The sequence below is a fragment of the Ranitomeya imitator genome, chromosome 1, assembly GCF_032444005.1.
Source record: "Ranitomeya imitator isolate aRanImi1 chromosome 1, aRanImi1.pri, whole genome shotgun sequence".
Lineage (NCBI taxonomy): Eukaryota > Metazoa > Chordata > Amphibia > Anura > Dendrobatidae > Ranitomeya > Ranitomeya imitator.
The window spans coordinates 549,861,839-550,006,017 of record NC_091282.1 but is presented as its reverse complement, the minus strand read 5'-3'; the positions used below and the strand labels follow the sequence as shown (position 1 = coordinate 550,006,017).

General features: G+C 45.8%; 1 protein-coding gene across 1 annotated transcript; it reads left to right on the top strand.

Annotated features, from left to right (window-relative positions):
- Positions 1-31,339: 31,339 nt before the first annotated feature.
- MAU2 (MAU2 sister chromatid cohesion factor) lies at positions 31,340-127,369 on the top strand. Its single transcript, XM_069767697.1, has 19 exons — positions 31,340-31,608; positions 34,795-34,812; positions 37,226-37,291; positions 38,147-38,242; positions 38,324-38,418; positions 57,967-57,994; positions 59,811-59,966; positions 60,608-60,754; positions 62,107-62,197; positions 65,916-66,019; positions 66,120-66,197; positions 74,355-74,420; positions 76,264-76,347; positions 114,520-114,569; positions 116,836-116,913; positions 117,270-117,381; positions 118,572-118,662; positions 122,759-122,886; positions 125,756-127,369. The coding sequence occupies exons 1-19, from the start codon at positions 31,357-31,359 to the stop codon at positions 125,828-125,830; spliced, it is 1,815 nt and encodes a 604-aa protein (XP_069623798.1). The 5' UTR covers positions 31,340-31,356; the 3' UTR covers positions 125,831-127,369.
- Positions 127,370-144,179: the final 16,810 nt, after the last annotated feature.

Genomic DNA, 144,179 nt, shown 5'->3' with positions numbered 1-144,179 from the left:
TGAGGAATACTCTAAAGCAGGCCTTGTACTTAGGTGTTTACACTGTGTTCCAAATTATTATGCAAATTGGATATAAGTGTCACAAAGATTTAATGGTTTTGTTTTTCAAATAAACTTGTGGATGGTATTGTGTCTCAGGGCTCAATAGATAACTGAAATCAATCTTAAACACATGTGATAATTAGTTTTCCAGGTGATTCTAATTAAAGGAAAACTACTTAAAAATGATGTTCCACATTATTAAGCAGGCCAAAGTTTTCAAGCAATATGAGAAATAAAAAGGATCTCTCTGCTGCTGAAAAACGTTAAATAGTGCAATGCATTGGACAAGGTATGAAAAAATTAGATACTTCACAAAAACTTTGTGATCATCATACTGTGAAGAGATTTGTGACTGAAACAGAGCACAGACAAAGTTCATGCAGATAAAGGCATAATGAGGAAGGTTTCTGCCAGAAAAAAATCATGGAATTAAGAGAGCAACTGCCAAACTACCATTACAAAGCAGCAAACAGTTATTTGAAGCTGCTGGTGCCTCTGGAGTCCCTCGAACCTCAAGGTGTATGATCCTTCAAAGGCTTGCTGTGGTGCATAAACCTACTATTCGGCCACCTCTAAACAGTGTTCATGAGCAGAAACGGTTGCAGTGGGCCCAGACATACATGAAGACTAATTTCCAAAGAGTCTTTTTTACTGATGAGTGTCGAGCAACCCTGGATGGTCCAGATGGATGGAGTAGTGGATGGTTGGTGGATGGCCACCATGTCGCAACAAGGCTGCGACGTCAGCAAGGAGGTGGAGAAATCATGTTTTGGGCAGGAATCATGGGGAAACAGCTCGTGGGGCCCTTTAAGGTTCCTGAAGATGTGAAAATGACCTCTGTAAAGTAAATAGCGTTCTGACTGACAACTTTCTTCCATGGTCAAAAATCAGAAACGTGCCTTCAGGAGCAAAATCATCTTCATGCATGACAATGCCCCATCTCATGCTGCAAATAATACCTCTGAGTCATTGACTGCTATGGGCATAAAAGGAGATAAACTCATGGTGTGGCCACCATCTTCCCCTGACCTCAACCCTATAGAAAACCTTTGGAGTATCATCCAGCACAAGATCTATGAGGGTCGGAGGCAGTTCACATCCAAACAGCAGCTCCGGGAGGCTATTCTGACTTCATACAAAGAAATACAAGCAGAAACTCTCCAAAAACTCAAGAATGCAAGAATTGTGAAGGTGATATCAAAGAAGGGGTCCTATGTAATGTAACTTGGCCTGTTAGGAGGTTTTGGAGTTAATTAGCTTTTTTGTTCAGTGAATGTGACCTCCTAATGCTGCAAATTCCACAAATGAGCACTTTCAGTTCTTTAAAACATATCAAATATTTAGAAATTCTACTGTGCCTAAAAATTTGGAACAGTGCATTCTGAGTTTTTATTCATTTTGGAGATTATATTGTTATCATTGGGAGGGTTCTTCAATAAAATTCTATGTATACTCTAACGGGTGATGACTTTTATTAGACTGACTGTCATTTGCACTGACCATTTAGGAAAATCCGAGAAAAATGTCATCTGCATAATAATTTGGAACATAGTGTACGTATTTCCATTTTTCCAGCTTGGGAGCCATCGGCCTCGTTCCAGCAAACTTGGGAACAGGGTTTGACACGTTGTTCTAACATCCTTATCGCCTTATTGATTGATCATGATAGGGAATTGTTTTCCACTACAAAGACACATATTAAGGAACTAGAAACTAAATTAAACAAATATGAGGAGACACAAGTGGGGGCTTTCAAAATTAAGCTGAAGGACACGCTGGATAAAGGTACCGTCACACTTAGCGACGCTGCAGCGATACCGACAACGATCCGGATCGCTGCAGCGTCGCTGTTTGGTCGCTGGAGAGCTGTCACACAGACAGCTCTCCAGCGACCAACGATGCCGGTAACCAGGGTAAACATCGGGTAACTAAGCGCAGGGCCGCGCTTAGTAACCCGATGTTTACCCTGGTTACCATCCTAAAAGTAAAAAAAACAAACACTTCATACTTACCTACCGCTGTCTGTCCTCCAGCGCTGTGCTCTGCACTCCTCCTGTACTGGCTGTGAGCACAGCGGCCGGAAAGCAGAGCGGTGACGTCACCGCTCTGCTTTCCGGCTGACCGACGCTCACAGCCAGTACAGGAGGAGTGCAGAGCACAGCGCTGGAGGACAGACAGCGGTAGGTAAGTATGTACTGTTTGTTTTTTTTTACTTTTAGGATGGTAACCAGGGTAAACATCGGGTTACTAAGCGCGGCCCTGCGCTTAGTAACCCGATGTTTACCCTGGTTACCAGTGAAGACATCGCTGAATCGGTGTCACACACGCCGATTCAGCGATGTCTGCGGGGAGTCCAGCGACCAAATAAAGTTCTGGACTTTCTTCCCCGACCAGCGACAGCACAGCAGGGGCCTGATCGCTGCTGCCTGTCACACTGGACGATATCGCTAGCGAGGACGCTGCAACGTCACGGATCGCTAGCGATATCGTCTAGTGTGACGGTACCTTAAGTATGAGGCAGAGGTCATTGCGGGCAAACGTAAGAAATTTCAGAGATAAAAAAGACTATGAGCAACGACAGGTCTATAGATGGAGACACAAGGAGAACACTAGAACGGGTGCTTCTACCATCAGGAGTGGTGTTACCCTTCCCTTGAGTACCGAACCCTCCCTCAGAGGGGCAAGTTCTAGTGATTTTTTTATCTTCAACAGGGAGCGAACTCGACCGTGGACCAGACGTGGCAGACGAAAGAAGAACTCTCACAAAAAATGCCCCACATACTATCGGGGGAGAACGTCGCCATATCGGCACAAGTACCCGACCAGGCGCAAGTGGATGGAACTGAAATCCGTGACACCATAACATCGGACTTAGAGGTACCGAGTGACACTTTACAGGTTATCAACTTGTCTGATCATTCTTTATCTCAGATAGAATTGTCGGTCCTCCGTAGAGGTTTAACATTTGACCCCACACAAGGTAGACAGGTTCACTCTCATCAAGGACTTGTATCTTTTTTGTAGGAATATCACTCTTCAAGTAATGTATAAAAGACCTAATATTTTGCAGACTGTCCCTCAGGATGAATGCCAAGTTCTTCAGGACTTGGTGGATCTATTGGAAGAGAATCAATCAACGGCTCCCAACAACAGGTTTCCATACATGAACAAATCAACAAAGGCACCCTCCTTTTCATTGGTCCCGGCTGTTAAAATTTTCTATGAGCTGGTTAAACGCGACATAGTGGCAATGTCCCCTCAGGTTAGTACAGCTCCTAACCTTTCTTTTGCAGAGCGACGGGCCATTTCGGACTTGAGCAACAATGTGGCTTTTATAATCAAGGAGGCAGACAAGGGGGGCAATGTCGTCCTGTGGCCCACCCATATGTACCAGGAGGAGGCCGATAGACAATTGAGCAACAGAAGATTTTACAGCAAATTACCATCAGATCCCACACAGGTATTTTTATCCAAATTTCAGGCCTTATTGTGTAGAGCTAACCAACTTGACATCATTACCTCCAATGAGAAACGGTACATGTGGGCGGAGGATCCCATCATTGCCACGTTTTACATGCTGCCCAAAATCCACAAGGACGACAAAAAGCCCCCTGGTCGTCCCATTGTCTCAAGTATAGGCAGCCTATGCGAAAAAGCCTGCAATTATATTGATTTCTATTTGCAACCTATCGCAGTGGCATTACACTCATACGTAAGGGACTCTGCCCATTTTATTGAGATTGTTCGGGACATTGTTCTACCTGCTGAATTCCATTTGGTCACATGCGATGTGGAATCATTATATTCCAACATCAGTCATGTTGACGGGATCAATGCGTTGTCTTTCTTTTTTGATAAACAGAAACATGAAGACTCTAGACATCACCTGTTTTTGCTTGAACTGTTGAGATTTGTTCTATACCACAATTTTTTTCTTTTTGACAGGACTTTTTACCTCCAGGTGTCCGGCGTGGCCATGGGGGCTAAGTGTGCGCCAGCCTATGCCAACATCTTTTTAGGCTGGTGGGAGAACGTGGTATATCCCTCTGTGACATTCAAGGAGAAGGTGCGTCACTGGCATCGATATATCGATGACGTGCTCTTTCTATGGCTGGGCACCGAAGTAGAGTGCATTCGATTTTTGCAGGGCTTGAATGTTAACACCTACAATATTCTCCTCACACACGCTATGTCCACGGCCTCCGTCACCTATTTGGATTTGATGGTTTCTGTAGAGGGCAACTATCTGGTCACGGATCTCTTCCGCAAGTCTACAGCCACAAATTCACTACTTGAATATAGCAGTTTCCATCCTGCTCATACAAAGGTCTACAGCCACAAATTCACTACTTGAATATAGCAGTTTCCATCCTGCTCATACAAAGGTGGGTGTACCAATCAGTCAATTTTTGCGTGTCAGACAGAACTGCACGCATGATACTGACTTTATATCACAGGCCCGGGATCTCACTAGCAGTCTCAAGCAAAGAGGGTACCCCAAATGAGTGATATCATCGGCCTTTCAAAAAGCACGACGGGAGGACCAGTCATCGTTCTTGTCTCCAAGATCACGGAACTCGGACAAGGCCACGAGATTTGTCACAGATTATAATACCAGCTGGCCTCAGGTAAAGAATATCCTCTTTTGGCATTGGCCTATTCTTAGGACCAATGCCCAGACAGCTGAGGTCACAAGTGATGGGCCACTCCTTGCGACAAGACGGGTCCCAAATCTACAGGACCTTCTAACAAGTAGCCATTTTTCCAAACCTACCGTTAGACTAAACAGGGGCATTCTCCTCAAAGGGTAATTTCCTTGTGGGGACTGCAGTGTATGCCCATTCATGATACCTACAAGGGACACCTTTCTCAATCCGGTTGACTCGACTAGCCACTCTCTCAAACACTACATCAATTGTAAGACGAGGGACGTGATCTATGTGATAATATGTCCTTGTGGCATGCCGTATGTCGGACAAACTTCTCAGCAACTGAGAAAGAGAATCCAGAAACACATGTCTACCATCCATCTGGCAGACGCAGACCAACGGAAGGGCAAGCCCCTTACCCCGGTAGCTGCACATTTTTTGGCAGCCCATTGGGGTTCTACCTCTAACACTAGGGTTGTGGGTTTGCAAAGGGTTCCCTATGGTGGTAGGGGGGGGGGGGGGGGTAATCCAAGCAGGCAACTGCTTCAGATAGAATCCAGGTGGATTTTCACCCTTCGGTCTGTAGCACCACAGGGTTTGAATGAAGAACTTTTATTCACGGGGTTTCTAGGTTGATAATGGGCCCTCATTTATGAACATGTCTACTCTTTATGCTCCCCACTTATTGTTGTTTGCATATTTAATGCAATGTGGGTTATTGTTATCATCATTATTTTCATGTTTGTTTCTATCCTTATTTCCAAGGGCCGTCTTCTGTCTATGCAACATCTGGGGGCAATTTGCCTTCCGTCGAGCCGTAGGATCTTATATGTCCCAATTGGCATTTGCGGTTCCCATGGACATCGCCCTGGACTCTACAAGTGAATGTTTGGGTTTCAAAGGATTTTGGACTCCGCCATTGATCATCTGGGAATTTGGCTACCTAGATGACCATGAACTATGTTGCATTGATTCCTGGATTTTACATTAAACCAAGTGGATTGGCCGGGCTTACCGCCATTTTGGGAATCTCAACGCGCACACATCAAGATCTGGACTCCACAAATGTTTTTTAGTTTTTTTCTGTTTGCCCGTTTTGCACCCTGGGCAGCCCCTTGTTTTCCATCATAGGGGCCATATGGCGTTCTACCTGTCTCTCTGTTCCACTTAATCTGGGTTATTATGAGCTTCTTAGGGTATTATACTTTATCTACCTGAGATATAATAAAATATCTTCCTTTTGAGCATTCTTTGCTCTTGTTTGTAAACTTGTTTACTCAGATGTACAGGTGTCGCTGTTTTGAGGCCCTGTTGCCTTAGGCCGCCGTCACACTTGCGAGTTTTACGTACGTAAGAGCGCAGAAACTACGTGCGTACAACTCGCATAACATACGGCACAATGATTCTCAATGGGTCTAGTCCTATCAGCCGTATATTACGGATCCGTAATATACGGCGTTCTACGGCCGCACAAAATTGCAGCATGCTGCGTTTGTCAGCGTATTGCGCAAAAAAAATCGCCAATGCAAGTCTATGGGAGAGCGTATAATACGGAATGCATACGGACCATGCGTGTGACTTGCGAGAAATACGCAACTCACTGGCAGATGTCCTGAAATGTCCAAAGGCCTCAATCAGGCAGGTGAGACATGCTAATTAGTTGGAAAAGCCAGACAGTGAACCCGGAAGTCTGCTGCACGCCTCCACGGAGTGAGAATCAGCATGGCTAACATCATCAACGTGGACATGCTCATAATTTTGGTGCAAGAGAGGCCTGTGATCTGGGACCAAAGAGACCCCAACTATGCTAACAGGGCACAAAAAGAGGCAGCATGGCGGAGCGTGTGTGGGTCCCTCTTCCCACATTATGACCAGCAGCCATGTGAGGCACAGCGACAAATAAGTAAGTACACCCATGTTTGAAATGTAATGTTCTTGTTAAACAGCAGGCCCTTACTACTTTGAATTTCTAAACAAGAATTTTAAAATTATTAATGTAAGAACTAGAAAGCACACCAGTAGATACATGGTGTTGTACATGATAAACGGATTTCATGAATGTTTTTAATAGGTGTCCCTTACTAACAGTGTTTCCCAGTAATTGTGCTTTCTGGGATAGAGGGTAGCGGACTTTGTCCTTGTGGCCTTGCTTCATAATTGTGTGAGTTTTTCAAATTTAAGACTAAATGTGCTCCACAAATGCCTATTTCTATGCTACACTTAAATCTGTGTAGTCAATTACACCTTGTGTGAGCACGCTGCATAATGGGCTAATCAATGTGTTTAATTTTTGTTGTTTCAGTGGGTGATGTTACAACAAGGTGGCGGAGTATCCGTGACCAGTATAGGAGGGAGAGGCAGCAGCGGGAGAGAAGTGGAGCCGGGGCACCTCCTAAAAAACGGAAATACGTCTATTTCGACCGCCTAACCTTTCTGAACCCCGGCATGGACCTCAGGCCGTAAGTAAAAACATCACAAACTTTTGTAATTTTTTAATTTGGAGAAATGATTCCAAATAAAATTGAAACTAAAAACATTTTTCGTTTTCAGAACTTAGTCTAACCTCACTGACAGGGAGACAGGGTCTGACTCTGAACTGGTCATTGACCCAGTTGGTGAAGGTGAAGAGGTGGCTGGTCCATCTGCTGCTCCTTCAGGCTCCATCCCTCCAGGATCCTCCTCATCTGGCCATCCAGCTCCAGCTGCAGCAGAACAACACCAAGAGGCCCCACAGTTCGCATCTGCAGCAGCAGCAGCACCACCACCTAGCCAGGATGACCCTGGAAATAGCAGCAGCCCAACTGTTGCCCTGGAGCGATCCCCACAGGCTGCAGTCAGACCACAGCGTTCACACCGCAGGAGAGAGCTTCTCCAAAGCAGGAGAAATGTGGATGCTGGGGTCATGAACTATTTGGTACGGGTTCGAGAGGATGATGGGGAGGAGGGATTTACACGTAGCCTTGCCCAGTACTTACGGTCCATAGAGCGGGAGTTGAGGCTTCGTGTGAGAGGGTGTTTTCAGATCCTTATTGATGCATGCACCCCCCCAAATAACCCATACAATCTCTTGCAGATGATTGAACAGTGGCAGATGTCACCAGAAAATATTCTGCGGCCTCAGAGATTACAAGGCCTGCATGCTCAACAAGGATCTGAAGCACCCCCTCCACGTCAGCCAACACCTCAACACCAACCCACAACGAACCCACAATGGCCACCTCAGCACCATATGGCGGGATATCAGCAACCATCCCAATATGGTCACTTGTCCACACCCAGTGCTGGAGGCTGGTCCCAACCTGGGTTTGGACAATATGGTCATTTTGGGTTGGGGTATGATTCCCGCCCATATGGTCAGCAACATGAGGGGTATCTCCAAAATCCTCTCCACACTCTTCAAAGTGCCCAGCATCATAACAGGCCTAATGTCCCTCAGGCCACTACAACATCCGCACAGGGTGCTGGACAATTGGGCCTACAAAGGCCACCTGATGCTGACCCTGAGCAATCTACATCTCCCGCTCCTATCTACCAGGACTTGTAAATTTTTTTCTTTTCTTTTTGTTAGGTTGTTTATTTTTAATTTAACCATTTTGTTTTGTTTTTATCTTTGTTTTTTATAGAAAATATTGTTTTAGCTTGTTACATAGCAATCTGGAATGTGGATGTTGTGCAGAATTTGTTTGGCCACAAAAAAATGTGGAATTTAGATTTAAAAAAATGGTTATGCCAAAACAATAACCAAGCACACCAAAAAATTACATAAGTAAATTTTGTGTTAATAACAATCAAACTCTGGATGCGCTCTATTCATTCTTACATCACACACACATGATATGCTGATAACCATATGTGAAATAATTAAATACAACAGACCCAGTTTCAAAATTGGTAAACACAAACTTTATATATATATATATATATATATATATATATATATATATATATATATATATATATATATACAGTTAGGTCTATATATATTTGGACAGAGACATTTTTCTAATTTTGGTTATAGACATTACCACAATGAATTTTAAACAAAACAATTCAGATGCAGTTGAAGTTCAGACGTTCAGCTTTCATTTGAGGGTATCCACATTAAAATTGGATGAAGGGTTTAGGAGTATCAGCTCCTTAACACGTGCCATCCTGTTTTTAAAGGGACCAAAAGTAATTGGACAATTGACTCCAAGGCTATTTCATGGACACGTGTGGGCAATCCCTTCGTTATTTCATTCTCAATTAAGCAGATAAAAGGTTTGGAGTTGATTTGAGGTGTGGTGCTTGCATTTGGAAGGTTTTGCTGTGAAGTAAACATGAGGTCAAAGGAGCTCTCCATGCAGGTGAAACAAGCCATCCTTAAGCTGCGAAAACAGAAAAAACCCATCCGAGAATTTGCTACAATATTAGGAATGGCAAAATCTACAGTTTGATACATACTGAGAAAGAAAGAAAGCACTGGGGAACTCATCAATGCAAAAAGACCTGGGCGCCCACGGAAGGCAACAGTGGTGGATGATCGCAGAATAATCTCCATGGTGAAGAGAAACCCCTTCACAACAGCCAACCAAGTGAACAACACTCTCCAGGGGGTCGGCGTATCAATATCCAAATCTACCATAAAGAGAAGACTGCATGAAAGTAAATACAGAGGGTTCACTGAACGGTGCAAGCCACTCATAAGCATCAAGAATAAAAAGGCTAGACTGGACTTTGCTAAAAAACATCTAAAAAAGCCAGCACAGTTCTGGAAGAACATTCTTTGGACAGATTGATGGAAAGAGAGAAGTATGTTGAAGGCGTGGTACAGCTCATGATCCAAAGCATACCACATCATCTGTAAAACACGGTGGAGGCAGTGTGATGGCTTGGGCATGCATGGCTGCCGGTGGCCCTAGGTCACTAGTGTTTATTGATGGCGTGACACAGGACAGAAGCAGCCGAATGAATTCTGAGGTATTCAGAGACATACTGTGTGCTCAGATCCAGCCAAATGCAGCCAAACTGATTGGTCGTCGTTTCATACTACAGATGGACAATGACCCAAAACATAAAGCCAAAGCAACCCAGGAGTTTATTAAAGCAAAGAAGTGCAATATTCTTGATTGGCCAAGTCAGTCACCTGATCTCCACCCAATTGAGCATGCATTTCACTTGTTAAAGACTAAACTTCAGACAGAAAGGCCCACAAACAAACAGCAACTGAAAACCACCGCAGTGAAGGCCTGGCAGAGCGTCAAAAATGAGGAAACACAGCGTCTGGTGATGTCCTTGTGTTCAAGATTTCAGGCAGTCATTGCCAACAAAGGGTTTTCTGTTGTGAGTTCTGTTTTTGGGCTCCCTCTGGTGGTTACTGATGGTACTGGGTGATTTGTGTTCTGCTGTCTCTGGTGTCCACCTGTTCTATTAGGATTTGGGAGTTTCCTATTTAACCGGGCTTTCTTGTCATTTCCCCGCCGGCTATCAAGGTTATCAGAGTGTTTTGTTACCTCAGCTTCTGGCTTCAGTAATCTTCAGGACAAGCTAAGTTTTTGATTTTCTTGTTCCACGTTTTGATTTATTTTTGTCTTGTCCAGCTTGCATATAATTGTTTCTTTGCTGCTGGTTGCTCTAGCGGGCTGTAATTGCTCCTCATGTTCCATGAGTTGGAACATGAGTTCAAGTAATTACAGGATGGTTTTTTGAAGGGTTTTTTGCTGACCGCGCAGTTTACTTTTGTATCCTCTGCTATCTAGTTTTAGCGGGCCTCATTTTGCTGAATCTGATTTCATACTGTGTATGTGCCTTCCTCTCATTTCACCGTCATTATATGTGGGGGGCTGCTATTTCTGGGGGTATTTCTCTGGAGGCAAGAGAGGTCTGTGTTTCTTCTAATAGGGGAAGTTAGATCTTCGGCTGGTGCGAGACGTCTAGGATCAACGTAGGCACGTTCCCCGGCTATTGTTATTTGTGTGTTCAGGTTTAGAGTCGCGGTCAGCTCAGGTTCCATTACCCTAGAGCTCGTTGGTGCTTGTCCTTTTGTGATTCCCTGCCATTGGAATCATGACAGTATAGCCGGCCCAAAATGTTTGGGCTGAAGTAGGAGGAAAAGTAGTCTGAGGAAGTTTTTTTTTTTTTCTCCTCTGAGGTTGCTGCCTAGCCCTAATTGCAGCCTGGCTGATTTTTTTTTTTTTTTTTTCCTCCTCTTAATCCTTGAATGGCTCTGACCTTAGCTGTTTATCATGGACGTCCAGAGTTTAGCTTCCAGCTTGAATAATCTTGCTGCTAAGGTTCAAAATATACAAGATTTTGTTGTACATGCTCCTATGTCTGAACCTAGAATTCCTATTCCAGAGTTCTTTGCTGGAGATAGATCTAGTTTTCTGAATTTTAGGAACAATTGCAAGCTGTTCCTTTCTTTGAAATCTCGCTCTTCTGGAGACCCTGCTCAGCAGGTTAAGATTATTATATCTTTCCTGCGGGGTGACCCTCAAAATTGGGCATTTGCATTGGCACCAGGGGATCCTGCGTTGCTTAATGTGGATGCGTTTTTTCTGGCATTGGGTTTGCTCTATGAGGAACCTAACCAAGAGATTCAGGCTGAAAAAGCTTTATTGGCTCTCTCTCAGGGGCAAGATGAAGCAGAAATATATTGTCAAAAATTTCGGAAATGGTCAGTGCTTACTCAGTGGAATGAGTGCGCCCTGGCTGCAAAGTTCAGAGATGGCCTTTCTGAGGCCATTAAAGATGTTATGGTGGGGTTCCCTGCGCCTACGGGTCTGAATGAGTCTATGACTATGGCTATTCAGATTGATCGGCGTTTACGGGAGCGCAAACCTGTGCACCATTTGGCGGTGTCTTCTAAACAGGCACTTGAGACAATGCAATGTGATAGAGTTCAGTCTAGAAGTGAACGGCAAAACTATAGGCGGAAAAATGGGTTGTGCTTTTATTGTGGTGATTCAGCTCATGTTATATCAGCATGCTCTAAACGCACAAAAAAGGTTGATAAGTCTGTTGCCATTAGTACGTTACAGTCTAAGTTCATTCTGTCTGTGACTCTGATTTGCTCATTATCATCCATTTCCGTCGATGCCTATGTAGATTCAGGCGCTGCCCTGAGTCTTATGGATTGGTCATATGCCAAGCGATGTGGGTTTAGTCTTGAGCCTCTGGAAGTCCCTATTCCTTTGAAGGGAATTGACTCTACACCTTTAGCTATGAATAAACCTCAGTACTGGACACAAGTGACCATGCGTATGACTCCCGTTCATCAGGAGGTGATTCGCTTCCTGGTGTTGTATAATTTACATGATGTTCTAGTACTTGGTCTGCCATGGTTACAAACTCATAATCCAGTCCTTGACTGGAAAACAATGTCTGTGTTAAGCTGGGGATGTCAGGGGGTTCATGATGATGCACCTCCGATTTCTATCGCTTCATCTACTCCTTCTGAGGTTCCTGTATTTTTGTCGGATTATCGGGATGTTTTTGAGGAGCCTAAGCTCAGTTCGCTTCCTCCTCACAGGGATTGCGATTGTGCTATAGATTTAATTCCTGGTAGTAAATTTCCTAAAGGTCGTTTGTTCAATCTGTCAGTGCCAGAGCATACTGCTATGCGGGATTATGTTAAGCAGTCCTTGGAAAAGGGACATATCCGTCCATCTTCGTCCCCTTTGGGAGCAGGTTTTTTTTTCGTGGCCAAGAAAGATGGGTCCTTGAGACCTTGTATAGATTATCGTCTTTTGAATAAGATTACCGTAAAATATCAGTATCCTTTGCCTTTGTTGACTGATTTGTTTGTTCGCATTAAGGGGACTAAATGGTTCACTAAGATTGATCTCCGGGGTGCGTATAATCTTATACGAATAAAGCAAGGTGATGAGTGGAAAACCGCATTTAATACGCCTGAGGGCCATTTTGAGTATTTGGTAATGCCTTTCGGACTTTCTAATGCTCCTTCAGTCTTCCAGTCCTTTATGCACGATATTTTCCGTGAATATCTGGATAAATTTATGATTGTGTATTTGGATGATATTTTGGTTTTTTCTGATGACTGGGAGTCTCATGTTCAGCAGGTCAGGAAGGTGTTTCAGGTCCTGCGGGCTAATTCCTTGTTTGTAAAGGGCTCAAAGTGTCTCTTTGGAGTCCAGAAGATTTCTTTCTTGGGGTATATTTTTTCCCCTTCTACTATTGAGATGGATCCCGTCAAGGTTCGGGCTATTTGTGACTGGACGCAGCCTGCAGCTCTTAAGAGTTTGCAGAAGTTCTTGGGCTTTGCTAATTTCTATCGTCGTTTTATAACTAATTTTTCTAGTGTTGTTAAGCCTTTGACGGATTTGACTAAGAAGGGTGCTGATGTTGCTGATTGGTCTCCTGCGGCTGTGGAGGCCTTTCAGGAACTTAAACGCCGGTTTTCTTCTGCTCCTGTGTTGCGTCAGCCTGATGTTTCGCTTCCTTTCCAAGTTGAGGTTGATGCTTCCGAGGTTGGAGCGGGGGCGGTTTTGTCACAGAGAAGCTCCGATTGCTCGGTGATGAAGCCATGTGCGTTCTTTTCTAGAAAATTTTCGCCCGCTGAGCGGAATTATGATGTGGGTAATCGGGAACTTTTGGCCATGAAGTGGGCATTTGAGGAGTGGCGTCATTGGCTGGAGGGTGCTAGACATCGTGTGGTGGTCTTGACTGATCACAAAAATCTGATTTACCTTGAGGCTGCCAGGCGTCTGAATCCTAGACAGGCTCGTTGGTCACTGTTTTTCTCTCGTTTCAATTTTGTGGTTTCATACCTGCCAGGTTCAAAGAATGTGAAGGCGGATGCTCTTTCTAGGAGTTTTGTGCCTGACTCCCCTGGAAATTCTGAGCCCACTGTTATCCTTAGGGATGGGGTGATTTTGTCGGCCGTCTTCCCAGACTTGCGACGTGCTTTGCAGGAGTTTCAGGCGGGTAAACCTGATCGTTGTCCGCCTGAGAGACTGTTTGTTCCGGATAGCTGGACCAGTAGAGTCATCTCTGAGGTCCATTCTTCTGCGTTGGCAGGTCATCCTGGAATATTTGGTACTAGAGACTTGGTGGCCAGGTCTTTTTGGTGGCCTTCCTTGTCTAGGGATGTGCGTTCTTTTGTGCAGTCTTGTGAGGTTTGTGCTCGGGCTAAGCCTTGCTGTTCTCGAGCCAGTGGATTGTTGTCACCTTTGCCTATCCCGAAGAGGCCTTGGACGCACATTTCCATGGACTTTATTTCGGATCTCCCTGTCTCTCAAAAAATGTCCGTCATCTGGGTTGTGTGTGACCGCTTTTCTAAAATGGTTCATCTTGTACCCTTGCCTAAGTTGCCTTCCTCCTCTGAGTTGGTCCCTCTGTTTTTCCAGAACGTGGTTCGTTTGCATGGGATTCCGGAGAACATCGTTTCTGACAGGGGATCCCAGTTTGTGTCTAGATTTTGGCGGACGTTCTGTGCTAAGATGGGCATTGATTTGTCCTTTTCGTCTGCATTCCACCCTCAGACGAATGGCCAGACGGAGCGAACTAATCAGACCTTGGAAACTTATTTGAGGTGTTTTGTTTCTGCTGATCAGGATGACTGGGTTACCTTTTTGCCGCTGGCCGAGTTTGCCCTTAATAATCGGGCTAGTTCTGCTACCTTGGTTTCTCCTTTCTTTTGTAATTCGGGGTTTCATCCTCGTTTTTCGTCTGGTCAGGTGGAGCCTTCTGATTGTCCTGGAGTGGACATGGTGGTGGATAGGTTGCATCAGATTTGGAGTCATGTGGTGGACAATTTGAAGTTGTCCCAGGAGAAGGCTCAGCAGTTTGCTAATCGCCGTCGCCGCGTGGGTCCTCGACTTCGTGTTGGGGACTTGGTGTGGTTGTCTTCTCTTTTGTTCCTATGAAGGTCTCTTCTCCTAAGTTCAAGCCTCGGTTCATCGGTCCTTATAGGATCTTGGAAATTCTTAACCCTGTGTCGTTTCGTTTGGATCTCCCGGCATCGTTTGCTATTCATAATGTGTTCCATCGGTCGTTGTTGCGGAGGTATGAGGTACCTGTTGTTCCTTCGCCTGAGCCTCCTGCTCCGGTGCTGGTGGAGGGAGAATTGGAGTATGTTGTGGAGAAGATCTTGGATTCTCGTGTTTCCAGACGGAAACTCCAATATTTGGTCAAGTGAAAGGGTTATGGTCAGGAGGATAATTCTTGGGTGGTTGCCTCTGATGTTCATGCTGATGATTTGGTCCGCGCTTTTCATAGGGCTCATCCTGGTCGCCCTGGTGGTTCTCGTGAGGGTTCGGTGACCCCTCCTCAAGGGGGGGGGGTACTGTTGTGAGTTCTGTTTTTGGGCTCCCTCTGGTGGTTACTGATGGTACTGGGTGATTCGTGTTCTGCTGTCTCTGGTGTCCACCTGTTCTATTAGGATTTGGGAGTTTCCTATTTAACCGGGCTTTCTTGTCATTTCCCCGCCGGCTATCAAGGTTATCAGAGTGTTTTGTTACCTCAGCTTCTGGCTTCAGTAATCTTCAGGACAAGCTAAGTTTTTGATTTTCTTGTTCCACGTTTTGATTTATTTTTGTCTTGTCCAGCTTGCATATAATTGTTTCTTTGCTGCTGGTTGCTCTAGCGGGCTGTAATTGCTCCTCATGTTCCATGAGTTGGAACATGAGTTCAAGTAATTACAGGATGGTTTTTTGAAGGGTTTTTTGCTGACCGCGCAGTTTACTTTTGTATCCTCTGCTATCTAGTTTTAGCGGGCCTCATTTTGCTGAATCTGATTTCATACTGTGTATGTGCCTTCCTCTCATTTCACCGTCATTATATGTGGGGGGCTGCTATTTCTGGGGGTATTTCTCTGGAGGCAAGAGAGGTCTGTGTTTCTTCTAATAGGGGAAGTTAGATCTTCGGCTGGTGCGAGACGTCTAGGATCAACGTAGGCACGTTCCCCGGCTATTGTTATTTGTGTGTTCAGGTTTAGGGTCGCGGTCAGCTCAGGTTCCATCACCCTAGAGCTCGTTGGTGCTTGTCCTTTTGTGATTCCCTGCCATTGGAATCATGACAGTTTTCAACCAAGTACTAGAAATGAACATTTTATTTAAAATTATTGAATCTGTCCAATTACTTTTGGTCCCTTTAAAAACAGGGTGGCACATGTTAAGGAGCTGAAATTCCTAAACCCTTCATCCAATTTTAATGTGGATACCCTCAAATGAAAGCTGAAAGTCTGAACTTCAACTGCATCTGAATTGTTTTGTTTAAAATTCATTGTGGTGATGTCTATAACCAAAATTAGAAAAATGTTGTCTCTGTCCAAATATATATGGACCTAACTGTATATATATATATATATATATATATATATATATATAATTGCACATGCAAAATTGCATAGTCTTGCCAGGGAGTAGCACCTTGAGGAGTCAAAAAATAATTTGTCAAGACATCACGAACTTTGAGACCAGAAAGTGGACGACGCGGAGGAGGGACATATGGGGTAGGCCTACTAACATTGCTCATGAGGTGATCTTCTAAATTAGGAGATGAACAATCATGTATTCTGGTGAAATTATGTAGAATTACACAGGCTTTGATCACTTCATTGATTGTAGCCTCACTCAGCTGGATGGCAGACTGAAGAACCCGCCATTTGGCAACAAGAATCCCAAAGGCGCACTCAACCAGTCTCCGTGCCCTGGCAAGTCTCAAATTAAACACCCTCCGCCGGTGGTCAAGGTTGCACCTGGGGTAAGGCCTCATGACGTGCCTTGTCAGTTGGAAGGTCTCAACTCCAACCAAAACAAAAGGCACTGCTTCCGCATTGGAGCCTGGGAGTTGTTGTGGTGGTGGGAGGTTCAACTGGTTGTCACGTAGCCGCCGACCCATTATGGACGAATTGAAGACCCTAGAGTCTCCAGTTCGCCCATAGGCCCCAATGTCTACAATTATAAACCTGTAGTTACTGTCAGCAACTGCTAACAGAACTACAGAGAAAAACTGCTTATAATTGTAGAATTGGGAACCAGAGTTCGGCGGCTTACGCACCCTGATGTTTCCCATCCACAGCTCCAATGCAGTTAGGGAAGTCACAAGTATTTTTGAAACCAGTGGCGATTTTGAGCCAATCATCCTGTTTGGGCTCAGGCATCACAACTTCCTGTAGTTTCTGCCATATTTGGGAACAGGTTGTCCTAACAATGCCTGAAATTGTCGACCGCCCAATCAGAAACTCCAGGTGTAGACCCGCATAGGACAAGCCTGTGGACAGGAAGCTGCAATACAAGAAAAATTTAAAAAAAACATTGACATGAGGACTAAGAAAACATGAATAAGCACAAAACAAGTGTATATTTCATTTACTATGACATTAGTTACAATATAAAAAGGTTCATTTAACATTCTTACTATACTAGAATATTAACACCATTTTTTTTATGTGCTTGTGGCTTCATGTCCAAGTAAAGTTAATGAAACATAGTAGGACACAACACATTTTTATAAAAAAAAACAAAAAAACAGTATGTGCGAATGTTGAATACATACCGTAATGTTAGGAGCAGACGCTCCTCAGCAGAGATGGCTTTTCTCATCCAGGTGTCCTGATAGGTGATCCCAGGACGTAAGATCTCCAACAACATGTCAAAAGTCCTGATGGACATGCGACTATACAGGTAAAACTTGTCCGGATGTGCCCTCAAAGCTGAATATAGTCACTGGAAATGTCCTTTACTCTGGCGTTGGGTCAATAGAGGATGCACCCACAATCTTCGTCTCCTCCTTCGCGGATCAACATTGACCGGATATGGCTGGCCAAAGCGACGAGACAACACCCAGTGAAGCAACACCCGCTGAGTTGTGCTTAAATACACAGGGTCAGACATGTTTGTAAGGTCCAAGCAACACAGCCAAAATATGCTAGAGAACATATAGGGCAGATGGGAGGGGTCCACCTGTTGTAGAGGGCTTAAATAGTGTTGTTAATGATGGTTTAAATGATTTGCAGGCCTGAAAACCGTTAAATGTCCATTTTGTGATGGTGCGTGCAAAATACGCCATACGGATCACATACGGATTACACACGCACAAGCACATGCGCAAAATACGCGACCACACCTAAGCAAAGCATTAACTACGGAAGTAGATTACGGGGACATTTTGGCATATTGAACGCGTAGTACGGACGTATAATACGTTCCGTATTGTCTTACGCCATGTGTGACGCCGGCCTTAGACAGGGACTTAAGGTGGATACCGTTGATTTCAAGTGACGTACTATAATATTTCTCTTGCCTTGTGCAGGTTTGATATCCTTCAGATCATGGTTCATACCCTTGTATGGTTTTTATGTACTCTTACCATCTAAAAGGGCTGTGATGTTCACTTTTTTTTATTAGCAGGGTTCATATATAAGGCTAACAATTTCAGCCACTCCTTTGCCATTTGGGAACTTTAACTTTGATTTCATTTGACATATACCTTTCATAAAATGAGCCTGATTGCAAAGGTTTATTATGTTTCTACCCAGGGGGGGCCTTCCCCATCCCCTTGGGGCATTTCGTTAGACGTATTTTGTTAATAACATAATATTTCTGTGGTCCTTTGTTTACTTACTTTGGCACCCATACATCATATGCCCCCCGCAGCATATCGGCATTCATGTCATATGAATAATCTCTCTTGCCCTTTTTTCTATATGGCGCTCTGTTACTGAGGTTTCTATCTGGCGCGTGCGCGGTTTGCTCCCCCTAGGGTTGCCATTGCGCATGTGCACCATGACAATGGCAACTCTTCTGGCTATAGCCACATTATTGCACCTTCCAGGGTGGCTGGGATGGGCGTCTGTGGTCTCTGCCACACACTGGTTCGTACTTATCTAATCAGTGATACCTCTATATTTACCTCAGAAAATAGTGATGACCTCACTTCCCCTGACAAAGCTGCTGTTGCAGCGATACGAGTGGGGCTCTTGCCTCACCCCTTATTCTTGTCTCTTCTGGGCGCCTCAATCCGCTGCACTCCCCTGCAGCTCGAGTGGTATTTTTTACCTGGAGTGGGCTTATTTTTCCCCACCTTGCTTTCTCCAGGCGCAATTGCATGTTATTTGTTATCAGTTGCTGCCTATTTTTGTTGGACCAGATCCACATAGGTATTTGGACACACATCCTTGTGGGGTTTACACTTATGTGTCATCCTAATATTGTAATGTGCATATTGGGACTTAGGCTTTCCAGGTACCTAGCATGCTCAGACAATACTGTTGTTTAATGTATAGCCGTATAAATCGTTGTGGGGTCTGTGCCTACTTTCAAGCCTAACATTGTGATATGAATATTGGTACTTGGGTTTTCCAGGCATTGAGCATGCTTAGATAACACTGTTAATTATAGTCATGCCTATTTCATAGGGCTTCAATTATGTGTGTATATGTTTGCAGCACATTGTGTGTCATGACATTCTTTTTATTTTGGTTCAATACCAGGAGACTTGACTTATTTAACCTATGAGCAAGAGACATTTTGTTATTTATATCTGTACAGCCTACTATATTATGCATATTTGCTTATAATTATAATGTTTCTTTGGTTGTACTACACTATATTTGCGATATATAGGGGTGTCGCTTATCGGTCCCATATCTTAGGCCCTTTTAAATGGTTTTATCTGTGTCTGTCTTTTTTGAGGTGTTATAATAAAAGTTTTCAGATTTTTTTTTTTTTTACAATTTTCGGGTGTGCATACCATCATTAGTCTAGTCTTTTCTCTTTTTTGCTGTATCTAGCCTCCCTACATACAGCATGAACCCCACATAGCCTCCCTATATACAGCATGAACCCCACTTTATACATGCTACCCTTTCTCTTTGGTCATTCATTGTGTCTTTTTGTAGCATGTTTTAGGTGATCCCCTAGCGGTTGTGCCCGCCTTCCTTCTGTGGTTTGAACCCCACATAGCCTCGCTACGTATAGCATGAGCCCCACATAGCCTTCCTACATACAGCATGAGCCTCACATAGCCTCCCTATATACAGCATGAGCCTCACATAGCCTCCCTATATACAGCATGAGCCTCACATAGCCTCCCTATATACAGCTTGAGACCCACACAGACTCCCTATATACAGCTTGAGACCCACATATCCTCCCTACACTTCTCCCCGCAAAGCTCCACCCACTCTTCATAAACTTGGCGATGCGGCTGAAACTGGTGAACATACGGGAAAAGTCACGTTCTGGCAAAGCCGAACAGTCAGTGCCTTCTGCTATGTTTTATGTTACAAGAAATGACGAGAAAACACAAGTTTTATTAATCAGAAAAAAATGAATTTGGACGAATTTGTTAGCAGTATAGAAATATGCAAAAAAAAAAAAACTTAATTCATTTCATTTTTATGTGTGTGTAATCTAATGTTTTCCTGCATCTCATTATCCCCTCACTACAGTTACCTCAATTTAGCTGGTGCTGGAATGAGGAGACTACAATGGGGCTCTGATGACATCCTATAATCTCCTCACTGCGCACACGTCAGTGCTGAGCCGTCTACATTGAAGTCCAGTTGGGGTGCAGTTGGGCCCAAATGGCTATGTAGACTGTGGCCTCTGTTCACACAGGACACATTACAGTTAGCACTGGGCAGGCCACCACAGGGCGTTACTAATAGGCTATGATCCAGATGCATTCTCTGTGTGAACACTGCTGCAGATTATTTGTTTGCACTGGTGTGCCAAGCGGCCAATCCCTGATTGTAGGCTGGCTGTCTCATTGGTATTACAGCACCTGTGCAGTCGACATCTTAACTTGGGCCCGCTGCACCATGATAGAGCATTTGATTCAAGGCCTAGAGAGGTAAGCACCTTTGCCTATTTTTCTGGTGTTTTCCCTAGAATAGTGTTTTTTTCCCCTCTTTTTCCTCCTTTTGTGGTTTTTGCTATTGGAGTCCTGTAAGGACCCAGCTCTAGCAGATCCTGTCACCTCAGTGCTGAGCTGTCTACAGTGGAGTCCTGTAGGACCTCGCTCTAGCAGCTCCGGTCACCTCAATGCTGAGCCGTCTACAGTGGAGTCCTGTGAGGACCTCGCTCTAGCAGCTCCGGTCACCTCAATGCTGAGCCATCTACAGTGGAGTCCTGTGAGGACCTCGCTCTAGCAGCTCCGGTCACCTCAATGCTGAGCCATCTACAGTGGAGTCCTGTGAGGACCTCGCTCTAGCAGCTCCGGTCACCTCAATGCTGAGCTGTCTACAGTGGAGTCCTGTGAGGACCTCGCTCTAGCAGCTCCGGTCACCTCAATGCTGAGCCGTCTACAGTGGAGTCCTGTGAGGACCTCGCTCTAGCAGCTCCTGTCACCTCAGTACTGACCATCTACAGTGGAGTCTGTGAGGACCTCATTCTAGCAGCTCCGGTCACCTCAGTACTGACCATCTACAGTGGAGTCTGTGAGGACCTCATTCTAGCAGCTCCGGTCACCTCAGTACTGACCATCTACAGTGGAGTTTGTGAGGACCTCATTCTAGCAGCTCCGGTCACCTCAGTACTGAGCCGTCTACAGTAGAGTCTGTCGGACCTCGTTCTAGCAGCTCCGGTCACTTCAGTACTGAGCCATCTACAGTGGAGTCTGTGAGGACCTCGTTCTAGCAGCTCCGGTCACCTCAGTACTGACCATCTACAGTGGAGTCTGTCGGACCTCGCTCTAGCAGCTCCGGTCACCTCAGTACTGACCATCTACTGTGGAGTCTGTCGGACCTCATTCTAGCAGCTCCGGTCACCTCAGTACTGACCATGTACAGTGGAGTCTGTGAGGACCTCATTCTAGCAGCTCCGGTCACCTCAGTACTGACCATGTACAATGGAGTCTGTGAGGACCTCATTCTAGCAGCTCCGGTCACCTCAGTACTGACCATGTACAGTGGAGTCTGTCGGACCTCGCTCTAGCAGCTCCGGTCACCTCAGTACTGACCATCTACAGTGGAGTCTGTGAGGACCTCATTCTAGCAGCTCCGGTCACCTCAGTACTGACCATCTACAGTGGAGTCTGTCGGACCTCGCTCTAGCAGCTCCGGTCACCTCAGTACTGACCATCTACAGTGGAGTCTGTCGGACCTCGCTCTAGCAGCTCCGGTCACCTCAGTACTGACCATCTACAGTGGAGTCTGTGAGGACCTCATTCTAGCAGCTCCGGTCACCTCAGTGCTGACCCATCTACAGTGGAGTCTGTGAGGACCTCGCTCTAGCAGCTCCGGTCACCTCAGTACTGACCATCTACAGTGGAGTCTGTGAGGACCTCATTCTAGCAGCTCCGGTCACCTCAGTACTGACCATCTACAGTGGAGTCTGTGAGGACCTCGCTCTAGCAGCTCCGGTCACCTCAGTACTGAGCCATCTACAGTGGAGTCTGTGAGGACCTCGTTCTAGCAGCTCCGGTCACCTCAGTACTGACCATCTACAGTGGAGTCTGTGAGGACCTCGCTCTAGCAGCTCCGGTCACCTCAGTGCTGACCCATCTACAGTGGAGTCTGTGAGGACCTCGCTCTAGCAGCTCCGGTCACCTCAGTGCTGACCCATCTACAGTGGAGTCTGTGAGGACCTCGCTCTAGCAGCTCCGGTCACCTCAGTACTGAGCCATCTACAGTGGAGTCTGTGAGGACCTCGTTCTAGCAGCTCCGGTCACCTCAGTACTGACCATCTACAGTGGAGTCTGTGAGGACCTCGTTCTAGCAGCTCCGGTCACCTCAGTACTGACCATCTACAGTGGAGTCTGTGAGGACCTCGCTCTAGCAGCTCCGGTCACCTCAGTACTGACCCATCTACAGTGGAGTCTGTGAGGACCTCATTCTAGCAGCTCCGGTCACCTCAGTACTGACCATCTACAGTGGAGTCTGTGAGGACCTCATTCTAGCAGCTCCGGTCACCTCAGTACTGACCATCTACAGTGGAGTCTGTCGGACCTCGCTCTAGCAGCTCCGGTCACCTCAGTACTGACCATCTACAGTGGAGTCTGTCGGACCTCGCTCTAGCAGCTCCGGTCACCTCAGTACTGACCATCTACAGTGGAGTCTGGGAGGACCTCATTCTAGCAGCTCCGGTCACCTCAGTGCTGACCCATCTACAGTGGAGTCTGTGAGGACCTCGCTCTAGCAGCTCCGGTCACCTCAGTACTGACCATCTACAGTGGAGTCTGTGAGGACCTCATTCTAGCAGCTCCGGTCACCTCAGTACTGACCATCTACAGTGGAGTCTGTGAGGACCTCGCTCTAGCAGCTCCGGTCACCTCAGTACTGACCATCTACAGTGGAGTCTGTGAGGACCTCGCTCTAGCAGCTCCGGTCACCTCAGTACTGACCATCTACAGTGGAGTCTGTGAGGACCTCGCTCTAGCAGCTCCGGTCACCTCAGTGCTGACCCATCTACAGTGGAGTCTGTGAGGACCTCGCTCTAGCAGCTCCGGTCACCTCAGTGCTGACCCATCTACAGTGGAGTCTGTGAGGACCTCGCTCTAGCAGCTCCGGTCACCTCAGTACTGAGCCATCTACAGTGGAGTCTGTGAGGACCTCGTTCTAGCAGCTCCGGTCACCTCAGTACTGACCATCTACAGTGGAGTCTGTGAGGACCTCGTTCTAGCAGCTCCGGTCACCTCAGTACTGACCATCTACAGTGGAGTCTGTGAGGACCTCGCTCTAGCAGCTCCGGTCACCTCAGTACTGACCCATCTACAGTGGAGTCTGTGAGGACCTCGTTCTAGCAGCTCCGGTCACCTCAGTACTGACCATCTACAGTGGAGTCTGTGAGGACCTCGCTCTAGCAGCTCCGGTCACCTCAGTACTGACCATCTACAGTGGAGTCTGTGAGGACCTCGTTCTAGCAGCTCCGGTCACCTCAGTACTGACCATCTACAGTGGAGTCTGTGAGGACCTCGCTCTAGCAGCTCCGGTCACCTCAGTACTGACCATCTACAGTGGAGTCTGTGAGGACCTCGTTCTAGCAGCTCCGGTCACCTCAGTACTGACCCATCTACAGTGGAGTCTGTCGGACCTCGTTCTAGCAGCTCCGGTCACCTCAGTACTGACCATCTACAGTGGAGTCTGTGAGGACCTCGTTCTAGCAGCTCCGGTCACCTCAGTGCTGAGCCGTCTACAGTGGAGTCCTGTGAGGACCTCGCTCTAGCAGCTCCTGTCACCTCAGTACTGACCATCTACAGTGGAGTCTGTGAGGACCTCATTCTAGCAGCTCCGGTCACCTCAGTACTGACCATCTACAGTGGAGTCTGTGAGGACCTCATTCTAGCAGCTCCGGTCACCTCAGTACTGACCATCTACAGTGGAGTTTGTGAGGACCTCATTCTAGCAGCTCCGGTCACCTCAGTACTGAGCCGTCTACAGTAGAGTCTGTCGGACCTCGTTCTAGCAGCTCCGGTCACTTCAGTACTGAGCCATCTACAGTGGAGTCTGTGAGGACCTCGTTCTAGCAGCTCCGGTCACCTCAGTACTGACCATCTACAGTGGAGTCTGTCGGACCTCGCTCTAGCAGCTCCGGTCACCTCAGTACTGACCATCTACTGTGGAGTCTGTCGGACCTCATTCTAGCAGCTCCGGTCACCTCAGTACTGACCATGTACAGTGGAGTCTGTGAGGACCTCATTCTAGCAGCTCCGGTCACCTCAGTACTGACCATGTACAATGGAGTCTGTGAGGACCTCATTCTAGCAGCTCCGGTCACCTCAGTACTGACCATGTACAGTGGAGTCTGTCGGACCTCGCTCTAGCAGCTCCGGTCACCTCAGTACTGACCATCTACAGTGGAGTCTGTGAGGACCTCATTCTAGCAGCTCCGGTCACCTCAGTACTGACCATCTACAGTGGAGTCTGTCGGACCTCGCTCTAGCAGCTCCGGTCACCTCAGTACTGACCATCTACAGTGGAGTCTGTCGGACCTCGCTCTAGCAGCTCCGGTCACCTCAGTACTGACCATCTACAGTGGAGTCTGTGAGGACCTCATTCTAGCAGCTCCGGTCACCTCAGTGCTGACCCATCTACAGTGGAGTCTGTGAGGACCTCGCTCTAGCAGCTCCGGTCACCTCAGTACTGACCATCTACAGTGGAGTCTGTGAGGACCTCATTCTAGCAGCTCCGGTCACCTCAGTACTGACCATCTACAGTGGAGTCTGTGAGGACCTCGCTCTAGCAGCTCCGGTCACCTCAGTACTGAGCCATCTACAGTGGAGTCTGTGAGGACCTCGTTCTAGCAGCTCCGGTCACCTCAGTACTGACCATCTACAGTGGAGTCTGTGAGGACCTCGCTCTAGCAGCTCCGGTCACCTCAGTACTGACCCATCTACAGTGGAGTCTGTGAGGACCTCGCTCTAGCAGCTCCGGTCACCTCAGTGCTGACCCATCTACAGTGGAGTCTGTGAGGACCTCGCTCTAGCAGCTCCGGTCACCTCAGTACTGAGCCATCTACAGTGGAGTCTGTGAGGACCTCGTTCTAGCAGCTCCGGTCACCTCAGTACTGACCATCTACAGTGGAGTCTGTGAGGACCTCGTTCTAGCAGCTCCGGTCACCTCAGTACTGACCATCTACAGTGGAGTCTGTGAGGACCTCGCTCTAGCAGCTCCGGTCACCTCAGTACTGACCCATCTACAGTGGAGTCTGTGAGGACCTCATTCTAGCAGCTCCGGTCACCTCAGTACTGACCATCTACAGTGGAGTCTGTGAGGACCTCATTCTAGCAGCTCCGGTCACCTCAGTACTGACCATCTACAGTGGAGTCTGTCGGACCTCGCTCTAGCAGCTCCGGTCACCTCAGTACTGACCATCTACAGTGGAGTCTGTCGGACCTCGCTCTAGCAGCTCCGGTCACCTCAGTACTGACCATCTACAGTGGAGTCTGGGAGGACCTCATTCTAGCAGCTCCGGTCACCTCAGTGCTGACCCATCTACAGTGGAGTCTGTGAGGACCTCGCTCTAGCAGCTCCGGTCACCTCAGTACTGACCATCTACAGTGGAGTCTGTGAGGACCTCATTCTAGCAGCTCCGGTCACCTCAGTACTGACCATCTACAGTGGAGTCTGTGAGGACCTCGCTCTAGCAGCTCCGGTCACCTCAGTACTGACCATCTACAGTGGAGTCTGTGAGGACCTCGCTCTAGCAGCTCCGGTCACCTCAGTACTGACCATCTACAGTGGAGTCTGTGAGGACCTCGCTCTAGCAGCTCCGGTCACCTCAGTGCTGACCCATCTACAGTGGAGTCTGTGAGGACCTCGCTCTAGCAGCTCCGGTCACCTCAGTGCTGACCCATCTACAGTGGAGTCTGTGAGGACCTCGCTCTAGCAGCTCCGGTCACCTCAGTACTGAGCCATCTACAGTGGAGTCTGTGAGGACCTCGTTCTAGCAGCTCCGGTCACCTCAGTACTGACCATCTACAGTGGAGTCTGTGAGGACCTCGTTCTAGCAGCTCCGGTCACCTCAGTACTGACCATCTACAGTGGAGTCTGTGAGGACCTCGCTCTAGCAGCTCCGGTCACCTCAGTACTGACCCATCTACAGTGGAGTCTGTGAGGACCTCGTTCTAGCAGCTCCGGTCACCTCAGTACTGACCATCTACAGTGGAGTCTGTGAGGACCTCGCTCTAGCAGCTCCGGTCACCTCAGTACTGACCATCTACAGTGGAGTCTGTGAGGACCTCGTTCTAGCAGCTCCGGTCACCTCAGTACTGACCATCTACAGTGGAGTCTGTGAGGACCTCGCTCTAGCAGCTCCGGTCACCTCAGTACTGACCATCTACAGTGGAGTCTGTGAGGACCTCGTTCTAGCAGCTCCGGTCACCTCAGTACTGACCCATCTACAGTGGAGTCTGTCGGACCTCGTTCTAGCAGCTCCGGTCACCTCAGTACTGACCATCTACAGTGGAGTCTGTGAGGACCTCGTTCTAGCAGCTCCGGTCACCTCAGTGCTGAGCCATCTACAGTGGAGTCTGTGAGGACCTCGCTCTAGCAGCTCCGGTCACCTCAGTTCTGACCATCTACAGTGGAGTCTGTGAGGACCTCGCTCTAGCAGCTCCGGTCACCTCAGTACTGACCATCTACAGTGGAGTCTGTGAGGACCTCGCTCTAGCAGCTCCGGTCACCTCAGTACTGACCATCTACAGTGGAGTCTGTGAGGACCTCGCTCTAGCAGCTCCGGTCACCTCAGTACTGACCATCTACAGTGGAGTCTGTGAGGACCTCGCTCTAGCAGCTCCGGTCACCTCAGTACTGACCCATCTACAGTGGAGTCTGTGAGGACCTCATTCTAGCAGCTCCGGTCACCTCAGTACTGACCCATCTACAGTGGAGTCTGTCGGACCTCGTTCTAGCAGCTCCGGTCACCTCAGTACTGACCATCTACAGTGGAGTCTGTGAGGACCTCGCTCTAGCAGCTCCGGTCACCTCAGTACTGACCCATCTACAGTGGAGTCTGTGAGGACCTCGTTCTAGCAGCTCCGGTCACCTCAGTACTGACCATCTACAGTGGAGTCTGTGAGGACCTCGCTCTAGCAGCTCCGGTCACCTCAGTACTGACCATCTACAGTGGAGTCTGTGAGGACCTCGTTCTAGCAGCTCCGGTCACCTCAGTACTGACCCATCTACAGTGGAGTCTGTCGGACCTCGTTCTAGCAGCTCCGGTCACCTCAGTACTGACCATCTACAGTGGAGTCTGTGAGGACCTCGCTCTAGCAGCTCCGGTCACCTCAGTACTGACCCATCTACAGTGGAGTCTGTGAGGACCTCGTTCTAGCAGCTCCGGTCACCTCAGTACTGAGCCATCTACAGTGGAGTCTGTGAGGACCTCGTTCTAGCAGCTCCGGTCACCTCAGTACTGACCATCTACAGTGGAGTCTGTGAGGACCTCGTTCTAGCAGCTCCGGTCACCTCAGTACTGACCATCTACAGTGGAGTCTGTGAGGACCTCGCTCTAGCAGCTCCGGTCACCTCAGTACTGACCATCTACAGTGGAGTCTGTGAGGACCTCGTTCTAGCAGCTCCGGTCACCTCAGTACTGACCATCTACAGTGGAGTCTGTGAGGACCTCGCTCTAGCAGCTCCGGTCACCTCAGTACTGACCATCTACAGTGGAGTCTGTGAGGACCTCGCTCTAGCAGCTCCGGTCACCTCAGTACTGACCATCTACAGTGGAGTCTGTGAGGACCTCGTTCTAGCAGCTCCGGTCACCTCAGTACTGACCCATCTACAGTGGAGTCTGTCGGACCTCGTTCTAGCAGCTCCGGTCACCTCAGTACTGACCATCTACAGTGGAGTCTGTGAGGACCTCGCTCTAGCAGCTCCGGTCACCTCAGTACTGACCCATCTACAGTGGAGTCTGTGAGGACCTCGTTCTAGCAGCTCCGGTCACCTCAGTACTGAGCCATCTACAGTGGAGTCTGTGAGGACCTCGTTCTAGCAGCTCCGGTCACCTCAGTACTGACCATCTACAGTGGAGTCTGTGAGGACCTCGTTCTAGCAGCTCCGGTCACCTCAGTACTGACCATCTACAGTGGAGTCTGTGAGGACCTCGCTCTAGCAGCTCCGGTCACCTCAGTACTGACCATCTACAGTGGAGTCTGTGAGGACCTCGTTCTAGCAGCTCCGGTCACCTCAGTACTGACCCATCTACAGTGGAGTCTGTGAGGACTTCGTTCTAGCAGCTCCGGTCACCTCAGTACTGACCCATCTACAGTGGAGTCTGTGAGGACCTCATTCTAGCAGCTCCGGTCACCTCAGTACTGACCCATCTACAGTGGAGTCTGTCGGACCTCGTTCTAGCAGCTCCGGTCACCTCAGTACTGACCATCTACAGTGGAGTCTGTGAGGACCTCGCTCTAGCAGCTCCGGTCACCTCAGTACTGACCATCTACAGTGGAGTCTGTGAGGACCTCGCTCTAGCAGCTCCGGTCACCTCAGTACTGACCATCTACAGTGGAGTCTGTGAGGACCTCGTTCTAGCAGCTCCGGTCACCTCAGTACTGACCCATCTACAGTGGAGTCTGTCGGACCTCGTTCTAGCAGCTCCGGTCACCTCAGTACTGACCATCTACAGTGGAGTCTGTGAGGACCTCGCTCTAGCAGCTCCGGTCACCTCAGTACTGACCCATCTACAGTGGAGTCTGTGAGGACCTCGTTCTAGCAGCTCCGGTCACCTCAGTACTGAGCCATCTACAGTGGAGTCTGTGAGGACCTCGTTCTAGCAGCTCCGGTCACCTCAGTACTGACCATCTACAGTGGAGTCTGTGAGGACCTCGTTCTAGCAGCTCCGGTCACCTCAGTACTGACCATCTACAGTGGAGTCTGTGAGGACCTCGCTCTAGCAGCTCCGGTCACCTCAGTACTGACCATCTACAGTGGAGTCTGTGAGGACCTCGTTCTAGCAGCTCCGGTCACCTCAGTACTGACCCATCTACAGTGGAGTCTGTGAGGACCTCGTTCTAGCAGCTCCGGTCACCTCAGTACTGACCATCTACAGTGGAGTCTGTGAGGACCTCGCTCTAGCAGCTCCGGTCACCTCAGTACTGACCATCTACAGTGGAGTCTATGAGGACCTCGTTCTAGCAGCTCCGGTCACCTCAGTACTGACCCATCTACAGTGGAGTCTGTCGGACCTCGTTCTAGCAGCTCCGGTCACCTCAGTACTGACCATCTACAGTGGAGTCTGTGAGGACCTCGCTCTAGCAGCTCCGGTCACCTCAGTACTGACCCATCTACAGTGGAGTCTGTGAGGACCTCGTTCTAGCAGCTCCGGTCACCTCAGTACTGAGCCATCTACAGTGGAGTCTGTGAGGACCTCGTTCTAGCAGCTCCGGTCACCTCAGTACTGACCATCTACAGTGGAGTCTGTGAGGACCTCGTTCTAGCAGCTCCGGTCACCTCAGTACTGACCATCTACAGTGGAGTCTGTGAGGACCTCGCTCTAGCAGCTCCGGTCACCTCAGTACTGACCATCTACAGTGGAGTCTGTGAGGACCTCGTTCTAGCAGCTCCGGTCACCTCAGTACTGACCATCTACAGTGGAGTCTGTGAGGACCTCGCTCTAGCAGCTCCGGTCACCTCAGTACTGACCATCTACAGTGGAGTCTGTGAGGACCTCGCTCTAGCAGCTCCGGTCACCTCAGTACTGACCATCTACAGTGGAGTCTGTGAGGACCTCGTTCTAGCAGCTCCGGTCACCTCAGTACTGACCCATCTACAGTGGAGTCTGTGAGGACCTCGTTCTAGCAGCTCCGGTCACCTCAGTACTGACCATCTACAGTGGAGTCTGTGAGGACCTCGCTCTAGCAGCTCCGGTCACCTCAGTACTGACCATCTACAGTGGAGTCTGTGAGGACCTCGTTCTAGCAGCTCCGGTCACCTCAGTACTGACCCATCTACAGTGGAGTCTGTCGGACCTCGTTCTAGCAGCTCCGGTCACCTCAGTACTGACCATCTACAGTGGAGTCTGTGAGGACCTCGCTCTAGCAGCTCCGGTCACCTCAGTACTGACCCATCTACAGTGGAGTCTGTGAGGACCTCGTTCTAGCAGCTCCGGTCACCTCAGTACTGAGCCATCTACAGTGGAGTCTGTGAGGACCTCGTTCTAGCAGCTCCGGTCACCTCAGTACTGACCATCTACAGTGGAGTCTGTGAGGACCTCGTTCTAGCAGCTCCGGTCACCTCAGTACTGACCATCTACAGTGGAGTCTGTGAGGACCTCGCTCTAGCAGCTCCGGTCACCTCAGTACTGACCATCTACAGTGGAGTCTGTGAGGACCTCGTTCTAGCAGCTCCGGTCACCTCAGTACTGACCATCTACAGTGGAGTCTGTGAGGACCTCGCTCTAGCAGCTCCGGTCACCTCAGTACTGACCATCTACAGTGGAGTCTGTGAGGACCTCGCTCTAGCAGCTCCGGTCACCTCAGTACTGACCATCTACAGTGGAGTCTGTGAGGACCTCGTTCTAGCAGCTCCGGTCACCTCAGTACTGACCCATCTACAGTGGAGTCCTGTGAGGACCTCGCTCTAGCAGCTCCGGTCACCTCAGTACTGACCATCTACAGTGGAGTCTGTGAGGACCTCGCTCTAGCAGCTCCGGTCACCTCAGTACTGACCCATCTACAGTGGAGTCTGTCGGACCTCGTTCTAGCAGCTCCGGTCACCTCAGTACTGACCATCTACAGTGGAGTCTGTGAGGACCTCGCTCTAGCAGCTCCGGTCACCTCAGTGCTGACCCATCTACAGTGGAGTCTGTGAGGACCTCGTTCTAGCAGCTCCGGTCACCTCAGTGCTGACCATCTACAGTGGAGTCTGTGAGGACCTCGTTCTAGCAGCTCCGGTCACCTCAGTACTGACCCATCTACAGTGGAGTCTGTGAGGACCTCGTTCTAGCAGCTCCGGTCACCTCAGTGCTGACCCATCTACAGTGGAGTCTGAGGACCTCGCTCTAGCAGCTCCGGTCACCTCAGTGCTGAGTGTAGAGTGCCGGCTCCGGTGAGATCCTCACTACAGACACTCCATTGTAGTCACCTCACCAGTCACCAGAGTCTAGAGTCAGAGGAGCTGCAGGAAGGAGCCTCACTGCATAAACCGAGACTGAGCCAATGTCGCTGGGTTACAGAAGACAATGCCGTGACTACAGCTCCCAGAAGGCGCAGCGGTCTCGCGAGCTTTGGGCGGCCGGCCGGGGGAGTGGCCAGGGCCTTGTTGTTGGTGTCAGTGATGGCGACTGCGGCGGTGGTCGCTCCGCAGGCTGAGGCCTCAGAGTCCTGGTACTTGGCGTTGCTGGGGTTTGCAGAGCACTTTCGCACTTCTAGTCCTCCGAAGATCCGCCTGTGTGTGCACTGCCTGCAGGCCGTCTTCCAGTTCAAGCCTCCGCAGCGCATCGAGGCCCGGACTCACCTGCAGGTCGGCTCGGTCCTGTACCATCACACGAAGAACAGCGAGCTGGCCCGACAGCACCTGGAGAAGGCGGTGAGTCTTGCGCAGGGGAGGGTGGCGGTAAAGGGGGCGGCAGCTGAGAGCATAGCCAGCAGTGGGCGCCCAGCTCCTCCGCACCCCTAATGGCCTCAATGGGCTCTGATCTCACCAGATCTCAGCCAGACATAGTGTCGTACAGTGGTGTCAGACTCGCGGCAGAGGTGACGTGCGTCGTCGTCCGACCCGCGGTAGAAGTGATGTGAGTCGTCGTCCGACCCGCGGCAGAGGTGACGTGCGTCGTCGTCCGACCCACGGTAGAGGGGATGTGAGTCGTCGTCCGACCCGCGGCAAAGGTGACGTGCGTCGTCGTCCGACCCGCGGTAGAGGTGACGTGAGTCGTCGTCCGACCCGCGGCAGAGGTGACGTGAGTCGTCGTCTGAGCCTCGGCAGAGGTGACGTGCGTCGTCGTCCGACCCGCGGCAGAGGTGACGTGCGTCGTCGTCCGACCCGCGGCAGAGGTGACGTGCGTCGTCGTCCGACCCGCGGCAGAGGTGACGTGCGTCGTCGTCCGACCCGCGGCAGAGGTGACGTGCGTCGTCGTCCGACCCGCGGCAGAGGTGACGTGCGTCGTCGTCCGACCCGCGGCAGAGGTGACGTGCGTCGTCGTCCGACCCGCGGCAGAGGTGACGTGCGTCGTCGTCCGACCCGCGGCAGAGGTGACGTGCGTCGTCGTCCGACCCGCGGCAGAGGTGACGTGCGTCGTCGTCCGACCCGCGGCAGAGGTGACGTGCGTCGTCGTCCGACCCGCGGCAGAGGTGACGTGCGTCGTCGTCCGACCCGCGGCAGAGGTGACGTGCGTCGTCGTCCGACCCGCGGCAGAGGTGACGTGCGTCGTCGTCCGACCCGCGGCAGAGGTGACGTGCGTCGTCGTCCGACCCGCGGCAGAGGTGACGTGCGTCGTCGTCCGACCCGCGGCAGAGGTGACGTGCGTCGTCGTCCGACCCGCGGCAGAGGTGACGTGCGTCGTCGTCCGACCCGCGGCAGAGGTGACGTGCGTCGTCGTCCGACCCGCGGCAGAGGTGACGTGCGTCGTCGTCCGACCCGCGGCTGAGGTGACGTGCGTCGTCGTCGCCCGACCGGCGGCTGAGGTGACGAGCGTCGTCGTCGCCCGACCGGCGGCTGAGGTGACGCGCGTCGTCGTCGCCCGACCGGCGGCTGAGGTGACGCGCGTCGTCGTCGCCCGACCGGCGGCTGAGGTGACGCGCGTCGTCGTCGCCCGACCGGCGGCTGAGGTGACGCGCGTCGTCGTCGCCCGACCGGCGGCTGAGGTGACGCGCGTCGTCGTCGCCCGACCGGCGGCTGAGGTGACGCGCGTCGTCGTCGCCCGACCGGCGGCTGAGGTGACGCGCGTCGTCGTCGCCCGACCGGCGGCTGAGGTGACGCGCGTCGTCGTCGCCCGACCGGCGGCTGAGGTGACGCGCGTCGTCGTCGCCCGACCGGCGGCTGAGGTGACGCGCGTCGTCGTCGCCCGACCGGCGGCTGAGGTGACGCGCGTCGTCGTCGCCCGACCGGCGGCTGAGGTGACGCGCGTCGTCGTCGCCCGACCGGCGGCTGAGGTGACGCGCGTCGTCGTCGCCCGACCGGCGGCTGAGGTGACGCGCGTCGTCGTCGCCCGACCGGCGGCTGAGGTGACATGCGGTGGCGTCCGACCCAATCGATGGCTGCTGCCAATCACTTTCTTTAGAGAAGGGATTATCTGTCTAAAAGGACTGTGTCTACACTGAGATTTATGTTTTTTTCAATCTATTATACCGTACCCAGGAACCGCTCCTGTGCCATTCTATTTTCTGGCACGCAGAATAGTGTAATCTACTATATAGTTTTTTTTTTTGTGTGTTTTTTTTGCAGTGTGTGAAACTGGAATCTATTTTTCAACATCTTAGTGTGAGACCACACGACTGAAAAAAAACCTGACCTGTAATGGATACTGTCACAAATCAGCAGTAAAATCCACACATAATAAATTCACTTTTATTGCATATTTGCATAGTGCACTGTGAAATTCCCTGTGAAAATCTGCAGAAAGATTTGACGTGTTGCAGATTTTGCCCTGTGGGCCAACTTCCTCACTTAAAAGTTTTTATGGTTTTCTTTTTGTTTTGTTTTTTTCTTGGCATTTGAATGAGTGTTTGTCAATTCTCATCCACTTGGCTACTGGAATATGCTTCAAATCCGGGTGGGAAATCCCTTAAATATTTTCTTACGTTGCTACATGTCTGCAGCATGTGAATTCCCAACCCTTTGTTATTCCAGCTCTATTATCTGCTTCCTACTACTTGGCTGTCAGCTCTTTTGCTGTGTAACTTTTAAGAAAAGAAGCTGTCAGTCAAGCTGGACTTGGCAACACTGGGCAGGGTATAGAGCTGGAGTGACAGAGGCTTGGGAAGAGCTTCCAGTGTCAAAAGCATTTGTCTCATTTGCATATGTGTTCAAGCACTGATTTCTCAGGAATGAACTGTCTTTTGTAAAGGTGTGGCTGGACTTGTATAGGGAGAAACCTATCAATCATGTAAGGCCACGTTCAGTATTTGGTCAGTATTTTACATCAGTATTTGTAAGCCAAAACCAGGAGTGGGTGATAAATGCAGAAGTGGTGCATATGTTTCTGTTATACTTTTCCTCTAATTGTTCCACTCCTGGTTTTGGCTTACAAATACTGAGGTAAAATACTGAACATGTGAATCTGGTCTAAAGAAGTGCTGAGAAAAAACTTTCTTTTCACATAAAAACATACCTAACTGGTAATACTGCGAGATTTACAGGTTATTTCTCTCTATAATGCTGATGTATGTCATTCAGAGACACATGTCATGTCTTCCTTTGGCTCACTTTGAAATAAATAGTAAAAAAAAAACCTTGTTTTTGGAGGATAACCCCTCTACTTGAAATTGACTCTGCTTTCCAATACACATAATTAATAGGTTATACCAGTGAATTATTAGTAACTGTAAGGATAATCTTGGTAAAGGACTGATAAATGGCAATCTAAGGATATGTCGAGACGTCCACTGAACAAAGAATAAGCTGACGGATCCATTATGTCATTCTTTATTTATGTATTACTGGCCGTCTTTACAGTGATGTCATATAGTGATCTGATTTGTGTCTGATGCATTGTCATGAAGCCGTGTTGGCCTATATGTATGAGCTGCAATTTATTTTTCATTTCTTGTTTTTCAGTGGCTAATTTCACAGCAAGTATCCTTTTTTAACAATGGAGATACAGATGTTCTGTTTTCTGATAACGGACCCCGGGTATATTCTTGCTTGTCTGTAAGCTGTTGGAGTTTAATTTCTCAAATGATTCCAGTAATCTGTTAATTTGTACCATTAAACTTTCAAATTCCTCCCCCCTTCCCACCAAAAAAATGCCGACCTTAAAGTTGTGAAGATATGCGCCATTTTTGGGGGTAAAAAATACGATCTGTGGCTAGTTTTTGCATCCTGTAGCAGTATTGATAAGGCTAGCATTCCAAAGTGACAATGCGTTGCCTGAGTGAAGCGGGTCACTTTAACGAGTTTCATAGAAATGTATTTTATTGCACTTTTTACAATAATGCTTCCAGCGCTCTTTCCAATAAGCATGATTAGCTTTGCTGTGAGGTTGCATTTAAACTGCCCTATAGATGGGAACAAGCATTCCTAGGAGCTCTCATCTCTTGATTAACAGCCTGTCTAACCAGGCCGCTAATTATCCAACGAACGAGAAAAACACTTGTCAACTGGTGTGAAATCATTTTTAGGCTTACTTAAAATTTCTAGTTCTCGGCAGCACATCACCTTGTGTAACTAGGTGATGTACGGCTGGGAATGATATCCTATGCACACAACTTGATTGTATCATTCTGTGCACATGGAGAGGCGGTCGGCCTTGTCTAACCACGACTGCTGATCAGTTTGCATTAAAGCCAGTTGGCAGTCATTAAACTACCACAGTTGCCAAGTGCAGGTTTACTTTAAGAATTTACAGTTGTTTGCTGGATCATTATCAGGTGAGAAGTCGTGCTTAAGGGTACCGTCACACTATACCATTTCGATCGCTACGACGGTACGATTCGTGACGTTCCAGCGATATCGTTACGATATCGCTGTGTCTGACACGCAGCAGCGATCAGGGATCCTGCTGAGAATCGTACGTCGTAGCAGATCGTATGGAACTTTCTTTCATCGCTGGATCTCCCGCTGTCATCGCTAGATCGGTGTGTGTGACACCGATCTAGCGATGCGATCCAGCGATGCGTTCGCTTGTAACCAGGGTAAACATCGGGTAACTAAGCGCAGGGCCGCGCTTAGTAACCCGATGTTTACCCTGGTTACAAGCGTAAAACTAAAAAAAAACAAACAGCACATACTTACATTCTGGTGTCCGTCAGGTCCCTTGCCGTCTGCTTCCCGCACTGTGACTGCCGGCCGTAAAGTGAAAGCAGAGCACAGCGGTGTAACCAGGGTAAACATCGGGTTACTAAGCGCGGCCCTGCGCTTAGTTACCCGATGTTTACCCTGGTTACCCAGGGACCTCGGCATCGTTGGTCGCTGGAGAGCTGTCTGTGTGACAGCTCCCCAGCGACCACACTACGATTTACCTACGATCACGGCCTGGTCGTGATCGTAGGTAAATCGTATAGTGTGACGGTACCCTAAGAGCCGAAGATGAGGATTGATTGGAGGGCCACAAAGGAAAGTGGTGCAGTTGTCCTACCAGGATAAGGTTACTACACAATATTGTCTTGCTTGGTAGTACAGTAGGTGTCTTAAGGTACCGTCACATTTAGCGACGCTGCAGCGATCTGGACAACGATGGCGATCGCTGCAGCGTTGCTGTGTGGTCGCTGGAGAGCTGTCACACAGACAGCTCTCCAGCGACGAACGGTGCCGAAGTCCCTGGGTAACCAGGGTAAACATCGAGTTACTAAGCGCAGGGCCGCGCTTAGTAACCCGATGTTTACCCTGGTTACCAGTGTAAATGTAAAAAAAACAAACACCACATACTTACATTCCGGTGTCTGTCACGTCCCCCGGCGTTCTGCTTCCCTGCACTGTGTAAGCGCCAGCCGTAAAGCAGAGCGGTGACGTCACCACTGTGCTCTGCTTTACGGCCAGCCGGCGCTGACACAGTGCAGGGAAGCAGAACGCCGGGGGACGCGACAGACACCGGAATGTAAGTATGTAGTGTTTGTTTTTTTTTACATTTACACTGGTAACCAGGGTAAACATCGGGTTACTAAGCGCGGCCCTGCGCTTAATAACCCGATGTTTACCCTGGTTACCAGTGAAGACATCGCTGGATCGGCGTCACACACGCCGATTCAGCGATGTCTGCGGGAGGTCCAATGACGAAATAAAGTTCTGGCCCTTCTGCTCCGACCAACGATGTCACAGCAGGATCCAGATCGCTGCTGCGTGTCAAACACAACGATATCGCTATCCAGGACGCTGCAACGTCACGGATCGCTAGCGATATCTTTGTTAAGTTGTTCAGTGTGAAGGTACCTTTAGGGTATGTTCGCACATGGCAGACTTGTGTAAATCTGAATGTCAAATGAATGGAATGTTGGCAGAAATCTGTGCACAAAAAACTGTTATGTTTTCGAGCTAAACTCACTGACTTCAGATTCCTCAGTTCGAAGATGTTAAGTTTGAAGCCGCAAGCCTGCTGTCTGAGTTATATTGCCAGGAGGTGAGTTACAAGCATTGCACTAAAGCTGATTTACACATTATTCTATATTATGTATCCTAACATAGGGGATGTGTACATAGCGTTATTTCGAGGAGTCTGTTATTGCTGGTCCTCTCCAAAAAACACTCTTGTTGTCAAACAACGTTGCTGTTAATATATTCAGTCTTTTAAGCGTTTTTTCCAACTTTTAGTTGTCTAAAATCAACTTGTGGGTTCGAGTGCATCTTTCTTTGAAGAGTCTCCTGATGGGAAAAGCGCTCCAAATTGGGCCCTGTTCAATCAAAAGGCTGCAAAAATCACCTCACGGGAAAAAAAGTTTTAGAAAACTCTTGTAAACCTCTTTGTGAAACCAAATCTCCCTACAGAAGGAGCTTTTTCTGAAGCAGCTGTCCACCAAATTTTACAAACCAAAGAGAGAGTGGGCTAACATCTCAAAATACCCTTGAGTTTATTGGATTCCAACAAATAGAGTAAATTGTTCCCACCCCTCAAATATTTTAGATTTAGGGTCAGAGGACAATAATACTTTCACACTCCTTATCTATGAACTGTTCCAATATTTATGGACACAACTGTTCATCCCTCTGCCATAATGGTAGTTCTGCTTCATGTCGCCTGTCTTATCTATGGCATTTTTCTGGGCTGTATTGTGCATATTTATGTGATTCTTCAGAATTTGTATTAGTCTATGCCTGATGAAGAGGCCTGAGTAGTCTAGAAAGCTTGCAATTTGTTACCTTTTAATGGTTAACTGAAAAGATGGTATCAACCACTGAGGACTCTCAATCCTAAATATTTTAGTAGGAGGTAGGAATGCAATATTCCAAATCTTTGACTTTTCATGTTCTGTTGCAGAATTCTGTGGATGCAGCAAAGCCTCTCCTACGTAAGGCAATCCAAATCTCTCAGCAAACTCCATACTGGCATTGCAGGCTGCTTTTTCAGCTCGCGGTGAGTGACACATTTAAATAAAACAAATGCAGTCATACTGAGAATCAGCCCACTATTTAATCCTGTTATTACAATTTTCAGCAACTTCATACACTTGAAAAAGATCTAGTGTCGGCATGTGACCTTCTTGGAGTTGGAGCAGAGTATGCCCGTGTGGTGGGCTCCGAGTATACCAGGTAACATGTCTACTTTATATGTTACAACCATGTTATGGACACCGGCACTTTGACAAAACACTGCGGCATATCTGCAGTCAAAGAGCTGGGGTGTGCTTACAACTGCTGCTTACTGTATACTAAACAATGATTGTAGTCACTGCGGGTACACCTCTATTACTGAAATCCTGCAACTCTTTCGAGGAACAAAGTTAATGTTCTCTCAGCCACACTTAAGTAAGACGACCAGACAGTATTATAACACTATTTAACTGCAGGTAACCTGTGTAGGAGAAGGTTATTCAATTTTAGGGATGTGATTGGCTCCCTTTAATGTAAACAGCACCTAACCAAAAGATAGGTGAATAATGGGATTTCAGTCCAGTTATTGGGGTCCCCCACAGATATCTATTAGGCTACGTTCAGATTTGCGTTGTGCGCCGCTGCGTCGGCGACGCAACAAACAAAGCAAATAAAAACGCACGCAAAAACGCTGCGTTTTGGGACGCATGCGTCCTTTTTTGCCGAAATTTGGACGCAAGAAAAATGCAACTTGTTCCATTTTCTGCGCCCAACGCTTGCGGCAAAAAAAACGCATGCATCGCACAACGCATGTCCATGCGCCCCCCATGTTAAATATAGGGGCGCATGACGCATGCGTTGCCGCAGCGTTTCCCGACGCAGCGTCGGGAAACGCTAATGTGAACGTTGCCTTAGTGATGAGCGAATATACTCATTGCTCGAGATTTCTCGAGCATGCTCGGGGGTCCTCCGAGTATTTTTTTAGTGCTCGGAGATTATTTTTCTTGCCGCAGCTGAATGATTTACATCTGTTAGCCAGCGTGATTACATGTGGGGATTCCCTAGCAACCAGGCAACCCCCACATGTACTTATACTGGCTAACAGATGTAAATCATTCAGCTGCGGCAAGAAAAACTAAATCTCTGAGCACTATAAAATACTCGGAGGACCCCCGAGCATGCTCGGGATATCTCGAGTAACGAGTGTATTCGCTCATCACAAATATCTATTGAGGATGCAAAATTGCACTGTTTAGAAACTAAGGCTGGACACACTGACCTAACATAGGTTACGGTCATTGTTGGTGACAAAACCATGATTTGGGACTTTTGTTGTTTCCAAATTTTTTACTTTAAAGGCATTATTTTGGTGAATGCATGGAATCTTTGGTTGCTGTGGCACATACACTGTGCGCAAAATTATTAGGCAAGTTGTATTTGGATCACATGACACTTTTTATACATGTTGTCCTACTCCAAGCTGTTCAAGCTTGAGAGCCCACTACCAATTAAATAAATCAGGTGATGTGCATCTCTAAGGCCGGTTTCACATGTCAGTGGCTCCGGTACGTGAGGTGACAGTTTCCTCACGTACCGGAGACACTGACTCACGTAGACACATTAAAATCAATGTGTCTCTGCACATGTCAGCGTATTTTCACGGACCGTGTGTCCGTTTGAAAAACACAGAGACATGTCAGTGTTTGTGGGAACGCACGGATCACACGGACCCATTAAAGTCAATGGGTCCGTGTAAAACACATACCGCACACAGATGCTTTCCGTGTGCAGTCTGTGTGCCGTGCAGGAGACAGCGCTACAGTAAGCGCTGTCCCCCCCAGCTTGTGGTGCTGAAGCCCCATTCATTTCTTCTCTCCAGCAGCGTTCGCTGGAGCGAAGGAATGAAAAATCATTTTTTTTTCCTGTTAGTTCCCGGTAATCTCCTCCCTCCCTCCCTCCCTCCCCCGATGCTCCTTCGATGCTTCCTCTTAGCGTCGCAGCTCCTAAGATAGCCAAATCTAAAAAACCTTACTCCGACTTCCAAAAATATTTAGCTTTGATATTTATGAGTTTTTTGGGTTGATTGAGAACATAGTTGTTGATCAATAATAAAAATAATCCTCTAAAATACAACTTGCATAGTCTGCACACAGTGTAGAGATAAACCTTCATATATGGTTTTGCATTTTGCTCTCTTCATTAATTATTTAAGGTACGTTGCCATGGACCTATTTTTGTGGCATAATTTCCACAGCAGATAAAATGCAGTGAAATCTGCTGTTGTCCATGTATACCCAAAATTTCACCCTTTGCATTGTAAGGGCTAGAATCCGTGATATATCCACAACATAAATTGACATTCTGCTGATCAAAATTCGCAGCGCTGCTCAGTCTTTCTCAGTAGTGCATCAGTGACATTTTCTTCTAGTATGATACACAGTAGCTTTGCAGGTATCTCAACCCTCATGCAAACACAAAGATCTCTGTAGAATCAGAAGTGGTAATTATGGGGGGCATCCTAATCCTACTCCTGCCTTAGGGTACCGTCACACAGTGGCATTTTGATCGCTATGACGGCACGATTCATGACGTTCCAGCGATATAGTTACGATCTAGCTGTGTCTGACACGCTCCTGCGATCAGGGACCCCGCTGAGAATTGTACATCGTAGCAGATCGTTTGAAACTTTCTTTCGTCGTCTAGTGTCCCGCTGTGGCGACATGATCGCATGGTGTAACAAAGGTGTGCACGATATTGTATACGATGTGCGCATAGTAACCAACGGCTTCTACATCGCAAATACGTCGTGAAGTTATCGCTCCAGCGTCGTGCATTGCAAAGTGTGACAGCAGTCTACGACGCTGGAGCGATATTGGAGCGATGCTGGAGCGTCACGGATCGTGCCGTCGTAGCGACCAAAGTGCCACTGTGAGACGACACCCTTACACACTAGATGGTAGTATGCCGAGCCATCTCCCATACACAGGAGAACTCATTTGATCCAAGCACTCCTTTGTTTTCTGAAAGAGTTGCCACTCGACATACTGTGTCCTTCTCTATAGGAAGACTTATACGGTAGTTTTGTACAGTGAGGGTTATGCCTGTGCATATCAGTCCATCATATACAGTGAAGGAAATAATTTGATCCTTTGCTGATTTTGTAAGATTGCCCACTGACAAAGACATGAACAGTCTATAATTTCTCCTATGCCTCATTGGGGGACACAGGGCCATGGGTGTTATGCTGCTGCCACTAGGAGGCTGACACTAAGTGAAAATAGATTAACTCCTCCCCTGCAGTATACACCCTCCTGCTGACTCTAAGTGAACCAGTTCTTGCTTAGTGTCTGTAAGAGGCACTTAAGTCTGGTTTTTCAGACCCCCAACGTTTTTGTTATTTTTTACTTTTCTGTAAATTTTTATTTTTTAATTAACGTAGTGAAGGGGGCGATGGATCCTTTCAAGGTTCTGAACTCTCCCGAACAATCAACAGGCGAGAAAGCGGAGTGTCGCCTCCCCATACCCTCTCCTGCGACGTGGGAGCTCACTACCTGAGCTCACTATAGGGGCGACTGTTCCTTCGGGTCCTGATCTCCCCACACCAGCAACAGGCGCGTGTTGCCTCTATGTATCCTCTCCTGGAGCCAGGCCCATAGCCAGACATCTTGCCCTGTTCCATCCTATGGGAGTGAACCCACTAGATGTACAGAGGCCCTTCATTGGCGTCCGTGCAGCCCCCACTGCATCACCACTGATTGTAAGCGGATGATGGAAGGAGGCAGAAAGGCTCTCTCCACCCCTCCTTGTCTATGGGAATGGTGGATTGAGAGTGAACCCTAGGACCAGCACACCTGCAGCTCCGTCTCTGCTACATCCGTGAGTAAGACTGCAGCTGGTAGGCAGAGGCTCCATCCGGCAGAGAAGGGGGTCCTGGTCCCAGGGAGGGGGAGGAGTTCCAGTGTCCAGCTTTTTTTGTACACCACTACAGCCATTCTTAGTTTGCCTCCCGGCAGCACCGAGGTCCCGGTCCCTCCCCAACTTCTGGCAGGCTCGGCGGGCGCTATGGTGAGCGACCGCGGCCCGCACCTCCCCTTGGCCCAGAAACTTAGTCCCTGGCTTCTAGCCGGGATAGGCCGCAGGCTTAGCGGACACTGTGGTGAACAACCGCGGCCCGCACTTCCCCTGGCACTAGAAATTTAGTCCCCAGCTTCTAGCTGGGATAGGCCTCATTTTTATGGCCCCACCTACCGGGGTGTGCGTTTAGAACGAGAAGCGCCTTCCTTATCTCGGTGGCCATCTTCCTACAGGGCAGCAGCTTTTTTTTCTGGGAGCCTGGACACAGCAGGAGCAGCGCTGATAGAAGTGCTGTGTGGGCGATAGACAGCGCCACCTCCCCTGGGGACTCGACACAGGACTTGGATAAGCTGCAGAATCTTAGCTTAACCCTTCCTCTGCACGTACACTCCCTTACAGAAGTTATGTCGCTTATCCATGTTATGTAAATAAAAGCTTAAAACGTTAAATTTATCCATTGGTTGTATAAATTATTCTTTTGAAAGCTGAAACCCTCCGAAATGGAAGTCACACAAAATATTAAATATGACTCTAATAGCACCACAACTTCATTCACCAATGTTATGCAACATATATTTGTATTTAAGTTAATTATTTGAATATCGCATTACTTTCTGTGGGCGACAAAACTTTTGTCTTGCCAAAATCTGACCATTCTGTGACCATTAACTGATCAATATTTCTGCATTGATGCCAATTTATTTTCTTAACTTAAACCACATTTCAGTGGGTTTCAGCTTTCAAAAGAATAATTTATACATCCAATGGATGAATTTAATGTCAGGTTATAAGCTTTTATTTACATAACATGGATAAGCGACATAACTTTTGTCAGGGAGTGTACATCCTCCCTCTCTGTGTCTCTGGACACCAGGGTACACTATGTCTCAACCTAAAGCATCCAAAAAGGCTAACAAAGCACATACTGTGTATTTTGCCTTATTTACCACTTGCAAGGTTTCTTTGCCCCGAGGCCACAATACTGCGTTCAACGCAGCTCGGTATCTGCCCGGGAGCCACCGCCCCTGCTTCCAACTCTAGCGAGCCTAGTCCCCCCGAGTGGGCTACTTCCCTGTCACGGTCTATGGCTTCTTTGGCAAAGGCAATGGACTTTCTTTGGGTCATGTTTCTAGAAAAAGGACACATGACACTTCCCCCGAACCTTCTCGTGCTTCGGCCTCTGTAAATTTAGGTTCTCGCTCCCCCTCTCCGGTGGTTGGTAGCCAACATGATTCAGAATACCAATCTGAGGTGTCCTCAGATCAGGACTCGCAGAATTATCAGGAGACAGTTGAGGGTGGACGCGGAACCCGTATCTATCCCAGATCGCGCCGTGTCCTTTAAGAGGACTAAACATCCTCACAGTGTTTGCCAACCACCCCGAGTTTAAGGACATCGTTGAGAAACATAGGGATCAACCGGATAAACGCTTTACAGGGCAGAAAACCATGGAGTCTAGATATCCCTTTGCCCCTGATTTAATAAAGGATTGGCTACAGTTGACAAGGTGGATCCTCCCATATCGCGGCTTCTATCTTTGTCCGATGGCGCCGCAGTCAAAAATCCTAGTGACCGCCAAATTGACACTCTTGCTCGGTCAGTCTTTGAGGCCTCTGGAGCTGCGCTCTTTCCATCCTTTCCTGCAACCTGGGTGGCTAAAGCGGCTGTGGTGTATTGGGCTGAGGCATTGTCTGCAGCCATTCAGGAAACTGACCCCCCCCCCCCCCCCCCCCCCCCCAAGGCGGCATGCCTCGCTAGCCAGATATCTTGGGCGGGGGATTTTGTAGTTTCTGCTTCTTTGGATGCGTGTAACTACGCTTCACAAGAAGCAGCAAACGCCATCACCATTAGGAGGGCACTATGGCTCAGAGACTGGTGTGCGGATTCTGCTTCCAAAAAGTCTTTAACCTCTCTGCCCTATCAGAGCCGTCGTTTTTTTGGAGAAAAACTTGATCAACTAATCTTCGATGCGACCGGAGGGAAGAGTAAGTTTCTTCCCCAGCAGAGGCCTGATCGGCCATTTTGGAAACAACAACAAGTTCGAACCTTTTTTTTTTTTTGTAACAATCCCAGCTGGTCCTCTACAACCGTGTCTTCGGGACCAGGGCGTGCCTCACGTAGGGATCGAGGCTCCCAGGTCTCATACAGACCCACCCATTCCTCAAAGGGCAGGCCTAGACAGTCTGGACCCAAGGGAGCCATATCACACAGATCCTCTGCACAATGACTTGGTGCGGTATCCGGGGGGCAATAACAAAGTAGGCGGTCATCTGCTTTTGTTCTGTCAAGCCTGGCTCTCGGTCTTTCATGGCGAGTGGGTCAGAGATCTGGTGTCCTCTGGATACAAAATTGAGGTTTCGTATCTTCCACCAACACGTTTTTTCCTGTATTCTCCTCCCAAGGAAAGACAGCAGCGTTCTTGCGAGCCATAAATGTGCTGAGAAAGGACGGGGTCATTATCCCTATTCCGTAAAACGAAAGGTTAAAGAGTTTGCACTCGAACGCATTTGTGGTTCCAAAAAAGGATGGGACAGTGCGGCCTATACTGGACCTAAAACTGTTGAATAAGTTTGTCAACAGTGCAACTGTTCAGAATGGAGTCGCTCCGTTCAGTCATTGCTTCAATGGAAAAAGGAGAGTTTTTAGCGTCCATAGACATCCAGGATGCTTACCTTCATATCTCAATTTTTTCCCCTCATCAAAGATTCCTACGATTTGCGGTTCGAGAGGAACACTTTCAATTCGTTGCCTTGCCTTTTGGCCTCGTCACCGCCCCCAGAGTCTTCACTAAGGTCATGGCGGCTGCCATGGCCATCCTTCTCGCTCGGGGGGTGGTAGTGCTACCGTATCTAGACGATCTCCTGATCAAGGGATCGTCTTTTCACGCCCGCAAGGAGTGCGTGAGTATCACGATAGATACACTTTCTTGCCTGGGCTGGAAGATAAACTTCAAAAAGTTCTCGCCAGTACCAGCTCAATGAATTCTTTTCTTGGAAATGATTCTGGACACTTCCCAAGGGTTGGTGATCCTTCCCCCGGAAAAGGTCTTGGCTTTACAGCGGAAAAAACAGATGCTTTTCTGCTCTTTTCCTCACTCTCTGCGTTTCAGTATGAGAGTACTCGGCAAGATGGTGGCAGCTATAGAGGCGGTTCCATTAGCACATTAACAACCTGGGACAGGAATCCGTTTTCTCTCAACCGTCGATTCCAGATCTCTCAGCGGGTCAAGCCGACCCACAGGTGGTGAGTGCTGAAGTCTTCACTGGATCAGGGATAGTCCTTCCTTCCAGTACATTGGCTAGTGGTGACAACAGACACCAGCCTTCTTGGCTGGGGGGCAGTGTTCCGCCATTACACAGCACAGGGACGCTGGTCTTCTCGAGAGACGCGTCTGCTGATCAATATTTTGGAGATACAAGCAATCAAGTTCTGCGGTTTCATCACCTCCTGGCAGGTCGACCTATCAGGATTCAATCCGACAACGCCACAGCTGTGGCATACCTCAACCGTCGGGGGCACCCGCAGCAGGGCAGCCAAGATCGAAGTAGGTCACATTTTCCGATGGGCCGAGAGGAACCGCTCTGTAATCTCAGCAGTACACATCCTGGGCGTAGAGAATTGAGCGGCAGACTTTCTCAGTCGCCAGGGTCTCGCCTCGGGAGAGTGGTCTCTGCATCTGGAGGTCTTTCAGCAGATCTGCGCTCACTGGGGGACTCCGGATGTGGATCTGATGGCCTCAAGGCTAAATGCCAAAGTTCCCGAGTTCATAGCTCGGTCCCACGACCCAGTGGCCATCAGAGCAGACACACTGGTCCTTCCGTGGCATCAATTTTGGCTTCCGTATGTGTTCCCTCCGCTCCCCTTACTTCAGAGAGTCATCAAGAAGATCAGAGTGGAAGGGGTACCAGTGATCCTGGTTGCGCCGGATTGGCCGCAACGGGCGTGGTACGCGGAGCTAGTTCAACTCGTCGCCAATGTTCCCTGGCGACTGCCAGATCGCCCAGATCTGCTGCCCCAGGACCCATTTACCATCAGAACTCCGAGGCCCTGTGTTTAACGGCATGGCCGTTGAATCCTGGGTTCTAGCTCACTCAGGACTCTCTCATTAAGTAATCTCCACCATGCTTAATGCTAGGAAGCCCACATCTATGCGCATTTATCATCGCACCTGGAAAACCTTCTTCTCATGGTGCAAAGGCCGTGGACGCTCTCCTCTTGACTTCTCCATTCCTTCCATTTTAGAATTTCTGCAGACCGAATTGGAGTCAGGTCTCACGCTTAGCTTAAAGGTCAGATTTCAGCCTTATCGGTTCTGTTCCAACGCAGGATTGCCAACAGATTACAGGTTGGGATTCAGGGAGTCTCTCATGTGGTGCCTCCCTATAAAATGCCGTTGGAACCATGGGATCTTAATTTGTTCCTCGGTGTTTTACAAGAGGTCCCTTTTTTGAACCGCTGCAGGATGTATCACTAACTTTCCTTTCCTGGAAAGTAGCTTTTCTAGTCGCTGTCACCTCAATCAGGCGGGTCTCTGAGTTGTCGGCCCTGTCCTGCCAAGCTCCGTTCCTGAATTACTATCAAGACAAGGTGGTTCTGAGAACGTCCCCGTCTTTTCTGCAGAAAGTCGTCTCTTCCTTCCATCTCAATGAGGATATTGTTTTACCCTCACTTTTTCCGGCACCAGTACATCGTATCGAGAAGGCTCTTCACACCCTGGAACTAGTGAGAGCCCTGAAGCGATATGTCTCGCGGACTGCTTCTTTTCGCAAGTGAGATTCTCTATTCGTGCTTCCGGAGGGGCATAGGAAGAGCCTAGCCGCTTCAAAGGCCACAATAGCCAAGTGGATCTGCTCGGCTATTCAGGAGTCCTACCGTGTCAGGGGCGAACCTGTCCCAGCAGGGATTAAGGCACACTCCACTCTGTCAGTGGATGCCTCTTGGGCCATTCGGCACCAGGTGTCAGCAGAAAAGGTCTGCAGAGCTGCGACCTGGTCCAGCTTGCTTACTTTCACAAAACATTACAGTATTCATTCTCAGGCCTCTGCTGTTTCCATAATTGTTCTCTGCAGATTCAGCCCTCGGCAGACGGATTTTGCAGGCGGCAGTACCACATCTGTAAGTTGTAGGTACATGGGGTAATAGCAGTTGTGTTGTTCCCCACCCAGGGACTTCTTTAGGACATCCCATGGTCCTGTGTCCCCCAATGAGGCGTAGGAGAAATAGGGATTTTTGTGTACTCACCGTCAAATCCTTTTCTCCAAGCCAATCATTGGGGGACACAGCACCCACCCTGTTAGTCTAATGACTTGTTTGCTTTATGGTTTTGACATACTGTATATACTCGAGTATAAGCCGAGATTTTCAGCCCATTTTTTTGGGCTTAAAGTGCCCCTCTCGGCTTCTACTTGAGTCATCCCAGGGGGTCAGCGGGGAAGGGGGAGTGGCAGCTGTCAAATCATACTTACCTTCTCCCGACACGTCTCTGCACGTTCCTGCTTCTCCGGCGCCCGCAGCTTCTTCCTATGTTCAGCGGTCACGTGGTACCGCTCATTGAAGTAATGAATATGGACGCATATTCATTACTTTAACCCCTTTACCCCCAAGGGTGGTTTGCACGTTAATGACCAGGCCAATTTTTACAATTCTGACCACTGTCCCTTTATGAGGTTATAACTCCGAAACGCTTCAACGGATCCTGGTGATTCTGACATTGTTTTCTCGTGACATATTGTACTTCATGATAGTGGTAAAATTTCTTTGATAGTACCTGCGTTTATTTGTGAAAAAAACGGAAATTTGGCGAAAATTTTGAAAATTTCGCAATTTTCAAACTTTGAATCTTTATGCAATTAAATCACAGAGATATGTCACACAAAATACTTAATAAGTAACATTTCCCACATGTCTCCTTTACATCAGCATAATTTTGGAACCAATTTTTTTGTTTGTTAGGGAGTTATAAGGGTTAAAAGTTGACCAGCAATTTCTCATTTTTACAACACCATTTTTTTTTTAGGGACCACGTCTCATTTGAAGTCATTTTGAGGGGTCTATATGATAGAAAATGCCCAAGTGTGACACCATTCTAAAAACTGCACCCCTCAAGGTGCTCAAAATCACATTCAAGAAGTTTATTAACCCTTCAGGTGTTTAATAGGAATTTTTGGAATGTTTAAATAAAAATGAACATTTAACTTTTTTACACAAAAAATTTACTTCAGCTCCAATTTGTTTTATTTTACCAAGGGTAACAGGAGAAATTGGACCCAAAAAGTTGTTGTCCAATTTGTCCTGAGTACGCTGATACCCCATATGTGGCAGTAAACCACTGTTTGGGCGCATGGGAGAGCTCGGAAGGGAAGGAGCGCTATTTGACTTTTCAATGCAAAATTGACAGGAATTGAGATGGGACGCCATGTTGCGTTTGGAGAGCCACTGATGTGCCTAAACATTGAAACCCCCCACAAGTGACACCATTTTGGAAAGTAGACCCCCTAAGGAACTTATCTGGATGTGTGGTGAGCACTTTGACCCACCAAGTGCTTCACAGAAGTTTATAATGCAGAACCGTAAAAATAAAAAATCATATTTTTTCACAAAAATTATATTTTTGCCCCCAATTTTTTATTTTTGCAAGGGTAAGAGAAGAAATTGGACCTCAAAAGTTGTTGTCCAATTTGTCCTGAGTACGCTGATACCTCATATGTGGCAGTAAACCACTGTTTGGGCGCATGGGAGAGCTCGGAAGGGAAGGAGCGCAGTTTGACTTTTCAATGCAAAATTGACAGAAATTGAGATGGGACGCCATGTTGCGTTTGGAGAGCCACTGATGTGCCTAAACATTGAAACCCCCCACAAGTGACACCATTTTGGAAAGTAGACCCCCTAAGGAACTTATCTAGAGGTGTGGTGAGCACTTTGACCCACCAAGTGCTTCACAGAAGTTTATAATGCAGAACCGTAAAAATAAAAAATCATATTTTTTCACAAAAATTATATTTTTGCCCCCAATTTTTTATTTTTCCAAGGGTAAGAGAAGAAATTGGACCTCAAAAGTTGTTGTCCAATTTGTCCCGAGTACGCTGATACCCCATATGTGGCAGTAAACCACTGTTTGGGCGCATGGGAGAGCTCGGAAGGGAAGGAGCGCCGTTTGACTTTTCAATGCAAAATTGACAGGAATTGAGATGGGACGCCATGTTGCGTTTGGAGAGCCACTGATGTGCCTAAACATTGAAACCCCCCACAAGTGACACCATTTTGGAAAGTAGACCCCCTAAGGAACTTATCTGGATGTGTGGTGAGCACTTTGACCCACCAAGGGCTTCACAGAAGTTTATAATGCAGAGCCATAAAAATAAAACAAAATTTTTTTCCCACAAAAATTATTTTTTAGCCCCCAGTTTTGTATTTTCCCTAGGGTAACAGGAGAAATTGGACCCCAAAAGTTGTTGTCCAATTTGTCCTGAGTACGCTGATACCCCATATGTGGGGGGGAACCACCGTTTGGGCGCATGGGAGGGTTCGGAAGGGAAGGAGCGCCATTTGGAATGCAGACTTAGATGGAATGGTCTGCAGGCGTCACATTGCGTTTGCAGAGCCCCTAATGTACCTAAACAGTAGAAACCCCCCACAAGTGACACCATTTTGGAAAGTAGACCCCCTAAGGAACTCATCTTGATGTGTTGTGAGAGCTTTGAACCCCCAAGTATTTCACTACAGTTTATAACGCAGAGCCATGCAAATAAAAAATATTTTTTTTTCCACAAAAATTATATTTTAGCCCCCAGTTTTGTATTTTTCCAAGGTTAGCAGGAGAAATTGGACCCTAAATGTTGTTGTCCAATTTGTCCTGAGTACGCTGATACCCGATATGTGGGGGGGAACCACCGTTTGGGCGCATGGGAGGGCTCGGAAGGGAAGGAGCATCATTTGGAATGCAGACTTAGATGGATTGGTCTGCAGGCGTCACATTGCGTTTGCAGAGCCCCTAATGTACCTAAACAGTAGAAACCCCCCACAAGTGACCCCATATTGGAAACTAGACCCCTCAATGAACTTATCTAGATGTGTTGTGAGAACTTTGAACCCCCAAGTGTTTCACTACAGTTTATAACGCAGAGCCGTGAAAATAAAAAATCTTTTTGTTTTCCCACAAAAATTATTTTTTAGCCCCCAGTTTTGTATTTTCCCAAGGGTAACAGGAGAAATTGGTCCACAAAAGTTGTTGTCCAATTTGTCCTGAGTACGCTGATACCCCATATGTTGGGGTAAACCCCTGTTTGGGCACACAGGAGAGCTCGGAAGGGAAGGAGCACTGTTTTACTCTTTCAACGCAGAATTGGCTGGAATTGAGATCGGACGCCATGTCGTGTTTGGAGAGCCCCTGATGTGCCGAAACAGTGGAAACCCCCCAATTATAACTGAAACCCTAATCTAAACACACCCCTAACCCTAATTCCAACGGTAACCCTAACCACACCTCTAACCCTGACACACCCCTAACCCTAATCCCAACCCTATTCCCAACTGTAAATGTAATCTAAACCCTAACCCTAACTTTAGCCCCAACCCTAACTGTAGCCCCAACCCTAACCCTAACCCTAACCCTAACCCTAGCCCTAACCCTAGCCCTAACCCTAACCCTAGCCCTAGCCCTAACCCTAGCCCTAACCCTAGCCCTAACCCTAGCCCTAACCCTAGCCCTAGCCCTAACCCTAGCCCTAACCCTAGCCCTAACCCTAGCCCTAACCCTAGCCCTAACCCTAGCCCTAGCCCTAACCCTAGCCCTAACCCTAGCCCTAATGGGAAAATGGAAATAAATACATTTTTTTTTATTTTTCCCTAACTAAGGGGGTGATGAAGGGGGGTTTGATTTACTTTTATAGCGAGTTTTTTAGCGGATTTTTATGATTGGCAGCCGTCACACACTGAAAGACCCTTTTTATTGCAAAAAATATTTTTTGCAATACCACATTTTGAGAGCTATAATTTTTCCATATTTTGGTCCACAGAGTCATGTGAGGTCTTATTTTTTGCGGGACGAGTTGACGTTTTTATTGAAAACATTTTTGGGCACGTGACATTTTTTTATCGCTTTTTATTCCGATTTTTGTGAGGAAGAATGACCAAAAGCCAGCTATTCATGAATTTCTATTGGGGGAGGCGTTTATACCGTTCCGCGTTTGGTAAAATTGATAAATCAGTTTTATTCTTCGGGTCAGTACGATTACAGCGATACCTCATTAATATCATTTTTTTATGGTTTGGTGCTTTTATACGATAAAAACTATTTTACAGAAAAAATAATTATTTTTGCATCGCTTTATTCTCAGGACTATAACTTTTTTATTTTTTTGCTGATGATGCTGTATGGCGGCTCTTTTTTTGCGGGACAATATGACGCTTTCAGCGGTACCATGGTTATTTATATCTGTCCTTTTGATTGCGTGTTATTCCACTTTTTGTTCGGCGGTATGATAATAAAGCGTTGTTTTTTGCCTCGTTTTTTTTTTTTTTTTCTTACGGTGTTTACTGAAGGGGTTAACTAGTGGGACAGTTTTATAGGTCGGGTCGTTACGGACGCGGCGATACTAAATATGTGTACTTTTATTGGTTTTTTTTTTTTAATGTGCCGGGGGCGGTCCGTGACCGCTCCTGGCACATAGTGCCGGATGTCAGCTGCGATAAGCAGCTGACACCCGGCCGCGATCGGCCGCGCTCCCCCCGTGAGCGCGGCCGATCGGCTATGACGTACTATCCCGTCCAGGGTCAGATAAGCCCAGGGCACCTCGACGGGATAGTACGTCTAAGGTCACAGAGGGGTTAATGAGCGATACGATGTGACCGCTGAATACAGGAAGAAGCTGCGGGCGCCGAAGATCATCTGTCAGTGAGAAGCTGCCAGGGACCGAGCCGAGAGCAGGTGAGTATAATGGGGACTGGAGGATGAGCATTGCTCGATATTCACCTGTCTGCGTTCCACCGCTGGGCGCCGCTGTGTCTTCTGCGTCCTCTGTGATGTTCAGGTCAGAGGGTGCGATGACGCAATTAGTGTGCGCGCCGCCCTCTGCCTGAACAGTCACTGCGGAAGACACAGCGGCGCCCAGCGGTGGAACACGGACAGGTGAATATTGCAAGTACCGGGGGCCTGCTCAGGACAAGAGGTGAGTATGTGATTTTTTTTTTTTTTTTTTATCGCAGCAGCCGGCTATGGGGCAAATGTTTCTATGGAGCATCTTATGGGGCCATAATCAACCTATGCAGCATTGTATGGGGCACCTTATCTATGTAGCATCTTACGGGGCATATTATCTATGGGCCCACTAGATGGTGGCCCGATTCTAACGCAACGGGTATTCTAGAATATATATGTAGTTTATTTCAAATCCCACGCCAATTCGTGAACGGAGTGCGCCTGTCGCTGATTGTTCACGGCCGGCCTCGTAGTATATAGCACAGCCACGTAGTATATAGCACAGCCACGTAGTATATAGCACAGCCACGTAGTATATAGCACAGCCACGTAGTATATAGGAACACATGGGCTACTTGCACAGTGAACAAGTCTGTAAGAACATGTTCACACACCACCAAGAAACCTGAAGACACAAAAGAGAATGGTAAAACCAAAAACACTCAGTTTGAAAAAATGTTTGCAGTAATCCGCAAGTGCTAGTAAAAGATGTAAATAACAGGGTATTTGGTTGATACGTTTTTTTGCAAAAAATGTATACTAAGCTGCTCTACCAATCTTCACGGTATACCCTTATCAGAGCAGTCCTAACTAATGTATGCAATCCCTATCTGATGTATTTAAAAACCTGATCATCTGTATATTACCTGTGTGAACAGGGTTCAGAGAGGAAAAATCCATGTGTGCATACAGGGCAGAACAGCTTTTGTGCAGCTAGCCCAAGAGGAGTGGTGGAACTCCCCAGTCTTGTAGACACATAGCCACGTAGTATATAGCATAGCCACGTAGTATATAGCAGCCCACATAGCAAATAACACAGCTCACGTAGTATATAACAGCCCGCATAGCATATAACACAGCCACGTAGTGTATAACACAGCCCACGTAGTATATTGCACAGCCATGTAGTATGTAGGACAGCCCACGTAGTATGTAGGACAGCCCACGTAGTATGTAGGACAGCCCACGTAGTATGTAGGACAGCCCACGTAGTATGTAGGACAGCCCACGTAGTATGTAGGACAGCCCACGTAGTATGTAGGACAGCCCACGTAGTATGTAGGACAGCCCACGTAGTATGTAGGACAGCCCACGTAGTATGTAGGACAGCCCACGTAGTATGTAGGACAGCCCACGTAGTATGTAGGACAGCCCACGTATTATATAACACAACCCACGCACTATATAGCAATGTGGGCACCATATCCCTGTTTAAAAAAGAATTAAAATAAAAAATAGTTATATACTCACCCTCCGACGGCCCCCGGATCCAGCCCAGGCCTTTCCCGCTCCTCGCGCGCCGCTCCGGTCCCAAGCGGCAATAAGGCTACTTTCACACTAGCGTCGGCCCGTCGCAGTGCATCGGGCCAACATACCGACGCATCCTGTCTCAATGCTGCACAACGGTGGCAGCGGATGCATTATTACAACGCATCCGCTGCCCCATTGTGAGTTGCGGGGAGGAGGGGGCGGAGTTCCGGGCGCGCATGCGCGTTCGGAAATGGCGGACACGACGCACCAAAAAACGTTACAAGCAACTTTTTTGGTGCCGACGGTCAGACGCAACACGACGCAACCATCACACGACGGTTGCGACATGTGGCCATGCATCGCTAATACAAGCCTATGGAGAAAAAACGCATCCTGCAGACAACTTTGCAGGATGCGTTTTTCCTGCAAAACGACGCATTGCGACTGAGGCCAATCGACGCTAGTGTAAAAGTAGCCTAACACGTGATGATGTAGCAAGACCGCTACGTCATCTCCGGTCATTGCCGCAATGCATTCTGGGTACCGGCGCGGAAAGGCCTGGGCTTGATCCGGGGGCCGTCGGAGGATGAGCATATAATGATTTTTTTAAATTATTTTTAACATTATATGTTTTTACTATTGATGCTGCATAGGCAGCATCAATAGTAAAAAGTCGGTCACACAGAGGGTTAATGGCAGCGTTATGCCGCGGTGTAAGGCAGTCCGGTTAACGCTATGTGGGCGCTGACTGGGGGGGAGGGAAGTAGGGAGGGGGCACTGACTGCAGGGGAGGAGGGAGGGGCCAGTTCACGGCCAGACTGTACCCGTCGCTGATGGGTCGCGGCCTCGGGCCGCGACCGATCAGTGACGCGGGATTTCCGTGACACAGACAGACGGAAGTGACCCTTAGACAATTATATAGTAGATAATCAATCTATGCAGCATTATATGGGGCACATTATCTATGGAGCATCTTATGGGGCAATCATGAACTGTATGGAGCATTATATGGGGCTCCTGATTCAATATGGATATTCAAAAACATGTATCCTACTGATGTCTCAATTAATTTTACTTTTATTGGTATCTATTTCTATTTTTGAAATTTACCGGTATCTGCTGCATTTTCCACCTTAGGCTTATACTTGAGTCATTAAGTTTTCCCAGTTTTTTTGGCAAAATTAGGGGTCTCTGCTTATACTCGGGTCGGCTTATACTCAAGTATATACTGTAGTTTATTCTTGTTATTGGTTTTAAGCTCCTACTGCTTTGTTACCAAACTGGTTCACTTAGAACCAACAGGAGGGTGTATACTGCAGGGGAAGAGTTGCCGTACTTTCTATATTCACTTAGTGTCCTCCTAGTGGCAGCAGCATAACACACATGGTCCTGTGTCCCCCAATGATTGGCTCAGAGAAAAGGATTTTGCGATGAGTACACAAAAACCCCTATATTAAGAGTAGTTTAATTTTATCATTGAGAGATAGAATATCAAAAATAAAATCCAGAAAATCACATTGTATAATTTTCTATAATTTTATTTGCATTTTGCAGTAAGAAATAAATATTTAATCCTCTACCAACCATTAAGAGTTCTGGTTCCTACAGACCAGTTAGACGCTCCTAACCAACTCGTTACCTGCATTAAAGACAGCTGTCTTACATAGTCACCTTTATAGAAGACTCCTGTCTACAGACTAAATTAATCAGTCAGACTCTAACCTCTACAACATGGGCAAGACCAAATTTTCTGGATTTTATTTTTGATATTCTATCTCTCAATGTTAAAATTAACCCACCGTATATACTCATGTATAAGCTGAGATTTTCAGCACATTTTTTTTTGTGCTGAAAACGCCCCCCTCGGCTTATACTCGAGTCAATAAGCTTACCCAGCTTTCCGTGGCAAAATTAGGTCACTGTATCAAAAGGACACACTTAGTATACACCTAGAGACAAGTTGGACATGTTCACCAAGATGCTGAGGTATAATATGTCCTGCACTCAAGTTGGATCAGATGTATGTATTAGTCTATTAGTTTACCATGCTTGATGTCTTATTGACATTTAACCCCGTAATGGCCTGATCATCGTGAATGTGGGTGCTATATAGAGGTGAGATCTGTAGCGTAATTCTTTTCTCATACTAGACAGTAAGTATTGATGGCTGTAGACCAGTTGAATATTTGCCTCCCGAGTTACATCCAGTTTTTCAATAGAGGGAGGTGTGCTCATGCTGCAGTCCTAAGAATTGATTTGTGGCTGTGAGCTGCTGATGTCATTGTTCCTCAGCCTCGCTGCACTAGTTCTAGTGAATCAGTGCTGTGCATAGGCATCTTGTACTGTCAGTTTTATTGAAGCTTTCTTCCTAATATTTGAAGAGATGTTGACTGTAGAGTATATCACAAATCCTGTGGCACAACCAAACTTTAGTTTACTGACCCCAATTGTTCTCAGCTGTAGAAACCCAATAATTGTATATTTAAACTACACAATATCAGGTTGCTCCTCCCTTCAAGTACAAGGGAATTTAGCATTTTTGTGCTTTTAATTTTTTTCCTTAATGGTCTTTCAAGAGCCATAACTTTTATTTCCAAGACGTCCCTCTGGACAGCACTATGGAGGCCATCCTCCTCCTCCTTACAGGGACAGGAAACACACGAGAGGTTAAAAAGCCCCTCTCCACCCACCTCCCTTGGTGTTTTTCCTGTCCCTGCATGGAGGGACAGGCAAGAGGATCAAGCAGGAAACTTACCGGAGAGGGCTTAGGGGGATTGTGTGGGCCGAGAGGGCTCAGGGGGATGAGTTTTCCCTCTACATAAACTTATGAGGGCTTTTGAACTTCTTAAAATATTTTTTGATTTTTATAAACGTTTGTTTTAGTTCCCTTAGGGGACTTGAATCTGCTGTTGTTTGATCTCTTGTACTATGTGCTGCAATACTATGGCAATGCCGTAAATAGGCCGAGCTCCATAGACAGCAGTTTGTCTTACGACCAAGTACCAAAATGAGAGCTGCCGTAGTAACCCATCGGTGCCCCGTGATCACATCATCTGGCGCTGATGGGAGCTAATGTGTCCTAGCACCGGCCTGCATTCTATTTAAATGGAACAAACATCAGCCATGTATGGAGCGTGTTCAGCCCCTAAGATCCCTCCACACATGCATACGCCTCCCCAGGAAGGTATTAAAACGCCCTATAAATGGCTACCATTGTTGATTGAAGGGGTATTTTATAGTTTGAGTTGAGGTTTTTCTTAAATCCAGAGCTAAGAGGAAGCCATGGAAGAGCCACATTGGCATAGACTGGAGCATCTCTCCTCATTAGGGTAAGTTCACACAGGGCGTTTTTGGTGCTTTTTTTTCCTGTAGCAAAACCTGATCTTTTTGGCAGGAAATAAGCTGTGTCAAAAACGCAGGTTTAGGTGCGTTTTTTGGTGCGTTTTTTTTTCTTTGTCCATGCTAATGTCCTTGAATTTTCAGCAGCAAATAATGATACCTGTGTTTTTTTTTGTTTTTTTTTTGCTGCGTTTATGTTGTGTTATTTTCAACACCCATTCAAGTCAGTGGGTGAAAAGCGCTGAAAAAAAGCAGCAAAAACGCTGAAAGTGACATGCCCTATGTCCAAAAAACGCAGCAAAGCACAAAATATTGATCACACAAAAAACCAATGTGTGTGCATGAGATTTCTGAAATTTCATAGGCTTTGCTGGTACTGTAAAAAGCAGCTGAAAATTAGCATAAAGAAAACGCAGCAAAAACTCCCTGTGTGAACTTACCCTTACTGTGCTTTCATTTTCAGTTTAGCACATTGCGACCCTAGTCGCAGCAATAATAGCAGCATTTCCAGCGCTGTACAAATTTTTTAAAATTGCATAGGATTCATGGTGTTCTGTAGGGAAAGATAATATATTTATGCTGTTGGAAAATTCCTCCTTTGTTTCTGAAATGGTCATCTTTTATGTATATGAATGTCTTGACAAGTGTATCCCACCCCACTCTTTTTATTTTTATATTGATTTTTAATTTTATTGTTGTTCAATTAGGTTTTTGTTGCTGTGACCCAAACTTTTTTGGCTAAATATAAAACACACTATTATGTATAGAAGCATTACTCCTTTTGTGCACAATTGTATTTTTCTATTCCTTTTTTTTCCATCATCCATATGACTGGGGTAAATAAATGATATTAGCTGTGTAACAATGGGTCTCAATTAATGCTGACCATATTTTGCTTTTTTTTGCAGAGCCTTATTCTTGCTGAGTAAAGGAATGGTAAGCTAGCACGTTCTGGTCAGATATTTTCTTATATCCTCATTCCTAGCTTGAATGAGTTTAGTCAGTTTAATGCAAATCCTCTGAATAGAAATTGTCACACTAAAATGAAAATGTGAAGTTTAAAATATTGTAGAATTTCTTTGTATATGGGCCTCTTGACTCTTCAGACGAGAGAGGGATCAGGAATGCTCAATTCCTACTTCATGCAGGAGATGATCCTGGGTTGTATGGCACTGGCTTATTCCCCACCGCGAATTTGAGGCTATGTGAGACAGAAGGCAGGGTTTTCATGTGTATGGTTAGCAGAGGGCCATGGCCACCCACAGTCTTGTACATTTACTATAATTTACACAAAAAGTAGCAGAAATCTACTCTAGCTCATGCTGGTGCACATTTCAGTTGCTGCTGCATGGGCGGCCCGAAGATGCACCAAATTTATTAAGGGTGCACAATTTTAAAGGGGTTGTCCAGTCTCAAGCAACAAAATTGCAGTCGCTCTGTGACTGCAGACGTGTGAATCCTCACATTGAGTGCACTGCACTCTGAGGATTTTGCGGCGATGGTCACCAGATTGTAATGTTCGAATTTAATGGTTTTCAATGGGTTGAAAAGTTATCAGTTATTGTGATTAAATAATTATCTAAGTGGACAGCGGTGTTTTTAGATCTGTGATTACCCATATTTCCTTTCACCTGTAAAGAGGACCTGTAACCAGATGAAAAGTGGCCAGTTTATGCTAAGGCCACATTCACACGTTGCTTTTTATCCTGCAGGTTCTCCCGCAGCGGATTTGATAAATCTGCAGGGCAAACCCGCTGCGGTTATCCCTGCAGATTTATCGCGGTTTGTCCTGCGGGTTCCGCTGCGGGATTTTACCCCTACTATTGATGCTGCATATGCAGCATCAATAGTAGTGTTAAAAATAATAAAATCATGGTATACTCCCCCTCTGACGTCCCGATCTCCTCGGCGCTGCAGGCGGCGGTCCGGTTCCAAAGATGCTGTGCGACCAGGACCTTCGGTGACGTCACGGTCATGTGACCGCGACGTCACCGAAGGTCCTGGTCGCATAGCAAACCTGAGACCGGACGGCCGCGTGCAGCGCTGAGAGGTGAGTATATCATGATTTTTTATTTTAATTCTTTTTTTTTAATACAAATATGGTTCCCGGGGCCTGGAGGAGAGTCTCCTCTCCTCCACCCCGGGTATAACCCGCACATTATCCGCATTACTTCCCGCATGGTGGGCACAGCCCCATGCGGGAAGTAAGCGGATCAATGCATTTCTATGGGTGCAGAATCGCTGCGATTCTGCACAAAGAAGTGACATGGTCCTTCTTTTTTTCCGCAGCAATTCAGCGCGTTTTTTGGGGGGTTTTTCCGCATCATGTGCACTGCGGTTTCTGTTTTCCATAGGGTAACATTGTACTGTACCCTGCATGGAAAACAGCTGCGGACCCGCAGCGGCAAAATCGCCGCGGTTCCGCAGTAAAAACCGCATAGTGTGAACATGGCCTAATATTTTACATCCCCCCAGAATTCTGAGTGTCACCCCCTTGTGATGACCATAAAAAATAGCATTGCATAAGACTATGATCTCTGGAACCATTTGGTGGATTTATAAAAAACTGACTACTCAGTGTAGTATCAGTAATAGAATATGACCAAAACTATAATCTGTAAAAGTTTGGTAGTTGTGCCATACTAGGTTACAACTAGAATGCTAAAATAATTTTCTTATAATGTATACAACATGACATGACAAATAATCTAATCCAGTCTAATGACAAGTCCTTTCTCAATTCTCTCCTTAGCTTTTGCTGATGGAGCGGAAGCTACAAGAAGTACACCCCCTGCTGACTTTGTGTGGACAGATTGTGGAGAATTGGCAGGGAAATCCAATCCAGAAAGAGTCGTTACGGGTTTTCTTCTTGGTACTACAAGTCACACATTATTTGGATGCAGGACAGGTATGATTGAAAGAACTAACCCCACTAGGCTGTTTTCATGTAGCGTCTGCGGGGTTGTAATATGCTGCAAATCACACCATATTAAAAGTTCAGACTTGCTTATTTCTAAGATTGCTGAGCACAAGGGGCATCTGGTTACTTGAATAGCATTATCAACTATCATGAATTATTTAGCATTTTTATTGGCGATAAATGTCATGTGATTATTTTAAAGCTTTAACTGCATTTGTGCCATTGCTCAAGTTTTCATCCTCTGTCACTCATAGGAAAGATCCAAGGCTTAGAGCCAAGTCCTGCTCTCCTTGGAGTGTTGGGTTAGCATAAGACAGGCTTATAGAAGTCTATTAGACTGGTTGGGGTCTCTGCACCCACACAGATTAAAACTTCTTGAATGCCAATATGACATGTCCAATGTTTCTTTTTGTAAGTTGTTACTTTCAGAGTTTTTATGTGTGTAGTGTATCCAAATAGTAGATGCTTATCAAAGCGATTCTGAATACTTACATTCCAGTATTGCTATATGGTAGTATTGTCTAAAACTGTAAATGTCCCATGGCATTATAAAGTCGGTCACAATTGTAGACCTTAATGGCTACTGGATATCTGTCACTGCTATATTACATTGAATGGCTGTCTTGCAGGTGAAAAGTGTGAAGCCATGTCTCAAGCAACTGCAGCAATGCATCCAAACAATTTCAACTCTTCATGATGATGAAATTTTACCCAGCAATTCTGCTGATCTCTTCCACTGGCTACCTAAAGAGCACATGTGTGTTCTGGTTTACCTGGTAAGCTGAAATGGTAAAATGTGTATTTGTACTGCTGTCATTGGACAAAGGCCTGGTTCAGATGGGCATATTTCATGGCCCGTATACAAGCCCACAATGCGTGGACTGACCGTGATTCTCCCGGTGCGAACTTACAGACACATGCGAGGCTGTTTGGGTCAGGAGACTCCTCAGTTGGGGCATTGTGGTCCGTATATATGGACTATGAAAGATGCTTATCTGAACCTACCATTACTATCATCATTTCTCATGTCTGTAGGTTTCTCTACTGTTTCCAAATCGTGCTCTCATGCACCAGTTGCAATGTACAATTATTTAGGTCTCATTCACACTGTAGGATTTTGGTCAGTGTGTCCAGTATTTGAAAGCTAAGCTAAAATTGGGTCTAAGTGTTAGAAACAGGTACAAATTTTTACAAATCGCTTTGGTTTACAAATGCTGATACAAAATACTGGGCAAATGTAAAAAGCACAAAAAAGGATACCGTATATACTCAAGTATAAGCCGACCCAAGTATAAGCCGAGGCACCTAATTTTGCCACGGAAAACTGGGTAAGTTTATTGACTAGAGTATAAGCCGGGTATGCATTGTCCCCTCATCCCTGTCCTGGTATGTGTGGCTCCCCCTGTTGTGTGCATGGCTCCTCCGTCCTTCCCCCTCCCGTCCTGCTTGCGCTGTCGCTGCATGTCCCTGCATCACTGTTGTCCCGGTACCGGCAGCTTCTTCCTGTGTTCAGCGGTGCCATTGTACCGCTTATTAAGGTGATGAATATGCGCTCCACGCCATATTCATTACTTTAATAGGCGGTACCACGTGACCGCTGAACACAGGAAGAAGCTGCCTTGGCAGGATAGCAGAGTGATGCAGGGAGGACTTGCAGCGATCGTGCGAGGAGTGGGTGAGTATTATGTGACAGCGGCTGACTCCTGCCCCTCCCCCGCCGGACCCCTGGGACAATGATTCATGTATAAGCCAAGGGGGGCATTGTTGGCACACAAAAAAATGTGCTGAAAATCTCAGCTTATATACGAGTATATACAGCATTTTTTTTCCCTTTTACCCACTCCATTAAGACAGTTCATCTTCTGATAGTTGAGGGATTGTCAAATCTAAATTCTACTTTTCTAATGTCCTAATCCCTTGCCGCATCTTTTATGCGGAGTTCAAATCTGCACATTCTCTTATCAGCACTTTAACTGTGAAAAAACAACCAGTTGCCCTCATTGAAGGAGTGAGTTGGGTCCCACTAGTGAGAACCATACCTTGCAGACCGTATGAAATTGATATGTTATTTATCAGACAAAATGTTTAGGGGCTAATTGATAGTATATTATTCTTGTTTGTTAACTAGGTGACAGTCATGCACTCCATGCAAGCAGGATATCTTGAGAAGGCTCAGAAATACACAGACAAAGCTCTAATGCAGTTGGAAAAGCTCAAAAGTAGGTATTATTGCATGTTTCAGCTGTTAAAATATACACTGCATGTCTTGTCCTTCCCTTTGATGTAGGCTTAGGCCTGAGCCCACATCTTTACCGGCACATGTCAGCTGTTTTGGACAGTGAACATTTGCGCCTGACAGCCACAGGTGGAATTAACCCAATTTCTGACAGCAGCATTTAATGTGATCGCGCCGGAAGCGCGTCACTAATCCCGACCATCGGCGCCCGTGTCGCATGACCGCGGGTGGTCGATGGGTTGGCATGACAACCCGGCGTCTGCAGGTGACCTCAGTGCTGGATTGCTATGTGAGTCGCCCAGCGGTCGGCGCTCATAGCAAGTGAACATTTCTGCTATACATAGGCGATCTGATCATCGCCTGTGTGTTGCAGAGGCGTTTGAACAACTATAGCTTCTAGTCTCCAATGGAGACTATTGAAGCATGCAAAAAGTTAAAAAAAATATTTTAAAAATTAACAATATAAAAAGTTCAAATCACACCCCCCCCATTTGCCCCATTCAAAATAAAACAAAAAAGAAATAAAAAATACACATATTTAGTATTGCCGCATTTAGAATTGCCTGAGCTATCAAGCTATAAAAAGAATTAATTCGATCGGTAAACGGCGTTGTGGGAAAAAAAAGTCAAAATGCCAGAATTACGTTTTTATTTGGTCGTCGCAACATAGCATTAAAATGCAATAACAGGCGATCAAAAGATCTTATACACACCAAATGGTATCATTAAAAACATCAGCTCAGTGCACAAAAAATAAGCCCTCACTCAGTCCCAGATCACGATAAATGGAGACGCTACGGGTCTCAGAAAATGACGCAATTTTTTTTTCACCATTTAAATAAAAAACAACCTATACATGTTTGGTATCTATGAACTTGTAATGACCTGGAGTTTCATAATGACAGCTCAGTTTTAGAATTTGGTGAACATGGTTAAAAAAAATGAGTTGTGGAATTGCACTTTTTTGTGCAATTTCGCCAAACTTGGAATTGTTTTCCCTTTTTTGAGTACACGATATGGTAAAACCAATGGTGTTGTTCAAAAGTACAACTCGTCCCACAAAAAAAAAAACCCTCACGTGGCCATATTAATGGAAAAATAAAAGTGTTATGTCTCTGGAAAGAAGGAGAGCGAAAAACAAATGCAAAAACAAAAAAGGGCTGCGGTGTGAATGGGTTAATCATCACTCATATCTCCCTTGACTGTGAGCAGTGGCTGTAAGTACAGCACGGCAATTTGACTACGTACTCTGAAAATTCTGCGGCATGCTTATAGTCACTGTAATACCCCTATGACTGAAAGCCGATGACTTCCAGAAGGAGTTCATTTTCTCCTGGTGGCCGCCCAGCTTTGGAACACTACCTGCTCGCCTTAACCCTAAATCTGCAAGGGGCAGCATTAATTTGAGTCTGCGTGGTTGCATTCAGCTATCATTCACTCTGATACACTGCAGCATTTTGGAGAAAATTATCCGAGAAGCTGGCCGAGCACTGTAGAGAGAAGCCTAGTCCGATGCAGCTTCTCCCTGCGCTCCTCCAGTTGATTGGCAGGTCTTGGATAGCATACTGCATAGGACTAAATAGATCTCCCTAATGCCCTGGCTGGCTTTTCTAACTATATTTTGTCTTGATTTAGCATTTTTTTTTTGTGTAACACATTCCTGTTTGCACTCACACAGCCAGGCTCTGAATAATTCAGTTCATGATTCAAGGAGCTGAATCAAATGACATGTTCCCTTTAAAGGCTCATAAACAAGACAATTCTTTACATTGAGCGATCCCGAGCCATAACACAAAAAGCCTACAGGGCTCTAGCGTATTGTTTAGGAACGCCTCTGTCGTATTGGCTCCGTCTGACACCGCATTCTATTCAGGAAGTGGTGTTTCTATGGGAGAATACTGCAATACTTTATATCATGTTAAATTAATACAAAATGAATCAGAAAAGCCGTTTGTGTGTAAGCTGCTGGAGACATACAAATGGTACAGGAAAGGTCTGAGTTGCCATTTGTTGGAGAGCTCTAATACATCGCCATGCATGAGCCCTAACTTTGTCATTCATAGGAGTAATAGCGGCTGCCTATTCTCACCTTGTAAGAACAAGAAAAGAATCACTCTGCTGTGACAGAATTGCATCCTTAGATATATGTGCCAAATGTCAATAAAGAAACTGGTTTATTCAATTACAAGTTTGTGCTCTAAACCTAAAGGTACCGTCACACTAGACGATATCGCTAGCGATCCTTGACTTTGCAGCGTCCTGGCTAGCGATATCGTCCAGTGTGACAGGCAGCAGCGATCAGGCCCCTGCTGTGATATCGCTGGTCGGGGAAGAAAGTCCAGAACTTTGTTTCGTCGCTGGATCTCCCGCTGACATCGCAGAATCGGCGTGTGTGACGCCGATTCAGCGATGTCTTCGCTGGTAACAAGGGTAAACATCGGGTTACTAAGCGCAGGGCCGCGCTTAGTTACCCGATGTTTACCCTGGTTACCATCGTTAAAGTAAAAAAACAACCACTACATACTTACCTACCGCTGTCTGTCCCCGGCGCTCTGCTTCTCTGCACTCCTCCTGTACTGGCTGTGAGCACAGCGGCCGGAAAGCAGAGCGGTGACGTCACCGCTCTGCTTTCCGGCTGACCGGCGCTCACAGCCAGAGCAGAGAAGCACAGCGCCGAGGACAGACAGCGGTAGGTAAGTATGTAGTGGTTGTTTTTTTTACTTTAACGATGGTAACCAGGGTAAACATCGGGTTACTAAGCGCGGCCCTGCGCTTAGTAACCCGATGTTTACCCTGGTTACCGGCATCGTTGGTCGCTGGAGAGCGGTCTGTGTGACAGCTCTCCAGCGACCAAACAGCGACGCTGCAGCGATCTGGATCGTTGTCTGGATCGCTGCAACGTCGCTTAGGCTTCTTTCACACTAGCGTCGGAATCTCCCCGTCGCAATGCGTCGGGGAGAGATTCCGACGCTAGCGTTTAACGCTTTGCACAATGGGTGTAGCGGATGCATTTTTCCGGCGCATCCGCTGCCCCATTGTAAGGTGCGGGGAGGTGGGGGCGGAGTTCCGGCCGCGCATGCGCTGTCGGAAAAAGCGGTCCGTCGGGAGAAAAAAAACGTTACATGTAGGGTTTTTTTTCCCGACGGTCCGCCAAAGCACGACGCATCCGTCGCAAGACGGATGCGAAGTGTGCAAATCCGTCGCAAATGCGTCGCCAATAGAAGTCTATGGGGAAAAAACGCATCCTGCAAGCACTTTTGCAGGATGCGTTTTTTCTGCAAAACGACGCATTGTGACGGATTTACAAAAAACGCTAGTGTGAAAGTACCCTTAGTGTGACGGTACCTTTAAACTCTAATATGCCTTAACCATCTCCATAACTATATCCACATCACCTGAGGAAAATGCTGGTGCTATCTAAATAATATTAAAGTTAATTTTTATTTTCTCCTTATATGATTATTAGGCACTAAATCAGTTATTTTGCATTTATTGACAAAACCATCTTGTGCTTTTTTTATTATTGTATTTTTTAGTTCCCGTAACTCTTTGGCTTTTCTCTGTGACTAAAATATACCAATATTTTGTCATGCTTGGTGCCAGTGTCTTCTGTACAGTTAAAGCCTACAGTTCATCCATTAGACAGCTGCAATGCACCAAAGGCTAGCTAACGTATTTGCTTTTCCACCTTTCTGTTGCAGTGTTGGATAGCAGCCCAATCTTATCCTCCTTCCAAGTAATTCTGCTGGAGCACATAATCATGTGCCGTCTGGTCACAGGCCACAAAGCCACAGCCTTACAAGAGGTAAAGGGTGAAATACAGGGTCTTTTATTCACTCCTCCAGACTAGGCATATCACAACTGCTTTATTTAGTTTTTTTTATCTTCTTTTTGTTTCCTTTTAGATCTCTCAAGTCTGTCAGTTATGTCAGCAGTCACCCAGGCTTTTTTCTAACCATGCAGCCCAACTACACACACTGTTGGTAAGTAAGAGCAACTTAATTTAACCCCTTAGTGAGCGAGCCAATTTTTACCTTAATGACCAAGCCAAATTTTACAATCCTGACCAGTGTCGCTTCATGTGGTTATAACTCTGGTATGCTTCAATGGATCCCACTGATTCTGAGACTGTTTTATCATGACATATTGTACTCCATGCTAGTGTTAAAAGTTCTTCAATATGACTTGCATTTATTTATGGGGAAAAACCCCCGAAAATTTGTCAAAAATGTTGAAAATGTTGCAATTTTCAAACTTTACATTTTTGTGCCCTTAAAATCAAAGCGCTATGTCACAAAATGGTTAATAAATGACATTCCCACATGTCTACTTTACATCAGCACAATTTTGGAAACGTACTGTATATGCTCTCGTATCACGTGTGCCTGCTACTAAAAGGGAATGAATATTCACTTCTCTCCACTCCCATAGGCATTCCCTTTTAGTAACGGGCACACGTGATCGCCCGGCCACTGAGGTTACTGTACCCGCTATCAAAGAGCAATGAATATTCACTGATCTCCACACACATAGTCCTGGCGTGGAGAGTAGTGAGTATTTCGGCAGCTGTCCTCTGCTTGTAAGCAGCGCATGACATCCCTGCCATGCGCCTGCTTACAAGCATAAATTCGCTGCTGGCATCAGTAAAAGATGCTGCGAGGGAGCGCAGGGAAAGTAAGTAAATGTGTGTGTTTGTGTATGTGTGTGTGTATATATATATATATATATATATATATATATATATATATATGTATATGTATATATATATAAAATAAATTTTTGTTTTCTGATGGGGGACCATGCATACACGGATAGAGATGAGGAGGCCCATGCATACCAGGATAGAAATGAGACCATGCAAACAGTGATGGGGATGAGGGGAACATGCATACCAGGCTTATACTCGAGTTACTAAGTCTTTTGTGGTAAAATAGGTGCCTCAGCTTATATTCAGGTCGGCTTATACTCTAGTATATACGGTAATTTTTTCAAATTAAAAAGTTAGAGGAGTTTAAATATGACCAGCAATTTTTCATTTTTCCAACAAAATTTACAAAACCATTTTTCTCCTTCGCCTCATTGGGGGACACAGGACCATGGGTTATGCTGCTGTCACTAGGAGGCTGACACTAAGCTGAGACAAAAAAAAGGTTAGCTCCTCCCCTGCAGTATACACCCTCATGCTGGCTTCCAGAGACACCCAGTTCAAGCTTAGTGTCCGTAGGAGGCACACTGTTTTTTGATCTCACGATTTTTTCCTTTTTAACTTTCCTATTCCGGACGAAGGGGGCGACGGGAGTTTCACCTCACCGTATCCTCTCCTGCGATGCGGGAGCCACTGCCTGAGCTGACCTTTTTTGGGGCACTGGTGTTTTACCTCCAGTATCCTCCTCTGCAGCCAGGCTTTTTATTGCCGGACATCTGCCCTGTCCACCAGGTTTTACCCTCGGCTGTACAGAGGCTCTATTTCTGTGGCGTCCGTGCAGACCACACTGCATCACCAATGCTCTTCGTGATTCAGGTGGTGGACGGTTCCTCTCCACCCCCCTGTCTGGGGCTGGTGGATAGAGGCTTCCCAACCCCTGCACCGTCCCTGACATCCTAAGGCACCTCTCACCTCCATGGGGTAAGTGTCTCGTGGGAGATGGGGGGGATCGCCGGTTTTGCGGTCCGGAGGGCTCCTCCTGGGTAGCGCACATCGTGGGCTGAAGCATTCCCCTTTTTTTTGGCACTTTGCGGCCGCGCGCCGGACCGAAGCCGCAAATTTAGTCCCCGGCTTCGGCCTAGCCGCTGGACGCTGCCGATAGGCTCCGCCCCCCCTGCCCGTCATCGGTGGCGCCGCCCTCCGGTCCTGGCGCTTCTCGCAGCCTCCGAGATCTCTTTCCTGATCTCGGCGGCCATCTAGGTGTCTCAGCGCCCACGTGCAGCCGGTTTCTTCTCAGGCAACACAGTTTGCCTTCTCAGGACAACGGGACACAGGACCAGGGTAAGGAGACCTCGTCAGCCTCTCATCTGCAGCGTCGCCCTCTGCTTCCCTACATTATAGACCCTGTGATCTATTTTTTTGCATTAGAATCATGTCCCAGTCAAGGTCCAAAAAATCCTCTAAGGTGCATACGACCTTTTTTTCTGCGTGTACCACCTGCCAGGCCCCACTTCCTAGGCCTCAAAGTTCTCCCCTCTGCTCTGCCTGCGATGCTCCAGGAGCCCTCCACCGCCACCGACTCCGGCGTACCTAGTCCCCCCCCCGTGGGTCGCCTCACTTTCACAGTCTGTGGATTTTTTAGCCAACGCCATCAAATCCATTCAAAATCCTCCCGGGGAACGGGGCAATCCGTTACAGGTGTTAAGAGATCCCTCCATAGCAGGGGAATCGTCGGCCAGCAGGGGCCGCTCTCCCCATAAAGAGGCACGGTCATCCAGAAAACGGATCCGCACTACCTCTCCTGAGCGCTCACCTCGCCACTCAGACTCTGGCAGCTCCACCTCTCGCTCACCCTCTTTGGGGGCTCGCAGCATTCACGACTCTGAACATGAGTCCGAGGTATCATTGGACCCGGAGGCTCCGGAGTTCAGAGCCACGGTTGACTCCCTCATTGTAGCAGTCAATCACGCGCTTAAGGTGGATGATGACTCTAATTCCGCTCCGGAACACGCGGTCTCTTTTACCAGAACTAAGCGTTCCCACAAATCTTTTGCCTCTCACCCAGCTTTTCTGGATATAGTCAGGCGACACAGGGAGCGTCCAGATAAGCGTTTATCGGGTAAGAAGGACCTGGTATCAAAGTATCCCTTCTCAGCAGATCTTGTGAAAGACTGGACGGATCCCCCTATAGTAGATCCTCCGGTCTCGCGCCTGGCTTCTAAAACGCTTCTTTCAGTCCCGGACGGCGCTTCAATTAAGAGTCCCACTGAACGCCAGCTAGACTCTCTAGCTCGCTCAGTGTATGAGGCCTCAGTCTCTTCCCTGTCCCCCTCCTTCGCCGCGGCTTGGGTGACCAAGGCAATGGTTTCCTGGGCGGATGCTCTAGCGAAATCCATTCACGAACAGGACCTCCCGTCTGAGATGGCGGACCTGGCTAAGCAGTTAGCCATGGCTAGTGATTATGTGATGTACGCATCCCTCGACGCGGCGAATTGCGCAGCATCGGCGGCTTCTAACGCCATCGCTATCAGAAGGGCTCTTTGGCTCAGAGAGTGGCGCGCAGATTCCTCCTCTAAAAAATCTCTGATCTCTCTCCCTTTTCAAAGCGGGCGCCTTTTTCGGCGAAAAGCTTGACCAGCTTATTTCCGACGCCACAGGGGGAAAGAGCAAGTTCCTTCCCCAACAGAGGCCCAAGGCGGCTTTCCAGCGCCAGCCTTATTTTCGCTTTCAGCCTTTTCGTACTAGCCCAGCCTGGTCCAATCCTACCGGTCTTCCCAGATCGGACCGATCCGCTCGCACAGACAGAGACGCTCGACCCTCCTTCAGGCCGAATCCTTCCTGGCGCGGGAAACTGAGGCAGCCCAGAACCCGAGGTTCCAGACCCCCCAGATTCCCGTCTCAATGACTCGGGAACGGCGCCAGTCAATACCATCAGAGTAGGCGGACGTCTACTCCTTTTTCAGCAAGCCTGGCTCTCCGTCGTTCACGACGAATGGGTCAGGGATCTGGTATCGTCTGGCTACAAAATAGAGTTCTCCTCTCCTCCTCCAACTCGGTTTTTCCCCTCTCGTCTCCCCAGTTCGGGAGCTCAGTCTCGCGCCCTTCTTAGCGCCATTCACGCTCTCCGCCAGAGCGGGGTCATCGTTCTGGTCCCGGAACACGAGAGGTTCAAAGGTTTCTACTCAAACCTCTTCGTCGTGCCAAAGAAGGACGGAAAAGTGCGCCCCATTTTGGATCTGAAACTCCTGAACAAGTGCGTAAGAGTCCGGCACTTCAGGATGGAATCGCTCAGATCGGTCGTCTCTTCGATGGAAAGAGGGGAATTCTTGGCCTCGATAGACATCAAAGATGCCTATCTTCACATCCCGATTTTTCCCGCCTCATCAAAGGTTCCTCCGCTTTGCCGTTCTGGAGGACCACTTCCAGTTCACGGCCTTACCCTTCGGTCTTGCCACGGCGCCCAGGGTATTCACCAAGGTCATGGCGGCTGTCATGGCCATCCTTCATTCTCGAGGAGTCGTCGTGTTACCTTACTTAGACGATCTCCTCATAAAGGGCCCGTCTTTTCAAGCCTGCGAGTCAAGCGTCCACATTACCCTGGATTCTCTTTCGCGCCTGGGCTGGTTGATCAACTTGGACAAGTCCTCTCCCGTTCCTGCCCGTCGGATCTCCTTTCTGGGAATGATCCTGGACACTTCAAGGGGGTTGGTCTTGCTTCCAAGGCCCAAGCGCTTCAACAGGGAGCCCGATCGCTACGCCATCCTCGTCCGCTAACCATTCGGTTCGCCATGAAGATCCTGGGAAAGATGGTTGCAGCAATCGAAGTGGTTCCCTTTGCTCAACTCCATCTCCGTCCCTTGCAACAGGCTTTGCTGGACAACTGGGACAGGAGTCTCTCATCTCTCGACCGCCCTTGCCCCCTGTCCCCGCGGGTCAGACAATCTCTCGTATGGTGGACCCTGGGCCCATCGCTTCTCCAGGGGAAGTCCTTCCTCCCGATCCGTTGGTTAGTGGTAACCACCGATGCCAGTCTGGGGGGCGGTGTTTCTTCACCACTCTGCCCAGGGCCGTTGGACAGTTCGGGAATCCAGACTCCCCATCAACATCCTGGAGATTCGTGCTATCAGACTGGCTCTGAGTCGTTTTCACGCCCTGCTCGCGGGTCACCCAATACGAGTCCAATCGGACAACGTCACGGCGGTGGCTTACATCAACCACCAGGGGGGTACCCGCAGCAGGGCGGCGATGCAGGAAGTCTCTCTCATCCTTCGTTGGGCCGAAACCAACCATTCCATCATCTCTGCGGTGCACATTCCGGGAGTCGAGAACTGGGCGGCGGACTTCCTGAGCCGCCAGGGTCTTGCCTCGGGGGAGTGGGAACTCCACCCAGAGGTATTTCATCAGATCTGTCTTCGCTGGGGGACCCCGGACGTGGATCTGATGGCGTCCAGATTGAACGCCAAGGTCCACAACTTCATTGCACGTTCTCGGGATCCCCAGGCCATAGGAGTAGACGCGCTGATTTCTCCATGGCATCAGTTTCAGCTCCCATACGTGTTTCCTCCCCTTCCCTTACTGCCGAAGGTGATCCGAAAGATCAAGACGGAGGGAGTTCCGGTCATTCTGGTCGCCCCAGACTGGCCTCGTCGCGCTTGGTACGCGGAACTCGTTCAGCTCGTAGCCGACGTTCCCTTGCGGTTGCCAGACCGCCCAGACCTGCTTCGCCAAGGTCCGATCTACCACCAGAGCTCAGGGACCCTACGTTTAACGGCGTGGCTGTTGAAACCTGGATTCTAACTCGTGCCGGTTTCTCTCAGCAGGTCATTCCCACCATGTTAAGTGCTCGCAAGGCGTCTTCCGCCTCTATTTACCACCGCGTCTGGAAATCTTTCTTCTCATGGTGCAGGCTACGAGGGCACCCTCCGCTCGCTTTCTCTATCCCGCGCATCCTGAATTTCCTTCAGTCTGTTCTGGACTCCGGCTTGGCCCTGAGTTCCCTCAAGGGTCAGATCTCAGCGTTATCCGTGCTGTTCCAGCGTAGGATCGCCGCCAACCTTCAGGTCAAGACCTTCATACAGGGAGTCTCCCATGTGGTTCCTCCCTACAGGATGCCGTTAGAGACCTGGGATCTCAACTTGGTCTTGGGGGTTCTTCAGGAGCCTCCGTTCGAACCCCTTCAAGACGTTCCGCTTTCTGTCCTCTCATGGAAGGTTGCCTTCCTGGTTGCGGTGACATCCATCAGAAGGGTTTCAGAGCTCGCCGCTTTATCCTGCCGGGCACCTTTCCTTGCCTTTCATCAGGACAAAGTAGTCCTACGTCCTTCCCCGGCGTTTCTTCCGAAGGTGGTCTCATCTTTCCACCTTAACGAGGACATCATTCTTCCCTCCTTTTGCCCGCAGCCCAAACATAGGGTCGAGAAGCCTCTCCATACTCTGGACGTGGTACGGGCTCGCAGGAGGTACATTTCCAGAACGGCTCATTTCAGAAAATCGGACGCCCTTTTCGTCCTCCCGGAGGGTCACAGAAAGGGTTTGGCTGCGTCTAAATCCACGATAGCCAGATGGATCCGATCTGCTATCCAGGTATCCTATCGGGTCAGGGGCAGTCCTATCCCGGTGGGGATTAGAGCTCATTCCACTCGGTCGATGGGTGCTTCCTGGGCCATCCGGCACCAGGCAACAGCGGAGCAGGTTTGCAAGGCCGCAACGTGGTCCAGCCTGCATACTTTCACAAAGCATTACAATGTCCACATTCACTCCTCTGCGGACGCGGCCCTTGGCAGGCGTATCCTGCAGGCGGCCGTTGCGCATTTGTAGTCAGATGGTACACGGAGTTATTTGGTTGTATTGTTTCCCTCCCAGGGACTGCTTTGGGACGTCCCATGGTCCTGTGTCCCCCAATGAGGCGAAGGAGAAATAGGGATTTTTGTGTGTACTCACCGTAAAATCCTTTTCTCCGAGCCACTCATTGGGGGACACAGCACCCACCCTGGTAGCCTTACGGCTCGTTACCTTTTTTGGTCTTTGACTGTTTGTTTGACATGTTATATTCTAATGTTACTGGATATATTGTTGTTATTATCCTACTGCTTTTGCACTGAACTGGGTGTCTCTGGAAGCCAGCATGAGGGTGTATACTGCAGGGGAGGAGCTAACCTTTTTTTGTGTCAGCCTCCTAGTGACAGCAGCATAACCCATGGTCCTGTGTCCCCATGGTCCTGTGTCCCCCAATGAGTGGCTCGGAGAAAAGGATTTTACGGTGAGTACACACAAAAATCCCTATTTTTTTTAGGGACCACTAGTGATGAGCGAGTGTACTCGTTGCTCGGTTTTTCCAGAGCACACTCGGGTGATCTCTGAGTATTTGTTACTGTTCGGAGATTTAGTTTTCATCGCCGCAGCTAGATGATTTGCGGCTACTAGACAGCTTGATTACATGTGGGGTTCCCTAGCAACCAGGCAACCCCCACATGTACTCAGGCTGGCTAACAGCCATAAATCATCCAGCTGAGTCAAGGAAAACTAAAATCTCCAAGCAGTCATAAATACTCGGAGATCACCCGAGCGTGCTCGAGAAAACCCGAGCAACGAGTATACTCGCTCATCACTAGGGACCACATCACATTTGAAGTGATTTTTAAGGCCCTACATGACAGAAAATCCCCAAAAGTGACTCCATTCTAAAAACTGCACCTCACTATGCTCAAAACCACATTCAAGAAGCTTATTAACCCTTCAGTTGCAACACGAGCTGAAGCAATGTGGAAGGAAAATATTAACATTTACCTTTTTCACAAAAAAAAGTACTTTAGATCCCAACTTTTTTTTATTTCCACAAGGGTAACTTAGAAAAAATGGAGACCAAAATTTGTGCAATCTCTCCGGAGTATGCCGATACCCCAAATGTGGGGGAAGACCACTGTTTGGGCACATGGCAGGGCTTGGAAGGGAAGGAGCATCGTTTGACTTTTTGAACGCAAAATTGGCTGCAGTCGAGAGTGGATGCCATGTCATGTTTGTAGAGCCCCTGATGTGCCTAAACAGTGAAAACCCTCCACAAGTGACACCATTTTGGAAACTAGACCCCTCAAGGATTTTATCCAGGGGTATAGTGAGCATTTTAATCCCACAGGTAAGACACAGAATTTGATAACATTAGGTTGTCATATTGCATATGTCATCGTTAGCTTTGAACACAAGTGCTCGCTACTCCAGTTTGCATTGGATGCTTGGGTATGCACCGAATATCGCGGTTGCTTGAGTCTCCACATGTTTTGCTTTTGTTAAACTGCCAAAAACGTGGGAATCTGCGATGCTCCATGCATGCGTGAACACCTGATGCAAACTCAAGTAAAATGTAAAAAACTCACCACTGAACGTGTGCATGTGGCCTTATACATTTTTTTTTTTTCTTTCTCCGTATAACTGCATTAGGTTTCAGTTTAGTATGGCTGTCAATATTTCTGATGACTTCAACCACTTTTTGTTTTACACAGGGTTTATATTGCATTTCTGTGAACTGTATGGATAATGCAGAGGCACAATTCACGACTGCATTGAGGGTGAGTATAGTTTCGCCACATAAACATTGTCACGATTCTGACCAGATTCCAAGATTTCTGTGGACATACACTACCGTTCAAAATGTTTAGGGTCACTTAGAAATTTCCTTATTTTTGAAAGAAAAGCACAGTTTTTTCCAACGAAGCTAAAATTAAATTATTCAGAAATGTACTCTATACATTGTTAATGTGGTAAATGACTATTCCAGCTGCAAATGTCTGGTTTGTAATGCAACATCTTCATAGGTGTATAGAGGCCCATTTACAACAACCTTCACTCCATTGTTCTTATGGTACTTTGTGTTTGCTAACTGTGTAAGAAGGCTAATGGATGGTTAGAATACCCTTGAAAACCCTTGTGCAAGTACCGATATGTTGGCATAGCTGAAAACAGTTTGGCTATTTAGAGAACCTATAAACCCGACCTTTCTTTGAGCTAGTTGAGAATCTGGAGCATTACATTTGTTGGTTCCATTAAACTCTCAAAATGGCCAGAAAAAAAGAACTTTCGTGTGAAACTCGACAGTCTGTTCTAGTTCTTAGAAATAAAGGCTATTCCATGCGAGAAATTGACAAGAAGCTGAAGATTTCCTACAACAGTGTGTACTACTCCCTTCAGAGGAGAGCACAAACAGGCTCTAACCAGAGTAGAAAGAGAAGTGGGAGGCTCCGCCGCACAACTGAGCAACAAGACAAGTACGAGAGTCTGTAGTTTGAGAAATCGACACCTCACAGATCCTCAACTGGCAGCTTCATTAAGTAGTATACGCAAAACGCCAGTGTCAACGTTTACAGTGAAGAGGCGACTCCGGGATGCTGACCTTCAGAGCAGAGTGGCAAAGAAAAAGCCATATATGAGACTGGTTAATAAAAAAAAGGCTTAATATGGGCAAAAGAACACAGACATTGGACAGAGGAAGTTTAGAAAAAAGTGTTATGGACAGACAAATCCAAGTTTGAGGTGTTTGGATCACACAAAAGAACATTTGTGAGATGCAGAACAACTGAAAAGATGCTGGAAGAGTGCCTGATGCCATCTGTCAAGCATGGTGGAGGTAATGTGATGGTCTGGGGTTGCTTTGGTGCTGGTAAAGTTGGGAGATTTGTACAAGGTAAAAGGGATATTGAGTAAGGAAGGCTATCACTCCATTTTGCAGTGCCATGCCATACCCTGTGGACAGTGCTTGATTGGAGCCAATTTCATCCTACAACAGTACACCTCCAAATTATGCAAGAACTATTTAGGGAAGAAGCAGGAGCTGGTATTCTACCTGTAATGGAGTGGCCAGTGCAGTCACCAGATCTCAACCCCATTGAGCTGTTGTGGGAGCAGCTTGATCGTATGGTACGCAAAAAGTGCCCATCAAGTCAAACCAACTTGTGGCAGGGGCTTCTGGAAGCATGGGGTGACATTTCTCCAGATTACCTCAGCAAATTAACTGCTAGAATGCCAAAGGTCTGAAATGCTGGAATTGCTGCAAAGGGAGCATTCTTTGACAAAAGCAAAGTTTGAAGGAGAAAAGTATTATTTCAAATAAAAATCTTTTTTCGAACCTTGTCAATGTCTGGACTAGATTTTCAATTCATATGGCATATTTGATTATTAAAAGTATGAGTTTTCATGGAAAACACAAACTTGTCTGGGTGACCCTAAACCTTTGAACAGTAGTGTATATCTCCAATATTAATCAATAGCACACACTTATAGGTCTATGCTGCCGATCTATATACATTGCCATTTGCATAGGTATGCTCTGTGTGGGCAGCATGGGCTTCATTGCTGTTTATATGTAAAATTTCATGTAAAGACTGCTTTTATTGTAGAATTTTCATTTCTTTACAGCTAACCACACACCAAGAGTTATGGACGTTTATAGTGACAAACCTGGCAAGTGTTTATATTCGGGAAGGAAACCGACATCAAGAGGTGAATAGTCTGAAAAGCAATAACACCTTTTATATTGCAACTTTTTAACCTTCATAGACTAGCCTGCATTTTGACATATTTAACCCCTTTGCAACATATGACTTAGGCCCCTTTCACACATCAGTTTTTTGCCGTCGGTCACAATCCGTTGGCTCGACGGATCCTTCGCAGATTGTGAAAAAAAGCGACGGATTTGTCTTTTCGATGGATCAGACTAGCGGATCTGACTAAATCGGAGCATGCTTAGTTTAAAAAAAAAAACGGATTTCATCGCTGGATTCTGTCATTTGACGGATTCGGTGCCCATTCGCTTCCATTTGAGCAAACTATGGACGGCGACGGATCCGTCGCTATCTGTTTTTTTCGACAGACACAAAAAAAGTTACTTTGTCCGTTGTCTCCAGCCGCTGGACAAACCATTTTCGTCGGCTCCGGAGAACGACGGATGAAACATGAGACAATCCCTCGTTAACCCCTTTACCCCCAAGGGTGGTTTGCACGTTAATGACCGGGCCAATTTTTACAATTCTGACCACTGTCCCTTTATGAGGTTATAACTCTGGAACGCTTCAATGGATCCTGGTGATTCTGACATTGTTTTCTCGTGACATATTGTACTTCATGACAATGGTAAAAATTATTTGATAGTACCTGCGTTTATTTGTGAAAAAAACGGAAATTTGGCGAAAATTATGAAAATTTCGCAATTTTCCAACTTTGAATTTTTATGCAATTAAATCACAGAGATATGTCACACAAAATACTTAATAAGTAACATTTCCCACATGTCTACTTTACATCAGCACAATTTTGGAACCAAAATTTTTTTTTGTTAGGGAGTTATAAGGGTTAAAAGTTGACCAGCAATTTCTCATTTCTACAACACCATTTTATTTTAGGGACCACATCTCATTTGAAGTCATTTTGAGGGGTCTATATGATAGAAAATACCCAAGTGTGACACCATTCTAAAAACTACACCCCTCAAGGTGCTCAAAACCATATTCAAGAAGTTTATTAACCCTTCTGGTGCTTCACAGGAATTTTTTGAATGTTTAAATAAAAATGAACATTTAATTTTTTTTCACAAAAAATGTAATTCAGCTCCAATTTGTTTTATTTTACCAAGGGTAACAGGAGAAAATGGACCCCAAACATTGTTGTACAATTTGTCCTGAGTATGCCAATACCCCACATGTGGGGGTAAACCACTGTTTGGGCGCATGGCAGAGCTCGGAAGCGAAGGAGTGCCATTTGACTTTTCAATGCAAAATTGACTGGAATTGAGATGGGACGTCATGTTGCGTTTGAAGAGCCACTGATGTGGCTAAACATTGAAACCCCCCACAAGTGACACCATTTTGGAAAGTAGACCCCCTAAGGAACTTATCTAGAGGTGTGGTGAGCACTTTGACCCAACAAGTGCTTCACAGAAGTTTATAATGTAGAACCGTAAAAATAAAAAATCATATTTTTTCACAAAAATTATCTTTTCGCCCCCAATTTTTTATTTTCCCAAGGGTAAGAGAAGAAATTGGACCCCAAAAGTTGTTGTACAATTTGTCCTGAGTACGCGGATACCCCATATGTGGGGGTAAACCACTGTTTGGGTGGATGGGAGAGCTCGGAAGGGAAGGAGCGCCGTTTGACTTTTCAAAGCAAAATTGACAGGAATTGAGATGGGACGTCATGTTGCGTTTGAAGAGCCACTGATGTGCCTAAACATTGAAACCCCCCACAAATGACACCATTGTGGAAAGTAGACCCCCTAAGGAACTTATCTAGAGGTGTGGTGAGCACTTTGACCCACCAAGTGCTTCACAGAAGTTTATAATGCAGAGCCGTAAAAATAAAACAAAATTTTTTTCCCACAAAAATTATTTTTTTAGCCCCCAGTTTTGTATTTTCCTGAGGGTAACAGGAGAAATTGGACCCCAAAATTTGTTGCCCAATTTGTCCTGAGTGCGATGATACACCATATGTGGGGGGAACCACTGTTTGGGCACATGGGAGGGCTCAGAAGGGAAGGAGTGCCATTTGAATGCAGACTTAGATGGAATGGTCTGCAGGTGTCACATTGCGTTTGCAGAGCCCCTAATGTACCTAAACAGTAGAAACCCCCCACAAGTGACACCATTTTGGAAAGTAGACCCCCTTAGGAACTTATCTAGATGTGTGCTGAGCGCTTTGACCCACCAAGGGCTTCACAGAAGTTTATAATGGAGAGCCGTAAAAATAAAACAAAAATTTTTTCCCACAAAAATTATTTTTTAGCCCCCAGTTTTGTATTTTTCCGAGGGTAAAAGGAGAAATTCGACCCCACAATTTGTTGTCCAATTTGTCCTGAGTGCGCTGATACCCCATATGTGGGGGGGAACCACTGTTTGGGCGCATGGGAGGGCTCGGAAGGGAAGGAGCTCCATTTGGAATGAGGACTTAGATGGAATGGTCTGCAGGTGTCACATTGCATTTGCAGAGCCCTTAATGTACCTAAACAGTAGAAACCTCCCACAAGTGACACCATTTTGGAAACTAGACCCCCTAAGGAACTCATCTAGATGTGTTGTGATAGCTTTGAACCCCCAAGTGTTTCACTACAGTTTATAACGCAGAGCCGTGAAAATAAAAAATCTTTTTTTTTCCCACAAAAAATATGTTTTAGCCCCGAGTTTTGTATTTTCCCAAGGGTAGCAGGAGAAATTGGACCCCAAAAGTTGTTGTCCTATTTGTCCTGAGTACGCTGATACCCCATATGTTGGGGTAAACCCCTGTTTGGGCACACGGGAGAGCTCGGAAGGGAAGAAGCACTGTTTTACTTTTTCAACGCAGAATTGGCTGGAATTGAGATCGGACGCCATGTCGCGTTTGGAGAGCCCCTGATGTGCCTAAACAGTGGAAACCCCCCAATTATAACTGAAACCCTAATCCAAACACATCCCTAACCCTAATCCCAACAGTAACCCTAACCACACCTCTAACCCTGACACACCCCTAACCCTAATCCCAACCCTATTCCCAACCGTAAATGTAATCTAAACCCTAACTGTAACTTTAGCCCCAACCCAAACTGTAGCCCTAGCCCTAACCCTAGCCCTAACCCTAGCCCTAACCCTAACCCTAGCCCTAACCCTAGCCCTAACCCTAACCCTAGCCCTAACCCTAGCCCTAACCCTAGCCCTAACCCTAGCCCTAACCCTAGCCCTAACTCTAACCCTAGCCCTAATGGGAAAATGGAAATAAATACATTTTTTTAATTTTTCCCTAACTAAGGGGGTGATGAAGGGGGGTTTGATTTACTTTTATAGCGGGTTTTTTAGCGGATTTTTATGATTGGCAGCCGTCACACACTGAAAGACGCTTTTTATTGCAAAAAATATTTTTTGCGTTACCACATTTTGAGAGCTATAATTTTTCTATATTCTGGTCCACAGAGTCATGTGAGGTCTTGGTTTTTGCGGGACGAGTTGATGTTTTATTGGTAACATTTTCGGGCACGTGACATTTTTTGATCGCTTTTTATTCCGATTTTTGTGAGGCAGAATGACCAAAAACCAGCTATTCATGAATTTCTTTTGGGGGAGGCGTTTATACCGTTCCGCGTTTGGTAAAATTGATGAAGCAATTTTATTCTTCGGGTCAGTACGATTACAGCGACACCTCATTTATATCATTTTTTTATGTTTTGGCGCTTTTATACGATAAAAACTATTTTATAGAAAAAATAATTATTTTTGCATCGCTTTATTCTCAGGACTATAACTTTTTTATTTTTTTGCTGATGATGCTGTATGGCGGCTCGTTTTTTGCGGGACAAGATGACGTTTTCAGCGGTACCATGGTTAGTTATATCTGTCTTTTTGATCGCGTGTTATTCCACTTTTTGTTCGGCGGTATGATTATCAAGCGTTGTTTTTTGCCTCGTTTTTTTTTTTTTTCTTACGGTGTTTACTGAAGGGGTTAACTAGTGGGCCAGTTTTATAGGTCGGGCCGTTACGGACGCGGCGATACTAAATATGTGTACTTTTATTGGTTTTTTTTTTTATTTAGATAAAGAAATGTATTTATGGGAATAATATTTTTATTTTTTTTTTCATTATTTTGGAATATTTTTTTTTATATTTTTTTTACACATTTGAAATTTTTTTTTTTTTACTTTTTTACTTTGTCCCAGGGGGGGACATCACAGATCAGTGATCTGACAGTTTGCACAGCACTCTGTCAGATCACTGATCTGATAGGAGTGCAGGCTGCTTCACAGTGCCTGCTCTGAGCAGGCTCTGTGAAGCCACCTCCCTCCCTGCAGGACCCGGATCCGCGGCCATCTTGGATCCGGGGCTGGAGGGAGCAGGGAGGGAGGTGAGACCCTCGCAGCAACGCGATCACATCGCGTTGCTGCGGGGGGCTCAGGGAAGCCCGCAGGGAGCCCCCTCCCTGCGCGGTGCTTCCCTGTACCGCCGGCACATCGCGATCATCTTTGATCGCGGTGTGCCGGGGGTTAATGTGCCGGGGGCGGTCCGTGACCGCTCCTGGCACATAGTGCCGGATGTCAGCTGCGATAAACAGCTGACACCCGGCCGCGATCGGCGGCGCTCCCCCCGTGAGCGCTGCCGATCGCATATGACGTACTATTGCGTCCTTGGGAAGTAAAGCCCACCCCACATGGACGCAATAGTACGTCTAATGGCAGAAAGGGGTTAATACAAGTCTATGAGAAAAAAATCGGATCCGGCGGCATTAGTCGCCGGATTCATTTTTTTTCAAAATTCGACGGATTGTGACTGACGGCAAAAAAACTGATGTGTGAAAGGGGCCTTAAACGTATGTGCCTCGGACAGCTGTTAATCTCGGTGTCAATCTCAGACAGCGGCATTTAACACGTGCTGCAGGAAAGTAGGGGGTAGGCCTCGCTCCCATGATGTTATTGTGGGGCGCCGATGGGTTGTCATGAGGGCCGGAGGTCTGCTGAAGGCTGTCATTATAATCCTCCTGATGCGCTGCTATGTATAGTACAAGCAATGTGACGATCGCTGCTTCAAGTCCCTTAAAGGGTAAATTTAATACAGTGAAAAGTGTGTGTGTGGGGGGGGGGGGGTATAGTTTTTAACCCCTTAATCCCATATGACGTACTATCCCGTCAAGGTGACCTGAGACTTAATTCCCAGTAACGGGATAGTACGTCATAGTTGATCGGCCGCGCTCACGGGGGCAGCGCGGCCGATCGCCGCCGGTGTGTCAACTGATTATTACAGCTGACATCGGGCACTATGAGCCAGGAGCAGTCACGGACCGCTCCCAGCACATTAACCCCCGGCACACTGTGATCAAAGATGATCGCAGCGTTCCGGCGGCACAGGGAAGCATCGCGCAGGGAGGGGGCTCCCTGCGTGCTTCCCTGAGACCCTCGGAGGGTCTCCTATGTTAGGGTGGTATGAGGGTCCCTGAATACCCTATCACCTACCTCCTCCTCCCTGCAGGCCCCGGATCCAAAATGGCCACGGGGGGCCTTCCAGGTCCTGCAGACGGGAAGCCTCCCTGCAGTGCCTGTCAGATCGCTGATCTGACACCGTGTACTGCAAAGTGTAAGATCAGCGATCTGTCACTATACAGTGATGTTCCCCCCCCCCCCCCCCCCATGTAAAAAAGTAAAAGAAAAAAAAATTACATGTGTAAAAAGAAAAAAAATAAATAAATAAAGGAAAAATATATATTGTTCCAATAAATACATTTCTTTAAACAAAAAAACAAACAATAAAAGTACACATATTTGGTATCGCCGCATCCGTAACGCCCCGACCTATAAAGCTGTCCAACTAGTTAACCCCTTCAGTGAACACCGTAAAAAAAAAAGGCATATCGCCGAATAAAAAGTGGAATAACACTCGATCAAAAAGACGGATATACATAACCATGTACCGCTGAAAACATCACCTTGTTCCGCAAAAAATGAGCCGCCATACAGCATGATCAGCGAAAAAATAAAAGTTATAGTCCTCAGAATAAAGCGATGCAAAAATAATTATTTTTTATATAATAGTTTTTATCGTATAAAAGCACCAAAACATAAAAAAAAGATATAAATGAGGTATCGCTGCAATCGTATTGATAAAGCAGTTTATTCTTCGGGTCAGAATAAAACTGCTTAATCAATTTTACCAAACATGGAACGGTATAAACGCCCCTCTCCCCCCAAAAGAAATTCATGAATAGCTGGTTTTTGGTCATTCTGCCTCACAAAAATCGGAATAAAAAGCGATCAAAAAATGTCATGTGCCCGAAATGGTACCAATAAAAACGTCAACTCGTCCCGCAAAAAACAAGATGTCACATGACTCAGTGGACCAAAATATGGAAAAATTATAGCTCTCAAAATGTGGAGACACAAAAACTATTTTTTGCAATAAAAAGCATCTTTTAGTGTATGACGGCTGCCAATCTTAAAAATTCGCTAAAAAACACGATATAAAAGTATATCAAACCCCCCTTCATCACCCCCTTAGTTAGGGAAAATAATAAAATTTAAGAAAATGTATTTATTTCCATTTTCCCGTTGGGGTCGGGGCTACAGTTGGGGTCGGGGCTACAGTTGGGGTCGGGGCTACAGTTGGGGTCGGGGCTACAGTTGGGGTCGGGGCTACAGTTGGGGTCGGGGCTACAGTTGGGGTCGGGGCTACAGTTGGGGTCGGGGCTACAGTTGGGGTCGGGGCTACAGTTGGGGTCGGGGCTACAGTTGGGGTTATGGTTGGGATTAGGGTTAGGGGTGTGTTGGAGTTAGGGGTGTGGTTAGGGTTGGGATTAGGGTTAGGGGTGTGTTTGGGTTAGGGTTTCAGTTAGAATTCGGGGGTTTCCACTGTTTAGGCACATCAGGGGCTCTCCAAACGCGACATGGCGTCCGATCTCAATTATAGCCAATTCTGCGTTGAATAAGTAAAACCGTGCTCCTTCCCTTCCGAGCTCTCCCATGCACCCAAACAGGGGTTTACCCCAACATATGGGGTATCAGCGTACTCAGGATTAATTGGACAACAGCTTTTGGGGTCCAATTTCTCCTGTTACCCTTGGGAAAATACAAAACCGGGGGCTAAAAAATAATTTATGTGCAAAAAAAAAAAGATTTTTAGTTTCACGGCTCTGCGTTATAAACTGTAGTGAAACACTTGGGGGTTCGCAGTTCTCACAACACATCTAGATATGTTCCTTGGGGGGTCTAGTTTCCAATATGGGGTCACTTGTGGGGGGTTTCTACTGTTTGGGTACATCAGGGGCTCTGCAAATGCAATGTGACGCCTGCAGACCAATCCATCTAAGTCTGCATTGCAAACGGCGCTCCTTCCCTTCCGATTTCTGCCATGCGTCCAAATGGTGGTTCCCCCCCACATATTGGGTATCGGCGTACTCAGGACAAATTGGACAACAACTTTTGGGGTCCAATTTCTCCTGTTACCATTGGGAAAATACAAAACCAGGGGCGAAAAAATAATTTTTGTGCAAAAAAAAAAAAGCATTTTTCTCCTTCGCCACGTTGGGGGACATAGGACCATGGGTATTATTCTGCTGTCACTAGGAGGCTGACACTAAATTGAGACAAAAAAAGTTAGCTCCTCCCCTGCAGTATACACCCTCATGCTGGCTTCCAGATACCCAGTTCAAGCTTAGTGTCCGTAGGAGGCACACTGGAGTTAAACCTTCTTTTCTGGACGAAAGGGTGACGTATTCTTTCATGTTCCGATCTCCCCTAACCAACAACAGGCAAGCACGGGAGTTTTACCTCTCCATATCCTCTCCTGCGACGTGGGATGCCACTTCCTGAGCTGACTTTTGGGGCGACGGGCCCCTTCAAGGGCACCGATCTCCCCCCTGTTTTACAGACGAGCACTGGAGTGTCACCTCCAGTATCCAGTATCCTCTTCTACATCCAGGCCTTATTGCCGGACATCTGCTCTGCCCACCAGGTCTCACCCTCGGCTGTTCAGAGGCACTCTTCCACCGTGGCGTCCGTGCAGCCTCCCACTGCATCACCACTGAAAAAGCGGATGATGGAAGGAGGCGGACGGTTCCTCTCCACCACCTTTTAAGGGGATGGTGGATGATGGAGGCTCCCCTAACCCTGCACCGTCCTATCTACCTTGAATCCTACATCAGGCTGGTACAGGAGATCCGAGGTTTTCAGGCCCCCCCCCCCCTCTCTCCATAGGGGTAAGTGCAGTTAAGGGGTCGTGTTTTCCGACGTTTTGGGAGGGCTCCATGGCGGTAAGGACTCCGTGGCATCTTTCCGGCGGTGCGCGCCGGCCGAAGACGAAAATTTAGTCCCCGGCTTCAGCCTAGTACAGGCCGCATCCCGGTAAGCATCGCCCACGCTCGCGTCATTCTTGCGGCTCCGCCTCCGGTCCTGGCGCTTCTCGCTCCCTGCGAGACTTCTCCACAAACTCTCGGCAGCCATCTTCCCTCAGCAGCGCCGGCCTGCTTCTTCCACACGCCAGCAGCTCTGGAGATTCTTTTCCGACTTGCGGTGCACAGGACCTGGGTAAGGAGACGGCACTAAGTGCTTCCCTGCAGCGTTACCCCTCAGCTTCCACTAGCAGCCTCTTTTTTTCTCATATTGGGGTACAACATGTCGCAGTCAAGGGTTAAAAAGACCACTAAGGTACATACCACCTTTTTTACTGCGTGTACCAACTGCCAGGCTCCTCGGCCTCAAAGCTCCCCTCTCTGTTTGGCCTGTGATGCCCAATGTGCCCAAGAGCCCTCTGCCGCTACCGGCCCCAGCGTATCTAGCCCCCCTGAGTGGGCCGCGTCACTGTCACAATCCATGGCTTCGCTAGCCAAAGCGATTGAATCCCTTCATGATCCCTCTGGGGAGCGGGGCGTTCATTTTCCTGGGTTATGAGACCCCTCTATAACAGGAGAATCATCGGCCAGCAGGGGCCGCTCTCACCCGAAAGAGGTACGACCATCCAAAAAACGGATCCGCACTACCTCTCCTGAGCATTCACCACGCCATTCAGCCTCTGGTAGCTCCACTTCTCGCTCACCCTCTCCAGGGGCTCGAAGCGATCACGACTCTGAGTATGAGGTGTCCCTGGACTCGGATTCGCCGGAGTTCCGATCAACTGTTGACTCCCTCATTGAGGCTGTCAATCATGCGCTAAAGGTTAATGATGACCCTAATTCAGCTCTGGATCACTCAGTTTCCTTTACGAGAACCAAGCGATCCCATAAGGTGTTCGCCTCCCATCCAGACTTCCTAGAGATAGTTCGGCGGCACAGGGAACGACCGGATAGACACTTTACGGGTAAAAAAGGCCCTGGAATCAAAGTATCCCTTTTCCGCAGATCTGGTCAAAGATTGGACTGAACCACCGTTGGTAGATCCTCCGGTATCGCGTTTGGCTACCAAAACGCTTTTATCTGTACCTGACGGGGCTTCAATCAAAAATCCCATAGAACGCCAGTTAGATTCTCTGGTGCGCTCAGTGTATGAAGCCTCCGGTTCCTCCCTCCTTCGCTGCGGCATGGGTCGCCAAAGCAATGGTTTTCTGGGCAGATGCCATTGCAAAATCCATTCAGGACCAGGCTCTTCCATCTGAGGCGGAGGACCTCGCCAAACAAATTGCTATGGCTGCAGATTGTGATGTACGCGTCATTAGATGCAGCGGACTGTGCAGCAACCGCGGCTTCAAACGCCATCACCAACAGGAGAACTATTTGGCTTAGAGAGTGGCGTGCGGGTTCCTTCTCAAAAAAGTCTCTGATTTCCCTTCACTTTCAGAGCGGACGTCTGTTTGGAGAAAAATTGGACCAGCTTATTTCCGATGCTACAGGAGGGAAAAGCAAGTTTCTCCCTCAACACAGGCCTAAAGCTGCCTTTCAGCGCCAACAACATTTTCGTTTTCACCCCTTTCGCAGTAGCCTTTTCTGGTCCTACTCCACAGCATTGTCCAGATCTGATCGATCTACCCGCACAGACAGACTCTCGGCCTTCTTACAGACCGAATCAGTCTTGGCGAGGAAAACCTAGACAACCCAGAACCAGAAGTTCCAGGCCTTCCAGATTTCCTTCACAATGACTCGGGGAGTATTCCAGTCGACACCTCCAAAGTAGGCGGACACCTGCTTCTTTTTCAACACGTCTGGCTTTCCGTCATTCACGACGAATGGGTCAGAGACCTGGTGTCTTCTGGTTACAAAATAGAATTCTCCGCCTCCCCTCCAGCACGGTTTTTTCCCTCTCGTCTCCCAGGTTCGGGAGCTCAGTCTCGCGCTCTTCTCTGCGCCATCGAATCCCTCCGCCATCGAATCCCTCCGCCAAAACGGGGTCATCGTTCTATTTCCGGAACACGAGAGATTCAGAGGTTTTTACTCAAACCTCTTCGTCGTGCCAAAAAAGGACGGGACGGTGCGCCCCATTTTGGACCTGAATCTCCTAAACAAGTACGTAAAAGTACGTCACTTCAGGATGGAATCCCTCCGGTCGGTCATCTCCTCGATGGAGAGAGGCGAGTTCCTAGCATCAATAGACATCAAAGATGCTTATCTTCATATCCCAATCTTTCCGCCACATCAAAGGTTCCTCCGTTTCGCCATCCTAGAGGACCATTTTCAATTCACGGCCTTACCCTTCGGTCTTGCCACTGCGCCCAGGGTATTCACAAAGATCATGGCGGCTGTCATGGCCGTTGTACACTCCCGGGGATTGGTCGTGTTGCCATACTTAGACGACCTTCTGATCAAAGGTCCGTCTTATCATGCCTGCGAAGCTAGCGTCCGCGTTACTTTGGATTACCTTTCGCGCCTGGGCTTTTTAATCAACTTGGACAAGTCCTCCCCTGTTCCAGCTCAACGGATCTCTTTCCTAGGCATGATCCTGGACACGTCCAAGGGCTGGTTTTACTTCCTCGGTCCAAGAACCAAGTGCTTCAGCAGGGAGCCCGGACGCTCTGTCGCCCTTGTCCGCAGTCCATTCGGTTTGCCATGAAGATCCTGGGGAAGATGGGGGCCGCAATGGAAGCGGTCCCCTTCGCTCAAATGCATCTCCGTCCCCTCCAACATGTCCTGCTCGACAGTTGGGACAGGAGTCCCTTAATTCTCGACCGGCCATGTCCTTTGCCCCCGCGGATCAGGCAAGCGCTCAAATCGTGGACTTTGGAATCCTCTCTCAACCAGGGGAGGTCTTTTCTCCCGATCCATTGGCTGGTGGTGACTACCGACGCCAGTCTCCTCGGTTGGGGAGGGGTGTTTCGCCACCACACTGCCCAGGGGCGTTGGACGATTCGGGAGTCGAAACTTCCCATAAACATCTTGGAGATCCGAGCTATCAGATTTGCCCTGAGACGCTTTCATTTCCTGCTCGCGGGTCACCCAATCCGAATTCAATCGGACAACGTCACAGCGGTGGCGTGCATAAACCATCAGGGGGGTACCCGCAGCAGGGCTGCGATGCAGGAAGTTTCCCACATTCTCCATTGGGCCGAGACCAACCACTCCACCATTTCTGCAGTGCACATTCCAGGCATCAAGAACTGGGCGGCGGACTTTCTCAGCTGTCAGGGTCTCGCCTCAGGGCAGTGGGAACTCCATCCAGAGGTTTTTCAACAAACCGGGCCGTCTGGGTAGATGGACTGATATCCCCATGGCATCGGTTTCAGTTCCCGTACGTGTTCCCTCCACTTCCTTTGTTGCCGAAAGTGATCCGAAAAATCAAGATGGAGGGGGTTCCGGTGATTCTTATCGCCCCAGATTGGCCACGTCGCGCATGGTATGCGGAGCTCGTTTATCTCGTATCTGACGTCCCCTGGCGGTTACCAGACCGCCCAGATCTGCTTCTCCAAGGACCGATCTACCACCAGAGTTCAGGGGCCCTACGTTTAACGGCGTGGCTGTTTAAACCTGGATCCTAACTCAAGCAGGTTTCTCCCAGCAGGTCATCGCCACCATGATCAGCGCTCGCAAGACGTCTTCCGCTCGCATCTATCACTGCACCTGGAAAGCCTTCTTCTCATGGTGCAGGCTCCGCGGTTGCCCTCCTCTTGCTTTCTCCATTCCCTCCATTCTGGAATTTCTCCAGTCCGGCTTGGATTCTGGCCTGGCGCTCAGTTCCCTCAAGGGTCAGATCTCCGCATTATCGGTGTTGTTCCAGCGTAAGATTGCTGCTAACTTACAAGTCAGGACCTTTATTCAAGGGGTTTCCCACGTGGTACCCTCCTACAGAATGCCGTTAGAGACCTGGGATCTCAATTTGGTCCTAAGCGTCCTTCAGGAATCTCCGTTTGAACCTCTGCAGGATGTCTCGCTGACCATCGTCTCCTGGATGGTTGCCTTCCTTGTGGCAGTAACATCTATCAGGCGCGTCTTGGAGTTGGCCGCACTATCCTGCCGGGCGCCCTTCCTTTCCTACCACCAGGACAAAGTAGTCCTACGCCCATCTCCGGCTTTTCTCCCTAAGGTGGGGTCATCCTTCCACCTTAATGAAGATATCATTCTTCCCTCCTTCTGCCCACAGCCGAGACATAGGGTCGAAAAGGCCCTTCACACCTTGGACGTGGTACGGGCTCTCAGGAGGTACATTTCTAGGACTGCTCCCTTCCGCAAATTGGACTCCCTCTTTGTGCTCCCGGAGGGTCACAGAAAGGGTTCAGCCGCGTCTAAAGCCACGATAGCCAGGTGGATCCGATCGGCTATCCAAAAATCTTAACGAGTCAGGGGCAGACCTATCACGGCGGGGGTTAGGGCACACTCTACTCGGTCGATGGGTGCTTCCTGGGCCATTTGGCACCAGGCAACGGCGGAGCAGGTTTGCAAGGCCGCAACATGGTCTAGCCTGCATACTTTCACAAAGCACTACAATGTCCACACTCAATTTTCCGCGGACGCAGCCCTTGGCAGACGTATTCTGCAGGCGGCCGTCGTGCATTTGTAGTCAGATGGTACACAGAGTTATTTGGTTGTATTGTTCCCCACCCAGGGACTGCTTTGGGACGTCCCATGGTCCTGTGTCCCCCAATGTGGCGAAGGAGAAATAGGGATTTTTGTGTACTCACCGTAAAATCCTTTTCTCCGAGCCACTCATTGGGGGACACAGCACCCACCCTGTTAGCCTTACGGCTCTTTACTCTTTTGGTTCTTGACTTCCTCTGACATGTTATCCTCTAATGTTATGTTATATATTGTTATTAATCTCCTACTGCTTTTGCACTGACCTGGGTCTCTGGAAGCCAGCATGCGGGTGTATACTGCAGGGGAGGAGCTAACTTTTTTTGTCTCTACTTAGTGTCAGCCTCCTAGTGATAGCAGCATAACACCCATGGTCCTGTGTCCCCCAATGAGTGGCTTGGAGAAAAGGATTTTACGGTGAGTACACAAAAATCCCTATTATTATTTTCACGGCTCTGCGTTATAAACTGTAGTGAGACACTTGGGGGTTTACAGTTCTCACAACACATCTAGAGTTCCATAGGGGTCTACTTTCCAAAATGGTGTCACTTGTGGGGAGTTTCAATGTTTAGGCACATCAGGGGCTCTCCAAACGCGACATGGCGTCTCATCTCAATTCCAGTCAATTTTGCATTGAAAAGTCAAACGACGCTCCTTCCCTTCCGAGCTCTGCCATGCGCCCAAACAGTGGTTTACCCCCACATATGGAGTATTGGCGTACTCGGGACAAATTGTACAACAACTTTTGGGGTCCAATTTCTCCTGTTACCCTTTGTAAAATAAAACAAATTGGAGATGAAGTAAATTTTTTGTGAAAAAAAAGTTAAATGATCATTTTTTTTTTTTTTTAAACATTCCAAAAATTCCTGTGAAGCACCCGTAGGGTTAATAAACTTCTTGAATGTGGTTTTTGAGCACCTTGAGGGGTGCAGTTTTTAGAATGGTGTCACACTTAGTTATTTTCTATCATATAGACCCCTCAAAATGACTTCAAATGTGATGTGGTCCCTAAAAAAAATGGTGTTGTAAAAATGAGAAATTGCTGGTCAACTTTTAACCCTTATAACTCCCTAACAAAAAATTTTGGTTCCAAAATTGTGCTGATGTAAAGTAGACATGTGGGAAATGTTACTTATTAAGTATTTTGTGTGATCCATTGAAGCGTTCCAGAGTTATCTAATATATAAAGCTGAATGTGTGTATGTGTGTGTTTGTGTATGTGTGTATGTATGTCCGGGATTGGCATCTGCACCGTCGCAGCTACAGCCACAAAATTTTGCACAGTCACACGTCTGGACCCCGAGAGCGTCATAGGCTATGTTGTGAGGCGAAATTTTAACCCCGCGCGTTCCAATTCACCAAACAATTTTGCCCCTATCTACATAATGGGGAAAAAAGTGAAAGGAAAAGTGTTGGAGGCGTCGCAGCTACAGCAACAAAATTTTGCACAGTCACACGTCTGGACCCTGAGAGCGTCATAGGCTATATTGTGAGGCGAAATTTTAACCCCGCGCGTTCCAATTCACCAAACAATTTTGCCCCTATCTACATAATGGGGAAAAAAGTGAAAGGAAGTGTTGGAGGCGTCGCAGCTACAGCAACAAAATTTTGCACAGTCACACGTCTGGACCCTGAGAGCGTCATAGGCTATATTGTGAGGCGAAATTTTAACCCCGCGCGTTCCAATTCACCAAACAATTTTGCCCCTATCTACATAATGGGGGAAAAAAGAGAAAGGAAAAGTGTTGGAGGTGTCGCAGCTACAGCAACAAAATTTTGCACAGTCACACGTCTGGACCCTGAGAGCGTCATAGGCTATGTTGTGAGGTGAAATTTTAACTCCGCGCTTTCCAATTCACCAAACTATTTTTCCCCTATCTACATAATGGGGAAAAGTGAAAGCAAAACTGTTTGAGGCAAATTGACAGCTGCCAGATGTGAACAAGGGGGACTTAAAGAGTGAGAGCGATGGCGCCAAAGAGTATATACCGTACAGTTGCTAAGGTGGGGCCCCGACATGAGATACTCACCACACATGGGGATATGAACACACACACAAATTATCCACACACTACCACGTGCTTGAACACATATACCACCCTCAGCACACATTTCACCACACATACACCAACCTCGCCACATAAAAGTCGAAACACAAAAGTCGCCGCTCAAAACTCACCACGCGCAAAACTCACCACATGCAAAAACTAGGCTCACGCAAAACTCGCCACAAGTGCAAAACTCACCTCATGGAAAACTCGCCACACGCAAAACTTGCACACGCGGAAAAATTGCCACATGCACAAAATTTGCAACACATGCAAAAGTTGCCTCACACAAAACTTGCACATACTCAAAAGGCACCAGACATAAAACTCACCACGCGCAAAACTCGCCATGCGCAAAACTTGCTGCACACAACTTGCTACACTAACCTGTCACATGCAATTCGACACACAAAAAGTTGCTACACGCATGTTGCCACACAAAACTCAACACACACAACTTGACAAACGAAACTCGCCCTAAAACACACACAAGTCTGGTATTAGCCTTCAAAAATAAAAATCTGATTAATAAGCAGACAAACTACAAGAGCAACAAATGTACCATATAGGAAATACAGCAGCTGTCAGTCACATGACCTGTCTATTATGTGTATGTGTGAGCTAATATATACAGCCAGGGGGAGGGCTTCCTGTTGGCTGGGGATTTATCAGGCTGCCAATTTATCTTACAAATACTGAGGTAAAAATATTGAGCAAATAACGTGTTAACGAGGTCTAATACAGGAGATCACACAGGTATATACTATATACAGGAGAGATGACACACAGGTACATACTATATACAGGAGGAGATGACATACAGGTATATACTATATACAGGAGGAGATGACACACAGGTATATACTATATACAGGAGCAGATTACCTACAGGTATATACTATATACAGGAATAGATGATATACAGGTATATGCTATATATATAGAAGATGACATACAGGTATATACTATATACAGGGGAGATGACACACAGGTATATACTATATACAGGAGGAGATGACATACAGGTATATACTATATATAGGAGGAGATGACATACAGGTATATACTATATATAGGAGGAGATGACATACAGGTATATACTATATATAGGAGGAGATGACATACAGGTATATACTATATACAGGGGAGATGACATACAGGTATATACTATATACAGGAGATGACATACAGGTGTATACTATATATAAGGGAGATGACAAACATGTATATACTGAGGTGAAAATGAGGTGTGAGGTGAAAATGAAAAGGTGTGAGTGGAAAATGAGAGGAGTGAGGGAAAATAGTGGAGTGATCGGAAAATGACAGATGTGACGTCGAAATGACAAGTGTTAGGCGGGAATGAGAGGAGTGAGGGAGAAAATGAGTGGAGTGAGGGAGAAAATGAGAGATGTGAGGGGGGAAAATGAGAGATATGAGGGGGAAAATGAAAGATGTGATTGGGAAAATGAGAGGCGTGATGGGAAAATAAGAGACATGAGGTGCTATAACTAACCACAGATATTTACTATGCCCAGGCAACGCTGGGCTCTTCAGCTAGTCTATATATATAATTGCCTAAGGGTTTTCCGTCTGTCTGTCCTGGAAATCCCGCGTCTCTGGTCGACGCCGCCAGGCCTCGACCAATCAGCGACGGGCACAGCATGGCGACGATGATGTCATAAAAATTGCCTCGACCAATCAGCGACGGGCACAGTCTTCCGCGAATTTGCCTCGACCAATCAGCGACGGGCACAGTATCGACATAGATGTCATAATGGTTGCCATGGCGACGATGATGTCATAAAGGTTGCCTCGACCAATCAGCGACGGGCACAATCTGCCGCGAATTCTGGAATCATCATTGTCCGTATACTACGGGGACATGCATATTCTAGAATACTCGATGCGTTAGAATCGGGCCACAATCTAGTAACCTCATAAATGGACAGTGGTCAGAATTGTAAAAATTGTCCCGGTCATTAACGTGCAAACCACCCTTGGGGGTTAAGGGGTTAAAAATATGAAAAAATACAATCGTCCCCATTAGTGATGAGCGAATATACTCGTTACTCGAGATTTCCCGAGCATGCTCGGGTGTCCTCTGAGTATTTTTTTAGTGCTTGGAGATTTAGTTTTCTTCGCCGCAACTGAATGATTTACATCTGTTAGCCAGCAAAAGTACATGTGGGGGTTGCCTGGTTGCTAGGGAATCCTCACATGTAATCAAGCAGGCTAGTAGCTGTCATTCAGCTGCTGCAAGGAAAACTAGATCTCTGAGCACTTCCTCATACTTGGAGGACACCCGAGCGTGCTTGGGAAATCTCGAGTAATGAGTGTATTCGCTCATCACTAGTCCCCATTAGATTTTTCTTTTTTTTTTTTTAAACAATACACGTTTGGTATGTGTGTTCTGAAAACTCCATTCTATCAAAATCTAAAATCCGATCAGTAAACGGCATACAGAGAAAAAAAAATCATTTGAACATCAAAAGTAGTTTTTACATGCCCTCTCTATTAGTCCATCCCATCATTTTTAATGCATTCCGCAATTTTTGTGCACATGCTGCGTTTTTTCCCGCAGCGGAATCGCATTCCGGAAAAAAATGCAGCATGTTCATTCTTTGTGCGGAATCACGGGGATTCCGCACACATAGGAATGCATTGATCCGCTTACTTCCCACATGTGGCTATGCCAACCATGCGGGAAATAAGCAGATCATGTGTGGTTGGTACCCAGGGTGGAGGAGAGGAGACTCTCCTCCAGGCCCTGTGAACCATATACCTGTTAAAAAAGAAAAAAAAAAAGAATTAAAGTAAAAAATCGTGATATTCTCACCGTCCGGCGGCCCCCGCAGCATTCCCACTCCTCGCGATGCTCCCGTTCCCAGTAATGCCTTGCGATAATGACCTGTGATGACGTGTGGTCTTGCGAGATGCTTCATCATCTGGGGTCATTGCCGCAGGGCATTACTGGGAACGGGAGCTGCCGGGAGTATCTTGAGGAGCGGGAAGGCTGCGGGGTATGCTGGAAGGTGAGAATATCACGATTTATTTTTTTTATTATTTTTAACATATCTTTTTACTATTAATAGGCAGCATCAATAGTAAAAAGTTGGTCACACTTGTCAAGCACTATGTTTGACAAGTGTGACCAACCTTTCAATCAATTTTCCAAGGAATGCTACAGATCGCTTGGAAAACCCTAGCATTCTGCAAGCTAATTACTCTTGGAAAACCCTAGTGTTTAGCGGGAAAATGCATGCCAATTCCGCATGCATATTTCCCGCAGCAGGGAGTTTCAGAATTCTGCAAAGTGTGCACATAGCTTCCATGTAGTTTATGCACACTGTGGGGAATTTCTTTTGAAGGGGTGAGGAGCCATTTAGCTTTTCCTGAGCCTTTGTACTACCAGTAACGTGGAAGCACCCAATATATCCATTGACAGGTGACAGACCTATTGGGACGCTGAATAAACAAAAAAAACAGCAACTCAGGATTTTTTTTGTTTTTTTATGCCATTCTGCATGGTAAAATTAATAAGGCAGCTCTATTTTTGGGGTCCATACGATTGCAGCAATACCACATTCATATTGGGGTTTTTAATGTATGTTTTGGCGCTTTCACACAGTAAAAACTATTTTTTAGAAAAAAATATATTTTTGCATCACTTTATTCTGAGAGCTATAACTCACTTTTTTTTTCCCACCGATGGAGCTTTTTGGCCGCTTGTTTTTTGCAGAAGATGTTTTCATCGATACCATTTGTATTTACACTTGTCTTTTTGATCGCGTTTTATTCCACTTTTTGATCAGCAGTATGATACAGCATCGTTTATTGCTTTTTTTGCGGCGTTCGCTAAAGGGGTTAACTAGTGGGACAGTATTATGCGGCAGGCTGTTCTGGGCGTGGCGATACCAAATATGTGTACTTTTGTTGTGGGTTTTTTTTTTCATAAAAATATTTAGGCTGTGTGCACACGTAGCAGATTTTTCGCGTTTTTTGCGGTTTTTCGCTATAAAAACGCTATAAAACCGTGAAAAAAACGCTCACATTAAGCATCCTATTTAATGGAATGCAATCCGCATTTTTTGTGCACATGCTGCATTTTTTTCCTGAGCGGATTCGCATTCCAGAAGAAAACGCAGCATGTTCATTAAATTTGTGGAATCGCGGGGATTCCGCACACCTAGGAATGCATTGATCTGCTTACTTCCCGCACGGGGCTATGCCCACCATGCGGGAAGTAAGCAGATCATGTGCGGTCGGTACCCAGAGTGGAGGAGAGGAGACTCTCCTCCACGGACTGGGCACCATATAATTGTTAAAAAAAAAAATAATTAAAATAAAAAAATCGTGATATACTCACCCTATGATGGCCCCGGAGTCTTCCTGCCCCTCAGCGCTGCACGCTGCCGCTTCCGTTCCTGTAGATGGTGTGTGAAGGACCTGCAATGATGTCGCGGTCACATGACCGCGATGACGTCACAGGTCACGTGACTGCGGCGTCATCGAAGGTCCTGCACACACACCATCTATAGGAACGGAAGCCGCGGGGGAGATCGGCTGTTTGCGGTAGGTGAGTATAACCATTTTTTATTTTTTTTAATTACGGTATTTTTAACATTCTATCTTTTACTATTGATGAGGCATAGGCTGAATCAATAGTAAAACGTTGGTCACACTCGTCAAACACTATGTTTGACAAGTGTGACCAACCTGTCAATCAGTTTTCCAAGCGATGCTACAGATCGCTTGGAAAACGCTAGCATTCTGCAAGCTAATTATGCTTGCAAAACGCTAGTTTTCTGCGGGAATATGCATGCCAATTCCGCATGCGATATACCCACGGCAGGAGGCGCAGAATTTCCACGGAAATTCTGCAACGTGTGCACTTAGCCTTATGGGTACAATATATTTTTTTGTATTTTGTGATCCTCGCGATGATGTTGTGGGGCCACCGATCAGACAGCCGTGGGGGTTCCCGCCCTCTGCTTGCTTGCTAAATACTGCTATATCGATTGTAGTATTAGGGGTTAAAGTGTCGGGAGCGACGCGGGCATCACTCCTGCACTAAATGCCGGATGTCAGCTGTCAGAATCGGCTAACATCCGGGGGCAATCGTGCACCATGACGTTTCCATATCTCCAAGGTTGGTAAGTTCCAGGCGGCTTGGACGTATGGATACGTCAAAGTTTGTAAAGTGGTTAAAAATTGCAAAATGGAAAATGGGCAGATGCTAAAATTTGGGCATCCTTGGAAGATGTGATTCCTTCAAGGGACTTGGAGTCTTGGTCCATATATGTATAAAATATCAGTTTATTTCATCATTATGTAAACCAATGAACATCATTCTAAAAACAGTTGACGAAAAGCAAGACCACAGGTGTTCATAGCAAGTGGTCCACAAAAAGTATCTGACGAGGGTGGTGCAAATCCAAAATATGTAAAGAGTTATATAGGGATCAAAATACAGTTGTGCTTAAAAGTTTACATACCCAGGCAGAATTTCTGGTTTCTTGGCCTTTTTTTTTACAGAGAATATGAATGATTACACCAAAACTTTTAAAACTACTGTTTTCTCTTTTTAAATCATAATGACTACCCTGATCAAAAGTTCACATGCCCCATTTCTTAATACCATATATTGCCACCTCTAACATCAATGACAGCTTGAAGTCTTTTGTGGTAGTTGTTGTGGATGAGGTTCTTTATTTTCTCAGATGGTAAAGCTGCCCGCTCTTGTTGGCAAAAAGCTTCCAGTTCCTGTAAATTCCTGGGCTGTCTAGCATGAACTGCGCGTTTGAGATCACCCCAGAGTGGCTCAATGATATTGAGGTCAAGAGACTGAGCTGGCCACTCCAGAACCTTCACTTTGTTCTGCTGTAGCCAATGACCGGTCGACTTAGCCTTGTGTTTTGGATCGTTGTCATGTTGGAACATCCAATAACGTCCCTTGCGCAGCTTCCAGGCTGATGAGTGTAAATTTGCCTCCAGTATTTGCTGATAACGTGCTGCATTCATCTTTCCGCCAACTTTAACCAAGTTTCTTGTGCCTTTGTAGCTCACACATCCTCAAAACATCAGCGATCCACCTCCATACTTTACAGTAGGAATGGTGGTCCTTTCATCATAGGCATTGTTGACTTCTCTCCAAATGTAACTTTTATGGTTGTGGACAAAAAGTTCAATATTGGTCTCATCACTCCAAATTACCTTGTTCCAGAAGTTTTCAGGCTTGTTTATGTGCTGTTTTGCGTATTGTAGGCAATATACTTTGTGGCATTTACGCAGTAATGACTTTCCATGCAACTCCTTTTTCTTCAAGTGCCTCCTTAGGCTATCCACGTTGCGGATTTTTCCATGCAGATTTTGAAAAATCCGCAGGTAAAACGCACTGCGGATTACCCTCGGATTTACAGCGGATTTCCAGAGTTTTTTATGCGGATTTCCCCTGCGATTTAACACCTGTGAATTCCTATTGAGGAACCGGTGTAAAACTCTATGGAATCCGCGCAAAGAATTGACATGCTGCGGAAAATAAATTGCAGCATTTCCGCTTGGTATTTTCCGCAGCATGTGCACTGCGGAATTTGTTTTCCATAGGTTTACATGGTACTGTAAACCGGATGGAAAACTGCAGCGAATCCGCAGCGTCCAGTCCGCTGCGGATCTGCATGCAGATCCGCAACGTGTGCACATACCGTTATTGTGCATCTTGAAACAGCCACACCGCTAGTTTTCAGAGAGTCCTGTATTTCAGCTGATGTTATTTGTGGGTTTTTCTTTTCATCCCGATCACTTTTCCTGGTAGTTGTGTATATTTTTTCTTCTACCTGACTGTGGTTTTGTTTTTTAACAGAGCCCCTGATTTTCCATTTGTTAATCACAGTTTGAACGCTGCTTACTGGCATTATCAATTCCTTGGATATCTTTTTGTATCCCTTTCCTGTTATATACAGTTCAACTACCTTTTCTTGTAGATCTCTTGACAATTCTTCTGCTTTTCCCATGACTCACAATTAGAGATGAGAGAATATCTTCGGGTCCCTGCTTATTCGGCAAGCTATAGCGCTTACCGAATAAGCTGGATCGCTTCGGCTGATCAGCTGTTTCCCCTCCGCAGCTGCTTGTGTCGCAGCTGTGTGACAGTCACGACACATGCATGGAGAACCTGTTTGTTGGGCTCTCCATGCTTGTGTTGTGACTGTCACACAGCCGCGACACATGTAGCTGTGGAGCCGAACAGCTGATCAGCCGGAGTGATCCAGGAAACCGGGTTCCCTCTGCAGCTTATTCGATAACTGTTATAGCTTGCTGAATAAGCAGGGACCTGAAGAAATTCGCTCATCTCTACTCACAATCCAGAAATATCAGTGGCTGGATGAAAGATGCAAGAGTCTCTCTGGATCCCAGAAACTCACTCAGCTTTTATGCACACACACTGATTACAAGCAAACAGGTCACAGGTGAGGATATTACCTTTAGTAGCCATGCAAATCCATTTGTGTCAACTTCTTTGCATGTTATCAGGACAAAATCTCTAGGGTATGTGAACTTTTGATCAGGGTCATTTGGATGTTTTGGGTTGTCATTATGATTTAAAAAGAGAAAACACAGTAGTTTGACAATAAATGGCTTCACGCAACCACTAACCATGAGTGGAGAAATAGTTTTGTTGTTATCATTCATATTCTGTGAAACAAGACCAAGAAAGCAAAAATTCTGCCTGGGTATGTAAACTATTGAGCACAACTGTATATTTCTATACAATGACATGAGTTAAAATTTTATGAGGTGACTACCGAATGTCAACATTGAAAACATGTCCAGTGTCTAAACTAATAATAATTCTAATAAAGTGCATGTGCATCTGACCTGGGATCATGTATCATATATGATCACTATGTCTAACATCGGTTTCCTGAAAATTGCCCATACGGAAAATTGCCCACATGGAAAATTGCCAATTGCAGCCTCACAAAGTTTAAGATCTATGATATTTGAGGTGAAAGGTGAGGATGTTCACATGTTATGTGATCAACTTGTGATTTACATTACAGTTGACCTAGTGCAAAGCTGCAAAAATGCTGAAGATCTTTGGTTTGTAGCAATCTGTTATTATCAGCAATAGCTAGATCTAGTCTGCTCTCATCTCTTACTGACTCTGCCTTACTCCTCCCACCAGCCCAGAACAGCAGTATGATCCAGACGAGCCATCACTGCTATCAGTACTCACAAAATAATCACTGTATTATCTGTGGAGTTACATGGAACTGCAGGTCACATCTAATACATTATCATATCAGTGGGAGCCCACCAAAAGTAGGTGCTGCTGGCTGAAATAGATGGTCTTGAAAGCCCAGAAGGCACCTCAGAAAAGTGAGATTCTGTCAGAGGAGCTGAAGTGCTATAGCAGCTCCGCTCTCCCATTGACTTCAGTAGTAATGAATCTGGCACTAGCACTTCCTTCTCTGTCCACTTATGACTGCCAAGAGTAAGAGTGAACAGATCCCAAGTAGTTATGTATCATACACATGTACTGCAGGTGCAGGCAGGCATAGGATGGAAGGAAATGCAGAGTGGATTTGAATAAGAGTCTTTAGGCCCAGACGCACAACGAGGGTGGAATAAGGGTCTCTAGGCCCACATATACCACAATAAGAGTGGAATAAGGGTCTCTAGGCCGACGCACACCGCACTGAGAGTGGACTAAGGGTCTCTAGGCCCACACACCGCACTGAGAGTGGAATAAGGGTCTCTAGGCCCACGCACACCACGGTGAGAGTGGAATAAGGGTCTCTAGGCCCAGACACATCACAATGAGTGGAATAAGGGTCTCTAGGCCCACGCACATGGCACTGAGAGTGGACTAAGAGTCTCTAGGTCCACGCACACCGCACTGAGTGTGGAATAAGGGTCTCCTAGGCCCACACACACTGCACTGAGAGTGAAATAAGGGTCTCTAGGCCCACGCAACCCCAGTGAGAGTGGAATAAGGGTCTCTAGGCCCAGACACACCACAATGAGAGTGGAATAAGGGTCTCTAGGCCCAGACACACCACACTGAGAGTGGAATAAGGGTCTCTAGGCCCACGCACACCACAATGAGAGTGCAATACGGGTCTCTAGGCCCAGACACACCACAATGAGAGTGGAATAAGGGTCTCTAGGCCCAGACACACCACAATGAGAGTGGAATAAGGGTCTCTAGGCCCAGACACACCACAATGAGAGTGGAATAAGGGTCTCTAGGCCCAGACACACCACAATGAGAGTGGAATAAGGGTCTCTAAGCCCACATACACCACAATGAGAGTGGAATAAGGGTCTCTAGGCCCAGACACACAGCAGTGAGAGTGAAATTATTGTTAGCACAGTGGAATGGAAACTCGTAAGAACAGAATCCGTACTCTGGGACTAGGGATGAGTGAACCGAACCTGGAAAAGTAAACTGGGCCCAGAGACCTATGCTGAAATCCATTCTGCATTTTCTTTGCTGCCTGTGTTGTGCTGTATTGTATTTCAGTGGAGCCCATGGAAGTCAAGGGCAATCACCTGGCAGCTAATTATTTGCAGGTGTGCAATGATTGTTTAATAAACTGGAGTTATTGTTGTTTTTAGACCTCCTTAATAAACTGTTCTTAATAAACTTGTAGGTAGTTTTCTGTGTGGGCAATTTTCGCCAACATTCTTCTGTGCTGCAGAGCATCTCACCTATAATTCTATACTATTCTTTGTCCTGCAGAGAACTCACCTATAACTATATATTATTCTGCCCTGCAGAGCATCTCATGTATGCCTGCATAGTATTCCCCTGTTCTGCAGAGCATCTCACCTATAATTGTATACTATTCTCTGTCCTGCAGAGCATCTCACCTATAATTATATATTATTCTTCTGCCCTGCAGAACATCTTGCGTATACATGCATACTATCCCCCTGTCCTGCAGAGCATTTAACCTATAGGTCTTTGCTATTCTTTGTCCTGAAGAGCAACTCGCCTATAATTCTATATTATTCTTCTGCCCTGCAGAGCATCTCATATATACCTGCATACTATCCCCCTGTCCTGCAGAGCATTTAACCTATATCTCTTTGCTATTCTCCTGTCCTGCAGAGCTTCTCACCTATAATTCTATACTATTCTCTGTCCTGCAGAGCTTCTCACCTATAATTCTGTACTAGTCTCTGTCCTGCAGAGCATCTCACCTATAATTCTATATTATTCTTCTGCCCTGCAGATCATCTCTTGTACACATGCATATACTCTCCCCCTGTTTTGCAGACCATTAAACCTATAATTCAGTCTGTGGGCAATTTTCTGTGGGCATTTTTCACCTTGCACCTCAAATATCATAGATCTGAAACTTTGTGATGCTGCAATTGGCAATTTTCCGTGTGGGCAATTTTCCATGTGGGCAAATTTCCATGTGTGCAATTTTTCTGTCGGCATTTTTCTGGTCACCGTCTAACATGAACCACTAGTTCATGTCACCAAAAAATTCCAAGCACATGTGAAAGTGCAGAGATACTGTATTAATAGGGGAAAGAGTCATCACCAAACAAAACTATCATACACTACCTGCAGACCTTTGGCGATATGTGTGCTGCGATAACTTTGACCAAGGTTTCAGACCTTAATTAGCCTGTTAGGGTTGTGGCTTGTTCACGATCATCGTTAGGAAATTACATTCCCAGGTTTTATAAAAGCCCATGCTCCTCTAACATTGTGCCAAAAACAGCAGCCATGGCTTCTTCTAAGTAGCTGCCTAGCACTCTGAAAATGATGAAGGCCCACAAAGCAGGAGAAGGCTATAAGAATACAGCAAAGTGTTTTCCTGTTTGAAATGTAATTAACCCCTTCATGACCCAGCCTATTTTGACCTTAATGACCTGGCCGTTTTTTGCAATTCTGACCAGTGTCCCTTTATGAGGTAATAACTCAGGAACGCTTCAACGGATCCTAGCGGTTCTGAGATTGTTTTTTCGTGACATATTGGGCTTCATGTTAGTGGTAAATTTAGGTCAATAAATTCTGCGTTTATTTGTGATAAAAACGGAAATTTGGCGAAAATTTTGAAAATTTCGCAATTTTCACATTTTGAATTTTTATTCTGTTAAACCAGAGAGTTATGTGACACAAAATAGTTAATAAATAACATTTCCCACATGTCTACTTTACACCAGCACAATTTTGGAAACAAAATTTTTTTTTGCTAGGAAGTTATAAGAGTTAAAATTTGACCAGCGATTTCTCATTTTTACAACGAAATTTACAAAACCATTTTTTTTAGGGACCACCTCACATTTGAAGTCAGTTTGAGGGGTCTATATGGCTGAAAATACCCAAAAGTGACACCATTCTAAAAAATGCACCCCTCAAGGTGCTCAAAACCACATTCAAGAAGTTTTTTAACCCTTCAGGTGCTTCACAGCAGCAGAAGCAACATGGAAGGAAAAAATGAACATTTAACTTTTTAGTCACAAAAATTATCTTTTAGCAACATTTTTTTTATTTTCCCAATGGTACAAGGAGAAACTGAACCACGAAAGTTGTTGTCCAATTTGTCCTGAGTACGCTGATACCTCATATGTGGGGGTAAACCACTGTTTGGGCGCACGGCAGGGCTTGGAAGGGAAGGAGCGCCATTTGACTTTTTGAATGAAAAATTGGCTCCACTCTTTAGCGGACACCATGTCACGTTTGGAGAGCCCCCGTGTGCCTAAAAATTGGAGCTCCCCCACACGTGACCCCATTTTGGAAACTAGACGCCCCAAGGAACTTATCTAGATGCATAGTGAGAACTTTGAACCCCCGGGGGCTTCACAAATTGATCCGTAAAAATGAAAAAGTACTTTTTTTTCACAAAAAAATTCTTTTAGCCTCAATTTTTTTCATTTTCACATGGGTAACAGGATAAAATGGATCCTAAAATGTGTTTGGCAATTTCTCCTGAGTACACCGATACCTCACATGTGGAGGTAAACCACTGTTTGGGCACATGGTAAGGTTCGGAAGGGAAGGAGCGCCATTTGACTCTTTGAATGAAAAATTATCTCCATCGTTAGCGGACACCATGTCGTGTTTGGAGAGCCCCCGTGTGCCTAAACATTGGAGCTCCCCCACAAATGACCCCATTTTGGAAACTAGACCCCCCAAGGAACTTATCTAGATGCATATTGAGCACTTTAAACCCTCAGGTGCTTCACAAATTGATCTGTAAAAATGAAAAAGTACTTTTTTTTTCACAAAAAAATTCTTTTCGCCTCAGTTTTTCATTTTCACATGGGCAATAGGATAAAATGAATCCTAAAATTTGTTGGGCAATTTCTCCCGAGTACGCCGATACCTCATATGTGGGGGTAAACCACTGTTTGGGCACACGGCAGGGCTCGGAAGGGAAGGCGCGCCATTTGACTTTTTGAATGGAAAATTAGCTCCAATTGTTAGCGGACACCATGTCGCGTTTAGAGAGCCCCTGTGTGCCTATGCATTGGAGCTCCCCCACAAGTGACCCCATTTTGGAAACTAGACCCCCCAAGGAACTTATCTAGATGCATATTGAGCACTTTAAACCCCCAGGTGCTTCACAGAAGTTTATAATGCAGAGCCATGAAAATAAAAAATAATTTTTCTTTCCTCAAAAATGATTTTTAGCCTGGAATTTCCTATTTTGCCAAGGGTAATAGGAGAAATTGGACCGCAAATGTTGTTGTCCAGTTTGTCCTGAGTACGCTGATACCCCATATGTGGGGGTAAACCACTGTTTGGGCGCACGGCAGGGCTCGGAAGGGAAGGCACGCCAATTGGCTTTTTAAATGGAAAATTAGCTCCAATCATTAGCGGACACCATGTCACGTTTGGAGAGCCCCTGTGTGCCTAAACATTGGAGATCCCCCACATATGACCCCATTTTGGAAACTAGACCCCCAAAGGAACTAATCTAGATGTGTGGTGAGGACTTTGAACTTCCAAGTGCTTCACAGAAGTTTATAACGCAGAGCCATGAAAATAAAATAAAAATTTTATTTTCTCTAAAATGATTTTTTAGCCTGCAATTTATTATTTTCCCAAGGGTAACAGGAGAAATTTGACCCCAAAAGTTGTTGTACAGTTTCTCCTGAGTACGCGATACCCCATATGTGGGGGTAAACCACAGTTTGGGCACATGTCGGGGCTCGGAAGTCAAGTAGTGACATTTTGAAATGCAGACTTTGATGGAATGCTCTGCGGGCGTTACGTTGCGTTTGCAGAGCCCCTGATGTGGCTAAACAGTAGAAACCCCCCACAAGTGACCCCATTTTAGAAACTAGACCCCGAAAGGAACTTATCTAGATGTGAGGTGAGCACTTTGAACCCCCAAGTGCTTCACAGAAGTTTATAACACAGAGCAGTGAAAATAATAAATACGTTTTCTTTCCTCAAAAATAATTTTTTAGCCCAGAATTTTTTATTTTCCCAAGGGTTACAGGAGAAATTGGACCCCAAAAGTTGTTGTCCAGTTTCTCCTGAGTACGCTGATACCCCATATGTGGGGGTAAACCACTGTTTGGGCACACGTCGGGGCTCAGAAGGGAAGTAGTGACTTTTGAAATGCAGACTTTGATGGAATGGTCTGCGGGCGTCACGTTGCGTTTGCAGAGCCCCTGGTGTGCCTAAACAGTAGAAACCCCCCACAAGTGACCCCATTTTGGAAACTAGACCCCCCAAGGAACTTATCTAGATATGTGGTGAGCACTTTGAACCCCCAAGTGCTTCACAGACGTTTACAACGCAGAGCCGTGAAAATAAAAAATCATTTTTCTTTCCTCAAAAATGATGTTTTAGCAAGCAATTTTTTATTTTCTCAAGGGTAACAGGAGAAATTGGACCCCAGTAATTGTTGCCCAGTTTGTCCTGAGTACGCTGATACCCCATATGTGGGGGTAAACCACTGTTTGGGCACATGTCGGGGCTCGGAAGTCAAGTAGTGACGTTTTGAAATGCAGACTTTGATGGAATGGTCTGCGGGCGTCACGTTGCGTTTGCAGAGCCCCTGGTGTGCCTAAACAGTAGAAACCCCCCACAAGTGACCCCATTTTGGAAACTAGACCCCCCAAGGAACTTATCTAGATATGTGGTGAGCACTTTGAACCCCCAAGTGCTTCACAGACGTTTACAACGCAGAGCCGTGAAAATAAAAAATCATTTTACTTTCCTCAAAAATGATGTTTTAGCAAGCAATTTTTTATTTTCTCAAGGGTAACAGGAGAAATTGGACCCCAGTAATTGTTGCCCAGTTTGTCCTGAGTACACTGATACCCCATATGTGGGGGTAAACCACTGTTTGGGCACACGTCGGGGCTCGGAAGGGAAGGAGCACCATTTGACTTTTTGAATAAAAGATTGGCTGGAATCAATGGTGGCGCCATGTTGCGTTTGGAGACCCCCTGATGTGCCTAAACAGTGGAAACCCCTCAATTCTTACGCCAACACACCCCTAACCCTTATCCCAACTGTAGCCGTAACCCTAACCACAACCCTAACCGCAACACACCCCTAACCACAACCCTAACCCCAACACACCCCTAACCCTAACCACAACCCTAATTCCAACCCAACCCTAACCCTAAGGCTATGTACCCACGTTGCGGATTCGTGTGAGATTTTTCCGCACCATTTTTGAAAAATCCGCGGGTAAAAGGCACTGCGTTTTACCTGCGGATTTCACCTGCGGATTCCACCTGCGGATTCCTATTGAGGAATAGGTGTAAAACGCTGCGGAATCCGCACAAAGAATTGACATGCTGCGGAAAATACAACGCAGCGTTTCCGTGCGGTATTTTCCGCACCATGGGCACAGCGGATTTGGTTTTCCATAGGTTTACATGGTACTGTAAACCTGATGGAACACTGCTGCGGATCCGCAGCGGCCAATCCGCTGCGGATCCGCAGCCAAATCCGCACCGTGTGCACATAGCCTAATTCTAAAGGTATGTGCACACGCTTTGGAAAACGCTGCGGATCCGCAGCAGTTTCCCATGAGTTTACATTTCAATGTAAACCTATGGGAAACAAAAATCGCTGTACACATGCTGCAGAAAAACTGCACGGAAACGCAGCGGTTTACATTCCGCAGCATGTCACTTCTTTCTGCGGATTCCACAGCGGTTTTACAACTGCTCCAATAGAAAATCGCAGTTGTAAAACCGCAGTGAAATGCGCAGAAAAACCGCGGTAAATCTGCCATAAATCCGCAGCGGTTTAGCACTGCGGATTTATCAAATCCGCTGCAGAAAAATCCGCAGAGGACCAGAATACGTGTGCACATACCGAAACCCTAATCCTAACCCTAACCCTACCCCTAACCCTACCCCTACCCCTAACCCTACCCCTAACCCTAACCCTACCCCTAACCCTACCCCTACCCCTAACCCTACCCCTAACCCTAACCCTACCCCTAACCCTAACCCTACCCCTAACCCTAACCCTACCCCTAACCCTAACCCTAGTTCTAACTCCAACCTTAGTGAAAAAAAAAAAAATTCTTTATTTTATTATTGTCCCTATCTATGGGGGACAAATGGGGGGGGTCATTTACTGTTTTTTTATTTTGACCACTGTGATAGATTATATCACAGTGATCAAAATTCACATTGGAACGAATCTGCCGGCCGGCAGATTCGGCGGGCGCACTGCGCATGCGCCCGCCATTTTGGAACATGGCGGCGCTCGGGGAAGAAGACTGACGGACCCCGCCAGGATCGGTAAGTATAAGGGGGGAGATCAGGGCACAGGGGGGGGAGATCAGGGCACGGGGGGGCGTCGGAGCACGGGGGGGGAGGGATCGGAGCAAGGGGGAGAGTGATCGGTGTGCAGGGGGGGGGGGATCGGTGTGCAGGGGGGGTGGTTCGGAGCACGGGGGGGGATCGGAGTGCGGGGGGGTTTGATTGGAGCACGGGGGGGTGTGATTGGAGCACGGGGGAGCGGACAGGAGGACGGGGGAGCGGAGCACAGGACGGAGGGGAGCGGGCCACAGATCGGGGGGCTGGGGGGGCGATCGGAGGGGTGGGGTGGGGGCACATTAGTATTTCCAGCCATGGCCGATGATATTGCAGCATCGGCCATGGCTGGATTGTAATATTTCACCATTTTTTTAGGTGAAATATTACAAATCGCTCTGATTGGCAGTTTCACTTTCAACAGCCAATCAGAGCGATCGTAGCCACGAGGGGGTGAAGCCACCCCCCCTGGGCTAAACTACCACTCCCCCTGTCCCTGCAGAGCGGGTGAAATGGGAGTTAACCCTTTCACCCGATCTGCAGGGACGCGATCTTTCTGTGACACAGCATATGCGTCACAGGTCGGATTGGCACCGACTTTCATGACGCATACGCTGTGTCACAGGTCGGGAAGGGGTTAAGAAATGTCAGTTAACAGGAACAGTGAAAGTGGAGATAAGGTCTGGAAGACCAAGCAATATTTCAGTGATCGCTGCTCATAGGATTGCTAGATAGGCAAATCTGAAGCCCCACTTGACTGATCTGAACAAAATTGAAAATCTGTGTCCAGACCTCAGAATAGCAGTGCATGCAAGACAACCCAGGAATCTCACAGACCTTTTCTTTGCTGCCTACAAAAAGAGTTTACAAGCTGGGATACTTTCAAAAGGGGGTGCTACTCGGTACTAACCATGCAAGGTGTCCAAACCTTTGCATTGGTCCATTTTCCTTCTTGTAATTTGTAAAATGTAAAAGATGAAGGGAAAATAAATAATACATATATATTTTATTATATTTTTACTTTGGTCTAAAATACAAAGGAAATGTGTCATCTTTAACTTTAGGTCTTTTAGGGATCATTTCACCTTCCACTTAACTGTTTACAATAACAGTAATTTTGACCAGTTGTGTCCACATTTTTACATACCGCTGTAAGTCGTCATACATCAGATAGGGAAAAAAAACTATGATGCCAGAGTTGACGGTCCTAAATATACTTAATAACATCCTGGTACTTTAACCCCTTTCCAACGTATCCAAAAGTCCCTGTGACCCAGGCCCTATTAACTGGGACGTATGGATATGTCCCGGTGATTTTACATGCACACGGCCGTTCGCATGCGATTGCCGGCAGGTGTCAGCTGAGTCTGACAACCGACACTAAGAGCCAGGAGTGCTCCCAGCACTTTAACCCCCTAAATGCTGCAATCGAATGCGATCGCAACATTTCAGGAGTAGACAGAGGGAGGACAGCCCCTCTGCCTTTGGTTCAGAGATCCCACAACGTAATCGTGAGGTCCCGATGCCATGGTGGCCCGATGTCGTCATGATGACATCCTGGTCTCAAGAACAAGGAAAGTTGCTGATCATGTGCAGTGCATGATCAACAACTTTATCTGTCAGTGCAGAGCTGACAGTTTGCATACCATGGGGATGCTGCTAAATCCCCATGCTATACAAGCGATCAGCTTGTAAAAAATAATAGTTCCATAGTGGGACAAAGTAAAAAAAAGTTTAAACCCCTTTCTGCCATCAGACAGAATAGTACGTCCCATGGCAGAATCCCCGCTTTGATGTGGTCTCCGGTGGTGAGCCCGATCCACTCGCGTTAACTAGTTAAATGCCACTGTCAAACTCCGACACCGGCATTTAACAAGTGCTTCAAGCCGGAAATGCGTGCATCGGTGATCGGGGGTCATCGGCGCGTTGGTATGACAACCAGAGGTCTGCTTGAGACCTATGGTGGTTGATGCCGGATTGCTATGAGCGTCACCCTGTAATTCTACTACATAGAGGCGATCTGAGCCCTGCCTCTATGTAGCAGAGCCAATCAAGTTGTGCCAGCTTCTAGGCTATTGAAGCATGGCAAAAGTAAAAAAAGAAAAAAATGTTTTAAAAAAAATAAAAATATAAAGGTTCAAATCGCCCCATTCAAAATAAAACAATAAAAAAAATAAAACAATAAAAAAAATCAAACCTACACATATTTGACCAAAAAACCTTACCAAAGGTTAGCAATACCAATCAAAAGAACGTATCTGCACCAAAATGGTATCATTAAAAACGTCAGCTCGGCACACAAAAATAAGCCCTCACCTAACCTAAGATCATGAAAAATAGAGACGCTACAGATATCGGAAAATTGTTTTTTTGTTGTTGTTTTTTTTAAAGCAAAGTTAGGATTTTTTTCTTCGCCACTTAGATAAAAAAGAACCTAGACATGTTTGGTGTCTATGAACGCGTGATGACCTGGAGAATCATAATGGCAAAAGTGTGGGCTTGCACTTTTTTTTGCCATTTCACCGCACTTGGAATGAATTTTTTTCCCATTTTCTAGTACGCGATATGGTAAAACCAATGATGTCGTTAAAAGTACAACTCGTCCTGCAAAAAATAAGCCCTCACATGGCCATATGGACTGAAAAATAAGAGTTATGGCTCTGGGAAGGAGAGGAGTGGAAAACAAAAAATACCCGGGTTATGAAGGGGTTAAAGTGTAAGAAAAACAATAATTTGTAAAAAATATTTTTAAAAGATCAAAATATATTGTACACATGAAAAAAAAGAAAGTACACATTTTGTATTGCCGCGTCCGGAACGACCCGACCTATGAAACTGTCCCACTAATGAATGTCATAAAGTAATAAAAATAAAAAAAAAAGGCAAAAAACAATACTTCATCATGCCGCCAAATAAAAGGTGAAATAAAACGCAAAAAAAAGACGGATATAAACATAGTACCGCTGAAAACGTCATCTTGTTCCTCAAAAAACAAGCCATTATACAGCTCCATCAGCGGAAAAATAAAAAAGTTATAGCTATGAGAATAAACCAATGTAAAAATAATTTTTTCTATAAGGCTGTGTGCCCACGTTCCTGATTTTTCCATGTTTTTCGCTATAAAACCACGAAAAAAACTGCATCCATTAAGCATCCTATTTAACAGAATGCAATCCGCAATTTTTGTGCATATGTTGCGTTTTTTTCTGTGATAAAAACGCAGCATGTTCATTAATTTGCGGATTTCCCGCTATTTAATTCATTGGGAAGCTCCGGAAACAAACGCAAAAAATCCGCAAAAGAAAACACATGCGGACTTCCTGCGGAAAAAGTCCGGTTTTGTTCAGGAAATACTGCAAATAATCCTGACGTGTGCACATAGCCTAAAATAGTTTTTATTGTGTAAAACTGTCAAAACCTAAAAAAAGATAAAACTATGGTATCGCTGAAATCGTACTGACCCAAAGAATATGGCTATGTGCAAACGTTGCGGATTTTGCTGCGGATCTGCAGCTGCGGGTCCGCAGCAGTTTTCCATGAGTTTACAGTACCATGTAAACCTATGGAAAACAGAAACCGCTGTGCCCATGCTGCGGAAAAAAACGCGCGGAAAAAAACGCGTGGAAACGCTGCCGTTTACATTCCACAGCATGTCAATTCTTTGTGCCGATTCCGCAGCGGTTTACACCTGCTCCTCAATAGAAATCCGCAGGTGTAAAACCGCAGGTGAAATCCACGGTAATTCCTTAGTGAATCCGCAGGTAAAACGCAATACCTGCAGATTTCTCAATTCTGCTGCGGAAAAATCCGCAGAGCTCAAAAATACGTGTGCACATACCCTAAAACTGCTTTATCAATTTTACCACAAGCTGAACGCTATGAAAAAACACCCCCAAAAAATTCCTGAAATTGCAGGTTTTTGTTCATCCTTGCTCCCAAAAATCGGAATAGAAAGTGATCAAAAAATGTCATCGTCTGAAAACGATAGCAATAAAAAAGGTCAACTCGTCCCATAAAAAAACAAGCCCTGACATGACTGTCGGACAAAATATAGAAAAATAAAACTTCAAAATGTTGTGATGCAAAAAGTATTTTTTTGCAATAAAAAGCGTCTTTAGTGTGTGACAGCAGTCAAACATAACCCAATATAAATCTTGTATCGCTGTAATCGCACCAACCCGAAGAATAAAGTCGTCACTTATACCACACAAGGAATGGCGTAAAAAATTAAATAAAACAAAATTCTGTTTTGTTCATTCTGCCTCCCAAAGATCTCAGTAAGGTTCGGCGCACATTTATTCTGAGCTGTGCGCTGAGCGCTTACATCAGGGTTTCCGTGTAAATCTCTGAAATACGTGATTCAGACGGAACTTCTGGGGGAAGATTCCCTATAATGAGGCAGATGGAGGCACTGTGGACGCCATAGGACCTGTGATCCGTCTTTTTAGGATTACATAAAAGTACAGTCGACCAGTTTTGTATACTTCTGAAAAGGACACCGGTGAACAGAGGCCAGACAGAATCCAGAGTAACACTGCTGCCTCATTATAGTGATTGGATCCTTCAGGGTCATATCACTCAGAGATATAGATGGAAACCCCAAAGTGCTCAGCGTAGCGCTGAATAATTGTGATCCCAAACGCTATGTAAAATGTTCCCAATAAAAGCTTCAAATTAATCCTCAAAAGAAAAAGCAAGTCCCACTCAGGTCTGTCAACTGTTAAGGGAACTATGGAGGGTTTCTACATTACTGCTCCCAAATCCCAATGCCCCCTCCCTTCTGAGCCCCAGTGTGCCTAAACCATATATAGCATCCACATGTTTGGCATTTCTGTAGTGATGAGATCCCGCCTAACTTACGGGTGCCCATCTCCAGAAGCACAGGCTGGGCATAATGTGCTGGTCACGTCAGCATACTGGTCCCTACAATGGCAGTTTTCAATTTTCACTCGGCAACATTCATTGCTGCTTGTTTCTGGAATACACCCATGGAGTCACAATCGTTACTACAGCTGTAGAAAAATTCTCAAAGGGACTCTGTATATGGAGTCCACAGACTGTTCTACAAAGATCTGCGCTCCAAGAGGCAAATACCGCTTCGTTCCTCCCGAGTCTCTCCATGGCTAAAGCAGTATTGTACAGCCACATATGGGGTATTGCCACATTCAGTAGAAATTGTGGGACAGATCATGGTGCCATTTTTACCCACTTCTTGTGAAAATGTAAAATCTTGGGCTAAAACAAAATTTGGTGGTAAAAATGTAATTTATTCTTTCTTCACCCCTCAATAGTATAAAATTCTGTGAGACACGTGTTCATTTGATCACTGCATCCCTAGATGAATTCAGTGGGGAATGTAGTTTGTAAATTGACTTCACATATAGGGGATTCTGTTGTTCTGGCACCTGAGGGGCTCTGCCAATCTGACATGGCACCCTCAAACCATTCCAGCAAAATCTGAACTCCAATATGGTGCCTTTTCCCTTCTGAGCTTTGCACTGTGCATCAAAAGCAGTATTCCTTCGCATGTGGGGATCGGCGTACTTAGGAGAAATTGCACAACAAATTGTATGGTGCAATTTCTCCTGTTACTTTTGTGAAAATAAAAAATTTGGAGTTATAATATTTTGTGGGGAAAATGTGGTTTTATTTTATTTTCACTGCTCAACGTAAGAAACTTCTGTGAAGCACCTGGGTGTTCAAGGAGCTAACCAGACTAAATACATTCCTTGAGGAGTCTAGTTTCCAAAATGGGGTCACTTGTGGGGTGTTTAGAAATATCAGGGGCTGTCCAAACTGGACATGACGTCCGCTAATGATTCCAGGAAATTTTACATTCAAAAAGTCCTTCCGTTCCGAGCCCTGCCATGTGCCCAAACAGTACAAATTGTATTGTGCAATTTCTCCTGTTACAATTATTAAACTGCAAAATTTGGGGCTAAAAACATATTTTTGGGGAAAATGTGATATTTTTAATTTTTTATTTATTTTTACAGTTCAACTTTATAAATTTGTTTGCAAATTGTGTCACTTGTGGGGGATTTTTACTGTTTAGGCACATCAGGGGCTCTCCGAATGCGACAGTGTATGTTGATTGTTCCATTAAATGTTGCAATCAAAAAATAGGGGGCTAAAATAAAATTAAGAAACAAATTTTTTTTTTTTTTTTTAAATTTTCATGGCTCTATGTTATAAACTTCTGTGAAGAACCTGGGAATTGAAGATGCTAAACACATATTTAGATAAGTTCCCTGAGTGTTCTAGTTTCTAGACATGCCATCCACTAATTATTCCAGCAAATTCTGCATGCAAAAAGTGAAATTGAGCTCCTTCCCTTCCGAGTCCTATCGTGCGAAAAAACTGTAGATTTCACCCACATATGGGGTATTGGCATGCTCAGGAGAAATTTCACAACAAACTTTGTGGTCCATTTTTCCCGTTAATCTTTTGAAAATGAAAAATAATTGGGTACAAAGTTAATTTTTTTGAGACAAAAAGTTAAATGTTCTTTTTTTTTTTTACCACATTCCAAAAATTCCATTGAAGCACCTGAAGAGTTAATAAACTTCTTGAATGTGGTTTTAAGCACCTTGCAGTTTTTAGAATTGTCACTTTTGGGTATCTTCTATCATATAATTCAAATAATTTTGTAAATTTTGTTAAAAAAATTAGAAATCGTTGGTCAACGTTTAATCGTTATAACTTCCTAAAGATAAAAAAAAATTGTTTCAAAAATTGTACTTATGCAGACGTGGGAAATGTTATTTATTAATTATTTTGTGTGACACATCTCTCTAATTTAAGGGTATAAGAATGCAAAGTTTGAACATTGTAAAATTTTACAAATTTTTGCCAAATTTCCGTTTATTTGCGTCTACTATGAAGTTCAATATGTCACAAAAAAAAAAGTCTCAGAATCAATGGGATTTGTTGAAGCGTTCCAGAGTTATTACCACACAAAGTGACAGTGGTCAGATTTGTAAAAATTGACCTGGTCATTAACTTGCAAACCACCTTGGGGGGTAAATGGGTTAAAGCAAAATCGGTCACCAGATTTCCCAATGCATGCTGTATACTTAATTATAATAGTGATTTTAGACCTGATGAGGTTGAGGGATTACTTTGAAAATCCTTGTGAAATTTAATGTATAATTCTATTTGGACTAGATGGTCGTTTCAGAGGGTGCTCTGTATTAAGCTCTTGGTGAGATAAGGACCTATACTGGACATGTAGAGGGGCCAACTGCTGTTTCTTTGCCCCTACACTGAATACATAAGACATCAGATTTGGTTATGGTATAGCACTGGTAGCTCAGGTCTTGCTCCAGCTTTTGCTACTAGCAGATCTTTGTAAATTGGAGCCCTTTTTTTATTCTGTATTCACACATTTCAAAATCACATTTACAGTTATTTATTTATTTATTTTTTCATGCAGCTTTATAGTTTACTGGAAAGAATTAACCCAGATCATAATTTCCCAGTGAGGTAAGACCTTTTTTTTTTTTTTAATAATTTTAATGGACAGCTTTAATATTTTTTTAATGTAAATTAACAGTAGAAGAAAGTATTAGAATCTGTAAAATGTCTTATTAGAGAAATAAGAAATTTCTCTATTTATCTCCCAGCACTGACCATTCACGCTCAAACTGCTCCAATCTGTCTACAGATCTGCTTTCAGTAAAGGTACCGTCACATTTAGCGACGCTGCAGCGATCTAGACAACGATCCCGATCGCTGCAGCGTCACTGTGTGGCCGCTGGAGAGCTGACACACAGACAGCTCTCCAGCGACCAACTATGCGAAGTCCCCTGGTAACCAGGGTAAACATCGGGTTACTAAGCGCAGGTTACTAAACACTACATACTTACATTCCGGTGTCTGTCCTCCGGCGCTCTGCTTCTTCACTGTGTAAGCGCCGGCCGGAAAGCACAGCGGTGACGTCACCTTACACAGTGCAGAGAAGCAGAGCACCGGTGGACAGACACCGGAATGTAACTATGTAGTGTTTGGTTTTTTTTACGTTTACGCTGGTAACCAGGGTAAACATCGGGTTACTAAGCGCGGCCCTGCGCTTAGTAACCCGATTTTTACCTTGGTTACCAGTGAAGACATCGCTGAATCGGCGTCACACACGCCGATTCAGCGATGTCTGCGGGAGATCCAGCGACGAAATAAAGTTCTGGACTTTCTTCTCCGACCAACGATGTCACAGCAGGATCCTGATCGCTGCTTCGTGTCAAACATAACGATATCGCTATCCAGGACGCTGCAATGTCACGGATCGCTAGCGATATCGTTAAGTTGGCCAGTGTGAAGGTACCTTAAGGGATCAAATTACACCTACTGTCTATAAAACTCTTGTTTTGTGAGAGGGAGGGTAAGTTAGAGGGAAACAATATCCAAATGGTACAAGAAACTCCTGAGAGTGCAGAAGAAACATTAAAATACATAATACAAGTCATGTAATGACCAAAAAAAGATGGTCTTCCTCATGACCAAACAGGATGACTTATTCCGAAGTCACCTGAAATGATAGGTACAAATTTTAGCAGTGGCTTGATATTTAAAAAAAAAAAAATCAAAGCTATAGTTGCCACTGGATCCAGCATAGGTTCTGTGGTCTGAGTTTACTCTGGAAGGACGTAGTCACCGTTCCAATAGCAGGAGGACACATGTGACCTGTGATAGGCTGCCACTGGTCAGGTTAGTTCAGCTGCCAATCACCTGTCCACAGCGGTTCTGCTGTTGCTGGAGCAGTATCAACCCGTTCTGTCTTAAAGCAGTTCATAGGGTATATATAGGTAGCTTTCATCCGAAACCCTCACAAAACCGGTTTTGAGTGTATGTGCTGACTGAACCATTGATTATAATGATTCGGAAATCCACTGTGCGCTGTAATGCATTATTTTCGGCCACATATGCCTATTGGAGGCGGGCAACAAAATGCAGACCATTTTGCCTGTTTTCTGAGGTTTTGGATTTTGTATATGCAGTCTAATCTGTGGACCGTTATGATAGAGAAGCAGCTGAGCAGAATGGTGTATAGATTCAGTGTAGATCCCTGGTGTTTGTATATGGGTCCAGTGATCTCACATTTACAAAACTGCACCATGAATTTCAATGAATAAAGTGCAAGATTTAGTGACGAATATGTATATCACCCTGATCATAGGCTCCTGCTCTGTAACACACTGCCTGCAGATAAGATACAATTTTAAACTTAACACGTTCCCTTAAAGGGGTATTTCCATATCCAAGATCCTATCCCAATACGTAATAGGAATAATAATGATAATAACAATAACAAATACCTTCAATTAGAAATGTAGTATAGTCTTTCCTCATGTGCAGACATTGCAGGACCTTAGGTATCTGTGTTACGACCACTGATATAGTGAGTTAGCTGGTTGCTAGTGGTCATAACCATGGACACCTAATGTCCTGCAATTCCTGCACATGAGGAAAGACATTGCGAATCATAAAAACTATCCTACATTTCTAATTGGAGATATTTGCTAATATTATTACACCTACTACATACTGGGATAGGATCCTGGAGATGGGAATATCCCTTTAATGATGAAAGTCAGACTGTTTTTTGGTAATTATTAATCATTTCAAGTAAATCTCTTCTGTGTAGAGACAGATAAATAAGGAAGAGATGAAGAAGTAATATTCACGGATTCTAAACCTTCCAGTGTTTCTAGCTGTTGAAGTTACCGCATAACCTCATTTCTCTTCACTCCTTTAGCTCACATTGTCTGCGTGCTGCTGCTTTCTATATACGGGGGCTCTTTTCTTTCTTTCAAGGCAGATACAATGAAGCAAAGTAAGTGGCATTTTTCTTTGTTTTTTAATCTGTTGACTAGTAAACTCTACCTTAGGAAGCCTTATATTTTTCATTTTGCTTGTTCCTAATCCCTGGTCGTGTTGCAAGGCTTGTTACAGAGTCACACTGACCTATAGGGCAGCTGCCTCTCTTAGGTGGTAAAGACCTTCATGAGACTTTCTTTGTGAGAATTACTTAGCATATTTTCTAATAACAGAAATTCCTGTCGCTATGTTTTTATAGTAAGGTTTTTTTCCCTGTTGTATCTGTTTTACCATACAACATGTCTGGGTCTTGCAATGTGTGGCACACAGCCATATTATATACTGGATGTTACATGTTTCTTTACATTACAGACGATTTCTGCGAGAAACTTTAAAGATGTCAAACGCTGAGGATCTGAATCGACTCACGGCGTGCTCTTTGGTACTTCTTGGCCACATCTTCTATGTACTAGGAAATCACAGGGTACGATGATATACAGTGTGTAAGCGCGCTAATTATTTTATCTAGGTTTTTATATTGCATACTTTCAAGGGGTTCTCCGAGCTTTTTCAATTTAATCTTACCTGGCAAGCCCCAAATATGCATTGGCTTAATAGATAATTTCATCCATAAATTTCTTTGTAAATGTGACTTACACTAAAGGGAACCTGTCACCTCAGAAAACGCTATTTACCTGCAGTAATAGTGTTTTTCTGCAGGTAAATAGCATTACAATCAGGGCTGTGGAGTCTTTATTAAATAGACTGACTCAGACTCCTAAAATATATATTAAATTGGTTCAGTAGTTCAGTGCAGGATGTGCTGTAAATGTTTCCATAGTAATTTGGAAAAGTTATGAATTGTCCTATAAATGTCTGTTCTATTTCTGATCTAAGTATCTCCCGGTTTTAGGTGAGATGAATCTGTGCTGCACTTTATGTACAGGCTCAGTAGTGAGGCCGTGCTGTGGAGTCAGAAGTTAGGCAAATTTAGGAGTCTGAGGTCTGGCTTACTGACTCCACAGACCTGATTACAATGCTTCCTGGCCACCTTACTGAAAGATGCAGCTACCTGGAGAAAATGATATTTCTTTCCCAGGATCACCTGCTTTCAGTCATTGAGGCGTGTGTGGAGCAGGTTCAGTCACCGCTCACTATACTGTGAGCAGCAACTGCAAGCACTCACTGGCATTTTGACTTCCTATATGAACAGATGCGGTGCAAAGATAGCTGTCATCAAAATTTTGGGACATGCCTACAGCATGACTGAGCTGCTCCTCGCTGGCTCTAAGTAGGAAATCAGTTACTTTTCTAGAGCTAGAGGCACTTTCAGTACAGCGACCGGGCAGTATTTTAACACTATACCTGCTGGTAAATATAATTTTCTGAGGTGAAAGCTTCCCCTTTAAATGTAATGTGCTTTACCGCCAACATATAGAGGTTATACCATAGCATCATTGCATAATGTTTCCATACTGCCACATGAGAGTTCATGAAGTGCCCATGGTTATGGGGGCAGGAAGTTCTTTATATTTATTTTAGATACCACTAACTGGTCCAAATACCTAATCTTGTCATGGAATAGTCCTCTATCTCTCCAGTCATTAGACCCATAGGTATTCTGAAATTTGCTTTACTTGTACTGCAATCTGTAATTTTCAAATGTACCATCAGGAGAGCAACAATATGGTGGTCCCAGCCATGCAGCTGGCAAGCAAGATCCCAGATATGTCTGTACAGCTATGGTCGTCGGCGCTGCTTAGAGGTAAGGTTAACTCTTCATTTTTCTTGTATTCATACCTTCGGGTTACCGTATTTTCCAGCGTATAAGACGACTGGGCATATAAGACGACCCCCAACTTTTCTGAAGTTTTTCAGGGATTAAAAAGTCATCGAATTTGCCGGAAAATACAGTATTTCTTTTTTAAATTTAGTGAGTTTGCGTTAGAATATTTGCTACTGTGACCTGGTAGCCATTTTTTGGGAGATGCAGAAGATGGTTAATCATTTATGTACAAAGCTGATTGACTTTCTGCCAGTTTCAAAGCATTTATTTACAGGTCAGGTAATCTAAATCATTGGAGGAATTTATTGGTAAATAGTCTGTTGATGAAGTGAGAAAAATAAAGGCTTAAATTTATGGGATAAAAGAACTAAAAATTTGCATGTGCATATATATTAATCCCCTTTTGCCATGAACCCCCTAATAATTTCTGGTGCAAGCAATTACCTTCACAAGTCACATGCTTAGCAAAAGGAAGTCCACCTTTGTGCAATCCAAGTGTCACATGGTCTGTCGGTATATACACACTTTTTCTGAAAGGCTACAGAGGCTGCATAACCACTAACCAAGCACCATGAAGATCAATGAGATCTCCAAACAAGTCGTGGACAGAGTTGAGAAGTACAATCAGGGTGGATTTGATTTAAATCTAACTGATTTAAATCACGATTTAAATCACTAGTCAGTAAGGCTTGATTTAAATCAGTGATTTAAATCAAAGTTTCTACCTAACTGAATTTGACTCCGCAGAGGTCCCAGCCTCTTCTTCACGGCAAAAATGTTACAACATGAACAGAGTTGAGGAAAAGACCTTAATCCTATTGTTCTACAAACCTATGAATACAGAATCAACCCCTTCAGTGCCAAGTCCAAGAAGTTAGACAATATGTTTCGGATTGTTTGGACTGGAATAGATCTGCACAGCACAAGAAGAATGTGAATCTAAGTGTGAGGAGGAGGAAGGGACATGAGTCATCTTCATCACCGCACTTCTCATGATGTTGCCTCATTCGCGCCACCAGGCCTTGCATCTCTTTGTTGCATCGTTTGCATTTTGCACGCATGCCTGCCTTACCGATAGGCGAAGGAGCTTCATTAAAATATTGCCAAACTGGGTCTCTTTTACGGCCTGCTGCCATTATAAGGAAAGAATGTAATAAACCTCAGATCGTACACACAAACAGATCCAGACTTGTCTGTCTGTGGCTATGCTGCAGTATTGTGCTCAAAGTTTCATTTTCTTGTTTGCTTGCCCTTCCTCCTCCTCACACTTAGATTCACATTCTTCTTGTGTTGTGCAGATCTATTCCACTCCAAACAATCCGAAACATATTGTCTAACTTCTTGGACTGAAGGGGTTGATTCTGTATTCATAGGTTTGTAGAACAATAGGATTAAGGTCTTTTTCTCAACTCTTTTCATGTTGTAACATTTTTGCCGTGAAGAAGAGGCTGGGACCTCTGCGGAGTCAAATTCAGTTTTGAGAACTGCGTAAGTAAAGCGAGCGTCTGTGATAATATAGGAGAGAAACTGCCCACTAATCCTACAGAAACCTCTGGAAGAGCATGGCATTGTGAATGTTACAAATATACAGCCTTTATTCTACTGAGTTAAACAACTCAGCTTTATCTCATGATGGAAGAACCTTTGGATGGTCAAATATTTTCCTCAAAAAGCAGTTTATTGAAAAAAATCCGATTTAAATAAAAAAAATCAGATTTTTTTTTTTTTTTTTTTTTTTAAACATTGATTTTTATCCACCCTGAGTACAATTAAGGCTATGTGCACACGTTCAGGAATTCCTGCAGAAAATTCCTGTGGAAATCCGGACATTTCTGCCAGATTTCCGCATGATATCCGCATGCGTTTTTTTTTCGTGGTTTTTGCGCAGTTTTTCCCAGACATTTCCCAATGCATTAGACAGTGGGAAATCCGTGAAAAAAACGCAAAATTAATGAACAGGTTCATTATTTTTCCGCAATGTGTTTTTCATGCGGAAAAACGCACATCATGTGCACAGAAATTGCGGATTCCATTATAAATGATGGGATGCTTAATGTATGCAGATTAGTTGCGGTTTTATAGCGTTTTTATAGCGCAAAACGCTAAAAAAACGCAAATAATCTGCAATGTGTGCACATAGCCTAAGAATTGGGTTCAAAAAAAATATCCCAATCTCTGACGATCCCCCAGAGCACCATCAAATCCATTATCATCAAATGGAAAGAACATGGTACCACAACAAACCTGCCAGGAGAGGGCTGCCCACCAAAACTTAGCTTGGGCAAGGAAGGAATTAATCAGGGAGGCAGCAGAGAGACCAAAGGTAACCCTGAAGGAGCTGCAGAGTTCCCAAGCAGAGACTGGAGTATCTGTCCATATGACCACGATAAGCCGTACACTCCATAGAGGTGGCCTTTATGGGAAAGTAGGCAGAAAATAGCCTTTACATACACACACCTAATTGAAAAGGTCATTTTAAGTTTACCAAAAGACGTGGGAGAATCCCCAAATGTACAGAAGGTGCTGTGGACAGATGAGATCAAAATTGAACTTTTTGATCAGCAAGGTAAATGCTATGTCTGGTTCCAAACCAATACGGCTCATCAACCCAAGAATACCATCTCCATAATGAAATATGGTGATGGCAACATCATGCTGTGGAAATGTTTTGGGCAGCAGGGACAGGGAAAATTATCTAAGTCAAGGAGGAAGATGGATTGTGCAAAATACAGGGATATTCTTGCTCAAAACCTTTCCCAGTCTGCAAGTGATCTGGGACTGGGACGGAGGTTCACCTTCCATCAAGACAGTGATCCAAAGCATACTGCTAAAGCAACACTCGTGTGGTTTAAGGGGAAACATGTAAAGGTTTTGTAGTGACCTAGTAAAAGCCAGACCTTAATTCAATTGAGGATCTGTGGTGAAACTTGAAGATTGCTCTTCACCAGAGGAAACCATCTAACTTGAAGGAGCTGGAGCAGTTTTACCTTGAGGAATGAGCAAAAACACCAATGGCAATGTGTGGAAAACTCAGAAACGTATCCAAAGTGACTTACAGGTGTAATTGATGCAAAAAGAGGCTCTAGAAAGTACTCACTTTAGTGGGGTGAATAGTTATGCACGCTGAAGTTTTCAGTTATTTTGTCCTATTTGTTGTTTGCTTCACAAGGGGGAAAAAAAAGAAAACCAAATGCTCACAGTTAAAGGCATGTTCTTTACATGAACTGATGCAAAAGACACAAATGCCAATGGGGTGAATACACTCGCAAGCCACTGTATATACAGGGTCTATTGCACATGGACGAAGTGCTGTGGTTAAAAAGATGTGCCAGAAAAGTGCATGCTAGCTGTAATTGTGAGGCACACGCAATCCAATGTCTTATTCATCTGTGTAGTTGAGCTTTTCTTGTGCTTTATGGATAGACTTTGTCATTCACTGTCTGCAGGAGGTTCTTTTCCAAGGTTTCTTAAAAGGAACCTGTCATCCCCAAAATCGAAAGTGAGCTAAGCCCACCAGCATCAGGGGCTTATCTACAGCATTCTGTAGGGCCTCCCATCTTCTTACGATGACGTCCTCTCCTTGTCTTCACGCTGCGGCTCCGGCGCACTGCAGTACTTTGCTCTGTCCTCAACAGGGCAGACAAAGTACGCCGGAGCCGCAGCGTTAGGACAAGAAGAGGGCGTCATCTGATGAAGATGGGAGGTGCCAGACCACGACACCCATCAGACCGCAGTGGGACCGCCTCTGGGTGAGTATAATTTAACCACTTTTTCTCATCTTTCAGGATACATCAGGGGCTTATCTACAGCACAACAGAATGCTGTAGATAAGCCCCTGATGCTGGTGGGCTTAGCTCACCCTCGATTTTGGGGGTGACAGGTTCCCTTTAACCGTATTCTATATAGTAAATGAATCCTTTTATTTTGTTAGAACTTGTTGATGTCAGAGGGTGCGGAAGTGGCAACCATTCATTTCAGTGGAAAAATAAAGCCATTCTTTGTTGGAATTTCAGGAGTGAATAGTTTTACAAGAAATTGTCTTTTTGTTAAATTATTATTTTTTTTTTACATACAGATCTGAATAAAGCATGTGGAAATACAATTGATGCCCATGAGGCTGCACAGATGCACCAAAACTTCTCCCAACAGCTGCTACAGGACCACATAGAAGCCTGCAGTCTTCCAGAACACAATCTCACAACGGTTAGTCTTTTGCTTGTATATCCTAAAAGGGTTTTTCCTAATTTTTTTTTTTTTTATAGCAGTGGCCTATCATTCAAAGATTCACTTACTTAGTTTCTCATGTGAGGGTTTAGCCCCTTGGACCACAGCTGATCTTGAGTGAAATGGATGCATTACTTTAATAGTGCTGCATTCCATGCACTTTTTACAGACCGGTCTCTAATTTTCCCTTTGTTTCTAAATTCTTGAAATATTTGGTCCACCCCAGCCTAATCCGCTGTTTCTAAGAATACTCTCGTGACCCGTTTACATTCTGGTTTCCGCTCCTTACATTCTAATGAAACTGCCCTCTCTAAAGTCTCTAATGAACAACTAAATCTAATGGTCACTACTCCCTGCTGATTCTCATGGATCTTTCTGCAGCATTCAACGCTGTGGCTCTCCAGCTCCTCACTATGCTCTGCTTTATTGGTCCACAAAGATACCGTTCTCTCCTGGTTCTCCTATCTTTCTGACCGCTCCTTCACTGTGTCTTTTGCTGGCTTCTCTTCCTCTCATCTTCCCCTTACTGTTGGGGTTCCTCAAGGATCAGTCCTAGGCCCCCTCCTATTCTCTTTATATACTGCTCCTATTGGACAAACAATCAGTTCGGTTTTCAGTACCATCTCTATGCGGATGACACCCAGTTATACATAGTCTCCTGACATCAGCCCTACATTACTACAAAATACCAGTGATTGTCTTTCCACTGTCTCTAACATTATGTCCTCCCTCTATCTAAAACTGAACTACTTGTGTTTTCTCTCTCCACTAACCGACCTATGCCTGATTATTGCCATTTCCATTTGTGGTTCTACCATTACTCCCCAGCAACATGCCCACTGTGTTGAGGTCACTCTTTATTCAGATCTTTCCTTCACTCCCTCACATCTGATCGCTCGTCCATTCATGTCACCTACACCTCAAAAATATTTCTAGAATTTGACTCTTTCTAACTTTCAACTCTGCAAATACTCTTCCTGTAGCTCTTACCCATTCTCGTCGGTACTATTGCAACTCTACTGATCAGTCTGCCTCTTACTAAACTCTCCCCTCTTCAATCTCTCCTGAATGCAGCAGCCAGGATCCTACGCCTTTCCAACCACTACACTATTGCATCCACCCTGTGCCAGTTGCTGCACTGGTTACCCATCCACTACAGGGTCCAATATAAACTTAAAGGGACTCTGTCACCTGAATTTGGCGGGACTGGTTTTGGGTCATATGGGCGGAGTTTTCGGGTGTTTGATTCACCCTTTCCTTACCCGCTGGCTGCATGCTGGCTGCAATATGGGATTGAAGTTCACTCTCTGTCCTCCATAGTACACGCCTGCACAAGGCAATCTTGCACAGCGCAGGCGTGTACTATGGAGGACAGAGAATGAACTTCAATCCAATATTGCAGCCAGCATGCAGCCAGCGGGTAAGGAAAGGGTGAATCAAACACCCGAAAACTCCGCCCATATGACCCAAAACCAGTCCCGCCAAATTCAGGTGACAGGTTCCCTTTAACACTCTCACCCACAAAGCTCTCCACATTTCAGCACCACTCTACATCTCCTTCCTCCTCTTAGTCTACCACCCCACCCATGCACTCCGTTCTGCTAATGACCTAAGACTATCATCCTCAATAATCAGAACCTCCCGTCTCCAAGACTTCTCGCGTGCTGCACCAATTCTTTGGAATACACTGCCCAGGACAAATCGATTAATTCCCAATATCCACAGTTTTAAGCGTGCCCTAAAAACGCATTTCTTTAGACTGGCCTATCATCTCACCTATCTAACTATCCCTGTTTTGGCCATACAAAATTTACTTCCAAATCCGGACCCTTTTTGCAACTGTTCACGCACCCACCATGCATTTAATAGCCCTCTGTGTTTGTACTTGTAATGACACTGGCTGGTGACCGGTTCATGCAGCGTTATGAATCCTGACTATGTACGTGTGGCTTGCACCGTAGAATTCAATTCAATCATTTTTTACCATTCTCCTTTCGTGTCTCCCCTATTTAATCATGGTTTGTAAGTTTCCAAGCAAGGCCATCATTCCTCTTGGTAACTGTTGATTGTATGTGTTAACTATTAATTGGCCCTACTGTTTACTAAACAGCAGAAGCTGATTGTTTATTGGGAACACTCATCCTCCAGTGACTGGAGCAGAACTAGGATTGTTCAAATTGGGCAACATCTTTTTAACACCCTTATACTTGCTTCATGTTATTTGTCCCTGACTTTAATGCAGGCTCACATACTGAGCCCGCACTTGATGGCTGATTTAGTTACCTTTTTTGATTGCCGCAATGAAAGGTATTCAAAACATCCGTATCTACTCCAAAATGGTATCCGTAAAAAACATCAGCTCAGGCTGATTTCAGATTTTTTTTTTTTTCAACTCTTAAATAAAACAAAAAAAAAAAAACCTATACATGTTTGGTATCTGCGTATACTCTTACTGGCCTGGTGAATTGTATTGCCAGGTCAGTTTTACCATATAGTAAACATGGTAAATAAAAAAAAAAATAAACGAAAAACATTGTGGAATTGCGCCTTTTTAATTTTTTTTTTTTTTGCAATTTCACCGCTCTTGGAATTTTTTTCCTTGTTTTCCAGTTCACTATGTAGTAAAATGAATGGTGTCCTTCAAAAGTTTAACTCACTTCACAAAAAAAACAACCCTCATTTGGCTACATGGCTGGAAAAAGAGTTATGGCTCTTGGAAGAAAAGAAGGGAAAAACTGAAAATGGCTGAGGGTGAAGGGGTTAAAGTCTTTTTCTTGTTTTAGTGCTGGTGTTTTGTTTTGTTTTTTTATTAAAGTACTTGAACTGATAGTTGTTGTTTCCTTTGCAGTGGACAGATGGGTCTCCTCCTGTACAGTTTCAGGCTCAGAATGGACCTACTACCAGCCTGGCTAGCCTTTTGTGAAGACAGTCCTTAAGTATGACATGGACAGACGCACTGTCTGTAGAGGATTCTTCTCTGCATCCAAAACCGTGGAGGATTTACAACTGCAAGAAAATGCACAGTGCATTTGACGCCTATGGTAGAGTCGAGGGGATGTTGTGTCCTGGACATGCCAACTGGATGGAAAGGAGCTTTGTCCTCCATGCAGTAACTCCGGAACTTAGAGACCAATCAATCCACATGCTGCAAAATGTTGACACTCCCTTGCCTGCAAGTAATATTTGCCCCCTCCCCATGTGTACGGTGCGTGGAAAAGGTCAAGCTTTCCCTAGAGCACGATAAGGGGTTAAATTTACCTTGGAACAATATTTTTGTGCTATATTTAATATCTGCCTTCAGCTTTGTTTCCCTCTACTGAATAGATTTAACAGAGAAGGGCATTTTTTAAAATTTTATATCCATAAATATATATATATATAATACTTAATTTTATCAATGTTTTAAAATTTTTCTGCGCACAAAAAATGCGGTTTTGTTGGGGTGGGGAAGGTTTATTCTTTCCCTCTTTCATACCCCCTTTTGGATAAATTATATTTTCACGGGAATGTTTTTGATATTTGATATAGTTTTATAGGCAAGCATTACACAGCCCCTCGATGCAGCAAAGAGGCGGCCAAAGGATTAGCCATTATGTCTTGTGACCTAAGTAATTTGAACTCCTCAAGGCCTGTCATCTTTTAATGATCATGTAATATTTTACACATCTTATTTATCATGCTTATATTACCCATGCAATGTTTAACGTTCTTTTTCAAGCCCATATGTTCTCACTGTCCCTCCTCCCCCCACACACACAATATTAAAGTGATTTTAGTTATTGTGTTTCCAAAGCTCACATTCCCCAGCACAGTGACTCCTACTCATTAAATTCAGTGTATTATTACAATTGTGTGGTATTACTCTGCTAAAGGGGTTGTCCAGGATTAGAAAAAAATGGCTGCATTCTTCCACAAACTACGCCAACCCTGCCAATTCTCTTCAATGGATGAGAGCTGCAATACTGTACACAATCCGTACCCAGGTGTTGTCCAGTTTCTGGAAGAATCCACTGTATTTTCCTACTACAATACAGCGTAAATGAACCTGTCACCATGACAATGCAGTCCCATCTGCAGGCATTGTTATAGAGCAGAAGGAGCGGAGTAGACTGATATATAGTTTTGTGGGGAAATAGTCAGAATAACCTGTATATTCATCAATTAATCATCTGCTCTTTGTGGGATTTTTAGGACCGCCCACTGGACCATTAGTGACTAACAGCTTTTTTTGTCTTAAGTGTGCATACAGAGACAGATGGGACCACCCACTGGACCCAAAAATCCCACAAACAGCAGAAGATTAAGGCTGTGTGCACATGTTCCGGATTTGTCGCTATAAAAACGCTTAAAATACGCATACACATGCATCCCATCATTTCTAATGCATTCTGCAACTTTTGTGCATATGTTTGCGGGGAAAAACGCATCGCAGAAAAAAATGCAGCATGTTCATTATTTTTGCGGATTTCCCACTGTATTATTGCACACCAGAAAATCTGGAAAAAAACCGCAAAAAAACAACGTGAAAAATCCGCATGCGAATTTCTTGCAGAAAATGTCCGGTTTTGTTCAGGAAATTTCTGCAAGAAATCCTGACGTGTGCACATAGCCTAAATGATGAAAATACAGATTATAGCGAGACTTTACTCACAAACCTATATATCAATCTACTCCGGTCCCCCTGCTCTATAACATGGTGCCTGCAGATTGGACTGCATTTTCATGGCGACCGGTTCCCTTTAAACCAACTTTACGTTGCTCGTACAATGAAACATAAGATAAAATGGGCACTTTTTACTGTGGTGGCAGTCACTCCTATATGTGTTTTCTTTTAATCAATATGGTAACATAGTAGCAATTACGGTGTATTCTTTTACAACTGTACCTCCAGTTTTTGTCACATTTTATGAAGGATATGTCTCTTTAAACTATGCTAAACTCGGCCTCTTCTGATACCATTTGTTTGACAGAAGGTGTTTTTTCCACCAATATTCCAGTGTCAACCTACATGACTATTGAACAACCATACAAATATTTAGCTTTACCTTCTTTGCATTGTACCAGTTTGTCTTTTTCTGCATTCATATCCAGAGCTGCGGCATAATTTTGACTATACCTACACTACAAGGATATTCTTGTTGTCCCTAGATGTAGAAGTCACTGGAATTTTGAATGTGACTTGAGAATCCATATATATGTATGTATTAAAGGGCAATTTCCATCTTTAGGAGTTATCACCAATCCACTGGAGTTCCCACCCAACAGAAATAAGCTCTCTAGTGGTTCTGTATTCGCCTCCTCTGGGCCTGATGGAACGAGTACAGCACTCAGCCTTTTCTGCTGGTCCCATAGAGAGTGAATGGGAGCGGTGATGCGTATACCTGGCCAATATTCCATTCCTATAGCGCTCTGTGCACCCACATTCTCCTGATCGGTAGGGGTCTCAACAGTCAGCAAGTTGCCACTTATCCCATGGATAGGTGATAACATTTAAAGGTGGCAAGAAGCCTTTAAAGTGCCTTTAATGACAGCTTTAGGTACTTTTTAGATTGTAACTAGTCCCATACATACACAGCTTTACAGCATTATTTATATCAGCTTCATCTATCATAAACCAATAGGCAATCCCAGCCCTGTAAATCCATGTAAACTCCGACTTCTCCTGATGTGTTTTTGTGCTCTTGGATTTGAGGCTGATACTCAGAACTAAGAGACTTTTACTGGCTAGTTTAACGTTCCAAAACGATTTTCGACACATTCCCAGGAACAGCCACTATAGACTTCTTTTTTTTTTTATTTACTTTTTTCTAGAATAAAATGTGACTGCAGTATTTTAACAAGTTTGATTTGTATTGCATTATCTTTAATTTAACTTACGGGTGGTAGTGTCAATTTCCAGGATAGTGTTACTGTACAGTGTCTTGTTAATGCAATCCCTGATTAAATGGCAGAGTCAGCAGACACAAGTATAGAATGGGCTGAAGTGTTGCGGTAGCCAGACATCTTTGCACGTTGCCTGAATTTGCTGATTTCAATGGGATCAGACAAATCTCACCTGTTGCTAGATGTCGGGTGGGAAAGAAGGATTGGACATGTTGGATTTCAACATGTCTGATTGTTTTGGTCTGGCAGCGACATTTGCCTCTAGAAAACACATACACGTTAGGGTGAACTTGCTTGTGTGATGGAGAAGGGGTCGGAGGAGTTACTATCTGACAAACTTTCTTGGATGTATGACCACCTTTTCAGTTAGTTATCTTGGAGAGCGATCAGGAAGTCCTTCCTTCTTCCCAGTAGGTGAGACATACACCTTAGTCCACGATATAGCTTCTTGACAAACCTGTCCCAATCCTTTTTATAGGTCTTCATATTTAACGTTGGCAACTTACAAAAGTGTAGTCCTACAGGAATTGGTATACATGTGTTTGAGTTCAGAACTAGAGATATGAGACATGGGCCAGACGCCTACCTTTCTGAATGTGTGTGAACAGGGTGCTGACCTGGTATCTATGGGTGGATCAATAGTGATACTCAGTTTTGAGTGGCTAGCAAGTGTGTAGCGTTTGCCGATGAGAGGATGTTTGTTCTGTCGTTTTATTTACTGACATCCATAAAGGTTGGGATATGTTCCGATGGGGTACAAGATACTGTCTAGGTGTTAACCTTAGCTGTCACATTTTATGCCTATGTACATAAAGTAGACTATTGTATATAAAACCTTTTTCATAGGAAATGTATTTTTATATAATATTACTCTTAGTTACTAATTTGCTTCATATACAATCTTTATAAAAGAGCTTACCTTACTGGATTTCACTTTTTGGGTTTGTGATGAATATTGCTGAAGCAGAGTGTGGAATATTACAATAAGCATGCAAGTTCTCACTTATCGGTCCTGAAAATGGTAGAGTTGCTCTGCGGATATAATGGGTATAGTTGACCTGTAGAACAGACGAGTTACTGGACAAGGATGCACTTCTGGTCATTGGCAGAAAACCTGTAACCGACCTTGGTTTGCCTATATGCACAGTCTGAAGATATCTAAAATACGGCTCAATTGCAGGGAATAGTGATGGTTTATTTTACCAACAGTAAATCAGAAGATTATTGTTAAGTATAATGTGTGCAGATGGCCAACTTGGACCAATCTTAAGCCACAAGATGCAAACAGATTAACATTGGATTATGGTGTAGATTCTGGAAGTACTGACTAACTCACTAATATGCATCGGAGCGTCACAATTGTCCTCTGACACCATATATTTGTGGTAAAAAAAGAAAAAAATGAGGCATGTTGAAATTCTTGCCAATGGAGACAGTCTGCCTGCGGAGAGGTATCTGGTAACTGTTTACTTGCCTCTCCCCATTAAGAACACATGCGTACTCAGCCGAACTGAGCATGCTTGTGTATGGGCTTAGGTTGGTGCTAAGGCCGGGGTCACACTAGCGTGTAACACAGCTGAGTGCTATGAGATAAAACATTGCATAGCACTCGGCCCAGTATTCTACTATGGGGCAGCTCAGGTCTGTGATTATTTTCTCACGCTGAATCTGCATGAGAGAACAATCATAGCATGCTGCGATTTGCAGCGAGACTCTGCTCCCTCACTCCCATACAAGTCTATGGGTGCATGAAATATCGCACTTCACTCGGATATCACCCGAGTGCAGTGCCATATAAGCCGGCAATGGAGGAGATGGAGAAATGACTTTCTCTGTCTTCTCCGCAGCTGCGCTCCAAACCTCTCAGTTCTCATCCTCTCGAGAAGATTGGAGCACAGATCACTGACACGCAGAAGAGCAGGAGCCGAGGGTCATTAGCATATCGCATCGGATGCCATATGCTGGTGTGATTCCAGCCGAAGGAGGAATAGCTATTGGCTCATTATGCTGACCGCTAACAAACAGCCAATCCCTGCATGTGTTGTGGCGGTCGAACAGCCGTGAGACATGCAGCCGAGGGAACTATAACATATTATTCGAGCACGCCGAAGTCACTCGTTTAGCACCCAAGCATACTCTGATAACACCTTATCTCAGCACATTCACTCATCACCATTACCTGTACACAGATCGTCAGATCCAACTTATTTTAGGATCATCTTCTGTTGGCACAGACATCTGATTGTTGGCAGATTCTTAAATTTATCTGGATCTGCCAGTCGTCTGCATATAAATATCTCATGTCTTTAGACAAGCCAGCAGATATTTCAGTTGGTCTAATTGGTCCGAAATCTGCATGCGTCCCCCTTCAATAACACATTATGCCACATATGCGTAGTGTTGTTAAAGATTCAAATCATGTTAGGTGCAATGGGTGTTCCAGCTTTTAAGACGTATATTCATTTATAGGACAGACAGGATAGGTAGCAGATTCTTAATCATTGAATATGAAGAAGAATCCACATTGAATTTGAACTACATAGGCTTTTATTTTTTTCAACCATTTTTTTTAAATATGCTTTTATGAAGGTGAAATACATTTTTTATTGGCGCTCAATCTATCTATCCCCTTTGTCTACTAATGTGAGTGCCAGCACACTGATCTATACACCAGTATCTGCTGCAGCATGATCAACAAATTATTTATTGTTTTAAACGGTGACCTGATTTTTATTTATTTACTTTCATTTAATTCTTTGAAGCTTAAAGAGGGATTCCCATCTCTAAGATCTTATTCTAATATGTAGTAGGTGTAATAATAGCAATTACCCCCAATTAGAAATATGGTATAGTTTTATCTGATTCGCTATGTCTTTCCTCATGTGCAGCCATTGCAGGACCTTAGGTATCATGGTTGCGACCACTAGCAAATAGCTGTCACTATATCAGTGGTCGTAACCATGGATACCTAAGGTCCTTCAATGCCTGCACACAAGGCAAGAGACCTAGTGAATCTGAAGAACTATATACATTTCTAATTGGATGTATTTGCTAATATTATTACACCTACTACATATTGGCATAGGATCTTGGAGATGGGAAGACCCATTTAAAGCCTTTTCTCAATATGTGGATTTTGCCAAGTTCATTGTCCAGCGTTCCAGAATTAGAGTAATTGCTATACTACATTATCAGAGCCGTTTTAAAATATTTTCCAGAAGTTTTTTTTTTTTGTGAGTTGTGACTTTTCTAGCTGAAAATCTTGTATACTTTCATAATGTTTCTTGTTCTCTTAATCACACTTAATGGTGCTCTTCATCTTTTAAAAAAGTAAAAGTTTTTAGATTCAAATTCTGTAATCTTTTTGATGCTGTAAAAGATATACTAAACCTTATCTCATAATTATGACTGACCCCAGAAGTCGAGCTCAGCGTTAAAGCTTAAATGCACATTTGATAGTCATGATTATGTTAAAGAATTACACAGGTCTGCAAAAAAAATTTTTTCAAGAGCTGTTTTGGTTATTCCACGTAATCTTTATGTTTTTAAGTGCGCTGAATCCAAAAATGACCTCCATTTTGTTATAGGACATTACGTTTTCTGACAATTTAAGTAACTATGTTAAATAAGACAATACCTCAAAATAAATGAAAATAGACTCAGAAAATTAATTTTTTATTACAAATGTTTCATGAACATCATTTTTTAACTGCAATGAGCTCACTAACACACTAAAATCGATTCTTCTTCCCTGTGAGGCTTCTCTTGGTACATTTACGCTTGTGAGTAGCATCTGGAATGTCTCTCTGAAACGTCCAACAGTAGTCTGCCATCATTGTAATGCTCCATCTTCCCTGGTATCTTCTTTCCATCTCTTTAACGTCCTGGTAGAATCGTTCACCTTGCTCTTCACTCACAGCTCCCAAATTTTCAGGAAAGTTGTCAAGGTGGGAATGGAGGAAATGCACTTTCAAACTCATCAGGCAACCTAAAGCTTGAAATGCTTTCAGCATTCGTCCGACAATTTTTTTGTAGTCAGGGTCTTGTATATCTTCAATGCATTGATGTGAATTAATTAATAGTAATTTTGACTTTCAAAACCCTAAGATAAAAAAAATACAAAAAATTGAGAAAAATATACTAAATTTGAAGAGAATTTTGAATTTATTGGCAAATCATGACGTCCAGGATTTTTTTTTTCAATATTTTTTTTTGTTTTCAGCACACCAAAATACATGGAAATTAGATGAAAATAATCAAACAGCTTTTTAGTCGCAGACCTGTGTTACATGTGCAGAATTGTTGTTGGTTTTTTTTAAGTGTGTCTTCAGGCATATTCTCCTGTTTACCTGTCGTGGTGTATGGAGAGTTGCAACTGCACACTTAGGCTAGGGTCACATTGCGTTAGCAGCAGCCCGTTGAGCACATAAGCTAACGGGCTGCTGCTAGCGCAAGTGCCTGCGCTACATCAGGCTTCTGCTAGCTCCATCTGCGCTAGCAGTGACGGACCCGGAAACGCAGCCAGCGTCTCGGGTCCGTCACTCAAATGACGGCATATTGCTAGCGCACGCCCAATGTGGGCGTGCGCTAGCGATGCGTTCGCCATTACTAGCAATGGCGGCGTTAACGGACTACGTTACATCGCGTTATGCAGCGGTGTAACGTAGTCCGTTAAACGGACACCCGAAACGCAATGTGACCCCAGCCTTAGCGATACAGCTGGCGAGGCAAACCTAAGAAGTCCAGCCAGTATCAGGCACATGCCCCATTTTCATTTTAGGACTCGTGCATGTAGTGGTACCGCTCAGCGTGTGGTTGCGTCTGTCTACACCCAATTCCCTTTTAAACTGATCCAGTCGGAGAAATTTGACTCTTTAAAACTATCACACTGCTAGAAAGACAAAAAACATGCCTCCAAGTAATTGCATTGTATGAAACATGCAGATGGGTGCCCTATTTTTGGGGCTGCCTGGGAGATTTTATCAGGAGGTCATTTTGTGTCTGAAGTGCAGTTTACACCCTTCTTGTAACTCTAAACCACAGGACACCAACAAACAGAATTGACAGGCACTAACCGAAAACTCATAATATGGAATGATACTGAACTGTTTTTCTTATTTAATAAAACCTCATGTATCTTTCAACTTTCTGTACAGTTTGCATTTGTTTTTTTAATTTAGCTCTGTTATGGAATGAAAACTATATTTTCTTCTGTAGATAGTGTAAAGATGTTTGTATAGAAAATAAAGATTAAGTTGTATCTTTCATTTGCCTATATGTCTACTTACTTAGCTGTAGAGATGATCGAATATTTCAATGTTCGGTTCAGATTACTTTAGCCAAATTTGCAATATTCGCCGATTAATTCCTCGAATATTCGTCGAACATAACCGAACTCCATTCACTTCAATGGGAGGCAAAAACAAATGCATTCACAACACCTTATAACGGCCACAAATGCTGCCAAAACACATCAAATGAGAGGCAAACACCAGGAAAGTGGCCTCAATTCACCCACAGTACAAATTGTAGCATGGCACTGCAGCAATCAGCCAGGCATGAGGTATCGGGGTCTGGGACAGCATACAGCTTTCAATTGAACATCACAGTAAGACGAGGTGGGTGAGGGATCAGTGCAGGGCCTTTTTGCTGGGAGCCCTGATGCCACATGCAACCCGTCTACCTGCCTTAATGCTGAGCCACACTCAGGTGGCACAAATATCAGTTTTGTAGACTACCATTGTCAGAAAAATTTAAGGATAGTAACACGGGTAGTTGAGTCCAAGGAAGTGGAGGCCTGACAGTCTCTGAGGCCTACTGCTACAAGCAACAGGCATGAAGGAGACCCAACCATGAGTTTTCACATTTAAAAAAATGATTGGCAGACACCTCAGACATGGCATCAATTTCACCACAGTAGAAATAGTATAATAGGGAACGACAGGTCTTCCACTACACCCAATACAGCAGATGGACGCCCAACAGGGCGTGTTCACATTTAAAGAAATGGTCTTCACCACCGAAGTAGAATAACTGTCTCAAGAATAGAAATAGTATAATTGCGACAGAGACATCTTCCACTACAGCTAACTCAGCAGATGTAGACCACCCATGACTGTTCATATTTCCACAAATTTGTTAATAGCAGCAGCAGGCACAGAAGCCACACTAAAGATATCACAGAGTGCAGTCAAATGACATTAATGCATCGCACTAAATAATGCAATATCACCTTGTGGTAAAATTATATATATATAATATGTGTGTAGGGACATATATCTAGGGTTATATGTGTGACCAGTGATAATGTAACATCTGTCCTGAAGGCAAGTCGCACCTAGGTGTTAATAGGTACTTCCTTGGGAATAGTAGAACTTCTGTCTCCAGATCTCACCAGGAGGTCTAGCTAGGGCGGAAAAGAAAAGCAACATTTGGCACCTCTGAGGTCTTGGAGGGGAGATGCTAAATTGCGGCCTGAGGGAAGCTATCCCTGGGAACCATCTCACACGTGTCTCCAGAGGAAAATAATATATATTCATTAGTAGAGCGGCCGTGCCCAATCAATCAGACCACAATTATGATATTAACCTGGGAGGTCGGTCTAGAAACCTGACCTCAGACCAAAGTTATAAATTTAGGCTGCAGAGAATTGTTCACATGTGAGGGCAGCCTGAGAAGCTGATGTGTTCCAACTCCATTCACCCCCCTCAGGGAGCAGAAAGCAGACTACCAGTTAGATGATTTCTGTAAGTTTATCCTGTTTATTTTGACATTGTTTGCATAAGTTATGTCTTTTTATTATCATATTTTTATACCTTTTTCTTATTGTAAGCATTGCACTTTTTGCTATTAAAGTATAAAACTTTAACAAGTTGAACCTTGAATGTTCTAAAGAATCCATAGCCAAGAGGTGTGTGAGCCTTATGAGTGATATACATATTTTTATTAGTATTGTTAGTTCCAGGACTCATCGCCTGTGTATTTGATGAGTGGTGGCAGCGCGTTTGAGCGGGCGTGTGGCTTGGGTCGGTGTGTGATTTATGCTCCCATTACAGCATAGGACAGAGGTTGAATGCTGGACTGAGAGTGGGGAGATAGATTAACCCTTGCAGGCACAACCCCAAGTCATGTGTAAGAGCAGGCACGTGACGAATAAGTGACTCCACGGAGAAGGGATCCATGACACACCTAGTTTGTACAGTCTGCGATTGGGGTGCAAAAGTCCTTTGAGATCCATGACTTGTGCATCTTAATGAAAGTTAGGCGGTCTACACTTTTAGGGGACAGCCAGATGCATTTATCCGTCGGGACCACCAGCAGCACTGAAGACACGTTCTGAGAGAACGCTGGCTGCCGGGCACGATAAAACCTCCAAGGTGTGTGAGGCAAGCTCAGGCCACTCATCAATTTTGGGAGACCAAAATGTGAAAGGGTCCAAACCCTCCCTGATGGTATTTATATTCAGTTCTAGATACTCCTGCACCATCCTCTCCATTCATTCATCACGTGTAAGACTTGAACTCTGTTGTGCTGGTGCACTAATTGGTTAAAAAAGTGTCAAAGGACTCGCAGAAATTGCTTCTTCCACTTCCACCACTACTGCTGCTGATGCTAATGTTTTCGCGTTGACGAATTGAGGTACCGGAGGTTGGAAGTCTACAGCTGTGATGCGAACTGTGTGCTTCACTGCTGTCTTGGGGAAAAGCTCTCTTAAGGTTGTGTAAAACCGTGTTTCGATACTCCAGCATTCGTGGGTCCCTTTCTAGGGCAGGAATCCTCTGTAAGAATTTGGTTTTATAATGTGGATCTAATAAAGTGGCAACCCAGTAGTTGGCATTATTCCTAATCATAACTATACGGGTATCATGTTGCAGATAGTGCAGCAATAAGGCACTCATAGCTTGGGCTCTATCATGAGGTCCAAGCCCATGCGGTGTTGGTGGCTGGGTAACCGGCTCGTTTCCTCCGTCCCCTCCCGCCAACCACAAACAAAAGAGAGGGGAGGATTATCCTCTTCATCTGACAGTTGCTCACCCACCACCTCTTCCTCCTCCATTTGTTCCAAAAGGTACCTTCACACTAAACGATATCGCTAGCGATCCGTGACGTTGCAGCGTCCTGGCTAGCGATATCGTTCAGTTTGACACGCAGCAGCGATCAGAATCCTGCTGTGATGTCGTTGGTCGGGGCTAGAAGGCCAGAACTTTATTTGGTCGCTGGCTCTCCCGCTGATATCGCTGAATCGGCGTGTGTGACGCCGATTCAGCGATGTCTTTGCTGGTAACCAGGGTAAACATCGGGTTACTAAGCGCAGGGCCGCGCTTAGTAACCCGATGTTTACCCTGGTTACCATCCTAAAAGTAAAAAAAAAAAACACTTCATACTTACCTTCCGCTGTCTGTCCTCCGGCGTTGTGCTTTCCTGCACTCACTGTGAGCAGAGCGGCCAGAAAGCAGAGCAGTGACGTCACCGCTGTGCTTTCCGGCCGCTGTGCTCACAGCCAGTACAGAGAAGCAGAGCGCCGGGGACAGACAGCGGAAGGTAAGTATGAAGCGTTTTTTTTTTTTACTTTTAGAATGGTAACCAGGGTAAACATCGGGTTACTAAGCGCGGCTCTGTGCTTAGTAACCCGATGTTTACCCTGGTTACCGGCATCGTTGGTCGCTGGAGAGCGGTCTGTGTGACAGCTCTCCAGCGACCAAACAGCAACGCTGCAGCGATCCGGATCGTTGTCTGGATCGCTGCAGCGTCGTTTAGTGTGAAGGTACCTTTAGAGCTTGCACATTTGATAACTGTCTGTTATCATCAGCCACTCTCTATCACAGTAATCCACCCTCGACACCTGCCTGTGTGACGACAGCCTTAACCTTAGATACAGTGTTATCCCTTCCACATACTCCTGCTTCCTCCTCTTCTTCTGGGACCACCATCTCCTCCCGCAAGCTTTTCAAAGTGTGCTCCAGCATGTAGATAACCGGAATAGTGAAGATGATGGCGTTGTCAGCGCCAACCATCTTTGTAGCCATTGTGAAACTGAGCAGAAGGGTGCATAGGTCCTTATTCTGTGCCCACTCTGTAAACATGACATGTGCCATCTCCGTACTGCTTTGGCCCAGGCTACACGATATGACATACTGTGTCAGGGCTGCCACAGTCGCTGCAACATGTGCAGAGTGGAATTCCACCCTGTCGGCACATCGCATGTCAACCTGTTAACTGGCATGTACAAAGACCCCTGTATCGATGCAAGTCGATGAGCAGAGGGGTGTAAAAGGCAGAAATGAGCACACAGCTGCATGCTTTCTGGAGCAGCTCACCCAGGCCAGGATAGTGGCTAAGAAAACGCTGTACCACAAGGTTGAGGACGTGAGCCATGCAAGGCGTGTGTGAGCTTGCCTCGCAGTATTGTCGCCACCAGGGTCGCACCATTATTGGACACAGCCTTCCTTGGATGCAGGTTCAGCGGAGACAACCATTGATCAAATTCAGCTGTATGACTGCGATCTCCAAGGCATATCAATTTTAAGACTGCCTGTTTGCGGTGAGCCCTGGCTGCACAGTATGGAGGTGGAGGGGGTTCACTGCACTGTTGAAACGCGTGTCTTGTTAAGGCACTGGTTGAGGGCACAGGTGGATGGCCTAGAGGAGGCAGAAGCAGTGGAGGAAGTGTTAAATGTAGACATTTGTCATGCAAGCCTTGGCGATTGCAAGATATGTGGAGCAGCTTCTGTCCCCACAGCCACCAGAGTCACCCAGTGCCCAGCCAGTGAGATCTAACGCCCTTGGCCATGCTTACTCGTCCCAAGTGTCTGTGGTGAAATGCACACTTGCAGGCAGAGTTTTTCCCAGGGAACGAGTAATGTCTGCGACATGCTGGTGTAGCGCAGGCACAGCTTTCTTAGAAAAATAATGGCGACTGGGCAATTGGTACTGTGGGACTGCGAAAGCCATCAGCTTTTGTAAACCGTCTGTATCTACCAGGCGGAAAGGCAGCATTTCCGTGGCCAACAGATTGGAGATGGTGGAGTTCAACCTCTTAGCTTTGTCATACGTAGGAGGAAACAATCTTTTACATGACCACAACTGCGGAACCGTGGGCTGGCTGCAGTGCTGTGAGAGGGCGGAGTACGGTGAACCGGACAAACTGCTGGACCGTGAGAAAGGTGCAGGCAAAGATGTTATTGTGGATTGAGTAACTTGTGGTGTGATCGTTTTCTGAGGTCGGTCAAAAACAGCAGGCATGTCTGCTTCTGTTACAGCTTAAGGCGGCCTCTCAGTCAGCGTGACTGGATCGGGTAAAGAACCCGAGGTTCTGCGGTCAAAGACCTGTGTCTCAACAGTTAGCACGATAAGAGAGGAGGAGGAAGAAGCGGCAGATGCAATTGATGGGGTGGCTGAAGGTTGTTGAGGTCCGCATTTTTGCGCAGTGGGATTCCCACAGTAGAGCATGTTGATTGCTCATGTGAAGGTTCATACACGTAGAAGTCAAATTATTGCACTTTTTACCTCGACTCAGTTTTTTTTTGCAAAAATTATGTGGGTTGGCACATCCTTTGCAGTAAACATCAAGAAGTGAACTCAATCATATGTATTCCTATTAAAAGCAAAAATGCATAAGCAACACCAACAATAACGCTTTAAAAGGATAACTATTAAACAAATAGATTTACATAAAAGAGTAAAAAAGATCGACAAAGGTTTATAAAGACATAAAAGACTAATGGGGAGAAACAAAATACAGGAGAAAAGTGGTGGGTATGGCTTAAAAATGGCAAAACATACAATGCATACACTGCGTGCAGAATCAGGGCTGCCACTAGAAATTTCGGGGCCCCATACTGGCAAAATTTTTGGGGCCCCCTTGAGACTCCGCCCAGGCTCCACCCCAGCCTCGCCTCCAGGCTCCACCCCTTGAATTGTCCACAGTCCCACCGCTCTCTCTTGGAAAAACTCCACTTCTCACCAATCACACATTAACAGTTCCCATCACCAGATCACATACATAGCAGGCAGCTTTTGTTTTGGCCAAAAGATTTTTTAAGCCGCCACCATAACACGGTAGACACTTTTGGCCAGGCCCTACTCTACTGTAACCTATTAAATATTTGTTAAAATATGCAATACAATTTAGGTATATTTTTATTTATTTTTCAATTTTTAAAATGACCAATAATATCACATAGAAGGAACAAATACCACAACACCATGACCAGATGACATATTACCACCACAGTGATCGAATAATATCACATACAAGGAACAAATACCACAACACCATGACCAGACCACATATTACCACCACAGTGATCGAATAATATCACATACAAGGAACAAATACCACAACACCATGTCCAGACCACATATTACCACCACATAGTGACTGAATACTACAATTCTGATCAGTAATTTAAAAAAAAGCACCATACTATCACCATAAGTGCCATTATACACAGGAGATCTGTACTTAGTATGCAGTGTCTGTGTACAGATAATATAGTGATCACTAGTGAAATTATACACAGGAGCTCTGTATACAGTGTATAGTGTCAGTGTATAGGTAACACACTGACTCACCAGTGACGTCTCTAGGTGAAGTCCTTCATCTTTCATCCAGCACAGACCGCCATCATTTCATCCAGCCAGGACTTCTCTCTGCAGGAAATAACACAGTTATCTCGAGCTCCGCTTGCAGAACACATTACTTAATTTTTCACAACTTCTACATTACACCACATGAAGAAGGCGACATAGTATCACTCTATACAGTAACAGGACCGCCCCCCATTTAAAACAGTATACTCAAAAAATAAAATAAATACATCACTGCAGTAATAATATCCCTAAATTAGCCCCTATGGTATTAATAATATCCCCCAGCCTGGCCCCGTGTGTCTCATTCCTGGCGTCAGCCAGATGTTCTCCCATCCTGCCCTCATGAGTATCCATTCTGCCCCATATGATCTCCCCATCCTGCCCCATATGATCGCCCCATGTGATCTCTCCATCCTGCCCCATCTGTCTCCATCATATCCATCCTGCCCCATGATCCTGCACGATCTGTCTCCAATTCTGCCCCCAGTGTCTCCAACCATGCCCCCATGTCTGCAATCCTGACACTTGTCTCCAATCATGCCCCCTGTGTCTCCATTCTGCCCCATCTGTCTCCAATCCTGCCCCATCTGTCTCCAGTCATTGCCCCATGTCTTTCATCCTGCCCCGTATCTCGCATTCTGCCCCAATGTCCAGCATTCTGCCCCTGGGTCTCACAGTCTGCCCCTGTGTCCAGCATTCTGCCCCTGTCACTGTGTCCAGCATTCTGCCCCTGTCACTGTGTCCAGCATTTCTGCCCCACTGTGTCCAGCATTCTGCCCCACTGTCTCCAGCATTCTGCCCCACTGTGTGTCCAGCATTCTGCCCCACTGTGTGTCCAGCATTCTGCCCCACTGTGTGTCCAGCATTCTGCCCCACTGTGTGTCCAGCATTCTGCCCCACTGTGTCCAGCATTCTGCCCCACTGTGTCCAGCATTCTGCCCCACTGTGTCTCGCATTCTGCCCCAATGTCCAGCATTCTGCCCGTGTCCAGCATTCTGCCCGTCACTGTGTCCAGCATTCTGCCCCACTGTGTCCAGCATTTCTGCCCCTGTCACTGTGTCCAGCATTCTGCCCCACTGTCTCCAACATTCTGCCCCACTGTGTGTCCAGCATTCTGCCCCACTGTGTGTCCAGCATTCTGCCCCACTGTGTGTCCAGCATTCTGCCCCACTGTGTGTCCAGCATTCTGCCCCACTGTGTGTCCAGCATTCTGCCCCACTGTGTGTCCAGCATTCTGCCCCACTGTGTGTCCAGCATTCTGCCCCACTGTGTCCAGCATTCTGCCCCACTGTGTCCAGCATTCTGCCCCACTGTGTCCAGCATTTCTGCCCCTGTGTGTCCACCATTCTGTCCCACTGTGTCCAGCATTTCTGCCCCTGTGTGTCCACCATTCTGCCCCACTGTGTCCAGCATTTCTGCCCCACTGTGTCCAGCATTCTGCCCCACTGTGTCCACCATTCTGTCCCACTGTGTCCAGCATTTCTGCCCCTGTGTGTCCACCATTCTGTCCCACTGTGTCCAGCATTTCTGCCCCTGTGTGTCCAGCATTCTGCCCCACTGTGTCCACCATTCTGTCCCACTGTGTCCAGCATTTCTGCCCCTGTGTGTCCAGCATTCTGTCCCACTGTGTCCAGCATTTCTGCCCCTGTGTGTCCAGCATTCTGCCCCACTATGTCCAGCATTTCTGCCCCTGTGTGTCCAGCATTCTGCCCCACTGTGTCCAGCATTCTGCCCCACTGTGTCCAGCATTTCTGCCCCTGTGTGTGTCCACCATTCTGTCCCACTGTGTCCAGCATTTCTGCCCCTGTGTGTCCAGCATTCTGCCCCACTGTGTCCAGCATTTCTGCCCCTGTGTGTCCAGCATTCTGCCCCACTGTGTCCAGCATTCTGCCCCACTGTGTCCAGCATTTCTGCCCCTGTGTGTGTCCACCATTCTGCCCCACTGTGTCCAGCATTTCTGCCCCACTGTGTCCAGCATTTCTGCCCCACTGTGTCCAGCATTTCCGCCCCTGTGTGTCCAGCATTCTGCCCCACTGTGTCCAGCATTCTGCCCCATTGTGTCCAGCATTTCTGCCCCTGTGTGTCTACCATTCTGTCCCACTGTGTCCAGCATTTCTGCCCCTGTGTGTCCACCATTCTGCCCCACTGTGTCCAGCATTCTGCCCCACTGTGTCCAGCATTTCTGCCCCTGTGTGTCCAGCATTCTGCCCCACTGTGTGTCCAGCATTCTGCCCCACTGTGTGTCCACCATTCTGTCCCACTATGTCCAGCATTTCTGCCCCTGTGTGTCCACCATTCTGCCCCACTGTGTCCAGCATTTCTGCCCCACTGTGTCCAGCATTTCTGCCCCTGTGTGTCCATCATCCTGCCCCCCGGGCCCCCCTGGATCGCAGCTCTCAAAGAAAAAAAAAAAACCACGACTTCTTACCTGGCCATGCTCCTGCGCCGGGCGAAGATCCCCCCAGGCTCCACACAGACGCACTCGCTGGGCCCGGCGGCTGACAATGACGTCAGATGCCGGCGACGCCGGCGATGCCGGCGAGTGCGCACTGCGGCCCTATTCAGCTGCCAGCCTCAGACTGGCTGGCGGCTGTTAACTATTGACGTGCGGGCGCGGGCCCGCACGTCAATAGTGTGCCGCTGCCGCAGCGCCTGCAGGGGGGGCCCGGTGACCAGATGAGACGGGGCCCGATGCGGGCCCCCTCTGCTCACCGGGCCCCATACGCCAGTCACAGCTGTCATGCCCTGATGGCCGCCCTGTGCAGAATTATTAGGCAAGTTGTTTTTTGGATCACATGATACTTTTTATACATGTTGTCCTACTCCAAGCTGTTCAGGCTTGAGAGCCAACTACAAATTAAGTAAATCAAGTGATGTGCATCTCTGTAATGAGGAGGGGTGTTGTCTAATTACATCAAAACCCTATATAAGGTGTGCTTAATTATTAGGCAACTTCCTTTCCTTTGGCAAAATGGGTCAGAAGAGAGATTTGACGGGCTCGTCCAAAATTATGAGATGTCTTGCAGAGGGATGCGGCAGTCTTGAAATTGCCAAACTTTTGAAGCGTGATCACTGAACAATCAAGCGTTTCATGGCAAATAGCCAACAGGGTCGCAAGAAGCGTGTTGGGCAAAAAAGGTGCAAAATAGCTGCCCATGAATTGAGGAAAATCAAGCGTGAAGCTGCCAAGATGCCATTTGCCACCAGTTGTGCCATATTTCAGAGCTGCAACATTACTGGAGTAACAAAAAGCACAAGGTGGGCGATACTCAGGGACATGGCCAGGTAAGGAAGGCTGAAAAACAACCACCTTTGAACAAGAAACATAAGATAAAATGTCAAGACTGGGCCAAGAAATATCTTAAGACTGACTTTTCAAAGGTTTTATGGACTGATGGAATGAGAGTGACTCTTGATGGGCCAGAGGCTGGATCAGTAAAGGGCAGAGAACTCCACTCAACTCAGACGCCAGCAAGGTGGAGGTGGGGAACTGGCAGTGGCGTAACTAGAAAGTTATGGGCCCCCGATGCAAACTTTCAAATGGGGCCCCCCAATCATGCAAAAATATTTTCCACCCAAATTCAGATTTTCCCTATTCATTTCGCACACTATAGCTTTATTGCAAAGTTGTATAGTGTGACCTCAGTGGCGTAACTATCCGGTGCCCCATCCTGGTATATATCTGCCCCCCGTACTGCCATTGTTATGTAATTTATAAAAGAAAATAAACCATTATACTCATCAGAGGCTTACATAGAAGTCATGGGGATTCATATAAGAAGTATAATGCACCCCCA

Excerpts from the sequence above, each read along its gene's own strand:
- MAU2 (XM_069767697.1), top strand. The coding sequence starts at position 31,357 with ATGGCGACTGCGGCGGTGGTCGCTCCGCAGGCTGAGGCCTCAGAGTCC. Across the intron at positions 74,421-76,263 it reads AATTCACGACTGCATTGAGG|CTAACCACACACCAAGAGTT; the intron begins GTGAGTATAGTT and ends ATTTCTTTACAG. Across the intron at positions 76,348-114,519 it reads AAGGAAACCGACATCAAGAG|CTTTATAGTTTACTGGAAAG; the intron begins GTGAATAGTCTG and ends TTTTTCATGCAG.